This window comes from Taudactylus pleione, unplaced genomic scaffold, assembly GCF_031769625.1.
Source record: "Taudactylus pleione unplaced genomic scaffold, aTauple2 ptg000077l, whole genome shotgun sequence".
NCBI lineage: Eukaryota > Metazoa > Chordata > Amphibia > Anura > Myobatrachidae > Taudactylus > Taudactylus pleione.
Genome location: NW_028284479.1, coordinates 1,620,204 through 1,764,382, shown reverse-complemented (window position 1 = coordinate 1,764,382; position 144,179 = coordinate 1,620,204). Strand labels below are relative to the sequence as shown.

Sequence of the window (144,179 nt, the reverse complement as noted above, 5' to 3'; positions counted from 1 at the left end):
CGCTAGTGCCTCTTTCAGAGGTACATTCCCTGGGCCCTCCATTTCCTACCTGTATTGGATACCTGACCAAAGGGATGCAACCTGCTTGTTGGGTGCAGCTTAAACCCATATCCCACTTGGAGGGGTCACTGGTGAACACCTCCAAGCAGGTTAGACTCTGCGCCTTTGGTCAGGTCTCACCAACATCCGATACTTGTGGATGGGAAGGACATACATCAGGCCCCTCGCCTCAGATTCCTTCCACAACCCAGGACCTCAGCTTTCAGCTCCTCAGAGATTCCTCTGAGCCAGCCATGACAATGTCACTATAACTCCTGGCTGGGGAAGCAAATTGAGGATTTGGAGACGCTCTTCAGTACTGCCAGCATCTGGGAGAGATGGGAGAATGTTGGCTTACTTATGCCCACCAGTAACAAAAAGATGAACAGCATACAGCAGATTGTGCAGGCCTAACACAGGTCCAGATCTTACTGAGTCTGGTTCAAGCTGTTACTTGGCAAGGTCATATAGGTGCATTCAGTTGGTACAATTTAGGCAGAACATCAATATGACCTTGCCATCAGACATGGCATAGAGGTTTAATTGCCTCCTAAAAACCAAGGCCTGTGTAGGTTATGGGTAACTCATTCAGCTGCCGGTGCTCCTCAGCTTCTGCCTCCTGGCTTCTCCTAGTGAGGTTGTGGAGGGCTGCATAAATGAGGTAACTGGTGAGCATAGATTAGCCTTGAAATTACATATTGCCTACAGCCACAATATTTCTCATGGTTGTGTCCACTTTTATAGCCACCATGATGAAGCATTGTCCAGCTGAATGTGTTTGCACACACCAATTCACCTCTCAATTAATTGGGAGTGTATGTTATCTTCAGTGACGTGCGGTGAGGCAAATGGCTGGGGAGGTACACATGGAGACGGGTCTGAATGCTGGAAGCCTGTCTTACCACCTACTCACTGTAACTCTCCCCTCACTACACTAAGCTTCAGGGTCCATTGATTCTCCTACCTGCTTCACTGTGTCTTCTCTTGTTCCTGCTGACTGAGCTCCAATCTCTTAACACTGCAATGCACTTACTGGTCACATGACACATCCAAGGTGTCCATCAGTACTCAAGACATGCCCCCCCTACTCACAGGCATGTGTCTATTAGCTGTCTTTCTATGCAGCTTACTGCCCATGGTGTGGCCCCACCTCTAGCTCTGTAAGCAGTGTCTGACTATACAGAGGCGAGGCTGAGCTATTGCTGCCTTATCTCTCATCTCCCTGCAGTCCCAGGGAGCTCCACAAAGCTGGTGAGTGATACTATAAAAAGTTTCTAAGTTATAAATATCTTCTTTGTATTATTCTAATCATTTTATATCAAATCTCAGGAGTATGATAGGGGAGGCTCTGATTCCCCTACCTACCGTGACTGCACGGCCCTGGTTATCTTTTCTTTTCTTTTATAGATACTTTGTTTCTGTGCTTACAATATTGAAGCAGAAATGATGAACCAATGTTAAATTGTATTCTAAAGTCTGGCCTCTCTGTGGTTTCCCATCAGCGGGATGCTATCCCGCTGGAAAACCGTGGAAAAGGCAAAACCGCCACTTTAGTAAATATAACCCCTGGTTTGAAAATGAGTTAGTGAGAAAATGCACATTGTGCCTCATATAATTACAAAGAATATTTTAAAACTAATGTATATTTAGTATACCCTCTCTAAAGTAATCAAGTACGAATACTCTCAGATCTGTAAAATTTGTGTTAAACTTTTTAATGATATTGCAATAAAACTTTATATTTTGTCAGAAACATGCACACAATGTAGAGCTTACATTCTGCCATATTGTTTTTTGAGGTGAAATATAAACAAGCTACTTGATTTAGATGGGCTCAATGGTCAACATGTACACATATTCACAAAATATAGAAATGATGATGATTTCCTTTTTTCTTCAATATTTTAGACTGAATGGCAGACAAACAAATGTTCTCTATGCTTCCCACATCAGACTTTTTATTTTCCTGTGAGGGTTTTGGTGTATACTGTCTTCTATAATGATGAGACTGTAAAGTTCCTGATATGCAAATTCTTCCTTAGAAATAATAATAATAATAATAATAATAATAATAATAATAATAATAATAATTAGTAGCAGTAATAGTAGTAGCAGTAGTAATAGTAGTAGTAGCAGCAGTAGTAATAGTAATAGTAATAGTAGTAGGAGTAATAGTAGTAGTAGTAATAGTAGTATTAAGATGAAGATTAGGCATATTATAAATAAGAATACTTTTAAACAATTGGTTAAGATCTAATTTTTACTGCACCACTAGCAATGTAACATACGTGTATGGAGCCTTCATTAGAAAAACTTTGTGCAAGAACAACTTGTGGGTGTACAGTATGTACAAGGTTAGTATAAAACAGCTGCTCCACATTATTTGGATATCATGTATTGAGATAAGAGTTACAACTTGCCTTTGATATTTCTGGCTACCATTCCTATATACTGTTTTTATACTCAAAGTTATGTAAACATTTATTGTTATATTTGCATCAGAATCAGAAAATGTTTAGTAAACTATGTAATAAGTTAGGAAGGAAGAGGAGTTTCAGTGGTGATTGCATAGATGTGCCATTTCCTGACAATGGCAGCCTAGCTCAATTGCCAAGACTCTGTATAGGTTCATGGTAAATCAAAGTGTCTGATTCAGCAAGGAACGCAGTTGCGTATGAGAACACAATCGGTCAATTATTTTGCACGTGCGCATGCATCGCAGTGCACGTGCGCGAGCCAGATGCTACGATCAGAATTGCGTACACAGAGGCTACGCAGACAAATGACAGAGTGATTGACAGGAAGTGCCATTTGTGGGTGGTGATGGGGGGTGGCCATGCGATTGCAGGCGTGCCAGTGCGTTTCAATGCCGTTGCAGGGGCGTGCATAAATTATCCACCGTGATACCGGACGCCTCCTGAGTACCGATATCGTGTGCAGAAGTTAGCAATTCCTGAGTGAGGTCCGGGCTTCCTTAACTCTGCATCTGGGTTCGATGTTCCTCGATGTTACCAATGGTTTAGCTATGTTGCCCTAGCATACGGATGTAAGTAAAGGGAAGTGGACGTCATTATGTCAGTCTGCATTCGCAATGTGAATGCAAACATTTAAATAGCACCGCTGATATTAGCAATGCAGTTATGTGAGTATAAGCAGAATAGCAATCCTTGCTGAATCAGGCCCAAAGTATCTGAATGCTTTGATATGAGCCAGAAGGCTATCAGTACCAGGGCAAAGGGTTGGCTATTCTGACAAGCGCTTGTTGAAGATACATGGATTCCAGGTGTAATGGAAATTACTTGCAGGCAGTTCATTACTAATTGTTTGTAATCACCAAGTGTTTTTTGTCTGCTGAGAAAATGAGTAAGGAACTACAGGGAGATGAACAGACTATGTTATACATATTGTAAATAAAGACTATAGAAAACTGGATAGGAGACTGTAACAATTTGTGCTGTGACACGGCAGTGTGTATAGGAAGGGTACAGACAAACTCCTTGATTGGCTCAGATTCAGAAGTGGACACTACAGATAATCTGCTATACAACCTCCTACAGTTTATCCTAATGTAACCACACACACAGAAAGGATAATGGGCTGCTTAAGCATCTGTGGATTGATAAGAACCTTCAGAGCCAGGATAGTCCATGTAGTAAAGGGTTACATTGCAGGTGAGTTACAGTAAGTGACATTGCTACAAATCACAGACAACAACCAGGAGAAAGGCCACCCTCCAACGTGACCCCTTCCACCAGGTACAAAATGCTCTGCTCCTGGACTTCCCACCTAATTAATGATTGTAGTTACCTGTGTTGAGCTAGTTAATAGATGAGGCAGGTGTTTCACCACAGGTGGCTGCGATAATCAATTAAGAGAGAAATCCAGGAGCAGAGCTATATGTACCGAGTGGAATGGGTCATGTTGGAGGTTCTGGAGAGGTTGTTAACATGGAGTCTCAGAATTTGACATTTTGGAGAGGATGGAATATTATTATCCTCACAAGAACCCATAGGTCTGGAGAGGGTGACTATAGATCCACAAATATGTTTACAAATGAGATGTGTTAGTGAAATTTGTCACAATCCTACGGAGTTTATGGATATTAGTCGTTAGCATATAATAAGCGAAGGAATAAAGTGTGAGAGAATATGGGAGGGTGCATGCATTACAGTGGTATATTTTACTTGGAATATGCCTTTTTTATTAAGTTGGTTGGAGTCATATACATCACGGTTTAATACAACTTATAGCTCAAAATGGTTGAAACATGATCCTCTATATTGTTGCAAATGGTGTACTAAAAGAAACATTGATGAGATTTTCACAGCCCAGCGGTTATGATGGGCATACACTCTACAATTATCTGTCAGATATCTGTCCAATCTGGCTGGTTGGAATGAAAATCTGGTAATGTATTGGAGCCAATGACAATTGACCATATGTTCCTAAAATGATTTTAGGAAATGATTGGTCAAATTGGTTAAATTCATTTGATTTAACCAATTTGTCTGGATGACAAATTTTCTCTGTTTTTCAGTGTTTGTGAGCAAATGATTGACCGTCATTTGCTCCCATACATTGAGAGATTTTCATTCCAACCAGCCAGATTGGACAGATATCTGACAGGTAATTGCATAGTGTATGCCCAGCGAGATAAACATGTTTGATTGAAAGGAAAGTACATTATACTAGTACATTATACTAGACCCAAGAAGATAGCATTTAGTAACATTGAGGAAGTTGAGCCTTCTGCACTGCCCATGTTGCTTCATAAGCCATGCAAAGAAAGTGCAAGACATTTTCACACAGTCTTGGCAGATGCTGCAAATGTGAGCATAGGAACAGAGCAGGTTACCATTGGAAGTGCATCCCTTTAGGACTGGGACACATATTAATATATGTTTGTTTTATATGGAAAAGCCCAACCTCAACATGCCACTGTATTGTTCTGAAGTCAGCATTTTCCACAGCAATACGAAAAAGATAAATAGTGAGATTTGGTGGACATTGTACATGGGTATATAGAGTAAGAGTGCAAATGGCTCTAGGTAAAGATCCTATATTTGATGCAGACATTGTAGTTTGTCAATCATCAGATAGTATTCTTGGTATGGATATTATTATGAAAAAGACTATTAAAAAACTGAGCAGGGTATATTTGCCTCTGGTGTTAAAACATGTTTTTTGTTTCTGCAGTGAAGCCTATAGTGTGAGGGAAGAACAAGTGGGATCCAGTGTACATACTTTGGCCCACCACACCTGTGACCCTAAAAAGTACTGCATTCCTGGGGGCAAAAAAGATCAGAGACTGTTGATGAACTTGTCCAAGTGAGACTGTTCCAACAGCTATCATTTGATACTTCAGTCTTTCCCATAAAGAGTTCAGGTGGTTATAATGAATGATTGTGAACTTCCAAGGTCTTAATAAGGTAATGTCGAGTGGCAGACATTAGAGAAATTAGCAACTGTACAAAAATACTGTATAGCGCTGCTATGGTGCCACAAAGATGTATATGCTCTCCAAACCATAAGTCCTGAACTAGTGACTGGAGACTTGGCTTAAATTTAACATTAAGACAATTTCACTATATCGATAACATTATGATGGCTGACAATAAAGTATAAATTGAGATTGATTTACCTTTGTTCACTGAGAACATAAAAGAGTGTGACTGGATCATACATATTTCCAAGGTGCAGAGTCCTGTTCATACTGGTAAATCTGTGGTTAAAACAATTCTACATACTATTTTGGATTTTCTGCCAATGCAGAACCACTTGCAAATGATAATGAAACTTTAAAGGAGTAGGAACTATTAAGATTCAGGTGAGTTTTTTAGGACTGACAATGAGCACTATCTAAGATGTAACAAGGAAGAAAATGTGTTCTTGTAGCTTGGAGCAAGGCTGTTATGGTGCGTACACATGGGACTATCGACAACGATAACGATATCATTGTTCGTTCTCCCGGGTGTGCAGGACAATTGACATCAATCATCCAGCACACCATGTACCTACCAACGACTGGAACGACCCGCGATCAATGATCGTGAGTCCCTATAGTAACTTGCTCGATATCAAGCAAGTTGACCTTCATGCATGGGAGATGGACGATATCGACCATACGTGCCCGGGCATCCGTGAGTTGTTGCTGAGTTTGTAGGGTCCTAAAAATGAATGATTTAAATGATAACGATATCGATATCATTCAAATCGCTCATTAAAATCGCTCCATGTGTACGCACCAATAGTGTTGTGTAAGCACCAGCTGTTTCTAAATCTATACTTTCGGAGCTTTTTTTCGATAACCTCCACTCAAGCCTTTGATATGCTAGTTATCCTTGAAGAGGACTTGGGAAGTGACTTATTCACCTACTTTTAACTATATAACTATTACCTTGTGGAACCTTTACCTTCCGGCTTCCTTCTTCTATTGACACTTTTGCAGCACAAGATACAGTAACAACACACTTTACTTTCAGACTCTATGTTTCTATTGTCACATAGATAGAAATAGCAACATGTAACAATTTCCAATCAGCAACAATTACACATTTAGCATTACCATTTACTAAACAACCTCTTGTGGTTACTTTTGTTGCAATTTCCTGCATGCAGGTTCACACTTAAAGCTCTTTCTTCTTTCAGGATAAACTAGCAGTTTAAATTAAGGTGATAAACATTCAATAGAGATATACAATATAAATGTCATATAATTATGAGGAAAGCTATTGTATGCTTCGGTGTTCCTATGAGAGCTTCTAAATTTGAGATTCATTTCTGAATAACCCCAAATAATAATCCTTTTTTATCTTATGAGCTAAGGTATATAATTGCTGCAGTTGAGGATTTTTACGATTTACCCACAGCATGGTCACTTACATTCACTCCCTTCTAAGTTAACTCTAGGCCTTCCTACAAATTATTATCTAATAAATAATTTACAAGGTAAATAGTCTTGACTACCCACTACCCATGGCCATTGTTTCGGCGGTGCACATTCCTTTTGTAGTACAGGGCCCAAGTTCATGGAGCTGACTCCTTTGAAAAAAAATTACAGTACTTAGGATTTTTATGAGTTATCCTACATGGGGGTCCTTCAGAGCAGGTTTAGGCATAGGTAAGATAATTACTTTTGGCGGACTGGCTTTGCAAGTATCATGGTGTCCAGTCTCCAGTTAGTGCCCCAGCATTTCTTGTTTGAAAATAAAAATCTCTGGAGCTGTAAGTCATCTGAACTAACTTCAGTGTTGGCTATTTATAACCTGAGGTAGTTAACCCTCTGTAGTACTGACATTTCCATCTCTAAGTGGCTGCAGGTATCAAATATTTGGTGTACTGTTTGACTAATCCAGTTCTAAATACCCAGTCATAAATAGCTGCCATTAACCAAGATTTTACTGAAAGGCTGAGCTGTAATAGCTATACTCTTTAGCTATGCATTAGAACTGCTCTACTCTGTAGTCACAGTAGTATCCTGTGGCTTGCAGAGGAGGATAACCCTTAAGGTGCCCATACACGGTATGTTTTTTTGCATGATGTGTATGATTTCAATAGATACAAAAACAGACAAATCTCAGGTGCACAACTCCAAATTTTATATACTGTAGTGCAACTTTGGTTCATTTTTGGGGCGTGGGTCCCCCTGGATTGCCTTTGTTGATCTGTTTCAGGGCATCGCATTATAACACATTTTTCTTTTATAACACATTTTAACCCTTCACTGTTTGTTTATTATATATGTACCTCACTTTTTATTTTCATTCTTTATATGCAGCAGTAGCTGCTCCTAACTATTTCTTTCACACTGCACTTTTCTTACTATGGTGGTGCCCTGGGGCGGCTTAGCTGGGCTAGTTTGGGGGTGTCCTGTGCTCTGGATTTGAATCGTAGTATGTTAGGGACCTACCCTACAGAGGTTACCTGGATATGGTGGGTAGGCCCATAACCTTGGCCAAGATTATGCTAAAAACCTCTACTGATGGCAAAATGTTATTGCATTTATATATTATTAATAATTTGGAGTTGTGCACCTGAGATTTGTCTGTTTTTGTGCCTGCAATTTGTCTCATCAGGTAGCACCTCCCATTATATATATTCAGGGTGTGCAGTCCAGAAATCCTTCCCATATACTCCATTTAATGTGCTTTATTGCACACCTGAGGGAAAGGAGACACCCTCAGTCTGGATTAGCACCCCTACCTTATTGGTTTAAAAGCATGGAGTCTTGTAATGAATATGCACACTAGTAATAGGCACAATTCTAGGTAAGTCCTACAAGTTTTATATACTGTAGTGCAACTTTGGTTCATTTTTGGGGCGTGGGTCCCCCTGGATTGCCTTTGTTGATCTGTTTCAGGACATCGCATTATAACACATTTTTCTTTTATAACACATTTTAACCCTTCACTGTTTGTTTATTATATATGTACCTCACTTTTTATTTTCATTCTTTATATGCAGCAGTAGCTGCTCCTAACTATTTCTTTCACACTGCACTTTTCTTACTATGGCGGTGCCCTGGGGCAGCTTAGCTGGGCTAGTTTGGGGGTGTCCTGCACTCTGGATTTGAATCGTAGTATGTTAGGGACCTACCCTACAGAGGTTACCTGGATATGGTGGGTAGGCCCATAACCTTGGCCAAGATTATGCTAAAAACCTCTATTGATTGCAAAATTTTATTGCATTTATATATTATTAATAATTTGGAGTTGTGCACCTGAGATTTGTCTGTTTTTGTGCCTGCAATTTGTCTCATCAGGTAGCATCTCCCATTATATATATTCAGGGTGTGCAGTCCAGAAATCCTTCCCATATACTCCATTTAATGTGCTTTATTGCACACCTGAGGGAAAGGAGACGCCCTCAGTCTGGATTAGCACCCCTACCTTATTGGTTTAAAAGCATGGAGTCTTGTAATGAATATGCACACTAGTAATAGGCACAATTCTAGGTAAGTCCCACAAGTTTTATATACTGTAGTGCAACTTTGGTTCACTTTTGGGGCGTGGGTCCCCCTGGATTGCCTTTGTTGAACTGTTTCAGGGCATCGCATTATAGCACATTTTTCTTTTATAACACATTTTAACCCTTCACTGTTTGTTTATTATATATGTACCTCACTTTTTATTTTCATTCTTTATATGCAGCAGTAGCTGCTCCTAACTATTTCTTTCACACTGCACTTTTCTTACTATGGCGGTGCCCTGGGGCGGCTTAGCTGGGCTAGTTTGGGGGTGTCATGCGCTCTGGATTTGAATCGTAGTATGTTAGGGACCTACCCTACAGAGGTTACCTGGATATGGTGGGTAGGCACATAACCTTGGCCAAGATTATGCTAAAAACCTCTATTGATTGCAAAATGTTATTGCATTTATATATTATTAATAATTTGGAGTTGTGCACCTGAGATTTGTCTGTTTTTGTGCCTGCAATTTGTCTCATCAGGTAGCACCTCCCATTATATATATTCAGGGTGTGCAGTCCAGAAATCCTTCCCATATACTGATTTCAATAGATAGTAACGATCAATCGTGCACATCGTGTGCTGTTTTGGTATGTTTGCGATGCCGATGCACGTCCCCGCCGTGGTATAGTTGGATCATACAGCTTACGGAAAAACCATAAGAATGCAATCTATTGTGGTATGATGTATTATGTTGTATGTATGATCGTAATGATCAATCGTACACCATTTGACGACATTGTATGGAGACTTTCAAAGGAAGAATCGCAAGGGTAATCGTACAACACATTGTGAGGTTTCTTATCGCACTGTGTATGGCCGGCTTTAGACTATAGTAGAAGTGAGAGTGTGGTACAGTGCAGTATTATGAATATTATGAACAGACTTGGTCTTCTCTTCACAACCGCTGTTTGGAGGGATCAATCTTCCCCAACAGTCAGGGGGCCATCTGACATCTACTTTCAGTCAGCCAAGGACTTATGCTTGAAGCTGCCCCCTGGACCTTAGTGCTGCCTCAGGGGGCCGTCTGCTGTCTTTGTCACCTCCATTAAGAAGGCTGCTGGCTGTAACTTAATGCTGCAGTCACAGACAAGTGATTCACGGTTAGTCACCACCAGAGCCACCTCAGGGGGCCGTCTATTGCCTCTGCTGCCTTCCTCCACTGTGGTGCCAACACCTGCACTAAGCCACACCTCCTATCTGAGATCTACTCTGGGACATTTTGAAAATAAGTCCCACAGACAGTACAGAATAGGAGTGCCTTAGAGTAGTGCACAATAAAATACAGATGTGCAGCTGTAAATTGCATACATAGATGTTCATCCAGGTACACCAAAATGCATCAACCAAAACAGACAATTATATGTAATGTTAGAGAGCTTTCTGCATAACAAATCCCTTTAAACACCAGGTGCTACAGTTTATGTGAATGACAGAATAAAAAGGGAAATACCTTATAATATTGCTGATACATTCTGAAGTCCTTTGCTTAATGAAGGAGGGTGTGTACCACATTTCCACATTTATTGGTTTGGAGTTATCTATATAAATCTGCCTTTTAATTGCATTGATTGTTGCTGGACACCATTGGACTGCTGCAGGGTCCAATGGTTATTATTATTTATTTTATCCACAGGGCGGCAACATGTGATATGCCACTCTATATGTTGTAAATGTTGTTAATTTTTGTACTTTATGATCCAGGGGGTATATATCTATACACGTGTATAATAATTGTCCATTTTTGGTTTAACCCCCATATGTGTCCTAAATGGCACCTCACCACCTGATGAACTACATCATGTACAATATGAAAGTTTTCTATTCATATTGGTGTATTACACCTTTTGTTATTTGATATAAATAAAATATACAATAGTGGCTGTGCAATTGAGATGCGATTAAATGCTAAAATTATAATACTACATGAGTTGGTACGTGAACTACTTCTGAGCAGTATACTTGCATACACATTCTCTCTGTTAGTATGATGACCTGGTGACTGTACTATCAAGAGCAGTGGAGTTATCTGTTTATGCAGGTATACTACGCTCCAATCACGTTTATCACTCGGTTAGGGTTCATAAAGTTATATTAACAAGTCAAGCTGTCCTATTAGTAGCATCATCAGAGCAACCTTCAGTTTCCATTTGTTTATGGATGGGATTAGTTGTTACTTACCTGAGACTAATTTATATTCCATTCAGTCGGTTTGCTGTTTGTTTGTTGTTGGTTTAGATATACAAATGTGGCTGTGCAACTGAGATGCGATTATATGCTAAAATTATAATACTACATGAGTTGGTACGTGAACTACTTCTAAGCAGTATACTTGCATACACATTCTCTATGTTAGTATGATGACTGTACTATCAAGAGCAGTGGATTTTCCTGTTTATGCAGGTATATCACGCTCCAATCACGTTTATCACCCGATTAGGGTTCATAAAGTTGTATTAACAAATTAAGCTGTCCTATTGGTAGTATCACCAGAGCAACTATCCATTTCCAATTGTTATGAATGGGATTAGTTGTTACTTACCTGAGACTAATTTTATTTTATATTTAATTTTTTTTGTTATTATACTCAACAATCAAGCAACCACAAATATTACACGGGGAATCCCCATGATTTATTGCTTAATAAGGATAAACTAACTATTTGGCATACCTATATGTACATTTCCTATCTTTATTTTAAAATGTGGTGGCTGTACTACCAGAAGTGATGGATTTCCCTGTCTGTGCAGTTATGCCACACCTGTTTGCTGTCAATTAACTGAATAGGCCCAATCAGGGGCTGACAGACTTGTGCTAAGATCATGTGACATGGATCTACCAATGGGGCGGCATTATGAGACAAACTGTCCTATTGGTTATATGATCTGAGCCATGTCTACATCTCACAATGCGGTTGGTGAATGTATCTATCAATTAGATGAATGGGACCAATCGCTGTTTACCTGAGGGTATTTACATCCGGACATATGAACACACGTGAGTTTCCTTGAAAAAGCCCCTGGCGAAATGTACGTCGGCACCGCTTGAGGGGTGCGCACAGAGGATCCCTGCATCATTGACCACTATCTCACAGGGAATCTTTCTGCTAATCACTGACAGGTACTTTACTTATTTTCTCTGTTCTCTCACCAGCTGCGACTTTGATTTGCATTATGCAATGCTTTGCAACAGGGGACATTCCTAGTCCAGTGCTGGCAGCAGAAAACGGGCCTATTGTTCTTTCACTGTGCCATCACATGGTACTCTCATTCCCAGTCTGATGCTTGGCAGGACTGGGAAAAGCAGATCCCATTGTATGTAAATGCACAGTCTATTTTTTTCTTCTATTAGTTACTATACTTGAATCATTATACATTGTACTTGGTGTTAAGCATACTCCACGTTCCCATTTATTAGTTTTGCCCACAGCGACAGGATCGGACTGGCCTGCCGGGCACAGTGCAGCTGCTTGCCTTCTCTGTGTGTGTGGCTGTGTTCAGCAGCAGCACCACCTCACCACTGAGTCATGGGGGTAGCCAGGAGGAGACAAGCTGCTGCAGGGTGCTCGGACCACCTTGCAGCAACAGGCAGGCATACAGAGCCAAGCCCCCCTCTCTCAGGCTTCTAGAGCTGTGAGGGATCAAAAAATGTTTTGAGACAATGGAGACACCTTCGTCTCCTGACACATGTGTGACATCTCCTCGGACATTAAGCATTGTTTAGCAGAGCTCTCTGACGTCGTTCTGAAGCAGGGGCCACATGTGTCTTTTCTGCTTCAGCCAGCTTCCAATCACAGCCGGCTCAGCGTGCCTCTGTGTGTAGCCGGCAGGTTTGAAGATTTATAGAGAGACTGTGACTGCACTTCGCTGCCCCACTTACTCAACAACTAGCATCGTGGGAGTTAGTACACTTCAGGAGGTGAGTAATGTTGGAAGTTGGAACCATGCTGTACTGTCTGTCTGGGAGATGGATGCCCCTCCAGTTCTATGATTGCAGCATTTAGAACTGCACACTGTATTCTTCATAATTCTTCTCCTGACTATTATAGTACTATGTGGTGCAGAATTTCCTGGAAAACTTCCTAGAGAGATAATTGTGTGTCTGGCACACACATAGAAGCATAGCAGGCACAGCCAGGGTGGTGATGTCCAAAAGAGTGTGAGGGATCTCCTGTCTTATGTACCCTGGGCCCCCCAAAGGCTTAATCCGGCCCTGCAGGCTCCAAACCCCCTCCCCTCCAACGCTGCTTGCATGCAGGGGCATCTGTGTGTGTTTGCATGTGTGTGAGTTTCATTAATTCTTTTCTGTGGGTGATGTGTTTTAATACTGTCTGTGGTGGTGGGGGGTTGGTATATTAACGTTGTGTGGGGGGGTGTATTAATATTGTGTGTGTGTGGTGGACAGTATTCATATTATCTGTGTTAAATGTGGGTCACTGCAGTGCTGATGATCTCTGTGTTATATGGCGGTCACTGCAACACATGTAGAGAACATTACATAGTGGGCACTACGACACTGCATTACATGCCAGGCACTGCAAGACTCTCTGCATTACATGCCAGGCACTGCGACACTCAGCATTATATGGGGGTCATTGCGACACTGCCTGCATTACATGGATGGCACTGCAACACTGCATTATATGGCAGACACTGCAACACTGCATTATGTGGGGGTCACTGCAACACTCTCCGCATTACATGGAAGGCACTGCAATACTCTGCATTATATGGCACAACACTCTGCATTATATGGCGGACACTGCAACGCTTTCTAAATTACATGGTTGGCACTGCAACACTCTCTGCATATTGTGGGCACTGATGGTCTCTGTATTTTTTGGCAGTCATTGCTACGTCCTCTGCATTATATGGAGGTTACTGATGCTCTCTGCATTATATGGCAGTCATTGCTACGTCCTCTGCATTATATGGTGATTGCTGTGATGTTCTCTGCATTATATGGTGGTCGCTAAAATGCTCTCCATATTGTCTGGCAGTCACTAAGATTGCAGGAGAAATTAGCAATTTTTACATTACCGCACATGCGTGATTTTCTGAGATCCCACTCTGCGCATGCATCAGATTAGCAGTCCAAAATCACATGGATCTGCATCAATCTGTGAACGTGAGCAGTAACATATTACCGGCAAATGGGCTGTAACTGCATGGGGAGTACTGAGTCACATTATACAACTTAGGGAAGTCAAGGGCGTGTCATTTGTTTTACAAAGTTGAAGAGTCGTCATGCGGGGGGCACCAACATCTATCTTGCCTCCGTGCGACTGGGGTGAAGTTACGCCACTGTATGTATGTGTTTTACTTTTATACATGTAATTTATATATGTTTTGATTTATTTTTGCCGTCACCTAATGGTGACTAACTACGCCAATTCACTGTACACTTTATGCACTAATACTCCAATATTTCCCCCTGTTTTTCTTTGATTAATGTTACTTCATTACTGTATGTACTTGTGTATTGTCTGTTGAGCATAGATTACTATGTGAAATTTTGAGATCTTGTGTTTGATCTCACTTGTGTTCTATATTTACTAATTAAGTGATTCCTATATTTTAATTGATTTTCCTATTAATAGTTATATTTTATTGAGGTGTGCCCCTATACATGGGAGTTCTTTTTTTCCTATTTTGTATAGCTCTATATTGCTCCTTGGGAGCACCCTCATAACAGCAATATCTTTAACAGGAATCTACTATCTTTCTATTAGCATTTATTTGTGTGAGAGTTGCCTAGAACTCCTCTGTGTGGTGTATCGCCTTCCCCTCTCTCCTCCTTTCCTACTCGACAAAATAGATAAATAGTAGCTAGAAGCTGAATGTTTGCTTCGGGCGCCTTCTTTTATTTCTCTTGAGGGTTGTTGCATCTCCCATTAAATCACTGAGGGCAAATTGTTGTCCTCTTTTCGTTTTCACATCCCATTACCATCTCTTTTAATCCATCACATCTGCGTCACTCTCTAACATCCTTTATTGTTCATCCAACATAACTACATTACTTAGCCTCTCAATTATTCTCTTACAAAGCCCTCTACAATGCTATGCTTTGCCACATCTCTTTTACATCTATCTATAATATACCTACCCAATTCTGCTCTCTTATCTTACACCATCACTTCTCCTGTGCTGCACCCATTGCATCTAAATCTTTGAAAATGTGGACATCATGGATTTCTACTTTGACTATGATAAGTACTGATGTCTACTCTCATGTCTGATTTAATGGATGTCTTGTTTCCCCTATTATATCATGGTCATTAAATAAGTATTTTTTGCATATAAAGAAGTGTGCTGGTCTATTTCCACTTGGAGTTGGATATTCTGCATATTATATATATATATCCTTTTATTTATATGGCGCCACAAAGGTTCTGCAGCGCCTTACACAGTACATAAATGAGCACAGAAAAAAGTCAGTTAGTAGTAATATAAAACAATACAGGACAAGGACATGGATTATGCACATAGCTGCATATCACAAGCAACAGGGCCTCAGCAACCAAATGTTAGGTGCCAATTGGGGAGTTGGGAGTAAAAGATACTATAAGTAGGGGGAGGAGAAGCACGTGAGGAATGAGGGCCCTGCTCATGAGAGCTTACATTATATATATATATATATATATATATATAATATATATATATATATATATATTAAAAGACAAAGGCGCCTCCTAGTGCAATAGACTGCAAATGTCACCAATGTGAATTGAATACAACTTATAAGTGAACCCGTACCATATGAATAGAATAATTAGACTTATCTCAAAGTTTCACATAGGTCCACACGAAGTCATCCACAGTATGTTTTTTTTCATGGGTTTAATAGGACTCCAAAAATCACATACAAGATAAAAACAAACATACATACTGTAGTGCAAGATGGTTTTTAAAAATGAAAAATAATTATGTACCCTCAGGGGTAGTACTTCTTCAGGGGTAGTGAGGAAGTCCTTGAGATGAGATATAGCTCCATCCGGACGAAACGCGTTGGAGTACCTGCTGATCTAATCTTCTTCAGATAAGCTGTTATTTTCTCTAATTATTGAGGAGGTGGTGTGGATCCTGACAAGGAGCTTGGCCATCCTACACTTGGATTTTCCTATGCACTTATACATTTGTTTGGATTTTGTTGGACACTTTTTGGACATTTTGGACCTTTTCTATATTTTTTCAATTCACTGCTTTTTTTGTTGTATACATTTTTTCAGTGCTAATTGTTTATATATATATATATATATATATATTTGTCATGAATGAGGTTAGGAGTTGGTCAGAACAGGCATGGGAGGCTGGAGAAGAGACTTGAGAGATAAGGATAAAACCAGTGACATGCAGTGAGGTCACTTGCTGGGAAGGCATGTATGTATAAATACTCCGTTTTTATTTCAAAACTCTAGAGCATGACAGGAGGAATGATAGCGGAGGAAGTATGACTGCCTACCCTGACTGCACATCCCTGAAACTTGGTGGCTTGAACCAGGACTTTCTCATGTGTGATATGAGGAGTAATATGAACTGTAGAGGATGATGGACCCGAAGGCGAGAACAGTAAAGTAAATGTCTTTATTGTGCAGCAGGTTGGAATGGGAACTGGATATATAATAATGAAGAGATTGGCAAAATCAGATTGGAAATGATGATGCTGGATTAAGAGCTGTATCGGTTTGGGACCAATGATGATGATTTGCAGTACTGGATGAGTTTGGAACCGATGATGATGAATTGCAGTACCGGGTCATTTAGGAATCGATGATGGAAGTATCGGATGGGACCGATGGTAGAAGGTATCGGCTGAAACCAATAGAGGTTAATGTTAACAAGTCTCTGTGGTTAAACCAGACTGGAATGCAAGACGGAATAGGAGACTTGATAATCAGACTTGGAACTGGAACCATTCATATACAAAGTACCTGGGAACATAGGGCCTGATTCAGACCCAGACGCTATTTGCGCTCGCTCGTTCAGAAAAAAGGGGTGGCTATTCAAATGAACCGTTCGCTCTTTGCGGTCTGTTCACGCCTCTAGGTCTGAATGAGTGAACAAAACTTGCGGTCGTTTTTTGGAAAACGACGCCCCCTGGCCGCTCGCATCCTACGTCATGTCCGCTATTTATTAGATTAATCGAGTACATCGACCAGCGTATGAACTGCTCGCTATTCTTGTGGTTGGTTTTTCCTACCACAATCTTGCGAGCAGTTCTGACTATAAAATAACCCAGTGACGTGGTCAATGATGCTGCTGTATTAATTATGCACACCCATAAAACGCCCGTTTTGACCTTTAAGCATGCCTGCGTTCTGATCTCCACTCCCCGTTTTCAAGCACCTTCCCCTGTTACCACCCACATACGCCTCCTCATGTCACTCAAAATAGCAGGCATTCGCTATTTAGCGAACAAACGATTTTCGGCCGCACTGACTGGTTCGCGCATGCGTAGTACGATCCGTACGCATGCGCAGTTGTGCAAACATCGCTCGGAATGAATGAGTGGCCGCTTACGAGTGGCTCTGTATCAGGCCCATAGCACAGAGCTGTAACTGCAGCAGATGCAATGTTGTACTGACAACAGAGGCCAGGCAGGAAATGGAATTTATAGGGGAAGGTCCCCAGGGATTGGATGCTTGCTGCAATCAGCTGGTCTGGGAACAGCGCTCTGAGTGAAGGAAGAGTGTCAGGTGACCAACATGGCTGCGCCCATACTGTGGTTTAGGATGGAACTCTGGCATGCAGCTTGTGTGCCATCATGCTAGGAAAACCAGCTGTGAGAAAGGGGCTGCAGGGAGCTATGTGCAATGTGAGTGGACCTCTTTGCTATCTGGTAGTGAGGCACAGCGCGAGCGGACCTCAGCGCTAGCCTGGACAGACACAGGAGAGGCATGAAAGGGGGTTTTAAAGGCACCGGAGCATGACAATATTAGAGATGAGCGAGTCCGGTTCTCCGAGAATTCTGAGTCGGATCCAAGTCTGGCTTGGGTTTTCCCACCTGACTCAGGGGGTCATTCAGACCCATTCGCGAGTAAAAGGACGCTCTCTCCGTCGCTCTGGGTCTCGCACCAAAGGGGGTGTGCTGTCGATGTTGATTGACAGCACGCCCCCTTTAGTGGGCGTGCCGGGGGCGTGACTGCCAGACAGAGGCCTTCCCATGGGAACGCCTACAGTCTGAGTCCGGCCCCACTGACATCAGTAATGATGTCAGTGGGAGTGATTTGGGCTCTGATAGAGAAAAAAATCACTCCTGGGCTTGCGGAAGCGAGACCCTACCGCAGGGTCTCATCGCAAGCCTGATGGTTGCGATGGTCTTTGACCATCGCGACCATCTTTTTACCGCTCGCATAAGCTGTGGGTGGTCACCCACAGCTATGTGAGCCGCCAGGAGGCCGCTCCAAATTTAGCTGGGACGGCCCTGATTCAGAGCGAGCGCTCTGGTCAGAGCGTTCAGCTCTGAATCAGGCCCTCAGATCTGAAAACGAGGCAAAACGTCAACCTCCCACTGTCGAATTCTCATGGGTTTTGGATTCTATAAAGGTCCCGGTGATCGGTGCCATTTTCACTCCAGCTGTGGAGAGTGTACAGAACAGACATGCTCTGTTCTTCTCTGTTGTTCAAGGGTGCAGTGTTGCAGATGTTCAAGGGTGCAGTCTTGTCAAGTTGGGGCTGCAGTACATAAATTGGAGGGTGCTGCTGTGTTACTGTTGTACTGTCAATCCAGAGGCTAGGGCTGCAGTTCATAAAGGGGTGCTGTGTCATCCAGTGGTGCTCTTTCAATCCAGAGGTGCTATTCCCCAGTGTAAAATTAGTAATTATCATTCCACAAAAAATAAAAAATAAAAGATCTTTTTTTTCTTTTTTTTGTGTGTGCTAGCTACGCTATTATTGTTTGGTGACACTGCCAGCCACGTATTTGTGGGGTGCTTTGTTGTCCATAACGGAGTACTGTGTTGTTCATCAAAGGGCTGCTGCCTCGTCCAGGGGTGTTAGTGCAGTGTGTTATTCTTTTCTTATTCATAAAAAATATTGTGACACTGTAGCAATGTTTTACTTACAAAAAATCTTGTGACACTGTAAGTGATAGTGCAATGTATTATGTTTTTCTTATTCATAAAAAATATTGTGACGCTGTGGGTCATTGATACTGCAGTGTAATATTGAAAATTGGTACAAATTGATGTGTGTGCTGTACCCCACTTCATTTGTGTTTGTTGATATGGAGAACGATCAGTTGAGAGGAGAGCAGGAACCACATACTAGTGCTGGAGCTGCTGCCAGTGCCACTAGTCATGATGATACTAGTCCATCTACATCATCTACTAAAGCCGATTCCCAAGGGAATATAGGGCTTAAGTCAGGGCATCTAAAATCAAAGAACCAATCTTTTACAGTGGTAAAGAAAAAAAACTTCAAAAGGAAATTTAGCTGCTGAAAGACATAACATTGGCAATATGCCTTAGTTTCACCACATGAAGTGGCAAGGAAAGGCTGAGGCCTTGGCCTTTATTTATGACTGGTGTTTCTGCCTCTTATGATGATGTAAGCCCTTTTCCCTGTAGACATTTCAAAAAAATGAAAATCGGTACGGCACAAGAACCAACTGTGCACTCAGAAATATCACAAATCCCTGAGGGCTAAGGGCTCTATTTATTAACATTATTTTTACTAAAATAAAGTGAAAAAGGGTATTACTAAAGGCCAATTGGAATAGAATTCGGAAAATTCTACTCCAAGCCCTAATTATCACATATTTTTTGTAAGCAGATCACATTTCCCATAATTGTAATGGGAAATGCAATCTGCCTGAGATCTTCTAAAAATAAAATGTGAAAAAATACCGGGATAAGCCCTGTGATAATAATGCCAACTGAAGGTGGCATTATCCAGGCTTTCCCCCAGTTACCGGACTCCTACTCTGCTCTAACAGGCAGAACAGAGCCTGGAAAAAGGCCCCAGTGATTGGCTGTGTGGTCTAAACAGACCACAAACTGATCACTGCAAAAAAAAAGTAAAAAAATAAAAACTTACCTGAGTCCTCCCTCCGTTCAGCTGGTCTCCTGGCTCCTGCACTGTGACCTTGGTCAGCTGCTGAATTAAACAGCTGACCGGGTCACAGTGCAGGATGGGAGACCTGCTGACCGAAGCCCAGGAGGGAGGACATCACCGGAGCAGATAATCTGAAAGGGGGTAAGTAAAAGTAAAGGAAGGGTGGCACGGCTGCAAGGGGAGGTCACGGGGGGTAGTGGAGGCTGGTCGGCACATGCATGGAACCTTGGCCCTCATTCAGAGCCGCTCGTTAGCGGCAGTACGCTCGTTCCGAGCGATGTTTGCACATCTGCGCATGCGTACGGTTTTTAGTACGCATGCGCGAACCAGTCAGTGCGGCCGAAAATCGTTGGTACGCAATATAGCGAGTGCCTGCTATTTTGAGTGACAGAATGAGGCGTATGTGGGTGGTAACAGGGGAAGGTGCTTGAAAATGGGGAGTGGAGATCCGAACGCAGGCGTGCTTAAAGGTCAAAACGGGCGTTTTATGGGTGTGCATATTTAAAACAGCAGCGTCAGTGACCACGTCACTGGGTTATTTTATAGCCAGAACTGCTCGCAAATTTGTGGTAGCAAACACCAACCACAAGAATAGCGAGCAGTTCATACGCTGGTCGATGTACTCGATTAATCTAATAAATAGCGGACATGACGTAGGATGCGAGCGGCCAGGGGGCGTTTTTAACAAATAAACGAGCGTATGTTTTGCTCGCTCGTTCAGACTTAGAGGTGTGAACAGACTGCAATGTGCGTACGGATCATTTGAATAGCCACCCCTTGTTTTTAAACGAGCGACCACAAATAGCGAACGGCTCTGAATGAGGGCCCTTGTCACTGTATTTTTTTTCTGAAAAATACAGTGATGAGACTGCGGAAGGGATTCGCAGGGACAGAGCTTTATCACAAGCTCTGTCCCTGCAGGGGATTTTTAATAAATCCCTGTGATATTGCCTAAATTCTTAATCTGCATTTTAATGCGAATTGTAGTAAATAGAGCCCTAATTGTGTTGGTAGGTGCCATGTGTGTGGATGCTGATAACGAGGATGTTGTTGATGAGGATGTAGTTTGTGTAAATCAAGCCCCAGTGGAAACAGTTGTTGCCCATATTAAGGAAAAGCCCATTTTTCATGTCTGGACATAAAACAAAAAAATTCCACTTCTTATGTATGGAATCTGGTCTACCCAAGTATGGACAACAATTGTCAAGCCATCAGTACCTGTTGTCATGCCAGAGTAAGTAGAGGTAGGAACCCAAACCATCTAGGAACCTCCTCCCTATTACGTCATTTACAGCGCATCCATCAAACGTGTTTGCAAAATTCAGAAACTTTGGCTAATAAAGTAACAACAAGCAGTCCAGCGTCAGCTAGTTCCCTTCTCTCTGCTAGATCCAAGCACCTGGCATCTTCACCACCAACACCTTCATCAACAATATCTTCAGTCATGATCGGAAGTAATCCTGCATCCAATTTGATAAGGCTAACTCAGTCCTCCCCTTTCCTGGATTCCTTAGAAGAATCCTTGAGCACTATGCCTGCTGCTGCTGGGAGTGGATATTCATCCTAGAAGGGGACCAGGAAGTCTACTAGTAGTAGTTATAAAAAAAACTATTGACTGTTAAACAATCCTTTGCAAGAGGCAGTAAGTATGACAGCAGTCACTCAGTTGCACAGTGGATCACTGACACCATAACATCTATGGCCCGTATTCAATTAGAGGCAAAAAGTTGGAAAAGTTTCACCTGTCCAAATTTCCACCTCATTCGCCTGTTTCAGAGGCGAAATGTTTCCGTGCGCATCCCCGCTTTTCACCTAATTCAATTCCAAAACAGGTGAAAATGGAAAGCGGTGAATGCGGAACAAGCGGAAAGTACTGAATAGATTGGGGGAATCAGTCTGTACCCCAAATTAAGATGCACTGACACTGGAAATCTGTACAGATGTGTACTATTAGCCCTAATAAATTAACTTTGTGCCATTAATTTGTGTTAAAAGCTTTACATCTGTTTATTTGTAAAAGTGCTAAAAAATGGTAGAAAACAGTACTTTTTGCTGAAAATAAATAGTCCTGTTAAATTTAGGGTACTTGAAAATGGGTGCTAGTATATTTTTGTGTCTCTAAAGTGAACTTTTAAACTTGAAAACCCTCCCTCATACATGCACCTGCAATCCCCAAAACACTTGGCTCTCCTTACAGCACTATTTCGCTAGTTTTTATGTTTGTCCCCCCACTTTTTACTTTTTCACCCCAAAAATAACATATCTTTTTTGGGGTGTTCTGCGGTAATTTTTTGGATGTTTTGTCCTTTGTGGTGCTGTCCCAAGGGATCAGAGTTGTTTCCCCACGTTTGTGCCCCAAAATAAAGAATTTGCACTTTTTTCATCTGCTATTCATTGTAGATACTTTCTAGCCTATTACAATGCATTGAGTTTCCGCTTAGGCAAAATCGTCCTGGAATTGTATATGGAGATACTTTAAAAACAGGTTGAAAGTCCAAATTGGCGAAAACTTTTCTCCAAATGGCACTTTTTGCCTCTAATTGAATCCGGCCCTATGATGGTCTTAGATGTGCGTCCGATATCCGCCATTAGTACAGTGGATTTTAGATAGTTAATTGAGGTCCTGTGTCCCCGCTACCAAATCCCATCTAGGAACCGTACTCAATTAGAGGCGAAAAGTCGGAAAGGTTTCGCCTGTCCGACTTTCCGCCTCCTTCGCATGTTTAGAGGTGAAAACTTTTCATGCGCGTCTCTGCATTTCGCCCTCTTTAATTCCAAACCACACAAAAATGGAAAGCAGCGAATGTGGAACAGGTGGAAAGTACTGTCAGAAGTGGGGAATCAGTATGTACCCCAAAAAAAGATGCACTAACATAGGAAATCAATGTACATGTCCGCTATTAACCCTAATAAAAGTGTTTGGGGTACTTAAGTAGTTTAAATTGCTTCTTATTAGCGTCTTTGCAAAAGTGGTGAAGAATGGCATAAAGCAGTATTTTTTTGTGAAAACAAGTAGTCCAATCAAATTTGGGGTACTTGAAAATGGGTGCAAGCATATTTTAATGTTTCTAAAGTGAACTTTTTACCTGCTATTCATAGGCAAATCTTTTTCACCTATTACATTGCATTGAGTTTCCGCTTAGGCGAATTCTGGCTGGAATTGAATTTGTAGATAAGTTCCTACCAGGCGAAAAGCATCAATGGTGAAACTTTTTTGCCGATTGTGGCTTTCGCCTCAAATTGAATACGGGCCTAGGTTCCACTTCACTAGAAAAGCAATTACCAGCCTGTACAGGGACGTTAAAAAAAAAACTTAGGGCCTGATTCAGACCCACTCGCGAGCGGCTGTCCGCTCGCAAGTGGGTCGATGTTATGCACTGAGCATGCGCACGACGGAGGGAGCTCCGTCGTGCGCATGCGCCAGACGCGACGAGCGAAGGAAAGTCCTTCGCTCGTTGTGTCCGATCAAAGGGGGCGTGCTGTCAATGTTGATTGACAGCACGCCCCCTTTGGTGGGCGTGCCGGGGGCGTGCCTCCCTGACGGGGGCGTTCCCACGGGAACGCCTCCCGTCAGAAGCCGGCCCACTGACATCACTAGTGATGTCAGTGGGAGTGATTTTGGCTCTGATAGAGCCAAAATCACTCCGGAGCTTGCGGTTGAAAACCTCAACCGCAGGCTCCGGCTCACAATTTCAATGGTCGCGATGGTCTCGACCATCGCGGCCATCACAAAGCACGCTCGTATAGCCTGTGGGTGGTGACCCACAGCTATACGAGCATCCAGGAGGACGCTCCATGAAAATGGAGCCCAGCCCTCATTCAGAGCGTGCGCTCTGCTCAGAGCGTACGGCTCTGAATGAGGGCCTTAGTGTCCTAAATAAATGCCGTTGTATCCACTTAACCACAGATATGTGGACAAGTGGAACAGGGCAAATGCAAGATTACATGACTGTAACAGCCCACTGGGTGGGTGTATATCCTTCAGTGGCACCAACAGCAGCAGCATCTAAGAAACAGTAGCTCATTCAGAGGCAGGCTACTCTGTGTATAACCGGTTTCACTAAGAGGCATACCACTGACAACCTCTTAGAAAAATTCAGGGAAGTCATTGCAAAATGGCTTACACCACTTGGACTCTCCTCAGGATTTGTGATTTCTGACAATGCCACCAATATTGTGAGAGCATTACAGCAGGTTGAATTCCAACATGTCCCATGTTTTGCTCACACAATCAACTTGGTGATGCAAATTTTTTTTTAAAATGACAGAGCCATACAGGAGATGCTTTCTGTCTTCCGCAAAATTTCTGGACATTTTCGCCATTTAGCAGGTGCATGTAGAAGATTGTAGCACCTGCAAGAAATGTTGAATTTGCCTTGTCACCAGCTGAAGCAAGAGCTAGTTACAAGGTGGAACTCCACCCATTATATGCTTCAGCGGATGGAGCAACAGCAAAAAGCCATCCAAAGCTACACAAATAACTATGACATAGGAAGAGGAGGGGGAATGTACCTTACTCAAGCTCAGTGGAGAATACTTTCTGTGTTGTGATAAGTGGTGAAACCCTTTGAAGTAGTCACCTGTGCAGTGAGCTCAGAAACTGCCAGCTTGAGTCAGGTAACCCCTAATTAGACTGTTGGAAAAGCAGCTTGAGAAACTGAAGGAGGAGCTGAACTGAAGAGATTCTGCTAAGCATGTTAGACTTGTAGATCAAGGCCTTTATTCACTTTTCCAGGATCTAAAGGTTGTCAGGATCTTACAATCGGATCAATACATTTTGGCGACCGTGCTGTATCCTAGTTTTAAGTCATATATTGTGACTTTCTTTCCAGTGAACACAGATCTAAGATGCAAAGAGCTGTTGGTAAGTAAACTGTCAGCTCAAGCGGCATGTGATGCAGCGATGACTCCTCCTTCAGTTTCTCCAGCAAGTACGGTTGCCAGGAAAAAACTAAACTTTCACAAAAAAGACCCAGTGGTGATGCAGATGAGTCAACACAACCAAGTTTTGACATTTGGTCGGGTCTAAAAGAGTTGTGTACAATTAATGAGACCTCTACCGTGACTCCATCTGATATGGTCACCATTCAAAGAATGGTTGAGAACTATTTTAATGATAGCATCCAAACAGCCTTCTGAGACAGTCCATTTCACTACTGGTAGGAAAAAAATGCAATTTGGAGGCCCTTGCCCAAACTGGCTTTGCTTTACTTGAGCTAACCATCCTCCAGTGTGTACTCAGTCAGAAAGACTATTCAGCACAGCTGGGAACCTTGTCAGCGATCGGTGTAGGAGGCTGCTTCCTCAAAATGTGGAAAAGATAATGTTCATCAAAATGAACTACAAATTTCATGAGGAAAACCTTTACCACCAATTACAGAAGTACTGAGTCTGGTAATTAATTCCAGCGGGGACAAATTAATATTGTGTGAAGATGATGTATACACTGATGATGGTGAGGAATCAATGATGATGGCGACAACATCTTACCTCTGTAAAGCCAGTTTGTGCATGGAGAGATCATTGCCAGCAATATCAGCTGCCCATTGGTTGCTTGTTTTGTGGGGGCCCAAACAAACCAATTGTTACAGCCAAAATTTGCAGTCCCTGTCGCTGAAGTGATTGGTTTATTAAACTATGCATGTCCTGTTTACTATATACAACATAAGGGTGGGTGAAAGGGTCCAAGGAAAATTCTATCTTGCGCCTCTTTTATTTGCATTATGTGCTATTTGGGGCATTGCTGGCTGACATTTGTAATTTTATAGTTTATTAAACTGCCATGCTGTCTGCCACTGCAGTGCCACTCTGTGCCATGTTGGAAGCTGAACTGCTACATGTTAGTGCCGCTCACTGCTGTCACTTAGCTTATTCAGCCAGCTAGCTCCATGCAACCTATTGGCCGAAACTGGATGAAATCAATATTCTGAGCTTTGAGGTGGTCAAAATTGACTGGAAATGACTGGAAATAAATGTTATTGAGGTTAATAATACTGTAGGAACGAAAACAGGCCCAAATTATGTGATTTCAGTTGTTTTTAGAAAAAATACAGATCCAAAACTATAACCAATACATGCAAGGGTAATTTTGTAAAACCAAATCCAGATCCAAAACCTAAATGGAGATACAGATCCAAACTGAAACACAGTTGTCAGCGCAACACCATATATATATATATATATATATATATACATATATAGTACACAGATAGCCCGGCACTCTGCAGACCACAAAATGGGTCTATACCTTGCTCCGGGTTTGCTCCGGGTGCCCTCAAAAAATGGAGATCACTCCTCTCAATATAAGCAGCAACACATAAGCGGCACTCCGGAGTCTCCCATAGAGGTGAATAAAGACACCTGTTTTCACCTTTATTGGAGACTTCGGAGTGCCACTTATGTGTTGCTGCTTATATATATATATATATATATATATATATATGCATAATGCATAGCGGTGCGGCACTCAGGGCTTGAAAGAATTCACATAGACAGAGGGTATAGTCCAACGGTTCAATGAGTGAACATTGTCATCAGGGATACGTATCTCTGATGACCATGTACTCACATTGAAACGTTGGAATATACGCCCTGTCTGTGTGAATTCTTTGAAGCCCTGAGTGCTGCACCACTGTGCATTCTATATTTATCTGGCACTAGGATTGTGAAGGCACCGGGCAAGTATTTGTGGTTCACTAGGACTGCTGATCTCAAATGAAATTTTATATATATATATATATATATATATATATATATACAGATTTTCAATTTACAAGAAAATTAATAAATATAAGAGATTTTTATCAATAGTGCATTCAATGGGGAGAAATATTGGGCACAGGAGATGGGAACCCCAATATATAGTACATGGTGTGGTAAAGGAAACCCCTCCTTATAAAGTATACGGAGTGAGTATATTTGCACTGCAGTAAGTGGGAGCACTGCATATATAGTGCATTCCATGAGATTTGGGGTGTAGAAGAAGAGCAGGCATATATACAAAAAACACTGTTTGCTGTAGAGCATAAAAACACTCAAGTACAAATTTTTAACATTACCTTGTACAGAAAATATAGATACAGGACAAACAGGGCACCTAACCGAGTCCGGTGAACACATTAATTGCCAGTTACAAGTGTGGTTATTAATCTGACATTTTTGTCACAGAAAACACAGTGACAGACCTTTGTATTGTATCGTGGTCACTAGGATGCTCTCAGTATTGTATGGTGGTCACTCAGATGCTCTAAGTATTGTATGGCATAACTAGAATGTTATCTGTGTAGTATTTCCATGGGATGTGTATAATAAACCAACCTACTTCTGTGAGCAAATTGTATAGTGACCTGGGTGATGAACACAATACTTAAAACAATATAGCCATAAAATATATTAACATTTATTTGCTTTAAAATAATGGTTTAAAATAATGTGTGCAACATATCATATAATAAGAATACAATAGCATATTCTAATGCTTAAAAATGAACATAAAACAATTAGCTTCTAATGAAGCAGAAAGGCGTACCGTCTGTTGTGGTGAGTGTCACCTTAGGTAAAACAGCAGGGGTTCTGGAACATTGCTGGACACTCACAAACTTTAACAGGATCCTGGATTTGTAGTAGGCTGCACACAGATTGCCTACTTCTGTGTTAGCTCAGTCTACAAAGGATTTGGTCCCGCTTACATGAGGCCACTTTCATAATTTTTTCCAGGGCACTTTAACTTTCCACTCAAACCCTGCATCAAGGTGCATCCCTATTCTCCATTCTTGGGATATGATTCTAGAAACTAAAAGTGTATTTAGGTCTCCAGGAAGGTGAGAAAATCTCAAGAGGTGCACTGAAAAAAATTAAAACATCACATCAAAGTTAATTTTAGGAGCATCAGCTGTATCTAATAATACTTTTCAGTTTTCCTCCTTAATTACTACTTGGTTTAATTTGTTTCAAGAATAATAAACATTTGTAGAGGCTGACATTTTGGATGCCTTTAGTCTTTCTTATGTGACTGAATAATAATCAGGCAGTCCTTTCTCCCTAGTTTTATAAACAGTTTTATAAAGAGTGAAGTAGAAGTGTTGCGTGTTAAAGCGTGGTTTATTTCAATAATTAAAAACCATGTCCAATATATTTTATGTTGATTCTGATAAGAGATTCTCGGAAGTCTTTCTATATTATTCTTATGTTATTTACAGTATGTAGTGACATCAAAGCACTAGATCTGAGTCAAACTCAAACACAATTGTTCTAGATTGATTTTTTTCTTCTACCAGTTCCTAAGGAGATTACCATAGTTTGGAGCAAATGTAGCTTCCATTGCTGTAATTGCAGATGCATGTAGCGTTTGTTATCAAAGTAGAAATAGTTGTGTTTATACTATTTAAAATTAAGATGATTTGGTCTGACTTGAGGTTTCTGTATTTCCCTAATAAAGGATGATGAAGGTTGATGATGAATAATGATGGATGTTGATGGCAATTACATAATAATTCTAATAATAATAATAATAATAATAATAATAATGCAAAAACAGTTTGTTTGATCTTACTATCTCCACAATCTAGCCACATTGTACATTGTACACTCTGCTTTATAGTCTCTAAATACTAATTATGTCCCTTACAAGAAAAAAAAGTGGCAACAAAAATAATTCTGCCCATGTAATGTAAGAAAGAGATAAACTACAAAATAACAGTTTGTATTGCAAAAGTTGAATTGATTTTAATTTATGACAAAAGGACAAATAATCATGAAATTAATCTACAAATATCCTATTTGAAAACTAGCTTGAAATACATAAATCCTAAGCATTATTATTTCACTGCAAGTTCTTGGTTTAACAGAATATTTAAACTTTCATAAAATGTAATCTTCTGCTGCTACCTCTAAGTTCCTACAGCTTATAGGCATTTATTTGCATTATTATCATATTATTAAACCCTTCCCCCATGGCCCCTGACCCACCCATTCCTCCTGATGCAGATGGTGCATGCTCAAAGGACCCCATTTTGCTCTTTTGGGCTCGGGAGATTAGCGAGCATACCCAGGCCTGTACCCACATTTTACTATGTGACCTGACATTGCACTGTCCTACCACTGGGTTTATATATTATTTAGTACTAGTTAATTTTGTCTAGTGCTGAACACAGACTCTGCAGCTCATCTTTTATCTGGCCGAGAGCAGTCCTGACTTTCTGAAAAGAGTCTAGCACTTCAATGCTGCAAGTAAATGGATCATAACGAAGATAAAATGGCTTCTTCATCTTCACAGCATATTGCCTGCACACAAACAAATAAAAAACAATTCTCGTTAACATTTTTCAGTGATATTTGCAAAGGTGTTTTGTTATTTATGTGTATTATATACTAGTTTATGACAACTGGTAAAATAAGACATGAGTGGGTCCCCACTGGCTTTCACTTCTTTGGAATTCATCCACATAGATATGGCCTGACATAGATATTATGTAGTTATAAAGAAGACTACTGACCAGATAAGAGAATATAGAAAATGTGCTACAAATTAGAACTTTCCAGTCTTCAGGCCCCAGTGCATTCACACTGATGAAAGTAGATGGCAAATTTCATACTAGGGGAAATAATTTTACAGAGATCACTGTCCCCATGTGTCATAAGGGCACAGTTGGTAACAGGACACACCTATACCATTTATTACAGAAGGAAATACACACCAAACATCTAATAAAGAACACTTATTTGGTATTTATGTAAATGTTAGATGTTGCAAAATTAAGTAAGTATATTTAGTAGAATAAAATAAGTATCACATTTAGTTGGTCAAATTAATAAATCATCCAAGGAACAAGATAAGTAAAAACTGAATTTTACCCCTTTTTTCCCTACAGTATATAGTGCTCAGAGATTAAAAATACTGTGACCCAAAGGTCATCTAATCTGTCCAGTACAGTAATTCATATTTTAATAGTGAATGTTCGAAAATATTGTACTTACAGGACTGGATATATTAGCTGAAATTAGATTTTGTTTTTAATGAATTAATGTTTTTTTTTTTACTGTATAGTACAAATGTAATTTTGCATTTAAAGTGCTCCCTGCTGTTACATGCTATAGCAATCTGATTATCAAAGTTACACATACTTTCCTGCAAATCATCATGCGTTGTTTGTTTATTTTTTATTTTATTTGAAGGTTAATTTATTTGTTATTATGTTATTTTAAAAAAATTCAGCAAATTATTAGAAATGTACAAAAGAACAAGATCGTTGTTTAGCTATTTATATTCTATAACTTCTGTTTAAGTACTACTCACCGGAGTTTGTCTTTGGAGTCTTCAAAGCTTTCTGACACAAAATATACAGGCTGAAAGGAATTGTCCTCATATGGTTGGACTGCAGTGACTTCTGGGTCAAAGGGCCTAAGCTCAGGCTTATTTGATAATGCATACTGAAAATATACAACATTATGTCAAATGTATATTTGAGATGTAACCTAAACATGTTTGAAAATCTAAAATTAATTAAATAATATTAATAAGACCACACATAAAATATACTTTAAGTACAATTTGGCAGCCTGACACACCTGCTATGATGGCATTATTTCACAAATTCAGGCAAGAGTCTAGGTCTAGATCTGACGCAACATAAGAGTGGTTACCTACATCTCTGTAAAGTTCATAGGAGAACCAATTGATCTATAATAATATGTTCTCATGTGACCTTAAGCGAATGCATATGCCTTCCCAAGCAGTTCACCCCTGTAGATTAGGGGATCTGTCATCCACATATTGGTGTAATGATCACCAGTGGATACGTTATCAGTAACCATAGCATAACAGAATACCTGGTAAGGAAGTAAAATAAACAGACAAAATATGTAGGTTGAGAGATTATCTGATAGTCTGATAACTGATAGAGACTAGTCTGATATACCAGAGCAGGTTGTCATCCAGTATGGGGTCAAATGCACAATGGGTGGTCAGTAGAGATTAGTTAATGTTTTTAAATTGTCCCATGAAGTGTTCCCCTTCTCATGAAATTTCACACTTTTTGATGGCAGACTGTAGCTTTAAATATTCTCAGCCCTCTCCCCATCCCACCACACTGTAGAATTAACCATATTTGTCCCACCTCTCTTTGCAGACAATGAATTCTGCAATATGCAAATTTACAAATGTATTTTGTGGAATGACATTGCAAAATCAGAACTCAAATATTGTATTGTCACAACTTTGCATCTGATAAATGGCCTGTTCTATCCTGTTTCCATTTGTTAGAAAAATGCTGTGGTTTCACTCATTGCATCCAGTCAAGCAAGAACATGATATCAAACAGACTGCATCAGGAATAACATAAGCATTGGGATGGGAAAGGACCTGACAACCTGACAAAAAAAATCAGTAATGGAGAACTAAATTTGCAGGGGGGAATCCAATAAGCCCTGGGCTAATTACACATGGCCGACAATTCAATTAGTGGGGTTAACCCCGTATGTCATCTCCCCTAGGTGGTCTTTTCCTCGCAGCTTTAAGAGCTGGAAAAGTCCGCTAGAAAAAGGCACCATCAGTGGTTTCATGCGCATGGAAACCTATTAATTTGGCAGTTTACGTGGAATCATTGGGTTTCCACGCATTAACCCCTGATTTACCCCACAGGGAAAATGCTATTTAATTGAATAATATTGTGGTGTGTGGTGCGGATAATTAGCCCATGGCTAATTGGATTCCCCTTTTTCCCTGAGGCTCTGCATACTCTTTGGTCTACTGAAGCTGTCTTTTACTGTACTTCAGGTAATCAGATGTCCAAAATATTTGGATAGCACAAGGAAATATAGCAGGTTAGATTGTGGGTGACAGTACCAGGACAGGCAGATGGGCACGGGAAGGTAGCAACATTAACTTAAGGCAGACACATGGTAAACAATGGAACAAGATAGACAAGATAGTAGAACTAAGAGGGAGATGGACTGGATACGCAAAGTCAAAGTCTGATATAAAAACAGGAGGCAACAGACTATGATTAAAATGAGAATGCAGCAAGCATAGGTCAAAATATACAAAGTAGGGCTGGACAAAGGGATAACCCACAAAATGTTATAATAACCTCTAGTATAGCAAGAGGCATTACACACTGCTTGAGGTTTCTTGTATTCACTACAGCTTATCTTGCTAAAGCACAAAAGGATAAATTTGCTAATCGTCATCACTTTTCAAAGCTACTGAATTTTAAGGAGCAATAATAATAAATAAAAAAACAGACACGTAAATCTATCAGCCGAAACAACTGAAGAAGTGGTGGCTTAGGAAAAAAGTGAAGAGGTGCAAGATAGGCTAATATGAAGGACAGAAATTTCACCATATTGTGGATCCCTATTCACATCAAGAGGAGTCTGATCTGTCATGATGGTGCCCATGGTTTTCAGCATCTGATTAAAAATTATGTTACTCTCTATATTATAGTGGGCTTTGGGGCATTTACTAATTTAATTTTTCAATTACTATTGTCCCCTTGCCATCATGTATTAGCGTTTGGTACCTAAACTAAGAAATGCTCTACCTAGCATTGCTTTGCTATCACTGCCCTGTATCAACCTGTGCCCATCCAACATGACTATTTACGAACACTGAACTGTTTCCTCTCTCCTACTATCTACCTGAATCCAATTTCTATAATCTGAGCTGCTTCTGCTGTAAGATAGGTTGCTTTGAAATTCAATATCTCACTGGATCTATGTGCTATGCCATCTTGCTCATATACTGTATATTGCAGAAAAAAAATACTGACATGATGGTCCACATTTATCTGTTTGCAATTTACCCTATTTATGCAGTGATGTAAAAGGAGACACATGCAGTAGCAGCAAGAGAGGTGGAGGACAGGGACATAATACAGGGGCTCACAGCCTAGGGTGCCTTGATCTTTGTCTGGGCAGCATACTTCCTGTAGCATTGGATAGACAGTGCACAGCCATTGACATACTTTGTGTTCTCACCACCTCTGCACATAATCTCCTAGGAAGTTCTGCCACTGTCTTTATTCAAATTGATTCTGAGCCATCTTCTCTAATCCCTCTATACCTTCTCCCTTGAAAACAAGCTCCCCGAAAGATGACAAAAGCATCTATATGATGATGACACTCAAATCTTCTTCTATCCCCTTGATCTCTCACCCTCTATCCTTTTTTGCCCTCCAACTGCCCATCTGCCATCTCATCCTGCATGTCCCAGAGCTTCCTGCAAGTTAATATGGCCAAAACCAAACATTGTTTTTTTTTCCACTTTCAGAGTCCTCTTTCTCTCCCTCTCTTGATAACACTTTTTTCTGTCCTAAAGTCTGCTGCCTCTGTGTCATCCTTGACTCTACTCTTTCCTTCACTTCCCACATTAAGATTATCCATCTTCCCAAATTAAGGCCACCTCTGGAACATCACCAGAATCTGGTACTTCCTTACTTCAGATGCCACCAAACCTCTCATTCATGCTCTCGTAATTTCCCGCTTAGACTACTGTAACATTATCCTCACTGACTTCTCTATTTCTTAACTCTCTCCACTTGAATCTATTCTTAACACTACTACTGGTCATCTAATTTACCTCTACTGCCCCACAGCTTCTTCCTCCACTGTCTGCAACATGCTTCATCCAGTTCAAACTCCTCACTCACGCCTACAATGCATTAAACTCCTCCCTACATCTTGTTAGACATGTGTCATTTTGATATTGCAACCATTGTACTCAACTGTATTTATTGCACATGCAGATGTCAACAGTGTTCACCTGCTGATAAAGTTTTATATTGAAAAAAGATAGCTAGGAGGTGTGCTTTTTTATCCAGACTGTTATAGAAGATGTTCCTTTTTTCCTCCACAATATTAAAAGCAGCATGGGTTGGTACAGAAATAAAGAGTTCGTGTTTGAATATAATTTCTGATGCTCTTATATAGTTTATCTGCTAACAGGTTATGGGCCCAGGATTGCAGAAAGAAACATTATAAAAGTCAGAAGCTCAGGGAAAGAAAAGTCAGAGCCCAGAGGAAATGACTGCAGCTAACAATGCTTCAACCAAATTCAGAGTGATGAGTCTGACTAACGAGATTTATCAGACCAGAAATACCAGAGTACAATATCTCTCAGTGTAGGTGATGATCAGATTGTGTGTATATATAACCATGACACTGCACGAGAAATGAGGGATGTGATGTAGAAAGTACATGAGAGAGCTACTCATTGATCCCCCAGACACCTATGAGACACTTGTAACAGCATTTGATGCCAGACAAGATGATGAACTGACAAAGTATATTAAAGGGAAACTTGTGGATGTCCAGGCTCCATACAAGTCCCTTCCTTTCAGGCAGTGCAGTAGACTGACTTTATGCTAGAGTGCACTGTGCATGTGTAAATCTCTGGGAAAATGGTTGCCACGCCATTTCCCTGGTGATTTCTGTCTGCAGTACTGGCTGACGCAGCGGAACTCTGGAGAGGTAAGTATAATTAGGTGCAGGGTGAGTCACGTGGGCCCCCTTGGACCCAAAAGGCCCATGTGCATCACACACCCTGCAAACATTATAGATATGCCAATGGATATATTTAATTGCAAAACAGAGTATGCAAATAATTATGATACTGTATTGAGAATTCAGGACTATATTATTAAAAATGCTAGTCAGAGACCAGAAACATGTGTTTTGTGTGCAAGAAATCTGGCAGATTCATTCTGGCTTTCCAGACTCTGCAATCAGCTAAAGAAACAAGATACAATGCAACAAGCAAAGAGTGCTATGAAAGAACTGCAAAATACTTCTAATGCTGAATGCGCTTTCAATACAAACTCAGGCACAATTATAAATGCTTGGTGTATTGAGTGAGGAGCTACAAGTCATATGACAAATGATAAGAATATTTCTACTCAGCACTGCGGAATATGTGTGCGCTATATAAATAACTGTTAATAAATAGATAAATAAAATAAATATATATGTAATATATAGACAAGCATTTATATAATATAGATATTTTGGCATGTGTTTAAAGAAAAACTTACCACAAGCTCCCCATAAGATGACAGCAGGCCGGCTCCATAGGCTTTGATAGAACCATTCTGCTTGCAGAGTCCAAATTCAATGGTGAACCAATACAGCTGAAATTTAGGACATTAATTGTTTCATAAAATTGCCAGTATACTTCAGTTTGCAAGAGTATTGTTAACATTGCTATTAGGCTTCTGCATCCCACCATCCATGACTTAAACACTATCTTCCTAGATTTTCCCATGGCCCAAGAAACAAATATATCCATTATTATTTCATATTCCGCACATGGTGGAGGAAATAGGTGACATTGGATTGAAATTTGTGTGTGTTGGGGGGCATCATCCATGACCCTTTACTTGGAACATCATGTTGGGAATATTAATATTAGGGTGGATAATATAGTATAGAGCTTCATATTTTGGGCAATGAAATGTATATGGCGGGCTATTATTATATGAACTGGAGTTACCTTTTTTGCCATACTGTGCATCTTATCTAATGCTGTGCACAATACTGTACAAAACACATAAAGGGGCTGTTGAGGAGAAGAAGGCAAGTTGGCCATAATTGCTCCTGAATCACATACAAGGAGAAAGATATAGATATATTCTCCAGTATGCAGAGCTGTACGCATCTCTATGACTGCACTTCCACTATCTACTGTATATGCTTGGTTTCATAGTTGTCATCTTTATCAGTGCACAGTAACACAAGCCATTTTCTTTGTGCAAGAGATCTATCTGAAACAGGTTTATCTTCTTATATGCACAGCCCTGCATAGACCACAGTTATGTCAGCACACCCTGAGCACACCCACACTGATCTCTGCCTATGTCTGAACACCCAGTTACGCATCTTTAGCTGCAAGAAGAGAAGTGAATGAGTTGCATACTACTCTGACTTTCTGGTGGATGATAATATCCGTAATATTGTCCCTGATATAGTTGATATGAATTTTTCAATGTAAAAAATGTTTTTTATCTTTGTATTAAATTATCCATAAACATTCAGATTCGGAAAAACAGTAATCCTTTACAACACACAAATATGCGGTGCATATGCTGTTTTTCTGATATCAAGCATCAACTTTTGCGCAAATGCGCCACTTATTATGGGTGACAGTATGGACTAAGATGGCTGTGTCTGTAGGTTACATAGATAAGAGGTAACTCCGCACTGAGGGCCTGATTCAGAGCCGGATGCTCTGACAGAGCGCTCGCTCTGAATCAGGGCCGTCCTTCTGAATTTTTAGAGCGGCCTGCTGGCTGCTCGTATAGCTGTAGGTGACCACCCACAGCTATAGCCAGTGGCCAGGAAGATGCTCGCGATGGTCAAGACCATCGCGACCATCGGGCTTGCGACGAGACCCTTGTGGTAGGGTCTCGTTGCCACAAGCCCTGGAGTGCTTTTGGCTCTATCAGAGCTGAAAGCACTCCCACTGACATCACTTGTGATGTCAATGGGGCCCGCCCCAACCGGTAGGCATTCCCATGGCAACGCCTCTGTCTGGCCAGCCACGCCCCGGCACGCCCACCAAAGGGGGCGTGCTGTCACTCACCATGGACAGCACGCCCCCTTTGCAGCGAGACCAATAGCGACGGCTTGCCCGTCGCTATCTGCGTCTCGTGCATGCGCACGATGGAGCCACCTCCGTCATGCGCATGCGCACTGAGCCAACATCGACCCGCCCACAAGCGCTCGGCGCTCGCGAGCGGGTCTGAATTAGGCTCTGAGTTTTTTATTATGTAAGACAAAGTAATGTTATCAAACCAACAATATACATGTTATAACCCTTGGGAAAATCAACAATGTTGGTGTTGTTCCCTAGAGTCAGCACGGGATGTCTGATAAAATACAGTGGGGTAAATCTAATTAGGTTCGAGTTTGCAAAATTAAGTTTGTTTCATGAAACTTGCAAACGCAGAAATGCGTGCACTCGAGATATGCGAAATCCAATTATAAATGCCTATTTGCAGTAATCATTACAAGTGTGTGCACTCCCACTTTTACATGCACTTCTCCCAGGTCACATTTTGTAGAAAATGCAACCCCCAAAAAATAATAACTTTAAGTATGTTAGTGGATGCCTGATGAAAGTACTGGAGATTTTTAAACCATGTCAAATACCTGATTTGTGCATTTTTTTTTCAAAGAATATAAAAAAAATGATACATAGCAATTATATTTAATCAAAAAATACTTTAATTACATTTTAGGTGCCTAAACTAATGAAAAGTTGATTTTGGGGTCATTTGAGGATTTATTTTTAACACGCAATAAATGACATGTAATTATTGGTACAATTAAGCTGATTGAAAACTTCAAAATGCTTAATTAGTCCAAGGGGTTCTGCACTGTGTACCAACATTTTTATCTTAATATAAAGATTTTCCCTTCTTTTTTACACCCTCAAAGGGGTGTGCAGAAAAAATTGTGAGTTTGGAATTAGATTCACAGTGCGAGTTTGCAGTGAAAACAGCTCGCACAAGCCAACTCGTACCTAATTAGATTTACCTCAGTAAGTTGGTGATTTGGGGGGTGTCCCCTGTTGAATGGGGATTAGGCGCAGTTATGTCTGCACCCATATACTAATTAGTTTTGCAGGATAAGATTATTAATATGAGCTAAACGGGTAGCGAAGGTACATTTGGGAGATAGTTTATACATCTCACACCTCATTTTTCCAGACCGCAAAAGGAATTGGGCACTCCAGCCCCTCTAAATAGCTGGAGATTTACCTTGTAGTATAATTTCTATACCTTCTGGTTTAGAAATTGGGTTCTGATTTTTCTGAAAAGTTGAATTCAAGGTGCACTTTCATCAGTGTGATCAAGTCTTTTCAACACAGAAAGATGACAAGTTTAAAAAACACATTCTTAACATTCCCTCTGCTGTCATAGATAATTGAAAACACAGAAACTGACCATTATATCCAGAGCTATTAAGAGATGGCCAGGCACGGGAGAAAGGGACATAGCCTAATCGCGGGAGGCATGACCGCGCCCCCTTGGGAAAGAAAAAAGAAAAAACCTAGTTGCAGCAGGCAGTCTCCCTTTGCAGCCCAGCACACAGCAGTGTGTACTGGGCTGCTCAAGCTGACAGGTAAGGGGGAAGGGGGGGTGGCATTGGATCCGGGCCCCCGCCTAGCCACTCCAGCATGCCCAGGTAATTAGTACCTGCTCCCCTTCCCTCTTGGCACCCCTGGTTATATCAGGAACATAATGTAAAAGATTAAATGAATGAACAGAGGAGCTCGAATGTGGACATTTCCATTATGGATATTTTCTGGTGAACCTGGAGCAGATTAAATGTCTAATTTAGAGGTGGATGCAGGAGCGGCCTCACCTACATCTCTTAGCAGTTTTCCATCTGCACATTCCCCTCTGTCTGTCTGTGAACGTCACACACATTCCCCTCTGTGAATGAGGCCCCCTCCCCCCCACACACACACACATTCCCCTCTGTCAGGGAGCCCCCCTCCCCCCCCACCACACACACACACAATGGCCTGTGAGTAAGCCCCCCTCCCTACACACACATTCTCTCTGTCATTCTGTGCCCCCTCCACCCCATTTATCTTTGTCTCTCAGTGTGCTGTGGGGCCCTCACTGCAGTCTGTTGCAAGGGTAAATAGTCAGAGCAGTGGAGCCACTGGGAAGAATGGAGCTCAGGCATGTACTGCTCTTTGTTGCTCTAAGCACATGGTAAGGTGGCTGGTCCATGTGAGGGGCCTGCCACCAAGAAGTATAGTTACAGTGACAGCTGCTGCCCAGCACCTGGGCTCCTCACTGAGTATGCACTGGGATCCTAGCCGCCAGGCTATAACTCTGCGGGCCTCCCTCTCTGTCTCTCTGTCCGAGCCCAGGACTCCAGGCTCGGCAGTCCCCCCCCTGATGGCGGCCCTGGCAGCAGCGCATTTGTGCGCACACTCTGAGTAACGCATACACTATAGGAGTTTTTAGGGATTTTCACCATTTCACTATAGCAAAAAAATCGCTCAACTATGTGAACATCGGCATTGAGTGCAGCTCTGAATCAGGCCCTAAGTTTTAAGAAGGTGGGTGCTTTCTTATTTATTCATGCTACTTGGAAGGGTGCACCAAGGTGCTACCTGGAACATTAGGTTATCTCTATTCATAGCAGTACCTGCACCACCAAAAGTGTCCCGGATGTAATCAGGACAAAAAGGAGCTGGCCACAGCCCAATGAATAGCTTTTGGATGTCCTGATTTTTGGAGCTCTGCGTGGCTTAAACTGAGACAGTTGGGAGGAATGCATCTGCTGTCTCTTAAGGCTCAAAATATACTGATAGAATTAAAAAACTGATTTCAACATAATTCATGACTTGGTGTAACAGAAGTATAAATGTATAACACATGAGAACTCTACATAGATGTGATGTGCAGTAAGTGACTGGCATCCACATATTATTTTTATTATTATAATCACAATTTATTTATGTGGTCAGATACCAGCATTCTCTGTAGTGCTTTAGAATTGGAATCAAATACCATAATAAACTTGACTGGATATTACCAAACAGACAAGGAGGTAAGAGACCCCTGCCCACTTATGTAGGAAAAGGAGTGCACATCAATAATTAGTTAATTACATACTTACAGTAGACAATTTTTCAATATCTTTATCAGATGCTCCAAGCGATGCAAGACCAATATCCTGCAAAAATAAGTAGCAACTCACTTTATAATAGTCTGACATTTTGTATTCATGTATTATTGAAGTAAAAAATCACCTTAAGTACAATAAATTACTCCTTCTTCCTAGTCATTGATCAATTTTAGTTCAGTTTTTAGTGCCTTTTTAACATGTGTTTTTCTGTGTGGCTACAAACATAGTATTGAAATATTGGGTTTTGGATAATGGAAAAAAGGTCAGCTCTAATATTTATTCACTATTCCCATGAATTGCAAACAATAATACTCCTTTCTGATCATTTACATACCATGGTCAGGTAGTGGATTACATTTTATAATACATTATTGCAACATGCACCTCTCTGTTAAATAATTGAGCCAAGCACCTTATAATGTAACCTGTGGCCAATCATAGTAATACTTCTTAAGAATTTCGTGATTGTAGGAAAGTTGGACGTGCCCAGCAAATTCCGCTTTGCATTATATATCAAAACCAGCACACTCCGCATATTACTCTGCTAATAATTTCTTGATAACTGAGAAGATAGTGCTTACATCCATTGATCATGATGTCATCTTGCAATTGTATGTTATTTAGCATATTTAGGGCCCCATTTATCAACAATGCATAACCCCTAAAGCGCTCGCTAAAGGGGTTAAGTCATCTTCTCTGTATTAAACAAACAGCGGTAATCTAAGATTACTGCTGTTTGTCACTGTCCGCTTTAGATGGCGAGAGCGATGCGGTCCCCAGCACTGTCTTTCCGGGTTTAGTGAAGCCTTTCAGGCACTACTGGGTCCCCGTTGGTTAAAGTGTAATGCACATGCGCAGACGGACCGTGGGCATTACACAGAAGCCCGTCGCTGGCAGAGTTAGGCTGCCAGCAGCTGAGCAGAGGACGTCACCAATGAGGAGGACATCGCTGGAGGAGTAAGTAATGATGAATACCAGTGGCATTTTCATTTGTATCACTGCGATACTAAACTAAATATGCCGCTGGTATTAAGCTTCATTAATAAATAGGGACCAGGGGCTTTTTAAGAGAGGAGGGTGAACGTGTGCAGGCTCAAAGCGGGCCCCCTCCTCTCTCGTCTGGTACCGCGACGTGTGGTGCAGCAGTAGATTCTGGCTTAGTGCCAGAATCTACTGTGCATGCACGAGTCTCCAGGAAAATGGTCGCCGCCATTTTCTCAGTGATTTTTGCTGCTCTGCAGTGCCGACCCCTGATAGGGACCTACATTTATTAGCTTAGACTGACATTAGATAACTGTTCCCTGATAGTATAGTCTCTCCATGTGGTTTCTCTTGATTCATACATTTTTGCCAAATAATAGAATACTGTTATGATAAGGTTTCAGTGGAGAAGAAAGGTGCATCCTTGATACTTTAGGATGTCATTGTGTTTGCCAGCATTCTATTGTGTTCAAAAATAACTCATATAGACTGATCTGTGTCTGATATATATGGTTATGAGCTTAATAACCTTATATATTTGGTTAAATTGAGTCACTTTAAATTTTGATTTGAAGTTCCAGATATCCATTTCAGCTGCAGTCTGGAAACAGACATTGTTTGGAATCGGTATGTAATGCCTCTCCCTCCCTAACCTTCCTTTAGGGATGCCTAACCCTAACCTCTCCCCTTATTGCCTACCCTTAATGTCCCCCCAAGGGTGCCTAAACCTAACCCCCCCTCCCCGCACCCTAAACTTATCCCTCCCGGGGGGTGCCTAACCCTAACCTTCCCCTAGTGCCTAACCCTAACCCCCTCTTCCCCTAACCTTCCCCGGGGGGGGGGGTGTCTAACCCTAAGTCTCCTTGTGAGTCCCTAAACCTAACTACTCCAGGACGATCGGGATGGCGGGGGTCGTTCTTCCGGCGTCGGGATTAGGATAGGCGTCGGTAATTTGACACCTATCTTAAATCCCTTGATGGGCAGGACGAGTCAAGATTTAGACCGGAGGCATCGCGTCCGCCGGTCTATTAACTACATCCCCATTGTTTGTCTTAATTCTCTCCTTGGATAAAAGTTGGATTTGTTTCTTATGTTTGTTTTTGTGTTGATATTGGTTGTTGGCTATAGGCTGAGGAGTGGTAGTGCTTTCATATTCTTCTGAGATTTAATAATTTTATTCATTTTATACGCAGAGTTTGCACAATTTCTTTGTCACTAATGAAATTATTGAATAGGTTGAGTTTTCCTTTATTGAGAATTATTAAACTCAGATTTGAAATGTGTTTGCTTAAATCACAGGTTCTAAAATTTGGTCATCAGGACTCCAAACAGTGCATGTTTTCCTCACAGAATCACAAGTGAAATAATTAACTCCACCTGTGGATCTTTTAAAAAGTGTCAGTGAGTAATGACTACTCCTGTGCACCTGCTGGGTGACCTGTGTGGGCTTCTGAGGACCAAGGACCTGATTCAGACCCGCTCGCTAGATGCGTACGCTTGCACCCAGCGTATGCAAATTTGACTAAGTGATGGCAAGGAAGGCAATCGCACGGCAACGTAAAAACATGCCCAGTATGTCTTGGCGTGCGATCGCTCAGTGTATGCAGACACCCACCAGCCTGTCTTAAGACGCCCACTTGCGGACATCATCTCCAGGAAGTGTATGCAACCATCGGTACATTGGGTACCATCGGAAGCGAACACAGCGCTTTAGGTTGACTATACCCTGCTGCAAGCACTGCGATCACTTGGGTGTAAAAACCAGCCAGGTGACGTGTACAATGACGCTGCCTATTAATTATACACTCCTGTGTTCGCATCTCCACTCCCCCATTTATAGTGGCCAGCCCCTGTCACCACCCGCAAATGGCCTCTCCTGTTTCTCACTCTGCTGGGCAGTCTATGTGCAACGAGCGATCGCTTCCCAATCTCTAGCACTGGTTCGTGCATGCGCACTGCGATGCGTACGCATGCGCAGAAAGTGACAATCGGCCAGCTACGAGCGAACGGGTCCGAATCAGTTCCCAAGTTTAAGGATCACTGGTTTAAGATGGAGAAATGCATTTCAGAGTTCTGTTTCTTTTCACCTCCATTTTTGTTGTGTTCTTGAGTAATATGGATTATCTTGAAGTGCCCAGCAGAGGACATATTATACCCATTCTTTCTATAGCAAATTCATAATCAGCCTAGTTACTAATACAGCTACAGGAACTATTGTGTCCTCTTTGTCAACTGTATACTGGCACCACCCAAAACCATCTCCTACAAATACTACAACCATATGGTGTTCATTCCACCTGGCTGCATTTATTCAACCTGTGTAACCACTGGTATGACCTTCTTGCTGTATCACCATTGGTTATATGTGTCACGCTGACGCCTACTTCCAGCATGTAGAAATCTATATGCTGATTATCTTATCTCCCTTTATTTAACAATATCGCCATCTTTGGACTGACTGACTACTGAAATATATTTATTTCCTTACCAATTATTTTTATGATCTTTATAAATAATTAATTGCATTTTAAATTAAATTTATATTTTGAGAGTCAATATTGGTTTCAGTATTTTATTCCCAGGTTGTCGTAGGTGATTTTTTTTGGTGCTAATTTCAGATATATTTGTCTGTTCATTGAAATTATAATTAAACATGTGCAATTTTCTTTTCTTTTTTTTTTTCAAAAAAGTTTGACATGTGTTTATCTGATATTAATGTGCCAAATATTATGCACACATTCATTTTAAAATTATATTTTACCTGTGAGAACTGGGCAAATTCTTTATCAGCAAGCATTGGGATGTGGCCCAGGAGTTCATGGCAGCAGTCACTTATGAAATAATAGATGGTATATCATAATTAAACAAAATATTTAATTGAGAGACAAGCAGTGTTACTATGCCGTATACAATGTTTGTAATGCAAGACATTTAGATTTATGAAATGCTGGACATGATGGGCCTTTTTTTCAATGTTGTTAATTATGTAACAATGCAAGAACACAGCACTAGGCAATAACGTTTGCAGGGAATTGTACTCACGGTTCTGGTGAATGCATGGCAGCTGAAGGATGTCTCAGGTATTGGGTACTTGGGAATACCCGGAAAGCTAGACATGCCAGGAAATCTCGCGCAGAGAGCAAACCGACGGCAGGTCTCAGTTTGAACCCAGTTCTTTCTATATAGTACAGACAAAAAGCTGTTATACTGTGAGATTCTAAAAAGCCTAATATTTAGTGATTTCTTTTTCATGTGAATACTCTGTGCTACTAAGGAAAGGTAGGTTACAATTCACTATGAGATTGGGTTGAGTTGACTTGTTAGTGAGTGAACCATACACAAAAGCAAGGATTACAAATTTCATTTTCATTTTTTAAAATGCAAATGTTTGGATGCAAAAAGTCAAAATAAATGGTATTTACCTTGGTAGATATAATAATGCTTAATATTTTAAAATTGTTTTCTAAGGTGCTTATAACAACATACAAAATGTTTTATATTTCCTTGCATAAGAGATGAGAAACGTTCCATTTCAGTTGCAAACTCAGGAAGCCATAATCTCCATCTAAGCTTATGTACTATTATGCATCCATACTGAGTACCATATCGCATTTAGGGGGTCATTCAGACCCAGTCGTTAGCGCCGATGCGCTCGGGTCGATGGCCCCCCACAGAGCATGTGCACGATGGTGCCAGCGCCGCCGTGCGCATTCGTGAGACCCGCTACGACCGGCAGCGCCGGTCGTATCAGGTCTCGATCCAAAGGGGACGAGCTGTCGATGTTGATTGACAGCTCGCCCCGTTTGGAAGGCGGGTCGGGGGGGTGGCAGCCCAAACGCCTACCGTTTGGGGGCGGCCCCACTGACATCACTAGTGATGTCAGTGGAGAGCTTCCGGCTCAGACAGAGCCGAAAGCTCTCCGGGGCTTACAACAAGGGAGACCGTACCCTAGGGTCTCGTCGTAAGCCCCAATGGTCGCGATGGTCTTGACCATCGCGACCATCACCTTAGGCGGTCGTAAGGCTGTGGGTGTTAACCCACAGCCTTACCACCGCAAAGGAGGACGTCTTGAAAATTCAAGAGGTCCTCCCCTCATTCAGACCGACCGCACTCTCTGAGCGACCGGCTCTGAATGAGGTCCTTAATCCCATGCCCAATTCTCCACCGCCACTGGCCCTTAAAGTTTCAAGCATCATCATTCTGTGCACGCAGCACTGGCAATGAAAGTTGGGGTGAAGATTGAACCCTGAAGTACACTTGCAGCCTTTTATTGTTTACATTGTCCTCGCTTATAACCCCATTCCATTGATCCTGTAAAGAACCCCACTGTTTACTAACCTGCATGCAAAAAGTGGCGTAACTACCGTGGCTTCAAAGAGTGCAGCTGCTATATTACCTGAGCTGCCTCTATGGCCCTACACCCAGTCACTCACACAAAGTGGGACGGTCCAGTCAGGACCGCCGACGGGGCCCGGGTGTCAGCTGTGTTGATTTGGTGCCGGCCCGTCAGCTGATTACAGCTGGCACACCGGCAGACAGACATGGAGAGACAGGGCCACCAGTCACGACGCAATCAGAGCTGGCGGACCACCAGCCCATCAATAGTGTCAGCTTCTGATTGGCTGCCAATCCGTGAGCTCTGATTGGCACACGACCAATGCCAGATTCAAATTGTGTCGATGCTGTCTGTCCATGTCTGCTGCTGCCTGCGGGTGCACCAGCTGTAATTAGTTGGTGGCCCAGCCCCAAATCCACACTTGCTGGCTGCTGATAGCACACAGAAGGAGGCGAGAGGCTGCGGGAGGGACACGCAGAGGTGAGTTGCTGGGAGAGGCATAATGTGTAAGGGGCACTACTATTGTGTGGAATAATGTGTTATATGGGGCATTACTACTATGTGGCATAATCTGTAAAGGGCATTGCTGTGTGGTATAATGTATAAGGGACATTACTGTATGGCATAATGTATAAGGGGCACTACTACTGCACAGAATAATGTGTATAAGGGGTACTACTGTGAGGCATAACTTGAATGGGCTCTAATGTGAATAGACTCTGTGTCGGGGCAAATGTATTTTTTTTTTTTTGTATTCGTTTATTGAACAAAAATTGAATAAACAATAAGTTGACAAAATTACTATCTTGGGAGGTACCAAAACAGTACAAATAGAAAACAGATGACAAAACATTGTACATTACATAAAAATAATTAAATAAATAAATAAAAATTCACATATAGTAATGATACTATAATAGCCTTTGTGGAGAATTTTGTAAAAACGGTTAAACTAATACACAAACTGTGTACAGAAGAGATCAAAACAGTAGTTTGGGTTGGATAAAGAGTGGGATAAGAGGGAAGCGGTGGAGGAAAAAGAAAAAGGGGGGGTGCGAGTCGGGGTATAGAAGAAAAAAAAAAAAAATTGAAATAAATAAGATAGTAGTCCAATATGGATAAACAGAGAAGGGATCATCCTAGACCTGGAAGCGGAGTTTTGTGATAGGAGTACCAGTGATTCCAAATAGAGTGGAATTTATTAACCGTGTTGTTTTGTAAACTAGTAATATATTCCATTTTTGCTATATACCAAATTCTATTCAGAAGTTCCTGCTGGGTAGGGATATTTGGAGACTTCCAGTTGCGAGCAATTTGGTATTTGGCTGCGCAAGAGATATGAAGGACCATTTTGTTAGAAGGGTTAGGGACATTGTCAATTGGAGCGCACATTAACAAGTTAATGGGAGAAAGAGAGGTCGGGAGGTTAACATTTCGGGAAATTAGAGAGCGTACCATGTCCCAAAAAGGAATAATTAAAGGGCAGGACCACCATATATGTATAAATGATCCTTGCTGGCCACATCCCCTCCAACAAAGATTAGAAACAGAGGGATAAATTCGATTGAGCCGTTCCGGAACCATATACCATCTGGCGTATATTTTATAAGAATTCTCTGTTATGGCTACACTAATGGAACACTTAGAGACTGCTAAGCGTATATTAACCCAGGTATCTTCATCTAGGGTCAAACCTAAATCACATTCCCAGGCCTGTTCGTGTGCCTCAAGTGGGGGAGACTGCCGTGTTAAAATTGAGTGATAAAGTTGTGAAATAATCCCTCTTTCATTTGGTCTGTAGATACAGAATCTTTCCAAATATGTAAGGGTAGGTGAAGTGAGGGCGCTAAAGGATTATGTGGCAAAACAACGAATTTGTAAATATTGATAATGGAGGGAGTTAGGAATTCCATGTTTTTCATGAATTTCTACAAATGATGTAGGAGAAGATGACCCTACTATATGATGGAGTCTAGTAATGCCAGCAGTTTGCCAAGGGCGGGCCATAGCTTGGGAAAGGCCTGGGGGGAATGTGGGGTTGTTCCATATAGGAGTCAGAGGTGAAGGTTGAGAAGAGAGAGTGAATTTTTTGTTGAGAAAATCCCAATTGTTGAGGGTTAGCAAGACAATTGGGGCCAGAAGCATTGAGCCGGGTCTGTGTTTGCGAAGGAGCTATGGTAAATCAGAAACTGGATACGAGCCTATCAGCTCATTTTCTAAATCCACCCACCATTTTGTGTGACCAGAGGAGTGCCAAGCAATCATCTGGCTAAGTCGAGTGGCATTATAGTATTGGCGTAGGATGGGCACCCCCAAACCTCCCATCGATGAGTGTTTAGCGAGTATTTCTCAGCGAATTCTGGGTTTTTTGTTGTTCCAAATAAAATTACAAAGTGTGGACTGGAGAAAGTTAAGAGTAGAGATAGGGATAGATACTGGAAGGGTCTGAAATAAATATAATAATTTGGGAAGAATATTCATTTTTATCGCGTTTATACGGCCTATCCAGGAGAGGAAATATGTATTCCATTGTTGTAGGTCTCTGTGAATAAATCTAATAAGGGGAAGATAATTGGACTTGTAGAGGGATTCGTATCGTTTCGTTATGAGAACCCCAAGATATTTAAGGGAATCTCTCCGCCATGTAAAATTAAAATTTGCTTGTAACAGTGATCTCATGCCTTCTGTTAAATGAAGAGGAAGAGCTTCAGATTTAGCATGGTTAATCTTATAACCCGATAGATTGCCATAGAGAGTAAGTTCATGAAATAAGTTAGGCAGGGATGTAAGTGGGCGGGTCAGTGTAAGGAGTACATCATCAGCGAATAAAGAAAGAGTATAGTGAGATTGCTGGATCATAACTCCAGCTATATCGGGGTTAGCCCGTATGCGACTAGCCAAGGGCTCGATAATAAGTGCAAATATAAGGGGCGACAGTGGGCACCCTTGTCTAGTCCCATTAGTAATGGAAAAGGGATCGGAGAGTAAGCCGCCAGCTGAGACAGAAGCGGAAGGGTTGTGATATAAAGCTTGAATAGCTGAAGAAATTTCCCATGAAATCCGAAATGGTGTAGTGTTTGAAACATGAACGGCCATGAGATCCTGTCAAAGGCCTTCTCCGCGTCCAAAGCAAGCACCAGAGAGGGAGTTTTATGAATATTAATGTGATGGATTAAATCAATAGTACGTCTGGTGTTGTCTAATACCTGCCTGGACGGGACAAAGCCCACCTGATCGGGGTGTATCAGAGTGGGTAGAAGTGGGTTTAATCTATTAGCAAGTACCTTAGCAAAAAATTTCAAGTCAGTGTTGAGCAGTGAGATAGGACAATAGTTAGAAACTAAAAGGGGGTCCTTGTTAGGCTTTGGTATTACTGTAATGGTGGCTTTAGTTGTGTCTGAGTGGAATGGGGCTCCCTCACAAATTTGGTTAAAGACCTTAGTTAAATGGGGAATCAGAGAGGATTGGAAGGTCTTGTAATAGGACATTGGGAGTCCATCTGGGCCTGGAGCCTTAGAAGACTTTTGTGTTTTAAGGGCTAAAATGATCTCTTCTTCAGAGAAAGATTTATTTAAGTCAGCAGAAGTCTTAGAATCTATATGTGGGAGGTTACAAGAAGCTAAATAATTTGAGGTTGTAGAGTCATTTGTAGCGAGCGAGGGGGATGGTATAGGAAGATTATAAAGACGCTCGTAATAGGTTTTAAACAGCGAGTTGATGGTGGTGGGATTGTATTGAGAGATACCATGGTCATCTCTCAGCACAGGTACGGCTGTCCTAGCCTTTCTAGCTTTCAGTCTGTTGGCCAATAATGTGTCCGCTTTGTTACTTTTATCATAAAATTTTTGATTGAGCCACCGAAGAGATTGTTCAGTTTTGTCAGCTAGAAGTGCATTGAGAGATGCTCTGGCTGAAATCAGTTGAGCATAAAGGGAGCGAGAGGGACTATGCTTATGAGCGGTTTCCAGGCGATGAACCTCTACAGTGAGTGAGGTCAACTGGATTCTACGTTCCTTATTTCTAAAAGAGGCATAGATAATTATTTGTCCACGAATGACAGCTTTATGAGCCTCCCATTCTAAAAGGGAACATGTAGAGTTTGTAGTATTTAGGAGGAAATAATCCGTTAAGGCATGCTTGATCTTCTCTTGAAATTTTGGGATTTTCAACAGGGTTTCATTTAAGCGCCATGGAGGGCGGGATGGTGGTAAATCAAAAAAATTAAATGAAGAGGTGACAATAGAGTGGTCTGACCAAGAGTTGGGGGATATAGATGAATCGGACAAATGTTTGGATGCTGATGTACAACAAAGAATAAGGTCGATCCTTGAATAGGATTGGTGGGGCATCGAAAAAAAGGTATAGTCACGGTTTGTAGGGTTTAGAGCGCGCCAAGTGTCATAGAGGCCCGATTGTATAAGATGTTTATTTAGAGAGCGAGTCAGTGAAAATATTCGTGAGGTGGTAGAAACAGAGGATTTGTCAAGTTCATAATTAAGTATAGCGTTAAAATCTCCTCCTACAATGAGGCAACCCTTTCTATATTTGTTCAGTTTTGAAAAGAAAGAGTTAAAGAATGAGATTTGTCCAGAGTTAGGGGCATATACATTTGCTATTGTGCACTCCAAATGACTTAGCCTACCTAATATATCGTCCATCTGAGTCTGTATGGACAGAGTTCAGAATAAAAGGGATTTTGTTGCTAATTAGTATCGAAACTCCATTATGTTTAGTTTGACTAGAGGAATAAAAGGCAGTTGGAAATTGTTTAGAATGCAGCGTTGGGTGAGATGAAGCTTTGAAATGTGTTTCCTGTAATAGAACGATCCCTGCTTTAAGTGTTCGAAGAGAACAGAAAAGCAGGGACCGTTTCTGAGGGGCGTTGAGACCTTTAGTATTCATAGAAATAATGTTTAGAGACATAATTAGAAGAAGTAAAAAAAGAAAGAGGAAAGAAAAAAAAAAAAAATTAAATGAAATAAAATAAAGAAAATGTAATGACCCCGGCTCGCAAAGGGTAGAAAGGAGGGTTGTAGAAGGGAAGGGAAGAGGGTGGGAGTTCCTCTTGACCAGCAGAGAAAAAACTCACATGGAAATCGGGACTGCTAAGTCCGAAAAAGGAAGCAGAAAAAATTAGATCTGCTTCCTATAGGATGATATGTAGAACAGATGGAAAGGTGGTGATGGAAGGAGTCAAGGAGATATGACCCTCCGGTAGTGTGTTAACACTTGGGGGAAAAAAGGGAGAAGAAAGAAAGAAAAAGAGGGAAAAAAATAAAAAATAAAATGTATTTTGGGAGAAAGGATGAACATATAAACATCTAGAACATGTGCAACATAACAAATAGCATGAAAGTAATCCTATAAAGTTCGTCGGAGGCCCCAAAAAGGATAGGTGGATTGCACCAGAAATGATTCTCAAACATTTATGGAGATAGTTAAGAGTTCCCGTAGAAACATAGTGCACGGAAATAAATCATTTTAGGGGCCTCCGATGAAATTTGATTCATCAGAAATATAACATTACAAATTTGACATAGTACACAAATACAATATAAATAGTAGAAGATGTATCAAGTGGCTAAGTTAGAATGAGAGATCAGCTAAACTGCAGATTTAGAAATTTGAGCGAATATTATCATTTGTATATGAACTTGGTAAACAATATCCATGACAGGAACATGCATTTTAAAACCTGGGAGATAACAAGTATATCTAACTGTAGAATGGCTAGACAACAGAATTATCACGACTTATTAAGGATCTGCCAACGTGGAGGGAGGGCCAGCATCCTCTAGATGGGAGAGGAAATCTTTACCTTCTCTAGGGTCCCGAATGATCACTGTTTTACCATTAAAATTAATTAGCAATTTAAAGGGGAAACCCCATCTGTAACGGATCCCACGGTTGCGAAGAGCAGTTGTCAGGTCTTGAAGTTCTCTGCGTTTCAGAATTGTAATAGGTGCTAAGTTGAAAATTGAAGTTTAGTATCGTCATATAAAACATACGGCTTGTCACGTGTTGGGGCCAAAATTTTTTCTTTATCTTTAAAGCTCAAAAATTGAATGATTACATCTCTAGGACGATCACCATCATGAGGTTTAGGCCTAAGAGCACGATGCGCTCTTTCCACTGGTATTTGTGTAAGACCTGAATCTGGAAGGATATGAGAGAATAGTTTATGGAGGTAAGGCTCTAGGTCAGTTTGGAATATCATTTCCGGAATGTTGCGGATACGTAGATTATTCCTCCGTTCTCGATTCTCTAGATCCTCATTTTTAGTACAGAGATCAGTGAGGTCTTGAATGATATGATCTAGGTCTCTGTGGGTCTCATTTTGGAGTTTTTGAAGGGCATCTTGGCGGGACTCCAATTTAGAGGTTCTGGTGGACAAGGAGGTCAAATCAGATTTAATAGACAAGACCGCCTTGTCCAATTTAGTTTCCAAAGAATCCTTGAGATGTGATGAGAGATCTAAGCGCCATGATGTCCTCTTTGGTAGAAGGAGCTGGAGAGGGTGTGTCGTCACCTTCCGCTTGAGAGAGACGAGGAGAAGGAGGGTCAGTAATCGCTGAGGTCTTGTCCCCTTTAGAAAAATGTTGAGTAATATCTCCACCAGTACACTTTCTGGAATTTGTGTTTGATCTATTCATGGTGATATCAAACAGATAGTATCAGATATCAAATGGATTAGAGATGTAACAATATTAGGGGACTTGGGTTTAGAGGTATGCAGAACAATAAAAAAAATGGAGGGGGTCTACACCACCGGAGGGCACAGTGATGAGTTAATAACCCAACATTTGGCTCATCATTGCTTGCTGGGCTGATAGGGTCAGCTCCACAGGGTCAGCAGAAGGTTACTGTATAAGCTGTATAAGCTGCTGGAATGTGGGACACTGGGAGAGGCTTAGCTAGTGGTCTGAGTGACTCTAGAGTGAGGGGAACTGCGCAGGACACCAACCGGGGCAATCGGCATCCAACTAGCAGCAGTGGAGCGGCTGTAATGGCAGAGTCGCGGGAGGTCAGTCAGACTTGAGGTCAGTCAGGTTGGATGAAGATGCCTCAGGGGGTGCGGCAGCCGCCAGAGGAACAGCCTGAGCCCGCGGCAGCACAGCAGGGAGAGGAGCGTGCAGCAGCGACCTCTCCGGCAGCCGAGCAGGACAGCTGGCAAATGTATTTTTTTTTACCTCTGGGGGGGGGCTTTTAAGATCTTGCTATGTGGCCCAGAAAGTTCTAGTTACACCCTTGCATGCAAACACAGTTAATATATATGGTCACCTTAAAAAGGACTAACTCTGGATTTAAAGTTTGACAATTGCTCAGACTGTTAGGACTGCTATGGGGCCTAGAGGCTTAGGTGGCCCACCTCCCCTGCACTCAGCTCACATTGCCATCAGTGCCAAACGCTGCTGGGAGATACACTCCTAGTGTTCCACACATCCGCTGGTGGCTCCTTCATGTGTCTCTCCACTGATGTTGTCATGGTTATAACAGTGTCAGTGAATACATGGACAGAGGAGGTGCAAGCTGAATTGCCACCATTCCATAAGGTAAGTTAAAAATGGTAAATACATAGTTGTAGATATAACATGGGGGCTTAAAATTAAGTAGGGCACTAAGATGTAAGATGATGTTGAAATAAGGGGTTGTAAAGACGAAGAAGAAACTTAAGGATATTAATGCATAAAAGTGATAGGTGTCAGTAGGCACACACCCAGACAGTACTAGGCATGCCCACTCAGGTGGAGCTCTCTGGAGAGAGGTGTTTCTCTAGAAGCATGGGTGGTAGGAGGGCACAAAATGTTGCTATGGGGCCCACAAAGTTCTAGTTATGCTCCTGTTGAAATGGTTAATGTTGGAAAAAGTATTTTCCTCTCCTTGAATGAGACACTAAAAGTGCAGTTTAACTGTTTTTCCCCCCAATAAGAGGTATCAAAATACTGTAGCAAATTGATATTTCTTCACATCCTGCACCCACATAAAATGGGACATTGGCCATCTGATTCATACCTGAAGTGCTCCGTTAAGGTGAAAATCTACCTACCTTTTAAAAAATTGGACACATCCTGAAGCTGAGGTATAGAAGTTTCCGTAAATCCACAGTATTTTTCCAGCTGTTCAAACGCTTCTAAGTATTGCTTGCAAGCATAATTTGGATAGAGGCTGCTGAGTGATTTGTAGACTTGACTCCTAAAAGTGTAATAATCATGTTTAAGATTTTACCACTAGAACAAGCTACTTTTTAAACAAAATACGTTAGTCTTAAACACACAAGGGAAATTTAGATTACATGATACACATAGTAACTCTCAGCCATACTGGGGATTTGTGCTGTGTTCACTGTACATGGTGAATGCAGCTTTGACAGCTGTAAATAAAGTGGTCAGTTATCCCTGTGGTAAACGCATACATAGATATATATCACGCTTTTTATAAAAATGGGCCAAAAAAGAATAAGCACTCTTTCTTTCCACAGAACAGTGAGCATTATAAATATGTTTACTATAACTATGGTCTCTATTTTCATAGCCATTCAAAATGCATTACATTCTGTTTCATCAGCACTTTCTGCAGGTTAACGTCAATGTATAACACATTGGGACATGTTTAGTGAAATCATTTGGCGTAAATCCCCACAAACATTAAGCTTCCCCAGTTATCTCCAGCAGTTATCTGCAATTTCCCTCAGTTTTGATTGCAAAAGCTAAATTGTAAGAGTTTACCAAGCGGCGCTTGGCCCTGGTAGATAATGCCAACTTCTGCTGTAGAAAGTGGTTAGATGGTACAAGCATTTATATGTTTTTTTTCAATTATATATTCCTGGCTTACCAAGTGGCGGTTTCTTCAGCTGTGTATTCAACTCTTGGCAAAACATCTCCACTAAAATAAATAGATTAACATGATATGAATCCTCCAAACATTTCATAGCTCACCCCCTACCCTAGGTTTATACATCTAATATACCAGGCAGCACAGTGGCATAGTGGTTACCATTACTGCCTCATAGCACCAAGGTCATGAGTTCAATTCCCATCTACATGGCTGTGTGGCCCAATGCTTGGATGTTCTCCTCGTGTTTGTGTGGGTTTCCTCTAAGTGCTATTTAGACTGTAAACTCCAATGAGGAAGGGACTAAAATAAATGTCAAATATTCTCTCTATCCACCGCTATATAAATAAATATATGATAAAGTAGTAATAGTCTCTGTATAATGCTTGAGTATTTCACAATTAAAAATTGCACTCTACAGAGCAAAGTATATTTGCTGTTTGTGTTGCTCACTCTGACATTACACAGGCAGGCTAGTAAGGACGGACAGCTGGTAGTGGTTACTGTTTGACTGCTCTGTACTGCTTTGAAAATCCAGAAAAGTTAACTTGCCCTTAAGAACAGGGCCAACTATAACCTCACACTAGCACAGTAATAAATCAAGGTTCATACTGCGAAAACTACTTCATAGCTATTAAAATAGTTATTTTAATTTTTCTATTATATTATTTGTTCTTCTGGTATGAGTTCATTTTTGCTCTCATGTAAAGATATAAATATTATTGTAACTAGGTGCAAAGTGCAGTAGCATCATTTAAGCCTAGCCATCATCCATGTAACAGATGTCCCAGTGGTACGTGACACTGACAATACTCTCGGAATGCATAGTATTTGACACGATTCTAACAGACTGGCAATACTGATACATTGACCAGACATGCTATAAAGATTCAGAAGCCACCTGTGTAAGATTAAGCACACTAACTTCAGCAATGAACCAGGCTTTTCACTCTCTGAATGGAATAAACATCTGACTTTAACTCACATAAGGAAGTTGAATTGAGTTATAAAGAATACTGAGCATATAAATGTAATATTGCTCTAAAGGTAGAGCTGACCAGTAATGAAAAACTTTAATATTACACCTTTAGACCTAAGGATTGTAAGCTCTCTATGGGAGCCCTCTTCCCATCAAGCTAAGTTTTTACCCCGGGTGACAAAAAACTTGTATCCTGCTCTGCAATTATTATTATTATTATTATTATTATTATTATTATTATTATTATCCTTTATTTATATGGCGCCACAAGGGTTCCGCATTGCCTTACAAAGTACATAATAACTATTTCTTGTGTGCTCATTTGTTTAACAGTACAAACAATACAGGACAAATACATGATTTATAAACATTGCAGCATAACACTTAAATAAGCAGCATGATGTCAGCAACCAATTGTTAGGTGCTGTTGTAAATTAAAGTATAACAAAGGGAAGGAGAAGCACATGAGGGAAGAGGGCCCTGCTCGTGAGAGCTTACATTCTAAAGGGGAGGGGCAAGCAAACAGAGGCGACACAGATGGGCTGGATTGTAAGGAAGGAACATGGGAGTTAGTGGGTTAGGATGAGCGCTGTAAAGCTTTGAGGAAGAAAGGGGTCTTGAGAGTCCATTTGAAGTTTAGGAGCCAAGAAGCAAAGTTATCAGGGAATATTGAGTCAAGTCCAGGGGGATGAAGAAAGGCAACTACTCGAGGAAGTTGGAAGAGGCGACTGATATGAGCTTTGAGTGGAAATAATGAAATGGAGAGTTTAGAAGGTAAGAGTAGGTGGGAGTGACCAAACGATAGAAGCATCCCAACACTGTAGCAACCTCTAGGCCAGGGAGTGTGAAAGAATGTGAGGCCCCCAAAGGAGATAGCTGCAGGAGAGGTGGTGTCAGATGGGTAAATCCAGGATTTTGTGATGGCTAGGAGATTCAAGGAGTTGGAGATGAAGCGGTCATGGATGGGGAACAGTTGACTATAGACAGAACTGGCTTTCCAGCAATATTATAGGACTGCTGGCAACTCTCGCCCATTGTTCCAAATTGAAGTGCCCCTATATGTGGAGTGAACTTGCATCAAATGTTCATCTACAACAATACATAATTCAAAAGAGAAACATGATGGAACCAAACAAAATCTGATACCGTAGCCGATTTAAGACATTGTATAAAGTAATTCTATGATGGATGCAAGGGGTTATTGTATAGACATTGTGTGCTATTTATACTTCATTAGATGCTCTTTCATGTTACCAAAAGCTATATTCCATTGATATGGCGGGCTGAATTCTTTCATCACAGAAACAAGGGAGGGGTGTCTCCCAGATTTTTAGCTTCTTGACATTTAAAATATGTGAATTAAGGCGTTCGTTGTGTTTATTCACTCGTTCCATGGTTTAAAGAGTAAAGTTCCCAGATTGTCTAATTCCATTGTCTGTAATTAAATTATTACCTTGCCCATGTGCTACATGAGAAAAATGTATCACAGCCCTTTTCTTAATGCCTCACAATGACACATCACTATGTCTCACAATGACACATCACTATGCCTCACAATGACACATCACTATGACACATCACTATGCCTCACAATCAGGGATGTCAGAGATTGCAGAGAGGAGGGGGCCTGTGTGCATTCCCCATGCAGGGCCCCATTCTCTCTCCCTGTCGGCCAGCACCCAACTTCTGCTGTGGCCAGCCACCACAGAAGCAGGAGACTCTGGGCACTAGAGTGTGCCCAGAATCTACTGCGCGTGCGCAGAATACCGGAAAAATTTGGCCATTTTCCGGTGTTCTGTGCAGCACTGACACCCGATGCGGGACCACGGACAGGTGAGTTTTAAATAATATGGGTGCAGGGAGTGCGGTGCGGGACCCTCCTGGACCCGGGGGCCCGTGTGCCCCGCACACCCTGCACCCATTATAGATACGCCCCTGCTCACAATAACACATCACTATGACACGTCACTATGCCTCGCAATGACACATCACTATAGGGTCTATTTACTAAGCAGTGTTAGGAGAAGTGCAAAGTGAAGAGTGAAAAGTGATAAGGTGGAGCCAATCAGCTCCGAACTGCCATCTCACAGGCTGTGTTTGAAAAATTACAGTCAGGAGCTGATTGGCTGGCACCTTATCACTTTTCACTCTTCACTTTTCACTTCTCCTAACACTGCTTAGTAAATAGACCCCTATGCCTCACAATGACACATCACAATAAATAGTGTCTCAGTTTCCAGGTTTCCCAGCTCAGCCTACATTCTGTGTTTATAACTATGGGGCCTATTCATCATTAATAAAAAAAAAAATCGATGGAGGTAACTCGGTTTAGAACTCGCATGGAGTTCTACCTAATTACCTGAGGAATTCATCATTCCTCCTCTCCATCAGTATCTATTCCGAAAAGCTGTCATTTTTGAGTGCCCCAATATAGGAATACTTTTTATTTTTTATTCTTGTTTGAGTTTTGCAATGACAGCTTTTCAGAAAATAGATACTTTTCCTTATCTGCCCTAACTTACAGCAGCAATGTTTTGTACTGTAAGTTTTCTCTTTCTGGCAACTTGCATTTTTTTTTGTACCAAAGCCTTTTCATACACTGCTAACATTCCCACTTGGAAAACCAGGATAAAATAGGTAGCATTTTAGTCTAAACCAACCATGTCCATATGTTTACTAGACTAGTTTCCTAGGTACAGTCCCTGTTTAGGGTATCTGTGAGATTAGTCAAAAGGAAACCTTTGTCTCTAGAGAAGCCCCTTGGGGAGGGGTGTAGTAGGTATTACCGCCGGCCGCCAGTTCAAATTCCGACAGCGGAAGCCCGGCAGGGGTGAAGATCCGGATCGCTAATTAAGGTAAGTGCTGCTAACCCTACTCCCTACCCTAACCCTGACTCTCTCTTAGGGGTGCCTAACCCCAACCTCCCCTCCTAGTGCCTAACCCTAACCCTAACCCCTCTATGTGCCTAAACCTAATCATGTACAAAGCCGTTAAAGGCACATGCCCCTATGTAGTCAGGAAGCCGATGGTCGAAATGCTGACCGCCGGCTTTCTGACTGTAGATCTAATGACAGGTGTCGGGTTTTCAACGCCTGTCAGTAGTACCTTGTCAGGACTTGACAGTCAGGAAGCCGGCGGTCAGCATTTAGACCATCGGCTTCCTGACTACATGGGGGCATGTGCCTTTAACGGCTTTGTACATGAATTGGGTTTGGTATGATATTTATGATTAACTGTATGTTTCTATATTATATGAGAGGAAACATTTTGACACTTTTCAGCCCCTTAAGTAGTCAAATTTCGAAAAATCTCTGCTTAGTGTGTGGTTAGGTCACGGAAGGAATATACTCCCTGAAATTCATATGACTAGGTCCTTGGGTTTGCGATGAGAATTGATGACTCTGTCAGTCAGGACATTGCACAGGGGCAGGAAACATTTTATCCCTTTTCACCCCCTTAGGAGTCAAATTTTGAAAAATCCCTTCTTAGTGGGCACCTATGTCATGGAAAGCATCTTCTGCCCAATTTCCCTGTTTCTAGATCCAGGGCTTTGGGTTGGGCGTTGATGAGTCATTGAGTCAGGATATTTGATTTTATATATATAACCTCTTTGTTTTTATGTATCCCTTTATGTCATGAATCATTTAGCGAGAGTGGTCAAGTCATGTTTTTGTCCCAACAAACTCCTGTGTAGTGTATGTGGTCCTGGCAATATATTTAATTGTAAATGGTAATCGTGAAAAACACAAATTATGAGTCATATACTTCTGCGATCACTTTAGGGCTTTTTACTGTAGTCACATCTACGACTTTATGCTAATGTTGTTGGTATCAGCCATTTCCCTGGTTTACAAGTGTGTGTATAAATGTGCAAAGACCTGAGATGCCCACTTTGAGCAGGTTTTGCTGTTTAGGAGTGTACATATGTTTTAAACCTGGAGACAGCTTGTCAGGATGAGGCCTGGGATCGGCCGCTACTCACCACTGTGCCGGCGTCCTTGAACTTAGGTGTTCAGTCACCGGGGGCAGAGGTGAGTGGTTGGCTGAGTATGTGTGTGTCCTGGTTCCCACGGTTGCGGTCATGGGTGCAGCCATGTTAGTCTGTATCACATGTATCACATGACTAGTCTCTCCTAGGTGTCCGGAGTCCACCCTAAAGGGGGGGTATTGTCAGGATGCGGCCTGGGATCGGCCGCTACTCACCACTGTGCCGGTCATCCTTGAGTTTAGGTGTTCAGCCGCTGAGGACGGAGGTGAGTGGTGGGCTGAGTATTCTCCCCAGGATCTGCTAGGGCTTCCATTGTGTGTCCTGGTTCCCACGGTGGTGGTAATGGGAGCAGCCATGCTAGTCTGTATCACCTGACTAGTCTCTCCCAATGGTAGTCCTGTGGTTACTCAGCTGATCTTCTGATCCAATGACCAACTACCTAAGGGTACTTAATCTGACTCCAGGAACAGGAAGCTGCTGTTCAACTCTGCTACTTCCAGTGATTACTAGCTGTTGCAGCTTTCCAGGTTCCACGTTCTTTCCTACTAGTGTTATATCCTAGTGTCCTGGATTTCCTCTTGGCTTTATGCAGTTTGTTTCCATTGACTCCTTACAGTGCTAATCAGCATCAGACTTCGCCAGTGATTACTTCAGCACCTGTCTAGTTATAAGCTTCAGTGGTAATCTGCGTGTGGATCACCAGCATGTGTACTTAGGGGCTGATTCAGCAGGGATCGTAATTGCAAAGCTGCAGCTTTGCAATTGCGACCCTTGCAGATATGGTAATGCACAGAAGGCATCACTTCCCCTGTACATTACTTAGCCAAGCTGCATTGTTCAATGCAGTATCATTGTTCAACGCAGCATCGGTTAATCTGCATACCATCAGCCAGCTGCGGTGGCCCATAGGGTCCCGCAACTGGCTGCCGCAGTTTACAGGAAGAGGCCAGGAAATCTCCGTTACCTGACGGAGATCCTGGCCTCTTCCCTCCCTCCCAACGATGCAGACATGCCTCCGTTTTGGGTAACAGAGGCTGTCGCTGCCCCAAAACAGCAGCAGACAGTCAATCACTGTCAGGCTGCTGCCAGTTTGCAAGCATACTCGCAGACCTGTTCTGCACATGCGCAGAATGGGTCTGGTGCCTGTGCAGATTCTCAAACATCAAGAATCTGCATTCAGCAGTACACTAGCGTGCACTCCTGAATCAGACCCTCAGTACAGCATCCGTGTACCGACTCCTAGGGCTATATTTACTAAAGTGGCATTTTTTAGAAGTGGAGATGTTGCCTATAGCAACCAATCAGATTCTAGCTATTATCTTCTAGAAGGTGCTAGATAAATGTTAATTAGAATATGATTGGTTGCTATGGGCAACATCTCAACTTCTAAAAATCCGCACTTTAATAAATATACCACCTAGTGTAATTCTACTGCACCAGTCCTGCATCTGGATCACCAGCGTGCATACAAAGTACAGCATCCGTGTACTGACTCCTAGTGCCATTCTCCTGCACAGTCCTGCATCTGGATCACCAGCATGTGTGCTCAGTACAGCATTTGAGTACTGACTCCTAGTGCCACTTGTCTGTACCAGTCCTGTGTCTGAATCACCAGAGATACTCTCTAGTGCAAGCCCTTGCTGGGATCTCCAGTGCTTTCATGTTTCAAGGTACCTTTATTTGTAGTAAAGTGTATGAACTCACAGTATTGTCTGGATTCATTATCCTGCGTACTCATCTTTGCTCCATATCATTACACGGCGTACGCAGGCCCTTAGTCATCTTATTTCAAGTGTCATCACCCTGTCTCCTTGTCACTCCCAGGTACCTGACCAGAGGGCTGCGACCTGCTCACTTGGTGACGCAAAACCCAAATCCCAATAGGAGGATTCACTGGTGAAGACCATCTGGTCAGGTCGAGCCAACACCTGTGTTTGACCAATAAAGAGAACATTATTACTGACACACTATCAGTTGCTTTCTAGCCACCCTAGCCTTCCAGCTCCCAATCCTCTAACTGAGGAATCCCTTGTAGCAGACCGTGACAGTTTGAACAGCCCAAAAACATGCAAGCCGTCGGGTTCCAGGATGAAGCGGTTTTCAAGACATACTTCTTCAATGGGTGCAGCCCAGCAACTCATAGGACAACAGTTGAAAGAAGCTTTCACTTAACTAAAAATCATTCATTCAGTTCTTGCTACTTTGACTCCAGTTCCGTCTCAAGTTCAGCTAGTAAAATCTCTTGTGTCTATTTCTCTAAAGCTTCATTCTCGAGTATCATTGACTTCTACCAAATAATTTCTTCCTGAGTGTATCAACTAACCTCTCAGTAGTCCTCTGACCTTCCAGCTACTTAACATCTGAACCTCTAACTGTTTTCTATCAACTTCTAGAACAACTTCAAAGTCTTCTCCTTAAATGTTTTCTAATTTCTTCCAAGTTTTCTGGTGCTGCCCCTGATTTGACCAAAATTTCTTTCATGCAAGATAAAGTGAGACATCGTAGTTACCCACGCCCTAAGCTTACTGAGGATGAATGTCTGCGGTGCCGTGAGTTACAACTCTGTTTATACTGCGGAAGTGCTGATCACTTTATTGAGGACTGTCTCCTTTGCCAACCAAAAGTTGATAACAAGTGTAAGACTTCCAATGTCCATTACTACAGTTCCTGTACCCAGTCATCTGCGGCTTCAGTTCCCTCAGCTCCGAGCAAAGGGTTAACATCTACCATACAAAACAAGGTTCAAGGTTTTGATTGGGGTCCTGTTACAAGATGCTTCTACCCTTGACTAGGGAGTTTAGGGAGAATATTCCAACCTCCTAAAGTTAGAGAAACATCACATTCCGTTTGTTTCGGTCTCAATCCGAATTATGTGGGTTCTACTCTCAGCCTGGGTTCTCCTCGTCCTAGTGGGACACTTCAGTCTGCAGCCGGGAGAGGGCATTTGATTTAGCAACCTCAGAGGAGGCATCTTGGCCATTACCTTCAGAAGAAGACTCTGTCTTAACTTCAGGAGACGTGTCTGAGTCCTCAGCGCCAGGTGGTGTACTCTGTTCCTAAATTTGTACACTGTTGAGGCAGTTGTGAATTTCTGTAAGCCACTTCTCAAGTGTGCCACCATGCTAGTTACCGGCAAGGATCAATTTCAGAAAGGATCATCTGTGCCGTCAAATTTAATTTGAGTTTCATGCCCCAGAAAGGGGTTTCAAGTTTTGAACCCTGTGAGGGGGTTTCAAGTTTCATACCCCAGGAGGGGGTTTCATGTTTCGTACCCCAGGAGGGGGTTTCAAGTTTTGCACCCCAGGAGGGGGTTTCAAGTTTCATACCCCAGGAGGGTTTTTTTTGGTGTCATACCCCAGGAGGGGTTTTCTAGTGTCATACCCCAGGAAGGTCTTCAGCTGTTATACCCCAGAAGGGGTCTTCTGGCATCATACCCCAGGAGGAGGTGTTATATCCCATGAGAGAGTTCCAAGTGCCATTCCCCAGGAGGGGATTTCAAATTTCATGCACCAGGAGGGGTCTTCAGGTGTTATACCCCAGGAGGGGGTTCCAAGTGCCATTCCCCAGGAGGGGAGTTCAAGTGTTATATCCCAGGAGGGGGTTCCAAGTGCCATTCCCCAGGAAGGGATTTCAAGTGCCACTCCCCAGGTGGAATTTCAAGTTTTATGTCCCAGGAAGGGTCTTCTGGTGTTATACACCAGGAGGGGGTTCCAAGTGCCATTTTACAGGAGGGGATTTCAAGTGTCATACCCCAGGAGGGCGTTTCAAGTTTCATGGCCCAGGAGAGAGTTTCCAGTGTTAAACCTCAGGAGGAAGCATCAAGTGGCTTATCCATCCCAGTTGGGAATTCTTCTTTTTTTTACTCTTGAATGTGCTTCACAAGCTCCAATTTTTCTTAAGTCTAGTCCTAAAGCTCTTGACGTCAGGCAAACTTCCCAGGGAGTTGATATATACATGGAAGGTCTGACATTTGTGATCATTGGGGTCTTGGGACTCTTTGGGAAAAAATAACAAATTGTTAATAGAGTGTGTTGGGGGAAAAGTTACTGAAAATATTAGCAAGGAAACCAACCACCTCATCATGAGCCATGACATGATGAATCCAAAAGGTAGAAGGCAGAGTGTCTTGGGATCAAGATTATTGATGTGGAAGGTTTGTTTAAATTAATGTACTCCTTGCCCAGCAAGGAATCATTTCCCAAGCATATCTTCTTTGAGAACGACGGGTTGCATAACACTAATTCAACCCTGTCATTGGTTTCTACCCATTCTGATGGGTCGCTGTTAAAGTCTCTAGCTTCAATTTACCACCCTCAGACATTAAACTCAGGTACACAGCTTTACTTCCTTCTTATAACTATATGGAGCAAGATTAATCAGTACAGAGGGGAAAAAAGACTCAAAGAACTATTAGAGACCAACAACGGGATACCATCAGAATTAGTTATGCTTCCCTCTGCTCATCTACCAAATTCTCTGGGTTTCCAAGTCATATTAACTCTTCCATTCTTCCTTTGGATACGGACACTGAGTCCGAATTTGATCCTGTACATAACAATACTCCCAAGTATTACCCATGAGAACTACGATTATCCGGAAGAAAAATTAATCTTGTCATACTAGATATCAAATAAAGATTGGTAAATCTACAGTTCCACGTACCAAGTCTTTATGTACTTTATTTCTAGAATAAGGTTCTCATACTGGTGTTACTATGGATTTCCTAGGTGAGGAAAGTTCCCTTTGCAGTGATACGATAGTTAGGAAGATATCTGAAAAGGGTCGATCAAGATTTAAGAAGTTTTTTCAGTTTTTTGATGTCTTAAATTTTGAGTTCCTAAATTTTGTCTGGAAGGAATTTTGTATGCACTTCCTAGGTGTCCGGAGTACACCCTAAAGGGAGGGTACTGTCAGGATGCCGCCTGGGATCGGCCGCTACTCACCACTGTGCCGGCGTCCTTGAGTTTAGGTGTTCAGTCACCAGGGGTGTAGGTGAGTGGTGGGCTGAGTATTCTCCCCAGGATCTGCTAGGGCTTCCATGCATGTGTCCTGGTTCCCACGGTGGAAGTAATGGGTGCAGCCATGTTAGTCTGTATCACCTGACTAGTCTCTCCCAATGGTAGTCCTGTGGTCACTCAGCTGATCTTCTGATCCAATGACCAACTACCTAAGGGTACTTAATCTGACTCCAGGAACAGGAAGCTGCTGTTCAGCTTTGCTACTTCCAGTGATTACTAGCTGCTGCAGCTTTCCAGGTTCCACTTTCTTTCCTACCAGTGTGTATCCTAGTTTCTGGATTTGCTCCTGGCTTATGCTATTTATTTCCATTGACTCCTTCCAGTGCTAATCAGTGTCTGATTTCTACAGTGATTTCTTTAGTACTTGTCTGTGTGCTATACTCCAGTTAAATAACTTCAGCACTAATCAGCATCAGACTTCTCCAGTGATTACTTCAGAACCTGTCTGTGTACTGAAACTCTAGTTATAAACTTCAGTTCTAATCTGTGTCTGGATCACCAGCATGTGTACTCAGTACAGCATCTGTGTAGTGACTCCTAGTGCTATTCTCCTGCACCAGTCCTGCGTCTGGGTCATCAACATGTGTACTCAGTACAGCATACGAGTACTGACTCCAGGGGATAAATTTACTAGGTCGAGTTGGCATTTTGAGTGATTTGAGGTGCGATTTTCATTTGTTTGTATACGATTTTGCTTTTTGGTCAAATCGAATGTAAAGGCCAAATCGAATGTAAAAATCGGACTTCAAATCGAATTTTGAGTCAAAACGGCCTCAAATCGACCATCAGAAAAACATTGGTACTTTTACATACCCAAACACACAAAACCCTTATTTACTATCATTCGATATGACATCGACCTCAAAATCGGACATCAAATCGAACCTCAAATCCCCAATAGAATAGAGAAAAATGTAGGGAAAGGGAAAAGGGGATACCCTAAGCACTGGTACCAGTAAATCAGTAAATATAAGAGTTACGTACAAAGGTAGAAATACTCCACAGATAACTAATCAGTATTAGAGGTGAAAAACCTCAAAATAAACAGGGAGATGGAGGTGCATCCAGAAGAGTAAAAAATATATGGAGAAAAAAGGGAAAGCAAGTACTCTCTTTGTTTGGGGCACAAGTTCTACCAATTAGATTAAAAAATAACCTTTAATAGAAAAAGTTAAAATTTATCCTACAAAAGGAGGAAAAATGGACAACATGTAGGTACAAGTACAGACATATACATATAAATACAAAATTAGGCCCAAAATTGGCCAAGATAACAAATGATGTCAGTGATCCACGTATGTATATAAATATATGAAACTTTAGTTACCCTGTGGCTCCCACCATTGAGTACAATGGAGGAGCCGTTCATTGGCTGAGAGGCGGTACCTGACCTCTCTCAGCCAATGAATGCACAGACACTGAGCTTCAAAGGAGGAAGCCGCATCTGTGCGCTTCATTCGGGAAGGAATAATCATTCTGGTTAGAATGATTATTCCTTAGTGCGATGGTCCGGTTTTTTGTTTTCTTATTTTAACCCATGGATGCCTACTGACAAGGGGGCCGCTGGAGGTAATACAGGTGAGTATGTGTGAGTGTGTATGTATGTATGTATTAAACTTATACTGTGTGTGTTTCTTTCAACATTTCTTTACAGGTGAACTACAGGTCCCAGTGGGCCCTTAATGCCCCACATGCTGGTACTTGTGGCTCTCCAAGTACCAGCATGCGGGGTGGTGGGGATAGCCCCGGGCTACCAGCCTAGGCCAGGGGTGCCCTGGAGAGGGGACCCCTTTTTTTGATGGTGTCTCCAACTCCCCAGGGATCCCTGGTCTGGGCTGACTAGCGGTCAGGGCTGATGCTGCAGCTGGGGGGCCCAGTGATAGAGCTCCCCTGGCTGTGGCATCAGTCCCCATTAGAAAGGGTCCAGGGCTGGTTCTTTAATTTACAGGGAGACCCTACGCAAATTTTTCCCTGTAAATCCAGAACCAACCCTGCTTCCCATAGCCCAGTGCTGGTTGTACTGAGTACAGGGACACCCTACATAATTTTTTCCCTGTACTTCATCAACCAGACCTGGGTTTCAGCAGTCCGGATCTGGTTCTGTTTTGGGGGGGGGGGAACCTCACGTTTTTTTTATTTAAATTTTAACTATTTAGTCACTTTTTCTAGGAAGATACATGCAGGCATCTCACTGACGTCTGCATGTGTCTGTGTGAAAACGAACTGCTCATGCTGAAAGTGAAAGCATGAAGTAGTTCTAACGTGTCGGGGATTTGCAGTTCGTTTTGAAGTGTGATTTGCCGTTCGATTTGTACATGAACATGCCAAATCGAACAGCAAATCACTGTTCAAAACCGACTCAAATCGAATATATTTAGCAAATCACAAAACAAATTGAATAGTAAATGTAGTGAAAAAACTATTTTCACTGCATTCGATTTGAGAAGAGCTAAATCACTCCTCAAATCGACCTGCAAATCGACTTTTAGTAAATTTCTCCCTCGAGTGCCACTCGTCTATGCCAGTTCTGTGTCTGGATCACCAGAGATACTCTCTAGTGCACGCCCTTGCAGGGATCTCCAGTGTTCTCACGTTTCCAGTTCTCTTTATTGTAGTCCAGTGTACAAACTCACAGTATTCTCTGCATTCATTATCCTGCGTACTCATTTCCGCTCCATATCATTACACTGTGTACGCAGGCTCTCAGTCATCTTATTTCAAGTGTCATCTCTCTGTCTCCTTGTCACTCCCAGGTATCTGACCAGAGGGCTGCCAACTGTTCACTCGGTGCGGCAAAACCCAAATCCCAATAGGAGGGGTCACTGGTGAAGACCACCAAGTGGCTTTGAGTCCGTGCCTCTGGTCAGGTCGAGTCAACACCTGGGTTTGACCAATAAAGAGAACATTATTACTGTCACACTAACAGTTGCTTCCTAGCCACCCTAACCTCCCCGGCTCCCAATCCTGCAACTGAGGAATCCCTTGTAGCGGAACTGTGACAGTGCTACTGTGCAGTCTCCATTTTGGTTCAGTCTGGGAGATCTCATTCCCTAACCAAGATGCCCACTGTTTTGTCTTCTGTGTATGCGCGGCGCCATCTTGCCACTGTGTTACAGCACCACAGTGGAACACAGAAGTATTCCACTTGGCTCTGTAAGACCCTGCCATTATTACATTACATACCGGTTGTCACCACTTGTATCCTGCTCTGCTACCACAGTACAGTCACTGTCTTGTGCCTATATATTCTGCTACATAACAAACTGTGAGTGTGACTGTACATCCAGATTACTGCTGATTAAACCACCCCACTGGTTAAGCATTGGACTGCCTTGTAATTAGAAAATCTGATGGTGTGTATTGTTACTCTGCCATACCACCGCCAACAGTACACACACTATTTTCAACCATCGTTCGCACCATTAAAAAATTGCTTCAGCCCCTTGCTAGGTACAGATTCTTTGTCAGAGTATGGGCTCCAAGGTAAGTGATTAAGCGTATGAATTCGCAATCAGTTCAGCAACACACCTGCGACACTCGCATACATGCCCATTAGATGGTGCATCTGCATGCATGAATAGCCACCACCTAGTAATCACCCATTACATTTCCAATACATTTCACACGCCATGCTACTGTACCTCTGTGCATACACAAAGTGTAGCGCATGCTTCTCACAAGTGTTTAGGGAATTTGTGCATGTGTCAATCATTTACTCCATATACATCGGCATTGTGTGTGACCTAGAATCAGGAACAAAGGTATGCAATAAAGCTAAAGCAACATATTTAGTAAACTTTCATTATATTTGATGTTGTTATTATTATTTTTACTGCATAAGGTGCCACAGGGTTCAATAATACTATCTGAATGAGGAAAGCCAAGATTAATGATGATTTTGCTATGTAGTGTCAAATATGTTCATCTACAATGTTTAAGTTCAAAAGTTAAAAAATTATTATTATTAAGCTAAACAGAAATGTAACACTAGTGATCTGTACTATGGCTACTCACATATCAGAGAGATTTAAGCAATCCCTCTGTGGAATCATTGGCACTACAATGTCATTTGAATTACAGGTGTTACATGTCATGACTCTTTAGGAAACCCAATTTTTAATAACTTACTCTCTATACATATAAGCCAGCTCTGCAAAATACGCTCTTCGCTTCTTGTACTCCTGGTCACCGTATCCCTGTTGTAGAAAAATATAGAAGAGATTACATACCTCACACATAACCAGTATTTTAATACTAATTTGTGCTTTTCTCCAAAAAGACTCAGGCCCTGATTCAGACCCGGTCGCTCTGACAGAGCGCTCGCTCTGAATCAGGGCCGGTCTTATTTTTTGACCACCCACAGTTATAGCGAGCGGCCAGGAAGATGGTCGCAATGGTCAAGACCATCGCTGCCATCGGGCTTGCAACGAGACCCTTGTGGTAGAAAGCTCTCCCACTGACATCACTTGTGATGTCAGTGGGGCTGCCCCCAGATGGTAGGCGTTCTCATGGGAACGCCTCCATCTGGGCAGCCACCCCCCCCGTCCTGCCCACCAAAGGGGGCGTGCTGTCACTCAACATCGACAGCACTCCCCCTTTGGAGCGAGACCCGGAGCGACGGTTTGCCCTTCGCTATCCGGGTCTCGAACATGCACACGACGGAGCCGGCTCCGTCGTGCACATGCGCTCTGGGCCACCATCGACCCGGTTCTGAGTGCTCAGCGCTTGTGACCGGGTCTGAATCAGGCCCTCAATGCGCTTTATACAATTCATGAACAAAATACAGAGGTTTAGCTTTACAGAAAATACAGAAACTATGAACATAAAACAGAGGATTAGATTTGCAGAAAACCATGAACATAATAGAGAGATGAGTCAGTCATTTTAGGTCATACGTTCCAAGGGTAATTTATCCTGCGCACAAAGATACCAGGCAAGACAGCCATCCTGGGATGCACTACATAGGTTACAATGGGCATAATAGACAATGCCTGGACTAGATCACACGGAATACTAAAATAAGATCATTTTTCTTACAAAATTAGCAGATCCATGCATTGTTCATTGTATCTACAAGAGTACTAGGTGAGGCAGCCATCTTGGGCGCACTACATGGCTACATAGGTTACAGTGTGCAAGATAAACAATATATGGCACTCTGAATGAGATACTAAAGCCTTAGCATAACTAGGAGTAGCCTTTCTTTCTAACTATTGGCAGACTGTGTTGTCTAAAGTCGCCTATTGTTTTTTTATCTGCATGAATGTTAAACTTTGCCTGCCTGTTAAATCAAAGTCTCACACTATGGACTTCCAGATTTTTGTAAAGAAATTAAGTATAAAGGGGTAGGAAATCCACACACAAGGGAGATTATTTTGCTAAGCACTTTGCACTGAAGTATTAGAAGATGAGAGTAATTTCACTATACAGAAACCTATAAATATATTATAATATATGTGATATTTTTACCTTAGAAATGCAAAACATTTAATTAATTCCAATACATTTTTACAACATTACTTAATCCAAGATTATATTATCAGGTTTTAATGTGAAGTAATTATAATATGGTAGGACAAATTGTCTATATAATTCTATTGAATGGGCCATAAAAATAACATATTTGTAAATGTTATTTACAAAGAGGAACTATCATTTATTGTAATTAGCTGAGGAAAAAGTCTATTCAAGGCATGAAATCTAATCATCATTGGTGATGTTATAGTGGTGAAAGCATGTTTAATCATTGCTGTAACTCCCCCAGCCTGAATAGAGCAGTCCGTGCATACATGGGAACAGGCTATGTTTCCTGCCATATGGTGTTAGTTACTTAGCACATCCCCACCCAGGGAAATAATCTCTCAGTGCTTCACTAGATGACATTTTCTTGGTACCAGATCTGACAGCAGTGGATGTAAAACATCCTAATTTCTATGTAAATGATCTGTCTGAGAAAATTATATAATACTTGATTTGCACAGTAATATGTGAGCCAAAGGGCTTAGCATCGCGGCTTCCCTACATATTTGGTTGTGATGAGCAGAGTGTCTTATTAGTTTTAAGTGTATGTATAACTGGGGCCATCAAATGTTCTGCAGCCTGACTGAAATACATTTTGGCATGAGTGGTGATTTACATGAAAAAACTGAAAAAACCCTCTTTGCCGGTTTATTACATATGAAAACTGTTGAAGTGCCTGTAAGTGTCTAGTGAACAAAATATTAACTGTTCTGGATATGGCTAAAGTGCTCACACAGAAAGTGTATGTAATGAATCTGTAGGACCATATGTATTGGATCTAAAGGAAGTCATTTACACTGGGCACAGACAAACTAACTATCCCAATCTCCACTCAGAGCCACACTCGCTTCTCCTGTTCCAGCCGTGGTTCTTTCCAATTAGATTGTAAGATGTCTTTTGAGCAAGGTCCTCCCTACCCTTTGCTCTCATGTTTTACATTTATTTTGCTTATCTTTCAGTCCCTATTTTATATATGTTCTGTTTTCTGGACTGTCTGGCTCTGCGGAACACTATGGGCTTAGAAATCAGCATTAATAATATTAGATATGATACTGAAATGCAAAGGAGTTTATTCAATTTCCATTTGAAGTGGCATATAGAGAAAAGATCTGAAAGCCTAGGACAGCGCCTCAGGATAGGGCAACAGTGTGAAATGCAACAGAGAGATCATGGAGAGTCATTTTGTAGTATGAGTCATTTAATTTGAATTGGGTTCTGGGTGGCAAGTGTATATACAGATTATACCCAAATCTATCTATCCTATCAGGATATTTTGCCATCTGTATCCATATTACAGAATACCTTTTTGCCATATTATCTAGCATGTCACCTCAAAATCAAACTCAAAACAAAGCTACTAACATTCCTTTCAGGAATGAAGCTCCGTACCCAGTATTCCTATGTTAGCTGGCAATATGATAATAAACCCTACCCCTCAAGCTAGCTACCTAGCAGTCCTCCTGGACTTAGAAATGTCTTTTGTTCCCCACATCCAATCTTTTTCCAATCCTGTAATATACAGCTAAGAAACATTTCCAAAATACACATGTACTGTTCCCACTGTGTGCAGTGCCATCCCACTAAAGGTGCATATCCACTACACTATGAAAGAACGATAACGACATATGTCGTTCAGTGCAGGCCCCCTTCCTAATCCCCGAACATGCACAACCTGATGTTACCGTCAGCTTGGCATGCATGTTCAGGCGATGACCGATGCCGACAATGACCAGCAGGAGCACACATCGCTGGTCGTTGCCGGCATAATCACTGCACGATTAATGAACGATTGAATGATAACGATGTCGTTATCGTTCAATCGTTCATTTTTATCATGTAGTGGATATGCGCCATAACAGCAAATGTTTACCCTTGCCTCTCAGGCTTTAAAAAGTCAATAAAAGTCAATAAAAAGTCAAAAACTATTTTTTTTCAGACAAGCTTATCAAATTAGCCTACTTGATTACAACCCCTCACAATTCACACAAAACTTACATATATTCTCACATCCTATACTCAAAGAAACATTGCTCTTTGACTGGAAAACATAAGCCTCAGGGAGAGATAAAGTACCAAACAATCAGCTCCTACTGTAACTGTCCAACCAGCTCCTAACTGTCACAGGTTGTGTTTGAAAAATGACAGTTAGGAGCTGATTGGTTGGTACTTTATCTCTCTCTAAGGCTTAGTACATCTACCCCAAAGTCTCAAAAGTACTTTTCCATTGCAGTGTGTCTGGACCTGTATGCAATACGTGACCATTAACCTCCTGTGCTATGTTAGTTTGTAAGAGTGCCAGCAGGGAGCTCCTATCACTTTGTGTACCTGATAATACTCAGTCTAGTTTTAATGACTGTATTTTATTAACTGTATTTGTTCCCAATTATAAAGCTCTGCATAATATGATGGTTCTATGTGAATAAATGATAAAATAAACAGCTATATATTAACAGAACATTGAAAGGCCAATAACATTGATGGACATATATTTGATCCTAATTTGGTACAGCCCTTGTTTGAATTATAAGTAGACCTCTATATTAAATACATTTTACAACAATTACTGTTTTAGTGTTGTGTCCATGTCACAAGATATTATTTCCATACTTACAGGATGATCTTGATCAAAATTTGGTTCAAATTTAACAATTAGGTTCCGGCACATGTCCAGGTCTTGGACTTTTCTTGGAAATGAAGACACTGTTTGGGCACATAATAAAACCTATTTATGGAATAGATCATATCTGTTAAAAAATCTGCCCCCAGTTATTCAACAATCTAATTTTCCCTCTTAAATCAATGTGTAGTTATGTAATGGGTTTTCTGAAACTGGAGTTATATGCAATAAGCATCAACATGGAGAACCCAGCCTCTGCCCTGATTTCATATACTAAGTACCTTCATTGCTTTTAACATATAATTTAAGGAGGTTATATAAACCAATGAGTGAGATAAGTGAATCAATGTGCATCTTTTATCCACTTATTCACCAAAGACAAACTGCAGAAACATAATGCTTTCTTATGTGCACAAGCCATTCTTCCACCAACCAAGTTGCCATCTCAGATTGTCAGAAGCAAGATACAGATATTGTTCCCAGAAATATCCAGATGATATAACTGAAACAGTAAGGCATAGTCTCACAGAGATTTACAGTATCTTCAGTTTTATCCTGTCACAGCTAAGTATTTATGCTGCCTTGACCTGGAGCACTGTCGAATGTACCTGGCATGGTGGTATTCACTACAAACTTCATTCCAAAGATAATCCAGTGAGTACATTCCCAATGGGAGCAGTCACATTGCCTTACTTGAATTGCACCTATCTATATTCATTCACTGGGTGGAGTTGTCTTTTCTGTTATATCCTTTATCTTTTACCTCATGCAGCAGAAGGTATTATCCTGTGCTTTACCTCCTTTATTTCATACATGTTAGGAGCCACCATCTGGGCTTTGTGTGATTAGAAATCATCAGACCAGCAGATTACATATAAAATATATAATAGATTACATACTACAAACCCTTTGAAGAATTTCTCCCATATATTATCAACAGGGGGCATCTTTGTATTTCATGTGTCAATTCTTATTGCTAAAATGACTTTTTATATGGGCTTCTAATATCTATATGGAATGGTACAAATTTACAGCATATGTTTTGGTATCGTCCTCAATATTACCCAACCCTATGTTATATGACTTGAGTATTTAGTGCATGAGCTATACACCATACACACCAGTATATAGTTATAAAGTTAATCACACAGTACAATCCACCTTCCCTCACACTGCAGTGGTAAGGGTGAAATCTCTAGGACATTAATCATCTCCAAGTTGTCTATATAAGCTTCATAATGTTTCATATGTTTCTGTAGACAATGTTTGAATGTAGATTCCCCATATCTTATATAATTTTAAACTCTGTTAATGTCTGGTATGTTCAAAGTACAAGGCTTCTAATATTTTGACTTTGTGGAGAAATGGAGATATGGGAGTAACCCACTTACAAAGTATCACTCTCTTAGATACCATTAGTATAACAATCAGTATTGGTCTCATATCAAACTCATTTTTAGGTAAAAAAAAATAGAACCCATTTATTAACATTGCAGCAAAGCATTGCAAATGGCCTTTGGAATGTATAGACCAAAGGAGATCTGTATAAACAAGTTTATTCCCAAAATAATTGTGTTGGAAGCATTTTCCCGTCCACATTTCAAACATTTACAGGATTAATTCTGAGCAAACTGCCCCATCTGTGCTTGTGATATAGATACTCTGTTTGTCACCCTGACATGGCAGTTGTAATATTTAGTGTAGCGAGGAATCTAATGAAGGAGTAAATGTCTTCCAATTTAAATTAGAAGGTGTTTGTTGTCCTGGGCCTGTATATTATGGTCAAGTAAATATTTATACTAATAGTTTTATATTTGTTATTCCACAAGAAATGTAGTGAAGTGTCCAAACTGTCAGAAGACTGGTTAAGTCGGGCTTTTGTTTGTAAACATCATTACTTAATGACGTGCTTGGAGGTACACAAAAAACTGGTAATATGGTAAGTAGAGTCTTAGAGAAGACTCTGAAAGAAGAGCATAGTGTCCCCTGCATTAAATATGCCTTTGATAGATACAATGCCCTTATCTCAATGTTCCAAGAATTTTGAATCACTTAAACCATGAATAATAGCATTTCCCACTCACTTCTTGACTCTTGTTGAACTGGTCTCTGTCCCTGCAACTCTACGGAAACTGCCCTTACAAATGTCACCAATGACGTTCTCATTGTCAACTGTCAATACTCCTATTTTCATCCTTTTCAATTTATCTGTTGACTGTGACACTGCCAGACACTCACTTCTCCTTGAAACGCTTCTTTCCATTGGTCTCCATAGATCAGTCCTCTCATTGGTTACCTCTTACAGCACTAACCATTCCTATTCTATCTCTATCTATCTCTAGCTCCACTTCTTCCCCCTTCTTCTACATGTTGGCATTCTCCAAGGCTCTGTACTCGAGCTCCTACTCTTCTCTTTTTTCAACTTCTCCCTAGGAAAAATTATCAGATCTTTGGTTTCCAATACCACCTGTATTGTGATGGCACTCAAATTTATCTATCCTTCCCTGACCTCTCTCCCTCAGTCTTTGCTTGGGTCTCTAGCTGCCTTTCTAACTTCCCATCCAGGATGTCCCAGTGTTTTCTCAAACTAACAAAAAGATTTACAGATGCACAACTCCAACATTACTCATTATATATAATACATTTTGCAATAGCATTTTGCAAATAATAAAAGAGGTTTTGGCATAATCATGGCCATGGTTATGGGCCTACCCACCGTGCCCAGGTAATCTCTGAGGGTAGGTCCCTAACATACTGGGGTTGAAATCCAGAGCGCAGGACACCCACAAACCAGCCCAACTGAGCCACCCCAGGGCATCACTCCAATAAGGAAAGGTGGAGTGTAAAAAGGTGTAGAATAGATAAGAGCAGCTGCTGCTGCATGTAGGGAGGTGAGAAATAAAGATGTGAAAATAATACATATATATTAAACAAACAATGGAAGTCCTAAAAGTGAAAGAAAAGAAAATAATGCGATGCCCTGAAGCAGCCCAACAAAAGCAATCCAGGGGACCCATGCCCCAAAAATCAACCCATAGCTGCACTACAGAATAAACATTTTTAGGACTTACCTATATTGTGCCTCTTGTTAAAGTGCAGTCAAAATGTCAGAGCCCTGTTTGAGTTCAACCCCAGTATGTTAGGGAGCTACCCTCAGAGGTTACCTGGGTGCGGTGGGTAGGCCCATAACCATGGCCATGATTATGCCAAAACCTCTTTTATTATTTGCAAAATGCTATTGCAAAATGTATTATATATAATGAGTAATGTTGGAGTTGTGCATCTGTAAATCTTTTTTGTATGTTTGCAACAATAGCCTCCATAGGTAGCACCTCCCATTACATATATTTTTTAGGGTGTGCAGTCTAGGGCCCCCCTTTTCCACATATTATATTTAGTGTGTTCTTATGCACACTTGAAGGTATGAGACGCCTTCAATCTAGGCTAGCACCCCTTCCCACCTGTCCCTAATTGGTTTTAAGCAGGGATCTGGCATTTTGACTGCACTTTAACAAGAGGCACAATCTAGATAAGTCCTAAAAATGTTTATACTGTAGTGCAGCTATGGGTTGATTTTTGGGGCATGGGTCCCCTGGATTGCTTTGGTTGGGCTGCTTCAGGGCATCGCATTATTTTCTTTTCTTTCACTTTTAGCACTTCCATTGTTTGTTTAATATATATGTATTATTTTCACATCTTTATTTCTCACCTCCCTACATGCAGCAGCAGCTGCTCTTATCTATTCTACACCTTTTTACACTCCACCTTTCCTTATTGGAGCGATGCCCTGGGGTGGCTCAGCTGGGCTGGTTTGGGGGTGTCCTGCGCTCTGGATTTCAACCCCAGTATGTTAGGGACCTACCCTCAGAGGTTACCTGGGCACGGTGGGTAGGCCCATAACCATGGCCATGATTATGCCAAAACCTCTTTTATTATTTGCAAAATGCTATTGCAAAATGTATTATATATAATGAGTAATGTTGGAGTTGTGCATCTGTAAATCTTTTTTGTATGTTTGCAACAATAGTCTCCATAGGTAGCACCTCCCATTACATATATTTTCAGGGTGTGCAGTCTAGGGCCCCCCTTTTCTCAAACTAAACATGCACAAAACAGAACACATGTCTTCCCTTATTCAAGAGCACTATCCTTTTCCTCCCTCTATCGCTTTCTGTCAACAACATCTCCTTCTTGGCCATTCCCATTGTCAACTGTCTCCCGAACCTTGACTCTATACATTCAATTTAAATTTCATTCCTGCTGTTTGTATCTCCACACCAATTCTAAGCCCAGGCTCTTTGTCACCCATGATGTCACCAAAACCTTTATCCATGCACTCACCTGGACTATAGTAACCTCCTCCCCTCTGGGCCCTAACTCGCCTTTCCCCACTTTAACCTATCATGAATACTGATATAAGTCTCATTTACATTTCTAACCGCTCTATGGCCCTGATTCAGACCCACTCGCGAGCGGCTGTCCGCTCGCAAGTGGGTCGATGTTCTGCACTGAGCATGCGCACAACGGAGGGAGCTCCGTCGTGCGCATGCGCCAGACGCGACGAGCGAAGGAAAGTCCTTAGCTCGTTGTGTCTGATCAAAGGGGGCGTGCTGTCGATGTTGATTGACAGCATGCCCCCTTTGGTGGGCGTGCCGGGGGCATGCCTCCCTGACGGGGGCGTTCCCACGGGAACGCCTCCCGTCAGAAGCCGGCCCACTGACATCACTAGTGATGTCAGTGGGAGTGATTTTGGCTCTGATAGAGCCAAAATCACTCCGGAGCTTGCGGTTGAAAACCTCAACCGCAGGCTCCGGCTCGCAGTTTCAATGGTCGCGATGGTCAAGACCATCGCGCCCATCAAACTGCACGCTCGTATAGCCTGTGGGTGGTGACCCACAGCTATACGAGCGTCCAGGAGGACGCTCCATTTTTATGGAGGGCGGCCCTCATTCAGAGCGTGCGCTCTGCTCAGAGCGTACGGCTCTGAATGAGGGCCTATGTTGGACTTTTCCCTCTTGATATAATTTGGACGTTGCGAGATATTGTCAACAGCATTATTCTCAGGCTTGTTATCTGGTAATTAGCAGTTTTTAGCTGATGAGTATTAATATCTCATTACAGGAATATAGTATATTTATTGTACAATACATTTTTTTTACTGAATTCTATATGGCGCACCCACTCCTAATTGTATCTATTTTATTGTTTAATGTGGGATGAAGAGCCCACTGTGATAGCTGCCGTTTTGTATTCAGGGTACAATTGGTGGGACACTAGTGCACCTCCTTCTTCCTGTTTTCCTTTTCCTTTTGCAACCAGCTTCACTGGCCACCCATTCTACTCAAAACTCCTGGACCCCTCTTAGAAAGCACTTACTCTTCCCCTAATAAATCTCCAACCTCATTTCTGTCCACATTTCCTCCTCCTCAATTCGCTCATTCCTCTAATTGCTGCCTCCACTTTACCCTGGTTACCTACTCACATGCCCACCTCCAGGATGTCTCCCATTCTGCGACACTCCTCTGAAACTCACTCTCTTGCCAATTCATACAGTTTTGCCAGCTTCAATCAAGCACTCAAATATTACCTATGGATTAAAGCCTAGCATTCCTCCTCCTAAATCTCCATTCTTCTCTCCTCTGCTGTCCTTCGCTTTTCTCCAGCTCGCCCTCCAACTGATCACCACTTCTCTTACCATGGGCAAGGCCCTCCTTCATCATGTTTGTCCCTAGCACTATACTTGCTTCCAGTGCTCATTGTTTTTGTCTCCTACTCAGCGGCTCTGCTTGCTATTCATTGGGCACAGGCTCATTGAGTGCTGAACTGTTTTCCTCTCCCAGTAACTCATGTGCACTTGATGTCAAGATAGAGTGAGTTTCCCAACCCTCACCTCTAGTCCGCGCCCTTACTAGTTGTATTGCTCTGTGTTGTTCCTGGGCAGTAAGGGATAAATAGTTGACTTTATATTACTAGATTAACATGGGAACAGGACATCCTTTTTAGTAGAAGCACCTTGAAGTGGTGAGCGACTTATAATATTTTTGCAAATGTATGTAACTAAGACTTCGGCACTCTCTTTACAAATAGAAGGCAGCTCTAATTTGTCTTTTTAACTGGCTGACAGCAAGCAGTGAGCATGTGGATATTTGTCTGTGTTTCTTTTTTTATTTGCAGGTGGGTTCCAATAGCTGTAGTTTATTAGATCATTGGAATCCTTACAGTCTCACAAAGTATTCATATGAGTATACTAACCATGTGGAGATGGTGACCTGTTCACAAATAGGATTATGTTAATGAGAGGAAGGCTACATGTCAGGTGAATGAAGGTCCACTTACTACAAAAATCCAACAACAGATAATGCCGGACTGACTGTCACTATGTCGACAGTGACAAGGTTGATTCCAGAATGCATGTGCCGGCATGTCGAGAAGGTTATCTGCTACTTACAACATGTTAAAAGAATCACTATTACAACTGTAAAGATGCTGGCAAAGCAGCATTTTTAGAGGGTAATTCAGTTAGACACGAAATGCCGCAATTTCGCAATATGTTTTCACGTGTGCGATTTTTTTCGCACCTAAATGTGTATCGTGCAATCCTATTCCCGGAGTTATAGCATGTGCTAAAACTCTATAGACAAAAAACAGCTAAAACTTTTCACCATCTCAGAACAGGTGAAAATATATGCAAAATCCCTATTTTTGGTTAAAAATGTGGGGACTTGGGCCCTGATTCAGAGGCACACGCTGTTTGCGTGCGCTCGCTCTGACTCATGGTGTTTTTATTTTTTAAAGTTTCGGCCTCCGGTCGCTCGCACAGCTGTGGGTGATCATCCACAGCTTGTGTGAGCGGCCTGGTGATGGTGACTATCGGCATTGCGACCATCGGCATTGCGAGTAGACCCTAAGGTAGAGTCTCAGCACTCGCAATGCCGAGTGGACTTCCTGCTCTAATAGAGCAGGAAGTCCACTACTGACATCAAGAGTGATGTCAGTAGGGCCGCCCACAAACGGCAGGCATTCCTTCGGGAATGCCTCCGTTTGTGCAGCCATCCCCCCCACCCGCCTACAAAACGGGGCGAGCTGTCGATCAACATCAACAGCCGCCCCGTTTAGTTGCAAGCTCCGGAGTGAGTGAAGTTCTCACTCGCTACGGCGCTTGCGCACGCGCGTGGCGCACACCCTGCATGCACACTGGGCCATCATCGACCCGCTTACAAGTGCTATACGCTCGCGAGCGGGTCTGAATCAGGCCCTTGGTTCATAACTCCCCCTAATGACTAATTAGGCAAAAATTATTTTTTAAATAGCTTGATTCCCTCTAATAATGACATGTAATTTTTGGGGTGAAAATTGAAAGTGTTGGAAAATGGGTTTAAAGTCCTGGGTCAGGTATTCTGGGGTGCTGTATGGATGGGGCAGGTGTATTTAGGATTGCAGGTGGCTGCAGCAGGTGTATTTTTAACATTTTTTAAAGCTGCACTTTATAGACACAAAATTATACTAGCACCCATTTTAATATTCCCCTAATTTAACTACAGCAATTATTATTTACAATAAATAGTGCTTTTTATCATATTTCAACACTTACACAAATATGCATATAACAGCCGATTGACACAAGTTAAGAACTCAAAATACATTTATTAGGGTTATTGATACACATCTATATTGATTTCCTATGTCAGTTAGGCTTGTTATGGGGTACAGGCTGATTTTCCCAAAATGTGCTGTACTTTTCGCCATGCACAGTTTTCGCACATATGTAATAGGATAGGGCAAAAAATGGGAGCACGCATTGCCAAAAGACGCAAAATTATAGTGCCAAAACTGGCCAATAGTGCAAAACCTTCTCCGATGTTAAGTTTTAATTTTATCGCTGCTAATTTAATCCGGCCCTTAATGTTGTAGTGCAGCTTCGGTAAACATGTTTTAAGTAGCATGTCAGTGTTGTACTGGGGCATGAAGGAGGAATGCAGTGGTAGTGGTCCAATCTTAAGGGTCAGCCACTGGAGGGTATGTGGCCAGTCACCTTAGAGGCTTGGCTTGCTATTAGAGAGTTCATGCAGTATAGTGCACCAGATTGATAACAGCAAAGACTATAGTGAATACTCTGTAGTCTTGGGAATGCAGTATAATCTTGTCTATATGCACCACATTTATATACTGTACATGTGATGGGGACCCAGGTACTGACCGACCAGTGTCTAAAACTCAATGAGAACAGCGTTAAGGCTAGTAAAGGCAAATATAGGCCATTGTAAAAAAAAAAATCAGATACTGTATCTAAGCTCTTACCACTGGGATGACTTAATTGTAGGTTAGTGAATAAATACAGAGTTACAATGGCATTCCAATCAACGGCAAGAATGGTGTCCATAATGCTAAAGCCCACAGCCAACAAGAGGAGAGGACAGGGGTATGTCATAACCATCTACTTTGATTAGCAGGAGGGCGAATCTTGGTGTAGTTTCTATAGAAGTGAACAAAGCACCTATGTTAATCTGCTGTCCTGCTCCAGCAGATAACTGACCCTCTAATAGAGTGACAATGTATATTTCAAGTGCACAGTCTGGAACCTGACCAAGGCTGTAGGCTCTGGGCAAAGCAATGCACTGGGGACCCTACCCACTCATTCACAGGAATAAAAATGTAAATGGTCAATAAGATTAATCCTTTAGATTTATTGATACGTTCAACAAAATCAATGTTTAAACATATAAAAATGATGTAAAGTGATGATTATGGACTCCACCTCAATTTTCGCTTCTCCAGCTCGCATTCAGTTTTTTGCATTCTAGGTTTAATATCACTATCAACATAGTGACAGTGGATCCCATAACTACATCCTAAAAATGTGCTATTGTAAACTTTACTTACATGTTTTATTTCTGGCTACTTTCACATCACCAGCCACCCGCTTCAATGAGGTTATTAGAGTGTTGATGGAAGGGTTGATAATGGCACATTTCACAAAACATTCCAGATCTTCTCCTTTCTTCGTAGACCTCCCAGCAGGTCTAGTCTCTATGTGATAGATAAGAGTCCCATGTTTCTGAAAAAAGTGAATTTTTATATTTTATAATGTTATTGTATATTATATTTATTATCTGTGTGGACAATAGTCTCACATAGCAATAAACACTTTAACTATATATTATTGCTACTGCGTCCTGATCACACTTTCTGCCTTACTTGGGGGACATACTTTTGGATGAGCAGTATTATTTTTATTAGTGTTGTTCCACACTGTGTGTTGTTGTATTTTCTTGTGTTTCAAAGCATAAAAAGCAGCCTGGTATACACTGTAATAATCACTTTGCAGTAACTGAGAAACAGGGAACCAAAATGTGTCATTTATTAATACTGATAATAATCATTTGTCCAATGGGGCTCAAGGCACTTAGTAGATAGTATGAAGATGTTATAGAGGTTTAGATTTTCAGAAAATACATAAACCATGAACATATAGTAATACAGAAGTTAAGATTTGCATTAAAAACAGAAACCATGAAGATAATACACAGGTGTGGCAGCTGTTTTAGGTCATCAGTTACAAGGTTTATGTATCCTACCCACGAAGGATCTAGAAGAGGCAGCCATTTAAGGTGCACTACATAGGGTTACCCTGTTCAGAATAGGCAATGCATGGAATTGATGACTCATAATGGGAGATATAAAAATACTAGACAAGATCCTTGCAAAATTATCAGAACCATCTTTTTAGCAATTAAAATCCAGCAATTAGCTTCTAATGACACATATGATTGTGGAGAAATGCGTAATGGTATTTGGTAGATTACTTTCAATCACCCAGATTATGGTTTAATCTGTTTCTACAAGAAATTGTATTTATTGTAAAATCTAACATGCTGGAAAAGATCTTTACCGGTAAAAGCCCTTGATCCCTATAGAATCTCCAGAAACTGCTTTCCGGTCCATTTGTTCTTTTTACTGGTTTTGTACAGACAATTAAGTTGCTCTACACATCTATAAAGTGCTCCTTTTCCATATGACTGTTTAATTAAAAGATACTTTACAGCTGAAATAACATTAATGTAGATTGAAGTTTCATTTTCCTGTAGTGAATAATATTGTGTTCATTATAGGAGACTGCAAAAAAAATTATGATCTAATATAACACACTTATTTATTTACAGCTATATATACAAATTGTGTAGTGATATTTGTAATTGTGTCTATCTATTCTAGATACAGCAGGTGCATTATTTTAAAGATGATGTTTAATTAACAAAATTATGTATTTTTTATTAAAAATATTTTTTCTATTGAACATTTTATTTTATTCTCTTTTTTTTAAAACAACAAGAGGTACACAAGTGCAGAAAATGCAAACATCACTAGGAGACATGTAAAAAGAATAACAAAAAACTTCAAAGCACACGTGTAACAATTGGAAATGTTGGGTTTTAATTTCTCAAGGTTACTTAAAAAAAAAATAGTCAGGGAATGGGGGGTCATTGGGAGAGACACTGCTTGGGGATACAAAACTAACCAACAAAACAAAAGTATAAAACAAGACAAAAGTAAGGATACAAAAAAGAATCACCAAAATAACTTTCAGCCTCAAAAAGCACAAGTGTGACTAACCCTGGAAAAGTAGTAAATAAAGAGGAACCTGCAGGAGAACTGTTGTGGTACTGATATCTGGGATCCCAAATTGTATATTTTTTTCTGTAATCCAGTTTTGCTCACTGTATCTGAATTACCACAAAAATATTATTAGAATTCTATGGTAGTGCTGCTTTTCTGTATTTGTCTGTATTTTTGTTACGTTACAATATAAACATGTTATTTAAACACAGGTGGAGTTTGGCGCTACCAAAATCTAGAAGCAAGTGCCTCATGTTCCTTCACAAATACATGGAACAAATGTGTAATACAGAGCTGGGAATAAACATTCTGCAGACGTACTGTATTCCCTAATGAAAGTGCACTATCGATAAAGGCACTAATGTTGGAATACTGCATATCCAGAAGTTTTATTACAAGTTGTGAGTGCCGCACCGTTGAGATAGATAGATAGATAGATAGATAGATAGATAGATAGATAGATAGATAGATAGATAGATAGATAGGCAATATATCTAGCAGTATTTAGCACTAATATGCAAACACCTTATCTTAAGGTCTTGGTCATTGACAAAGTGATATAAAATACAAGTCATCAAACAACAATCTACATAAGAAACATTATATATTGCATTATCAAAATATATATTGGAGGTAATTTGCAGTAACAGAAATGTATTACTTTAAAGGTCTACATAAATATGAAATGTGTGCATCTAGTTTATGGTTACTTTACCTCTAACACCTTGAGGATGGTGGGAAGTGGAGAGCTGCTGGTGTTCCTGATTGTAAAAATGAAATTGAGGATGTTGCTGCTGCCTTCATCAGGATCTCCATTAGTTATAGCCAGGCACTCTGGTGCTATCAGACCAGACACTTCATTATCCTTTCGAGCATCCTCAATAAGACTCTGATGTCTGCACTGAGAGGCTCCCACTTCAGACTTCATGGCAGGGCTGAGCTCAGTATACAATGATATGATGTAATAGACTGGATCAGGAAAGTACTGTATAATATGTCTCCCTGGAAAATATTTATTTTACAACAGATGACCACACTGTTATGCTAACACATATTTGTTAATAGAACAAAGAAATATCCTGTTAAATAATACATATTGTAAGTGTATTTACCTGCTATGTTTGGTATTAAATTAATGGAGAAACACCAAACCCTTGTGCAATGGATTAGAACAAGCTCTACTGTCAGTTATTACAGCAATTTATATGGTCCTCAGTTGTGGATTCTATGAATATTCATATGTATATTGTCATTTACATCATGTTCTTCATGGAACATCATTAGAAATTTACATGATGAGAACTGAGGAACCATTTGTGTAGAAAACTATGTGTAATATAATTAATGTAACTCGGCAATAGGCTGTAATAATTTTTACAGCTAAATACAGGGATTTAGCAACATATATACTAACTGATTTAATATATGATTCTAATTATTCTACGTGATATGGCTTATATTAAAGTGCCATGATAGAATTTAATAATATATTTTCATTTTGTTCTACCCAGGTTCAAGAATCTACTTAAAAGATCAGTTTAGGGCTACGATCAATGAGCTGAATCCAGTCATCTAAGAGAGACGTCTTTTTCTAGGGAAGTGTATATTGTAGATATTCCAGTGCTAGATAGAATGTGTTTGCTGTATACCATTGTGTATGCAGATACATAGGGCCTGATACTGTGTTGGACAGAAAGTGGCTGCAATTGCGGGAAGCCACGGAAGACAGATTTATTAATGTGAGTATCTATAGTGCTTCCAGCGGGAAACTGCACAGCCCACTGTTTTCCCATCCACAGCTGCTACGTCATCATTAATATCGGCACTGTCACCTGCCCCATGCTGGGTGCAAGAGATTCATCAGAGACAGGCTTCCCATTGGTGTACATGCGATTCAGAACAGTACAAAGTATAGCTACACATCCACAACACTCCCATGAGACGATCTCTTGTGTGCGACCGCAGCGTTGCCACCGGTTGCCCAGAAATACTAAGTTCATGCAAGAAATCCGGCCAACATCTGTTCAAAGCGTAAGTTCACTTCTGCAAATGCGCAGTGTGCTAGAACTCTCTATTTGCGGCCTTATACTGTACAGAGCTGAGTCCAACCCAGAATCCAGCCCATACTGTGGAAAGACACACAAACACACTTATTAAATTCATTATTCATGGTCTTCATGGATGAGTGACTATTTTATTGCCGTTTCATACAATACAATGCCCTGAAATCCAATATTGTGCCTGTTGTGATTGGAAGCACATCTTCTACACACAGCATTACTCTGACAGTCCACTGCAACATTATTATGCTTATATATGTAATGTAATATACTATGTACAGTGCATCAACTAAATCACTAATACTAATGTATTACCCAGAGAAGTGTTTATGAACATTTTTCATATACAGTACAGTAAATGTGTGATCAATTTTCTTGCCTATTACGAAGTTATCCAAGCAGGAAATATGTCTGGTATCTTCCTCCTTCCTGCTTTGTGCTAAATCTGAATAAAAGTTAATTCTGCCTTAAACAGCCATTTCCGCATATTTTAGAACAGAAGGAAGACAGCAGGCATATTATACACATGCCTGGCGGAATTTAAACTACTAGGCTGTGTCAGAATACATTTACAGTAGGAGCAAGGGCCAACATAAATAATTAACGGATGTCCTCTTTTTCTTATTTATGTAGTCCTAATACAGTTAAGGGATGGAGTTTTGGAGTTGAGTTGCTTGTATATAATAGTGATTTCCTGGTTGGGAGGTCTCTTGCATCTTTGTAAGATCCCACCCACCACCCATTTATTTTGATCCTCTGCTTTATTGCTTTGCTGGAAAGAATGATAACCGTGGTTATCTTGCTGTCTTGAGATGCTCTCACTGCCAATTCTCGAGTTTAGGCTGATTCTACCCGGTGGGTCTTTTGTGTGTCCTTGGCAGGGGAGTTTGGATACCTTGAGTTGTTGGTGATGGCTTGGCAGTTAGCTACGATCTAAGCTAGGTATTAAGATGTTGGAGATGAGCTGGCATTTGGCTTCCATCTAGGCACTGAGTTATTGGTGATGGGCTGGCAGTTGGCTCTATCTAAGCCTTGAGTTGTGGGTAATGGCCCCATCCACACCTTTTAATGGATTATTCAGGCAATATGGCAATAATCATTTTAATAAATAATCAAATAAAGCTGACCCTTTTCCCTGCCAATATGTCTTTACTGTAGATATGTTTTTTTCTTTCTTCACCTGGTATAGCAATGGAGTCTGACATCAACTGATAGGTAGTTTTTTGTTTGATAAAGAAAGTATTATAGTCTCATAGTCTTTTGGAATTGTATGGTACATGTCTGTAGCACTATGATAGAAAGAAAAGCCTGACAAATAGTTTATTAAATTTATTTTTTTATTACTATTATAATTTATAATAATGAAAAATGAACACAGAAAAAACAGATTTGCCCACCAGCACACTGCAGCAAAAACACTTCTTAAATCCTACATGATAATAGAGATTCAGAGGTATTAGTTACATACATTTGCAAATATATGAATAAGCTCCAGGCCAATTGTCAAGGCTCCTCTATAATGGCATCCCTAACATTAAGGGGTTCACGTCCGATAAGCAAGGCACCCCAAAAAAATTCCAGCCAAGGGCCATCCCCAGGGCATCACATGAAAAAAGGAAAAAGGTGATAGTGAAGTGTAAAGAAAAGATGTGTAAGGATAAATCAATAAGTGTTAATGAAATGAGAAATAATTAAAATGACATAAATAATATACAAACAAATAGAGAAGTGATAAAAGTATTCTATGTGAATTAAGTGGTGATGCCATGAGAAAGGTCCAGTCAGAAACCCCCGGGGGGCCCCACTCCAGAACACTCACCCCAAAATAATTATTGCTACATAATGGTAGCAATAATGATCCTTATAGTGCCATGTGGAGGTTTTTTGGGGTACCTCCAAGGTAAGTTAGCTCTCAGCTTATATATGTACTGTTATCATGCAGTACACCAATTGTAATTATAAGACCCAGAGTGGGTGCTACCATTATGTAGCAATAATTATTTTAGGGTGAGCGTTTGGGAGTGAGGCCCCCGGGGGGGGGGGTTCTGATTGGATCCCTCCTCTTATCAGGCTGTGCAGCGTACTGTTTGCTAAAGACTACAGTGTACGGCCCCTTCCTCCTCCCCGGTGACTCCTTTGTGACACAAGTGTGTCGGGACACACTTCATCACTAAGAGACAGGAAATTGCTGACAGATGTAAGTGGCTGCTAATTACGTGTCAGCATCAATGCATTGCCTTAACTCCGTGCCCCAACTCCAGTCACAGTAATAATTTTATACCAGTCATAGTGGCCTATTTTTGCTGTTAGGGGTGCTTCTGTAAATTGTAATAATTCTGCCTACAGTTAAGGTAACACAGGTTAGGATATAGCTGGTTAAAATTGTAGCAACAAGTTAGTGGGCAAACATAGTATAGCACATGCATGATAATTATGGCAAGACATGCAGTGACAGCAATCCATGAGGTGTCCACCTTCTGGATTGTTACATTCATCTCTGCTAAGCCTTTAAAGGAAATGTGTTATATGACTCCTTGTGATGTCTGCACATATGTTTGGAGAGCAGGGATGTAGTGATGCTGCCACACTAGTAACACATAACATATGTCTTATGTCACATGCAAAATATCATGGTGCTCTCTCAGAATGACTGTTGTGTACTCTGTGAGTGTGCACTTCTAATGAAACATACACACCTAGGGCCTGATTGTGAGGTGGGAGTAAAGCAGAAAAGAGCAGGTAACTGTGCAGAAAGAGCAGGTAAATGTGCACCATGGCAAAACCAACTTGCACTGCAGTTATCTGGTCCAAATATTGACATTTAAAATGTCCACAGGTTCTAAATGTTGACAGTCAGTATGTCGACAAGGAAAATGACGACATTCACAAATGTCGATATAGTTAAAATATCAGCATGTTTATAATGGTGACATTTAACATTTGAACAAATTGAATGTCGACACTACATTTTTGCTGTATTAATTTGCATTATCGTCATGGTTATGGTTAGGTTTAGGGTTAGGCCATGCCTTTTTTATGTGGGATAGCACGTCAGTTCATACATGCTCTGTATTATAATGCTAGCATTAGAGAAAGGCATCCAATGAGGGAAGGGATAAGTTCATCAGAACAATAAGTAACTTGATCCAAGTAGAGTCACTCAGAAGCTCCGGCCCAGGAATGGGGTTGGCTTCATGGAGGTTTACAGGCAACTGGAAGCCCCCCAAGTGTGCTCCTGTTTATATTGTATTAATTAGTTCTAGTTAACTAGCACTCAGGGGGGAATGTAATAGACTGCAAGAAGCACGCATTGGCATGCCTTTTACACTTGGTTCTGCCTTTAAATTATTGCTGATTTAAAATATTGGCAGACTTGCCAGAATTACGCCAATGCCTGCACCTCGCTGTCTATTACATTTCCCACTCAGTCTTTTCATTTTAGAGCAAGTACCATGATATAGCTTTGCAAAGGCCAAATGGGAAAAAGTAAAACTCTTTAAAATAAATACTGTTGTTAAAACATACCATATGGAAACAGCATTTCTAGACATTACATAAAATCAATGCATTTAGAGTGTTAAAACTGGAAAGGACTCTTCTTGGGATCAGCAAACATCTATAACATTAGGAAATCTCAGATACCATATGGAATATTTATTTTACATTCCTCCTCCCTACACCACAGGGAGCTGCAATAGATTTATAATTGGCACACAATTTACTTCCGCCCATACCTGACTGGGTACAGCAAGTGACCACTGCAATCTGGTAAATGAGGTCCAGAGATCCTGCATACCCTAAGCACACCTACCCCATGAGCTCTGAGGCCTACTAAGTGCTTGCTTTTCTGCTCCTATAGAGTGGGTGAATAGCCTTTAGTGTGGGCACCAGTCATTATTTAATGTATCAGTAACTACAGCACAATTTATGCAAAACATTTTCAATACAATTCCACTAATCCAATATAAGGTATAACTACAGCTGCAGACTAGCTCTGCCCGTCCCACAAAGGTGAGTTGTTCTACTTCTTTTAACTATAGACCTTGATGTTTTAAGCATAAAAAAGATACGGACGTAATCTGCACGTGGAATGTGTGAATCCCTCTACTTTCATTAACAAGTTCCCTTCCTGGCTCTATTCATCCACTTCCATTCATGAGGAGAAATAAAAGGACCTGAAGAAGTTTAAAGTGGCCTGATTTACATTTCTGCAAATACTTTACTCAGTAATCCTCCAGGCAATATTCATATTGGTTTTCTAACTTGGCTCTATTGAAAAGTTTTACAAGGTTTTTCTGTTCCTTGCAACACCACCAGGGGGCCATATACAGTATATACCTTAGATGGCAATACCAGACATAGGGCCTGATTCTTTATATGTATAAAGGCTAATTCTGCTCAAGTCAGTGTGCAGGAGGTTTTACAGAATCTAGGAAAATGAATAGAATGCCAAAGTAACTGATGCCAATAAACTATATAGGCAACAGTCATATGTATGAATAAAAGATTATAGAAAATTCAAATTTATGGTATATAAGAACAAAAAATATTACTATTGATATACACTAAAGATGCCAACAAGAAGAACAACACTGAATCTCTGATATTATCCCATTTCTTTTGTAGAAAAGAATCAAAAGACTTGAGATCAATGGCTTCTACATGAAAAATAAAATAGAATCTGAATATAAATATTAATAACCAGCGACTGAAGGTCACAGTGCTTGTCTGTTATCAGATGTGAAATCTCTCAAACTTTTCATTCACAATTGCAAAAAGCTATGGCAGATATAAAATCAGTGGCTGCAGAAACTGGTTCCCATACCAAGATGGCAGAAACAATTTAGAAGAGGTCATACATTACCAAGCAGAGAGATGTAGTTAGGATCCCGACTGTCAGAATGCAGATGGTCACAATCTGAACAGATTCCAGTGGAAAGTATTAGGGTTATGTTTAGGGTTAAGCACTAGAGGGAGGGTTAGACTGCAGGAAGGGAAGGTTAAGGTTAAGCTGTGGGAGGGGAAGGTTAGGCTGGCTGCGGGAGGAGAAGGTTAGGGTTAGGCTGGCTGCGGGAGGAGAAGGTTAGGGTTAGGATGCGGGAGGGGATAGTTATGGTTAGGATGCAGGAGGGAATAGTTATGGTTATGATGCGGGAGGGGAAGGTTAGGGTTAGGCTCTGGGAGGGGAAGGTTAGGATTAGGCTGTGGGAGGGGAAGGTTATGGTTAGGCTGGGGGAGGAGAAGGTTATGATTAGGTTGCAGGAGGAGAAGGTTAGGGTTAGACTGTGGGAGGGGATGGTTAGGGTTAGGCTGCGGGAGGGGAAGGTTAGGGTTCAGCTGCAGAAGGGGAAGGTTAGGGTTAGGCTATGGGAGGGGAAGGTTAGGGTTAGGCTGTGGGAGGGGAAGGTTAGGGTTAGACTGTGGGAGGGGAAGGTTAGGGTTAGGCTGCAGAAGGGGAAGGTTAGGGTTAAACTGTGGGAGGCGATGGTTATGTTTAGACTGCAGGAGGAGAAGGTTAGGGTTAGGCTGCAGAAGGGGAAGGTTAGGGTTAAACTGCGGGAGGGGAGGAGTAGGATTGGGGTTAGAAAACTTCCTCCAGGTTTTTTAGAGAACTATTTATATCCTTGGAAAAATTTACAGCAAAATCCGAAATTAGAATATAACTTTGTAGGTGGTGCAACAGGGAGATCTCTGCACTGGCTCTGTGAGAGGCACAACCCTCCCTAACTGAAGCTATTTGAATGCTTTGAGGTGTGTTCTTTTTATTTAAAAACAATTCAAATAGATCAGTTATTCAGATGCCCTTTCCCTCTTTTCAATCTATCTGTTACCATCTTCTTATGAGAAATGGTATTGTTTTCAATCTCTATAGCAGTCTACGTTCCCACCATAGAAAGATTCTAGACTGTCCATTAGTCAAGGAATAGTAAAATCCTTAATCTTCACAATTATTAAAGAAAATGATTATATATATATATATATATATATATATATATATTAGGAAAGGGTATGAAATGTCGGCAGTCGGGATGCCTGCTGTCAATATATGTACAGGGCCCTCACTGCACCCTTATATTATACTCACCTCTTCAGAGTCCCGTGTCAGCACTGCAGAAATCAGTGGGTAAAGAGAGCAGTGGCCAATTTCCTGTAGATTTGCGAATGACAAATACCCTAGTCACCAGAGGACCCACCACTGGGGCAATTAGGAACACAAGGGACTGACTTCTACCATTGGATGGGTATGATATGTTAGAGGTGTCTTTTCTTGCCTGGACCTTCATTACAATGACAATAGAACATTTATAGGGGGATCCAGTTAGGATGCTGGCGAACGGGATGCCGGATATCAGTATACCAACGCCCGTCAGAGTTCCGACGCCAGCATCCCGAAGGGATCATGATACCGATGTCAGCATCCAGACCACCGGCATCCCAAAGGTAAGTATGGAGATTAGAATTAGGCCAGGGATGGGGGGTTTAGGTTTTGGGACCTGCCAGGGCGGGTTAGGATTAGGCACCGACTGAGGAAAGTTAGGGTTAGGCTGCAGGGAGGGAGGGTTAGGCACCACCGAGGTGAGGTTAGGGTTAGGCACTGCCCGGGGAGGGTTAGGTGTATGGTGCAGGAAGGGGGAGTTAGGTTTAGGCGCCACCGGGGAGAGGTTAGGGTTAGGCACCACTGGGCGAGGGTTAGGGTTAGGGGGGTAGAGGAGGAGGGTTAGGCTACTTATCAGCCCCTGTCGGGATCTTCAACATCGGGATGATGCTGTCGGTCTTGTGACCAATTTTATGAGGCTCAGTCTGACATCTTATACTATTGTTAAATTTTTTAACATGTTATTTTTATAATAAATGTTTATATGAGTTGGAAATTTTAGTCTGTTTTAACCAGTGGGGTTAAATAGCACTGTTTTAGTTGCTCTGGATTTAATATTCCCTTTTAATTTTATAGAGAAGAGTTTAAGGCGTCACTAAGCTATTCTGTCTACAGTAGATTTTTCTAATGGGGGGAATTGGTTTAACCCCTAGTTGGCAGCACTCCTATTTTCTGTTTTAGAACTGAGTGCGTGCGCTAATTCTTCTTGTTTCTGGGACTGATTCAGTACGGATCGCGACTGCGAATACAATAGCGATTATGTACGCAGTCTACTTGCAAAAGTATGCTAATCCATTGCTATCGCTATGCCGTCACAGCACTATACAGGGACGCCGACCTTACCTTACACACATCCGTAATGTTTAGCAAGACTGCGAAAACTTCGGTAACATCGAGTACCATGGCAGCTTCACGCACACTTGCACCAGCTCTGACCTTACTCAGAAATTGCTAAACTAATTGCACGCTATGAGTACTCTTGCTGCATAAGGCATCGCAGTGGATAATTTATGCACGCCCCTGCAACGGTGTTCGAATTAATTGGCACGCCTGCATTTCGCCAACCCCCCCCATCACCACCCACAATCGACACTTCCTGTCAATCACTCTTCGATAGATCTGCGTAGTCTGTGCGATCGCAGTCCCGATCGCAGTGGCTGGTTCGTGCATGCGCAGAAGGCAACAATCAGCTGATTGCGTGAGTAATCACAGTTGCGATCCTTGCTGAAACAGGCCCTCTGATCTTTGGAAGATTTGCGCAGGAGCAGCAGAGAGGTCACTGGGACCATGGTGCAGGAGAGGAAACTGCACACGGACCCTCTCCTGTCTTAACACCGCCCTTACACCTGGTTTATGCCAGGCACACATCACAGGCACTTCTCGCCCACTTGTGCCCATGGTATAAACTAGGGGTGAGCGGGTTCGGATTTCTGAAATCCGAACCCCCCCCGAGCTCCCCGATCCGAGGCCGATCCGAGTCAGGCTCGACTTTTCCTGCCTGACTCGGATCTGAAATCGAGGCAAAACGGCATCATCCCGCCTTCCGGGTCTTGCGGGTTTTGGATCCTATATAAGGTACCCGCGTCGGCGCTATTTTCTCACTCGGCTGTGGACAGTGAAGAGGGAGGGTGGGAGTTAGGGCTGGCTGGGCTGTGTAGTGTAGTGTTGTAGTGTAGTGTAGTGCAGTGTAGTGTTGTGCTGTGCTGTGCTGCGCTGTGCTGCTATTGTCCATAGGGGCTGGCTGGACTGTGTTGTGCAGTCAGTTTGTCCATAGGGGCTGTGTCCACTCCAAAGTCCTGTGCAGTGTCCCAGTCCTTAAGGGGTGCTGTAGTGTTGTCCAGGGTGTGCTCTGTCCATCAAGGGTGCTCCCCCCAAGTGCTAAAAAAAAAAATATTTTTTCTGTGTTTGTCAATTGTGTGCACTGTGGCTGCACGTGCATCAACAAAGGAGAAGCGCCAAGCGTGCGCCTGTGTCCCATAAGTAAAAGGCCGGCTGGCTTGTCCATTAAAGGGTGCTTTAACCCCCAAAGGGCACTCCAAACAAAATATAAAAATATATATATTTTTTTGTTTTTGTGAATTGTGTGCGCAGTAGCCGCACGTGCATCAACAAAGTAGTGCCAAGCGTGCGCCTGTGTCCCATAAATAAAGGGCTGGCTGTATTGACCGCTAAAGGGTGCTGTAACCCCCAAAGGGCACTCCAAACAAAATAAAAAAAAATATTTTTTTGTGTTTGTGAATTGTGTGCGCAGTAGCCGCACGTGCATCAACAAAGTAGTGCCAAGCGTGCGCCTGTGTCCCATAAGTATAAGGCCGGCTGGCTTGTCCATTAAAGGGTGCTGTAACCCCCAAAGGGCACTCCAAACAAAATAAAAAAATATATTTTTTTGTGTTTGTGAATTGTGTGCGCAGTAGCCGCATGTGCATCAACAAAGTAGTGCCAAGCGTGCACCTGTGTCATAAGTAAATGGCCGGCTGGCTTGTCCGTTAAAGGGTGCTGTAACCCCCAAAGTACACTCCAAACAAAATAAAAAAATATTTTCTGTGTTTGTGAATTGTGTGCGCAGTAGCCGCATGCGCATCAACAAAGTAGTGACAAGCGTGCACCTGTGTCCCATAATAAAAGGGCTGGCTGGATTGACCGCTAAAGGGTGCTGTAACCCCCAAAGGGCACACCAAACAAAATAAAAAAATATATTTTTTTGTGTTTGTGAATTGTGTGCGCAGTAGCCGCATGTGCATCAACAAAGTAGTGCCAAGCGTGCGCCTGTGTCCCATAAGTAAAAGGCCGGCTGGCTTGTCCGTTAAAGGGTGCTGTAACCCCCAAAGGGCACTCCAAACAAAATAAAAATATATATTTTTTTGTGTTTGTGAATTGTGAGCGCAGTAGCCGCACGTGCATCAACAAAGTAGTGCCAAGCGTGCGCCTGTGTCCCGTAAATAAAGGGCTGGCTGGATTGAACGCTAAAGGGTGCTGTAACCCCCAAAGGGCACTCCAAAAAAATAAAAAAAAATATTTTTTTGTGTTTGTGAATTGTGTGCGCAGTAGCCGCACGTGCATCAACAAAGTAGTGCCAAGCGTGCGCCTGTGTCCCATAAGTATAAGGCCGGCTGGATTGTCCATTAAAGGGTGCTGTAACCCCCAAAGGGCACTCCAAACAAAATAAAAAAATATATTTTTTTGTGTTTGTGAATTGTGTGCGCAGTAGCCGCACATGCATCAACAAAGAAGTGCCAAGCAAGCGCCTGTGTCCCATAAATAAAGGGCCAGCTGGATTGACCGCTAAAGGGTGCTGTAACCCCCAAAGGGCACTCCAAACAAAATAAAAATATATATTTTTTTGTGTTTGTGAATTGTGTGCGCAGTAGCCGCATGTGCATCAACAAAGTAGTGCCAAGCGTGCACCTGTGTCATAAGTAAATGGCCGGCTGGCTTGTCCGTTAAAGGGTGCTGTAACCCCCAAAGTACACTCCAAACAAAATAAAAAAATATTTTCTGTGTTTGTGAATTGTGTGCGCAGTAGCCGCATGCGCATCAACAAAGTAGTGACAAGCGTGCACCTGTGTCCCATAAATAAAGGGCCAGCTGGATTGACCGCTAAAGGGTGCTGTAACCCCCAAAGGGCACACCAAACAAAATAAAAAAATATATTTTTTTGTGTTTGTGAATTGTGTGTGCAGTAGCCGCACGTGCATCAACAAAGTAGTGCCAAGCGTGCGCCTGTGTCCCATAAGTAAAAGGACGGCTGGCTTGTCCGTTAAAGGGTGCTGTAACCCCCAAAGGGCACTCCAAACAAAATAAAAATATATATTTTTTTGTGTTTGTGAATTGTGAGCGCAGTAGCCGCACATGCATCAACAAAGTAGTGCCAAGCGTGCGCCTGTGTCCCATAAATAAAGTGCTGGCTGGATTGACCGCTAAAGGGTGCTGTAACCCCCAGAGTACACTCCAAACAAAATAAAAAAATATTTTCTGTGTTTGTGAATTGTGAGCGCAGTAGCCGTACGTGCATCAACAAAGTAGTGCCAAGCGTGCGCCTGTGTCATAAGTAAAGGGCCGGCTGGCTTGTCCGTTAAAGGGTGCTGTAACCCCCAAAGTACACTCCAAACAATATAAAAAAATATTTTCTGTGTTTGTGAATTATGTGCGCAGTAGCTGCACGTGCATCAACAAAGTAGTGGCAAGCGTGCGCCTGTGTCCCTTAAATATAGGGCCGGCTGGATTGACCACTAAAGGGTGCTGTAACCCCCAAAGGGCACTCCAAACAAAATAAAAAAAAATATTTTTTTGTGTTTGTGAATTGTGTGCGCAGTAGCCGAACGTGCATCAACAAAGTAGTGCCAAGCGTGCGCCTGTATCCCATAAGTATAAGGCCAGCTGGCTTGTCCATTAAAGGGTGCTATAACCCCCAAAGGGCACTCCAAACAAAATAAAAAAATATATTTTTTTGTGTTTGTGAATTGTGTGCGCAGTAGCCGCACGTGCATCAACAAAGTAGTGCCAAGCATGCGCCTGTGTCCCATAAATAAAGGCCGGCTGGATTGACCGCTAAAGGGTGCTGTAACCCCCCAAAGGGCACTCCAAACAAAATAAAAATATTTTTTTTGTGTGTTTGTGAATTGTGTGCGCAGTAGCCGCATGTGCATCAACAAAGTAGTGCCAAGCGTGCGCCTGTGTCCCATAAATAAAGGGCCGGCTGGATTGACCGCTAAAGGGTGCTGTAACCCCCAAAGGGCACTCCAAACAAAATAAAAAAAATATTTTCTGTGTTTGTGAATTATGTGCACTGTGGCTGCACGTGCATCAACGAAGGAGCAGCGCCAAGCGTGCGCCTGTGTCCCTTAAGTAAAAGGCTGGCTGGCTTGTCCATTAAAGGGTGCTGTAACCCCCAAAGTGCACTCCAAACAAAATTAAAAAAATATATTGTTTTGTGTTTGTGAATTGTGTGCGCAGTAGCCGCACGTGCATCAACAAAGTAGTGGGAAGCGTGCGCCTGTGTCCCATAAATAAAGGGCCGGCTGGATTGACCACTAAAGGGTGCTGTAACCCCCAAAGGGCACTCCAAACAAAATAAAAAAATATATTGTTTTGTGTTTGTGAATTGTGTGCGCAGTAGCCGCACGTGCATCAACAAAGTAGTGCCAAGCGTGCGCCTGTGTCCCATAAATAAAGGGCTGGCTGGATTGACCGCTAAAGGGTGCTGTAACCCCCAAAGGGCACTCCAAAGAAAATTAAAAAATATATTTTTTTGTGTTTGTGAATTGTGTGCGCAGTAGCCGCACGTGCATCAACAAAGTAGTGGGAAGCGTGCGCCCGTGTCCCATAAATAAAGGCCCGGCTGGATTGACCACTAAAGGGTGCTGTAACCCCAAAGGGCACTCCAAACAAAATAAAAAATAAAAAAATTTTGTGTTTGTGAATTGTGTGCGCAGTAGCCGCACGTGCATCAACAAAGTAGTGACAAGCGTGCGCCTGTGTCCCATAAATAAAGGGCCGGCTGGTTTGACTGCTAAAGGGTGCTGTAACCCCCAAAGGGCACTCCAAACAAAATAAAAATAAATATTGTTTTGTGTTTGTGAATTGTGTGCGCAGTAGCCGCACGTGCATCAACAAAGTAGTGGGAAGCGTGCGCCCGTGTCCCATAAATAAAGGCCCGGCTGGATTGACCACTAAAGGGTGCTGTAACCCCAAAGGGCACTCCAAACAAAATAAAAAATAAAAAAATTTTGTGTTTGTGAATTGTGTGCGCAGTAGCCGCACGTGCATCAACAAAGTAGTGACAAGCGTGTGTCTGTGTCCCATAAATAAAGGGCCGGCTGGATTGACCGCTAAAGGGTGCTGTAACCCCCAAAGGGCACTCCAAACAAAATAAAAAAAATATTTTCTGTGTTTGTGAATTATGTGCACTGTGGCTGCACGTGCATCAACGAAGGAGCAGCGCCAAGCGTGCGCCTGTGTCCGTTAAAGGGTGCTGTAACCCCCAAAGGGCACTCCAAACAAAATAAAAATATATATATTTTTGTGGTTGTGAATTGTGTGCGCAGTAGCCGCACGTGCATCAACAAAGTAGTGCCAAGCGTGCGCCTGTGTCCCATAAATAAAGGGCTGGCTGGATTGACCGCTAAAGGGTGCTGTAACCCCCAAAGCGCACTCCAAAGAAAATTAAAAAATATATTTTTTTGTGTTTGTGAATTGTGTGCGCAGTAGCCGCACGTGTATCAACAAAGTAGTGACAAGCGTGCGCCTGTGTCCCATAAATAAAGGGCCAGATGGATTGACCGCTAAAGGGTGCTGTAACCCCCAAAGGGAACTCCAAACAAAATAAAAAAAAAATTTTTTTTGTGTTTGTGAATTGTGTGCGCAGTAGCCGCACGTGCATCAACAAAGTAGTGCCAAGCGTGCGCCTGTGTCCCATAAATAAAGGGCCGGCTGGTTTGACTGCTAAAGGGTGCTGTAACCCCCAAAGGGCACTCCAAACAAAATAAAAATAAATATTTTTTTGTGTTTGTGAATTGTGTGCGCAGTAGCCGCACATGCATCAACAAAGTAGTGCCAATCATGCGCCTGTGTCCCATAAATAAAGGGACGGCTGGATTGACCGCTAAAGGGTGCTGTAACCCCCAAAGGGCACTCCAAACAAAATAAAAAAATATTTTCTGTGTTTGTGAATTGTGTGCACTGTAGCCGCACGTGCATCATCAAAGGAGCAGCGCCAAGCGTGCGCCTGTGTCCCATAAGTAAAGATCCGGCTGGCTCATTTCTTAAAGGGTGGTGTAACCCACAAAGTGTACTACTCTCCAGCAAAAATAAAAAAATATTTTCTGTGTTTGTGTGCGCCTTAGCCACACGTATATATCAATATAACATAAATGGAGGACCAAACTTTCTCCGATAAAAATAAAATAGGGAAAGATCAAGAACCACTTCCACCTAGTGCTGTTGCTGTTGCTGGGAGTTGTTCATCATCCCAGAGAGGAAGTAGGAACACCACTACTTTTACTAAACAATTGACCTTCCAACAGTCCTTAGCGAGGAGGATGAAGTATGACAGCAGTCATCCTGAAGCAAAACGTATAACTGAGGACTTGATTGCTATGTTGGTGTTAGACGAGCGTCCGGTATCCGCCATTAGTGCAGTGGGATTTAGACAATTGATGGAGGTAGTGTGTCCCCGGTTCCAAATCCCGTCTAGATTCCACTTGCATCCTCAAAGCAGCAGCGACAAGCATGCATCTGTCTGTTAAAGGGTGGTGTAACCCTCAAAGTGTGCTCCACAAACAATAAAAAAATTCTTCTTTTTTTTCCTGTCTTTGTGAAATGTGTGGGCTGTAGCCGCACCTGCATCCTTAAAGCAGCAGCGACAAGCGTGCATCTGTCTGTTAAAGGGTGGTGTAACCCTCAAAGTGCACTCCACAAACAATAAAAAAATTCTTTTTTTTTCTGTCTTTGTGAATTGTGTGGGCTGTAGCCGCACTTGCATCCTCAAAGCAGCAGCGACAAGCGTGCGTCTGTCTGTTAAAGGGTGGTGTAACCCTCATAGTGCTCCAAAAAATAAAAAAACTATTATTTTTATGTGTTTGTGACTTGTGTGTGATGTAGCCGCACGTGCATCAACACAGTAGCAGCGCCAAGCGTGCGCCTGTGTCATAAGTCAAGGGCCGGTTTGGACATCTGGTCCGGACCGAAGGACATGCCAACAATTTCTGACAAGTCTACTGTCACTGCATATGATACTGTCCTCAAAGCAGCAGCGTCAAGCGTGCGTCTGTCTGTTAAAGGGTGGTGTAACCCTCAAAGTGCGCTCCACAAACAATAAAAAAATTCTTTTTTTTTTTCTGTCTTTGTGAAATGTGTGGGCTGTAGCCGCACCTGCATCCTTAAAGCAGCAGCGACAAGCATGCGTCTGTCTGTTAAAGGGTGGTGTAACCCTCAAAGTGCGCTCCACAAACAATAAAAAAATTCTTCATTTTTTTCTGTCTTTGTGAAATGTGTGGGCTGTAGCCGCACCTGCATCCTTAAAACAGCAGCGACAAGCGTGCGTCTGTCTGTTAAAGGGTGGTGTAAACCTCAAAGTGTGCTCCACAAACAATAAAAAAATTCTTCTTTTTTTTCTGTCTTTGTGAAATGTGTGGGCTGTAGCCGCACCTGCATCCTTAAAGCAGCAGCGACAAGCGTGCGTCTGTCTGTTAAAGGGTGGTGTAACCCTCAAAGTACGCTCCACAAACAATAAAAAAATTCTTATTTTTTTTCCTGTCTTTGTGAATTGTGTGGGCTGTAGCCGCACCTGCATCCTCAAAGCAGCAGCGACAAGCGTGCGTCTGTCTGTTAAAGGATTACATCGGTGACAGCATCCAAGTAGGCATGTCAGACAGTCCATACATGTACTGGCAGGAAAAAGAGGCAATTTGGAGGCCCCTGTACAAACTGGCTCTATTTTACCTGAGTTGCCCCCCCTCCAGTGTGCACTTCGAAAGAGTGTTTAGTGCAGCCGGGAGAAATGTGGAGAAGATGATGTTCATAAAAATGAATTATCAACTTTTCCAGGGAGACCAGCCTCCAGACCGTACAGAGGGACCTGTGGTGGTGGATTCCAGCGGGGATGAATTAATATTCTGTGAGGATGAGGATGTACACAACACTGAAGAGGGTGAGGAATCGGTGAATGAGGAGGATGAGGACGACATGTTGCCTCCGTAGAGCCAGTTTGTGCAGGGCCAGATTAATTGCCAGCTTGTTTTGTGGGGGCCCAAACGAACCAATCATTTCAGCCACAGTCGTGTGGCAGACCCTGGCGCTGAAATGATTGGTTTGTTAAAGTGTGCATGTCCTGTTTATACAACATAAGGGTGGGTGGGAGGGCCCAAGGACAATTCCATCTTGCACCTCTTTTTTTTCTTTGCATTATGTACTGTTTGGGGCCTAGTTTTTCAAACTGCCATCCTGTCTGCCACTGCAGTGTCACTCCTAGATGGGCCATGTGTTTGTGCCGCCCACTCATGTCGCTTAGCATAGTCATCCATCTACCTCGGTGCAACCTTTTGGACATAAAAACACTAGTGTGAGGTGTGAGGTGTTCAGAATAGACTGGAAATGAGTGGAAATTAAGGTTATTGAGGTTAATAATAGCATAGGAGCAGAAAAACCCACAAATTCTGTGATTTTAGCTGTTTTTATGCTTTTTTTAAAAAAATACAGATCCAAAACACAAAACCCAGAACCCAAAACCCCGAAGGGTGGTTTTGGCAAAACCAATTCAGATCCAAAACACGAAGAAAGATCCAGATCCAAAACCAAAACACAAAACACGAAAAGTGGCTGGTGCACACCCCTGGTATAAACCATTTATTTTATGTGCAGCAAATGCATTTGTGTATATTAGGCATTACAGCCTCTCTAAAACAGCATAACCAACTTCTCATCTTGCATATACAAAAATAAATAAATAAAAGATTTATTTAACGCACAGAGTCACAATAACAATCTACTGTATGCTAAGAAAAGATCAATACGTGTCAATAAAAGCTACACGAACAGCCAATCACACACCTGCGACTGTCACCATTATCTGCAATTTACACCTGCCTCTGACAATTCTCTAACAACACAACTTTTGCAGACATACTGTATATCCATTTTTTTCCCAGTCAGTGCACAATGGCAGAAACACGTCCTTACTGTACTTGGCCTATGTTAGAAAGCCCATCTAGCTCCATTCACCTGTTCAGGCACAAGCTATTATTATTATTATTATTATCGGTTATTTATATGGCGCCACAAGTGTTCCGCAGCGCCTTACAAAGTATATAAACAAATAGATTGATTTACAGTGACTTACAGTACAGTAAAATACATTACAGGACATGGATAATATACATTGCTACATTCACGACCATAACATCCAGATAAGCAACAATGCAAAGCAATCAAGTGTTAGGTGCCCTGGTAGAGAGTAAGAAGTAGATTAAGGTATAGTAAGGAGATGCACAAGAGGGTAGAGGGCCCTGCTCATAGGAGCTTACATTCTAAGGGGGAGGGACAGACAGACAGGGGTGAAACAGATGGGGTAGGCAGGGAGAGAGGAGTATGTAGCAGCAAGTTAAGGTGAGAGCTGGAAGGCTTTGATGAAATAGTGGGTCTTGAGAGCCCGTTTGAAGGATTGTAGAGAGGTGGAGAGTCTGATGGGAAGCAGGAGAGAGTTCCAAAGGTGGGGAGCAGCGCGGGCAAAATCTTGGAGGCGGGAGTGGGAGGAAGTAATCAATTGGCATGAGAGGCGGTGTGCATTTGTTGAACGAAGAGGACGGACAGGAGAGTGAAGGGAGATGAGATCAGAGATGTAAATAGGAGAGGAATGGCTGAGGGCTTTGTAAGTGAGTGTGAGAACCTTAAATTGGGTTCTAAAGGGGAAGGGGAGCCAGTGGAGGGCTTGTAGGAGAGGGGAGGCAGATGCAGAGCGTTTTGAGAGGAAGATGAGCCGAGCAGCAGCATTGAGGACAGACTGGAGAGGGGAGAGAAGGGATTTGGGGAGGTTACAGTAGTCCAATCTGGAGATGACCAATGAGTGTATGAGGGTTTTAGTGGCATCCTGGGTGAGAAAGGGTCTAATCTTGGAAATATTTTTAAGATGAAAGCGACAGGACTGTGAGAGATTCTGGATATGTGGTTTGAAGGAGAGGGAGGAGTCCAGGATAACTCCAAGACAGCGCACTTTGGGGCTAGAGGAGATAGTTGTGCCATCAATTGATAAAGAAATGGTGGGAAGTGTGGTTATGTAGGGGGGAGGGAAGAAGTCTTAGACATATTAAGTTTAAGAAATCGCTGGGACATCCAGGAAGAAATGGCAGAGAAACAGTTGGAGACACGAGTGAGGAGTGAGGGAGAGAGGTCAGGGGAGGAAAGGTAGATCTGAGTATCATCAGCATAGAGATGATATTGGAGGTCAAAAGAGCTGATTAGTTCACCTAGTGAGGATGTATAGAGTGAGAAAAGGAGAGGTCCAAGAACAGAACCTTGGGGAACACCCACTGCAAGAAGCTGTGGGGGAGAAGAGGAGTCATGAGAGGAGACAGAGAAGGATCGGTCAGAGAGGTAGGAGGATAGCCAGGAGAGGGCAGTGTCACGCAGACCAAGGGAGTGAAGGATTTGCAGAAGGAGAGGGTGGTCCACAGTGTCAAAAGCAGCAGAAAGGTCAAGGAGAATGAGCAGAGAGTAGTGGCCCTTGGATTTAGCAGCAATGAGGTCATTGCTGACTTTTGTGAGGGCAGTTTCAGTGGAGTGGAGAGAGCAGAAGCCAGACTGAAAAGGGTCAAGGAGGGAATGAGAGGAAAGAAAGGTGGTAAGGCGCTTGAAAACAACACGCTCAAGGAGCTTGGAAGCAAAAGGGAGGAGAGAGATGGGACGGTAGTTGGAGAGAGTGTTAGAATCAAGGGTTGTTTTTTTTAGTATGGGGGAGACAAGGGCATGTTTGAATGCAGACGGGACAGTGCCTGATAATAGGGAGAGATTAAAGAGGTGGGCAAGATGGGAGCAGGCAGAAGGAGAGAGGTAGCGGAGGAGACATGAAGGGATAGGGTCAAGGGGGGAGGTGGAAGGGGGGGAGGACTGGATGAGGGACATGACTTCCTCTCCAGATACAGGGGAGAAGAAAGTTAGAGTCGGTGAAATTGAAGGAGAGGGGTGACTTGGGAAGAGAGGAGGTGGATGGCAGGGGGACTGGTGGGATATGAAGTCATGACATATGGAGTCAATTTTAGATGTAAAGTAGGTAGCAAAATCAAGGGCCAAGAGCGAGGAGGGGAGGCGAGGAGGGGGTGGGCGGAGGAGGCAGTTGAAGGTGGTGAAGAGACGTTGGGGATTTGAGGACTGAGAGGAGATGAGGTTCTTGAAATATGACTGTTTAGAGAGGGAAAGGGCAGCACTGTATGATGAGAGCATAAATTTGAAATGGAGAAAATCAGCCTTAGAGCGTGATCTTCTCCACTGTCGTTCGGCAGTTCGCGAACACTTTTGCAGGTATCTGGTGCATTTGGAATGCCAGGGTTGAGGTGTAAATCTGCGAGGGTGAATAGTGATCGCCGAAGCAACAGACTCCAGAGCAGAAGTAAGGGAGGCATTGTATAGAGAAATGGCTTGATCAGGGCAGGAGAGAGAGAGGATAGGGGCGAGAAGTGAGTCAATCTGGGAAGAAAAAGAAATGGTGTCAATAGTGTCAATGTTATGCTTAGTGATAGTAGCCTTAGGAGGTAGAGTAAGGGAAGGAGAGAGGGATAGGTTAAAAGAGAGAAGGTGATGGTCTGAGAGGGGGAATGGGGAATTGGAGTAATCAGAAATATCACAACGGTGAGTGAAGACCAGGTCAAGCGAATGCCCTCTCACATGGGAGGGTGAGGAGGTCCATTGGGAGAGACCAAATGAAGACATGAAGGTGAGGAGTTTGGAGGCAGAGGCTTCTGTGGGGATATCAATAGGAATATTGAAGTCACCTAGGATAATAGAGGGAAGGTCAGAGGAGAGAAAGTGAGGAAGCCAGGAAGCGAAGTTGTCAATGAATTTGGAAGGAGGGCCAGGGGGACGGTAAATGACAGCTACTCTAAGGTGAACTGGTTGGAAGAGGCGTATAGCATGAACCTCAAATGTAGAGAAAGTAAGAGATGGTTCAAAGCGTAGGAGTTGGTAGAAGTAACCGGGGGATAGAAGGACCCCTACCCCACCACCATGGCGACCCCCAGGCCGAGGGGTATGAGAGAAGATGAGGCCCCCAGAGGAGAGAGCAGCAGGGGAAGTGGTGTCAGAGGGTGAAATCCAGGTTTCAGTAACGGCTAGTAGATGCAAGTTTTTAGAGATGAAAAGGTCATGGGTGGGTACGAGTTTGTTACATACTGATCTGGCATTCCAGAGGGCACAGGATAGAGGGACAGTGTTTGTGGGAGAGATGTGAATTAGATTATTTGGATTGCTGTAGCGAGAAGGTGAGTTTAATATGGGTGGCCGAGATGAATGTAGTGGAGAGATTATGGGGGGACCAGTGCTGGGAAGGGAACCTGTAGGTGGTTGGCAGGGAGGGAGTTTAATATGATGGGGTGGTATGGGGTGACATGGAGAGGAGGTTTGGAGGAAGGATTATCAGTGGGGTAGTAGGACAAAGGAGGGGTAGATGAGAATGAAAGTGTATTAGTGGGAGAGGAGAGGGAGGACAGCAGACAGAGGAGGGGAGATAAAGGAAGGAGGAGGTGGAGGAGACAAGGGGGAAATGATATAGGTGGAAAAAGGGGGTAGAGTAGAGTATTAGGTAAACAGATTCAAAGTATGATGATGAAGTTCCTCAAAAGGGGTTATCACCATTCTACTCTAATAAAAGCACGAGATCGTGCATTGTCTGTGAGCCGCAAAATGGCTTTAGAGTCAACTTCTATTAAGGAGCATGACAATCGCATTGTTTGGACACAAACATACACAGAGGGTAGTAATACCCTGATGCAAATTGCCAAACAGTTTTGGCCCTTAGTATCCACAGACAACCAAATCCCAGCATTACGGGGTACTTCCATTTTACCTTCTTTTAAAAGGGGTAGGAACATCAGGGACATCGTGGTGCACAATGACATTAGTCAATTGTCAGCAAATAAGACAAGTCATTTTCTTACACGGAAACCCGGTAACTATAAATGTATCGGATGTACCACATGTAGCTTCCTTGAAATAGGGGAAACTTTTACCCACCCAAGATCACGTAAACAATACAAGATTAAACATGCATTAACTTGCTCTAGCAAGTATGTAGTCTACTACATCAGATGCCCCTGTAGCATGCTATATATTGGTAAGACCACACGCCAACTAAAGGAACGTATGGCTATGCATCGTTCCAGTATTAGGATGGCCCTAGAGGGCAAGAGTAGCGACCAACCAGTCGCATGACATTTTCTTCAACATCAACATAATTTGTCCAGTATCCGGTACAAAATGATAGATTGGGTACCCCTTAGCAGTAGAGGGGGGGACAGAGGGCGCATTCTTCTGCAAAAAGAGGCCAAATGTATCCATACACTTCAAACGGTGCATCCTATGGGCCTCAATGAAAATCTATCCCTTACCTGTTTTTTATAATTGATCCTAGATGTTTCCACATTATATTAGAGCCTGCTATTGTTTTGGTATTAGGTATTATATGCAGCAGCAGATGAGATTACCTTCGTTATTGATTCTATATTTCCATGTTATGCTGGTACAGCGTTTCACTGGTTACTTGTCATATACTAGTTATTTTTATTACAATGCATGCAGAGCAGCATAAGTACATTTGTTTGTAATGTTCCCCTGTCTAACAGTTCGCTCCTTCCTGCAGATGTCCTGTGTTATTGTTTTTTGGTTGTTATGGTGATGGCACGGGTGTTTAGGCCACGCCCCCTCAGCCTACAAGCGCGCTGGTGTGTCTCTTTGTATGACATCATCAGCAGGAGCTGCGGCTGTGGTGATCGTGGAGGTGATTGACACATTGGGTGAGTGATAACCTATATATATATATATATATATATATATATGTCACATTTGTTTTAAATCTGTGTATGTCTTGATAAAAGCATTTGTTTGCTGAAACGTTGGCAAGAGATACCGGCTCCGTCTGGTTAATTTTTTCTATGTTGTGCAAGTCCCGTTGAGTGCCCCCCGATTATCTTTCTTGAGTGCCGAGTTTGTATGATATTTTTTATGTAGATGGTGTGGTCACATACCAAGGGCACCCCAGATGGTCGAGTGCCGTGGATTGAGCCTGTCGTTTATTTAAATTTTGTGGTCACACTTGCTAGGGCACCGTTTTTCAAATGTAAGACAAACTTTTTTTCTTTTTCCAGGTGCTTATTAACTGATGGCCCTGGGTGTGGTCCTGTCTCTTTAAGGCAGGACCCAGTTTTCTGTTTAAAATGTATGCAAGCTTGAGGCCAAGATGGCAGATCAAGTTCATTTATCTGAGAATCAGTGTAGGGACTGGCTAGATGGGAATGACCGTGAAGCGGTGGCCAGCTTAACAAATTATTGCAATATTTTGGAACCAACATTCCCTATGTTCAAAGGAGTTGCAGTTTGAAAAGCATGTGAGTGCAGAGTTTGTATGATATTTTTTATGTAGATGGTGTGGTCAAATACCAAGGGCACCCCAGATGGTCGAGTGCCGTGGATTGAGCCTGTCGTTTATATATATATATATATATATATATATATATACACGTAATAAAAGGCCGGCACCCCACCTTGCAGTTCCACCAGCCCCATTCCCCCAGACCTAGTGAGTGTCTCAGTCCCATTCCCTTAGACCCAGTGTGTCTCTCGGCACCATTCCCCCACTGTGTCAGCCTCATTCTCCCCCAGCCCCAGGGTGTGTCAGCATCATTCTCCCCTCCAGCATGTTTCCCAGCCCCAGTATGTCAGCCTCTTTCTCCCCCCAAGCCCCAGAGTGTATCTCAGCCTTGCCTTCCCCCTCCAGCCCCACTGTGTCTCAGCCTCCCCCACAGCCCCAGTGCGTGTCTCAACCTTCCCCCCCAGCCCCAGTGCGTGTCTCAACCTCCCCCCCAGCCCCAGTGCGTGTCTCAGCTCCCCCCCAGCCCCAGTGCATGTCTCTCAACCTTCCCCCCCTAGCCCCAGTGCATGTCTCAGCTCCCCCCCAGCCCCAGTGCATGTCTCAACCTTCCCCCCCCAGCCCCAGTGCGTGTCTCAACCTTCCCCCCAGCCCCAGTGCATGTCTCAACCTTCCCCCCCAGCCCCAGTGTGTGTCTCAACCCCCCCCCAGCCCCAGTGCGTGTCTCAACCATCCCCCCCAGCCCCAGTGCGTATCTCAGCCTCCCCGCCCCAGTGCATGTCTCAACCTTCCCCCCCCCAGCCCCAGTGCGTGTCTCAGCCTCCCCGCCCCAGAGCTGCCACTTACCTTGGCTGCTTCTTCTCCGCGGCTCCTCTCGATCCTCTCCTTCCAGTCCCTTGTTATGATACGGCACGCATGACGTCACGCGCGCCGTGTCATAACAAGGAGCCGGGCTGCGTCGGGGGGTGGCTGTTATGTTGGTGGAGCCGGAGCGGGCGAAGCGGGTCCGCTCCGACTCCAACCATTTAAATAATGGGGACCGGGTCGGAATGAGCTTCTGTGCAGAAGCTCATTCTGACTAGGGGTGTGCACCGGCCACTTTTCGTGTTTTGTGTTTGGATCTGGATCTTTCTTCGTGTTTTGGATCTGGATTGGTTTTGCCAAAACCACCCTTCCGTGTTTTGGGTTCTGGGTTTTGTGTTTTGGATCTGTATTTTTTTGAAAAAAAGCATAAAAACAGCTAAAATCACAGAATTTGTAGGTTTTTCTGCTCCTATGCTATTAATAACCTCAATAACCTTAATTTCCACTCATTTCCAGTCTATTCTGAACACCTCACACCTCACAATAGTGTTTTTATGTCCAAAAGGTTGCACTGAGGTAGCTGGATGACTATGCTAAGCGACACGAGTGGGCGGCACAAACACGTGACCCATCTAGGCGTGAAACTGCAGTGGCAGACAGGATGGCAGTTTGAAAAACTAGGCCCCAAACTGTACATAATGCAAAGAAAAAAAAGAGGTGCAAGATGGAATTGTCCTTGGGCCCTCCCACCCATCCTTATGTTGTATAAACAGGACATGCACACTTTAACAAACCAATCATTTCAGCGCCAGGGTCTGCCATACAACTGTGGCTGAAATGATTGGTTCGTTTGGGCCCCCACAAAACAAGCTGGCAATTAATCTGTCCCTGCACAAACTGACTCTAGGGAGGCAAGATGTCATCCTCATCCTCCTCATCCACCGATTCCTCACCCTCTTCAGTGTGTACATCCTCATCCTCACAGAGTATTAATTCATCCCCGCTGGAACCACAGGTCCCTCTGTACGCTCTGGAGGCTGGTCTCCCAGGAAGAGTTGATAATTCATTTTATGAACATCATCTTCTCCACATTTTGTGGAAGCAACCTCCTACGCCTTTCGCTGACAAGGTTCCCGGCTGCACTAAACACTCTTTCGGAGTACACACTGGAGGGGGGGCAACTCAGGTAAAATAGAGCCAGTTTGTACAGGGACCTCCAAATTGCTTCTTTTTCCTGCCCGTACAGGTACGGACTGTCTGACATGCCTACTTGGATGCTGTCACCGATGTAATCCTTTAACAGACAGACGCACGCTTGTCGCTGCTGCTTTGAGGATGCAAGTGCGGCTACAGCCCACACAATTCACAAAGACAGAAAAAAAAAGAAGAATATTTTTATTGTTTGTGGAGCGCACTTTGAGGGTTACACCACCATTTAACAGACAGATGCATGCTTGTCGCTGCTGCTTTGAGGATGCAAGTGCGGCTACAGCCAACACAATTCACAAAGACAGAAAAAAGAAGAAGAATATTTTTATTGTTTGTGTAGCACACTTTGAGGGTGTCACCACCCTTTAACAGACAGACGCACGCTTGTCGCTGCTGCTTTAAGGATGCAGGTGCGGCTACAGCCCACACATTTCACAAAGACCGAAAAAAAAAGAACAATATTTTAATTGTTTGTGTAGCACACTTTAAGGGTGTCACCACCCTTTAACAGACGGACGCACGCTTGTCGCTGCTGCTTTAAGGATGCAGGTGCGGCTACAGCCCACACAATTCACAAAGACAGAAAAAAGAAGAAGAATATTTTTATTGTTTGTGTAGCACACTTTGAGGGTGTCACCACCCTTTAACAGACAGACGCACACTTGTCGCTGCTGCTTTGAGGATGCAAGTGCGGTTACATCGCACACAAATCACAAACACATTAAAAAAATAGTTTTTTATTTTTTGGAGCACTTTGAGAGTTACACCACCCTTTAACAGACAGACGCACGCTTGTCGCTGCTGCTTTGAGGATGCAAGTGCGGCTACAGCCCACACAATTCACAAAGACAGAAAAAAAAAGAACAATATTTTTATTGTTTGTGTAGCACACTTTGAGGGTGTCACCACCCTTTAACAGACAGACGCACGCTTGTCGCTGCTGCTTTAAGGATGCAGGTGCGGCTACAGCCCACACATTTCACAAAGACCGAAAAAAAAAGAACAATGGCCCTCATTCAGACCCACTCGCAAGCGGGCGCACGTACGTTAGGCGTACGTACAAAAATATTTAAATTCAATGGCTCGCTCGTATTTTCGTTCGCATCTAAAATTCCTCCCTGAACTCTGACGACCCCTCCTCTAACTAACGAGCGTACGAAATAGCGAGCGTACATCCCCGAAATGGCTTGAAAGGAACGCACGCACAAGTATAAACAGGAAGTGGCCTTGTCAGATGTCGATTACCTGCTCCTTTATTCTGCCTACCTCCATCAATCGTATCATGCCAATCAATGTATCAATTAGCTTAATTGTTTGTTTTTTTTCAACACAATGCAAGAAACTTTACTCTTGTCCGTGTTTGTGTTTACCCGCAGAATACGTACGGATGAAACATTCGCTTTTATTGTTCAAAAAACATGTGAACCACAATTAATCAATTGTTCTATTGCTGTGTATCCCCGCATATTTCCCTTGGTTCATTTCTTTATTTAAATTTGCTTACGCATGTCACTGCATCAAGCCTATCATAACTCTCAAGAGATTTGTGGCCCTGTCGAACACATGACTCATACACTAACCAATAAAATTGCTCCTGTTAATTTCCAAAATACATTAGCCAATCAGAAAATTTTTACACACTTTATCAAAAATGATTTTTAAGAAAAACACCATTGCCATCATGAGAGCCTCCGCATTCACCAGGCGCGAGCTGCTGGTGCTTACGGAGGTCATGGATCGCCGGATCACCAGCCAACCTCAACCCATGACCAACCGGCAGAAGCGCTCCGCGTATGCGGAGGCACGGTCCCGCCTGCGGTCCTTCGGCTCACGCCGCAACATCGGGCAGCTGGAGCGCAGGTGGTCCGACCTGCAACGGCGAACGCCCCGCTTGCTGGCATGCTTTCGCATGCAGATCCTGGAAAGTAAGTGTTATGTATTGTGGTTTTAATGTTTGTGTTTGTGGGGCAAACTGCGTGTGCATGTTTTCCTGTCTGTCCTATTTCTTATTTGTACTCATATCTGCGTGTGCATGTTTTCCTGTCTGTCCTATTTCTTATTTGTACTCATATCTGCGTGTGCATGTTTTCCTGTCTGTCCTATTTCTTATTTGTACTCATATCTGCGTGTGCATGTTTTCCTGTCTGTCCTATTTCTTATTTGTACTCATATCTGCGTGTGCATGTTTTCCTGTCTGTCCTATTTCTTATTTGTACTCATATCTGCGTGTGCATGTTTTCCTGTCTGTCCTATTTTTTATTTGTACTCATATCTGCGTGTGCATGTTTTCCTGTCTGTCCTATTTATTATTTGTACTCATATCTGCGTGTGCATGTTTTCCCTCTTTTTCTGATTTATTCATTCAACTCCTATTTGGCTTCTTTTTTGGTTTTTTTTTTTTTTTTTAGTTTTGGTCCCCGTATTTGTCCATAAACTAACCGCAATTTCTTTGACATATTTTAGGGGGACAGCCAAGACTCCGCCATCACCGTCCGTCCAGACGGCGTTCCCGCCCACTATCCCCAACCCCCAGCCAACACTCCACCCCAAATCTTTCCCCTATTCCCCACTCCTCCCCATCCTTCCCAGACCCTCTCCCGGAAATATCGGGCCTCCTTCCCCTCCGTCCCACTTCCCCCTCTCCTCCACCCACCCCTCTTCCAATTACCCCCTCCCCGGAGTCCATCATAACTCCTCCCCATTCTTTGGGGAATGACGGATCCTCCGAGGAGGATCATGGAGGCATTTCCGGAGCTCCCGTTTTGGCTCCCGGTATGTTTTTTTTTTTTTTTAAAGCACAAACTGTTTGTATGTAATCATGTGTCGTGCCTTTCTTCGTGTTTTTGTGGCTTGACTTTTGGTGATTTTGCAGTTTGCCTTTACCTCTTCCTGGTGATTTCAACATACACATATCACACCTGTGGGAATTTGTACATAGGCCTTGTATTTTTGGCAGCACCCCCTTTTTTTTTTTTTTTTTAGGTTTAGGAGTGATTTCGTTGTGTTTTTGTTTTTTTAATGTGGATTCCCTATTGTTGTATTAACCCACACACTTTTCTCACCCACAGAGGAACAGAGGCGTCGGCAAGAGGTGGCGGATTGTGTGGGCCAGATGCGCCAACATGTAATTGGCATTCTGGTGGCCCTCGACCGGCTGTCTGGCCTCCTTCGCCAGTAGTTTTTTTTTTTTTGTTAACGTTTCAAAATAAATTTATTCAGACAAATATACGTTCTGGCTCATTTTTTACATCCAAAACCAAGATAGTTTAGCATGACATAAGTAGACTGTTCCTGCAAGGATTTCCCTTTTTTAAAAGTTAGATTGTGTTTTGTCTTTGTATGTCAAACAGACACAAGAAACACAGAACAGTAACAATGTCATTTCCCTTTTTGGGTGTAGTGTCAATTACATATTTCTACATTTTACAGGTTCCTAGTTGGTGCGCAAGCTGCTTAGGCCAATCTTACAAATCCCAAGGTTGGCCCAGGCTTCCTTTTGGTGTGGGTTGGGAAGCTGAAAACATATTTCAGTTTAGCTCAACTGGCGTCAGTACTGGATTACCCCTTAGTCAAATGTAACTTGTGTTAACCTGGTTACACTTGCTGTTAACGTCCCAAAAAAGGAAGACCATTTCACTCTCCAAACATTTATTCACAACATAACAGAGAAAACAAAGTGGTCACTCCCAAAAAAAGAACACAGTGATAAATTCAAATACAACACATACCAAGAAATAATTAAATAAAAACAAAAAATCAAGAACTGGTTGACGAAGGACCATGCCAACATGATTCCACAAACATGGCGTTGCAATATGGGTTCGACAATATATGCCCAAAAGGACCAGATCCAGGTTTGGTAAGGGTAGCAGGAAGTAGTGAGCGTTGGAGTGCCAAAGATTATGTGAACAAACAGAAGATGGTGAGAAAAAAAACACAAAATTAGATGTTCGCAAACAAACACAAACACATTAGGTATAAACACTGTAGTTTTGTTACAACTTACCTAAAAAATCTGGCCACCACATCATCGCGTATGGCCCCCCCACATACTGACCTCCGACCAACCTCGGGGGGGGCCATCCTCAGGTAAGGCATCCTCTGGCTGCATTGGGACACCACTCCTTATGGCAATGTTGTGAAATATCCCACACAGGACCACAATTTTAGACACCATATCCGGCACATACATGAGCTCGCCACCAGAGCGGTGGAGGCATCTGAATCGGCCTTTTAAAAGGCTGATACAGCGCTCCACCACTTGCCTGGTGGCTGTAAGTGCGGAATTATACGCACTTTGTGGCCCTGGTGTGGGAGCCAAATAAGGAGTGAGCAGCCAGGACATGCAAGGGTATCCACTGTCTCCTGTGAAAAAAAATAGACAACATCAGGAACACTGTGTATCAAGCTTAACATTGTTATGTACTAAAGGTCTCCACTTACCCAGAAGCCACGCATCACCAGCTTGTAGGTTGGTTAATTTCTGCCATATCCCTGATTGCCGGATGACGAAGGAGTCATGAGCACTTCCTGGTAATTTAGCATTCAGGGACAGGATCTGGAGGGAGGCATCACATACCACCATTACATTCAGGGAGTGATAGTGTTTACGGTTTCTAAATATTGCCTCCAGCCGTGCTGGAGGCTGAAGTGGTATGTGAGTACCATCCACAACCCCTATGATGTGTGGGAAGCCAGCTATTTGGTAAAAATTGGCCTTGGCCACACTAAGGGCACCCATATCCAAAGGCATTTTAATAAAATGATGGAGGTGCTTGAAAAGTGCCTCCATCACTGCCCTCAGGATCCGGGAAAAGGAGGATTGGGAGATGCCCGCCACTATTCCCACCGTTGTTTGAAACGATCCTGAGGCACCGAAATGTAACACCGCCATAAATTGCGTCAGTGGTGGTATTGCTGTTGGACTGTCAATTTGCCGCTCAAGATCACTTTCTATTAATGAGAGAGTGTCTATGATGATTTTGGGAGGTAGACGGTAGCGTCTTAAAACCTCATCATCGGGCATTCCAAAAAGGGTGACACGTGTTCGAAATATCTGGGGCCTTGCATGCCTACGATGCCTACGCCTGGGATGAGTTTGAGGTTGGTCGTCTTCCGGGAGCAGGGCCAGAACAATTCGCCCCAGATCTACCTGAAATTCAAAGTTTACAATGTAAGGCTTTTGAGCCACCCCAAAAGTAACATAAAACAACTTAGCTTTATGATACCATCCATAGCTGCTTACATGCCGGGGTATTGTCATGATACGTATTAACTGTAAAAAAGCCAAAAATGAGACATCAAAAATTTAGAGGGTGATTTTATGTTTGTCAAATTGGTGCAAGCCAACACATAAAATAGGCGAAACACACATTTGGCCATCGATGAAAACGACATTGCACACCGTACGTCAAATAGGGGTCAAATGGACCCCAAAAATGTAAAAGGGAAAAGAAAAACTGGTTTACATGATGAATAAGCCTCGAAAAATGCGTCAATTAGTTCGCAAATGCAAGTCACTACACCAACAGTCAAAAATGCGTTAATTAGTTCGCAAATGCAAGTCACTACACCAACAGTCAAAAATGCGTTAATTAGTTCGCAAATGCAAGTCACTACACCAACAGTCAAAAATGCGTTAATTAGATCGCAAATGCAAGTCACTACACCAACAGTCAAAAATGCGTTAATTAGTTCGCAAATGCAAGTCACTACACCAACAGTCAAAAATGCGTTAATTTGATCGCAAATGCAAGAAAAATAATGGACTTACCAAAATCGAATATATAAGATTTCCAACAAAAAGGTCTTTGGGTCCGAAAGCCAAAACAAACTAAAATAGATGAAATTAGTGTAAAAAAAAAAATATAAAACAAAAAACAAGAAGTAGACACCAATTGGCCACAAATTAGACTGCACAAAACTTACCAAATCAGGAAACGAGGGCAAAAAAACCCCCCAAAAAATGCGAACGGAAAACCAAAACAACTGTAGCTAAACCAAAAAAATACAAACACCGCCAAATCCTCCAACCGCAAACAACCAAATCCAAACAACTTAACCGCCAACAATCCAACAACGCAACCTCGACTCCACACACACCAAGCCATAAATAGTGTTTATTTTCCCGCACAAATTAAGGAAGAATCATAGGGACGCACAATCAATGATGCGGCCGCAAACTAAGGACGCATGTATAAATACGTCTCGAAATCACATTTAATTTCTGGTTCATTTTCATTCGGGAAGCAGAGACATGGCTTCAGACCAGGGAAACAATGGCCAAAAATCCGGCGGTAAGGCCTTCATGCATTTTGTCTCAATGATTCTTTGAAAACAGAATATTGTGCAAGTTGTGAAGTGGCTAAATCTGCATATTTACCCAAATAGGTGAGGAGGAAGACATGGAAGAGACTGCTGGCCCCAGTCAACCCGCCAAAGCTGCCAAAAAAAAAAGGCAGCCACATTTCACAAGCAAGGAGATGGAGGTTTTGATCCAGAAGTGCGTTGACATCCTGCCCCAGGCAGCCAGGAATATGAGCCAAAGCCAGAAGTGGAGAATGTGGGAGGAGGTCGCCGTTGCTGTCAATAGGGTGGGTGATTATGTCCGTCTAGCCCGGGATGTCAAACGGCGGTAAGTAAACACTTTCCCATCCTATAAACAAACCCCATTGTAAAAAAAAGGATAATGGTTCCAATTTCATTCCACAGATGGGCAGACTTAAAATATCGTCTCAAGCAAAAACTTGCCGACAGGGCTAGGCATGCAAGGGGGACAGGTGGGGGTCCCACCCCTGTGTCATTGGAGTTGACAGACTTAGAAGAGCTGGCACAGGGGTGTGTGCAGGCTGTGGAGGTGTTTGGCGTGTCCAACATGGATACGGACATGCCAGACTTTGCGGCTCCTCATGTTGGCCAAGGTAAGTCTTGTGATGTCACCAACTCTGAAATGCGATTGTGCCAATATGTAGATTCTAATGTGAGTCTTTTTGCATTTTTCCTAACAGAGACAGAGGCGGATGAGTCTGCTCCAGAGGGGAGCCTTGGCCGCCGAATTTCTGCTGGCTCTGCAGGGGAGGAACCAGTACATCCGGCTGAGGACCCTGCAGAAGCCAGTCCAGGGCGTGCCCCCTCGCAGGCAGTGGGCCTCCTCACAGAACTCAATTTTAAATCGGATTTCCATACGGAGATTCTGCAGAGGATGGACGCCAGTCTGATACGGGTGGCTGAGGCCCTGGAGCAAAATGCTGCGGCCAACGTGACCATTGCTCAGGCCCTGGCGGAAAATACCAGGGCCAACATCCGCATCGCCGATGCCCTGGAGCAGCTCGTTCGCCAGCACATGGTGGAGCCGGCCTCCCTTCCTGCCGGAACATCCGGATCCTCCACCTCTGGCACAACATCAGGCAATCCTCCAAATGTGCCTAGCCCTGTGCCTAGTCCAGAGGCCACAACATCTGCCTCTGGACAGGCCAGCCCGATGGCATCCCGGACCCGGTCTGGCGCCCACCCTCACCCAGCCAAACGGGCGAGAAAACGGTGACAGCAATGGCGACTTTTCCCACACTCCTTCTGTGCTTGGGTCATATTCCTTTCTGGTCAAAACTTCCCTCTCCTTTCTTGTTAAATTTTTAAAAATTTGGTATTTACGTTTATGTTACCAGTTATGGGTTTTTTTTTTTTAGTAGCAAATATCTTTGCCACAAAAAAAAGGCAACAAAATATTAGGCCAATTTGTTTGTGTTTAAACAATAAATTTAAAACACAAAACTGACATTGTATTGTGACATTATTGTACAAATGGGTTACATTTAATCCTAGCCCTAAAGGCAAAAACTGACCCTCTTAAAAAAAAAAAAAGGCCTCTTTAAGGAACGTTTTAAAAATCACATAGCTATGCAAATTCAACAGTAAACCTAAAAAAAGGGGAGCTAATTAAAACATGATGACATTATTGTTACAATAGGCCATAACCAACAAATTGTGGCCAAAATAAAACACCAAAAATGTACGCTAATTGATTGTGTAATCATGACATTAGCAGCTCTGATTTCCACCTGCGTACGCTTTTGTGCTATCCCAATAAACTGCTTTCCAAACACATACCAAGCCGGTTTTCAATCCAACACTAATTACTTTTCTGATCAGCCGCGATTAATCGCAGCACCATCGTTGAGTCCCGGGACGGAGGAGAAGGCCATCGCCAATGTGGTCGAGTAATCCTGACCCTAAGCTGTGCGAGCATTTTGAAGGGAAAGCGGATGTTCCAGTGACGTATGAGACGGTCCGAACACATTTGATGTTCGCATCTGCTAATGTATGTACGCCCCACAAACGCCTCGCCACGCCTGCGTTTTTTCATCTCCACCCCCGTCAACACCCAAAAACGCCCTGTTCTGTCAATCACATTTGACATGTCACTTCCTGTACGCTATTTTAGGAACGAGAGAAAAAAAACTCGCAATCTGCCGTACGCACATGCGCAGTGTAACACCGACGCATGCGCGGTTAGTCAACATCGGAACGCAACGAGCGTACTGTTGTTAACGTGCGGCTCTGAATGAGGGCCAATATTTTTATTGTTTGTGTAGCACACTTTGAGGGTGTCACCACCCTTTAACAGACAGACGCACGCATGTCGCTGCTGCTTTGAGGATGCAGGTGGAATCTAGACGGGATTTGGAACCGGGGACACACTACCTCCATCAATTGTCTAAATCCCACTGCACTAATAGCGGATACCGGACGCACATCTAACACCAACATAGCAGTCAAGGCCTCAGTTATACGTTTTGCTTCAGGATGACTGCTGTCGTACTTCATCCTCATCGCCAGGGACTGTTGGAGGGTCAATTGTTTAGTAAAAGTAGTGATGTTCCTACTTCCTCTCTGGGATGATGAACAACTCCCAGCAGCAATAGCACTAGGAGGAAGTGGTTCTTGATCTTTCCCTATTTTATTTTTATCGGAGAAAGTTTGGTCCTCCATTTATGTTATATTGATATATACGTGCGGCTAAAGCGCACACAAACACAGAAAATATTTTTTTATTTTTGCTGGAGAGTAGTGCACTTTGTGGGTTACACCAACCTTTAAGAAATGAGCCAGCCGGCTCTTTACTTATGGGACACAGGCGCACGCTTGGCGCTGCTCCTTTGTTGATGCACGTGCAGCCACAGTGCACACAAGTCACAAACACAGAAAATATATATTTTTTTGGTTTGGAGTGTACTATGGGGGTTACAGCACCCTTTAACGGTCAAGCCAGCCGGCCCTTTACTTATGACACAGGCGCACGCTTGGCACTACTTTGTTGATGCACGTGCGGCTACTGCGCACACAATTCACAAACACAGAAAATAATTTTTTTTTGATTTGGACTGGAGTGTACTTTGGGGGTTACAGCACCCTTTAACGGTCAAGCCAGCCGGCCCTTTACTTATGACACAGGCGCACGCTTGGCACTACTTTGTTGATGCACATGCGGCTACTGCACACACAATTCACAAACACAGAAAATAATTTTTTTTTTGGTTTGGACTGGAGTGTACTTTGGGGGTTACAGCACCCTTAACGGTCAAGCCAGCCGGCCCTTTACTTATGACACAGGCGCACGCTTGGCACTACTTTGTTGATGCACGTGTGGCTACTGCGCACACAATTCACAAACACAGAAAATAATTTTTTTTTTGGTTTGGACTGGAGTGTACTTTGGGGGTTACAGCACCCTTTAACGGTCAAGCCAGCCGGCCCTTTACTTATGATACAGGCGCACGCTTGGCACTACTTTGTTGATGCACGTGCGGCTACTGTGCACACAATTCACAAACACAGAAAATAATTTTTTTTTTGGTTTGGACTGGAGTGTACTTTGGGGGTTACAGCACCCTTTAACGGTCAAGCCAGCCGGCCCTTTACTTATGACACAGGCGCACGCTTGGCACTACTTTGTTGATGCACGTGCGGCTACTGCGCACACAATTCACAAACACAAAAAAAATATTATTTTTTTAGCACTTGGGGGGAGCACCCCTGATGGACAGAGCACCCCCTGGACAACACTACAGCACCCCTTTAGGACTGGGACACTGCACAGGACTTTGGAGTGGACACAGCCCCTATGGACAACTGACTGCACAACACAGTCCAGCCAGCCCCTATGGACTTTGATGTAGTGGACACAGCCCCTATTAACAACAGCAGCACAGCACAACACAGCCAGCCCCTATGGACTTTGAAGTAGTGGACAACAGCAGCACAGCGCAGCACAGCACAGCACAACACTATTCTGCACTACACTACACTACACAGCCCAGCCAGCCCTAACTCCCACCCTCCCTCCCTCCCTCTTCACTGTCCACAGCCGAGTGAGAAATGGCGCCAACGCGGGTACCTTATATAGAATCCAAAACCCGCGAGACTCGGAAGGCGGGAAGATGACGTTTTGCCTCGATTTCAGAATCCGAGTCAGGCGGGAAAAGTCGAGCCTGACTCGGATCGGACTCGGATCGGGGGGGCTCGGGGGGGTTCGGATTTCAGAAATCCGAACCCGCTCACCCCTAATTCTGACCGATCAAAGTCACCTGAACGGCTGACTGGTGCGCTGCCAGGTCGGAGCGGAGCTCCGATCGTGGCAGCGGCAGAGCCTTGAATGCCCCTAGGCATTCAAGTCGCCCCAAGGCATAAGCTTATTATGCCTATGCCTAGGGCCGGCTCTGTATTGTATCATAATTACAATATCTGAATTTGCCAATGTATATAGTATACATGTATTTTGCTTACATTTTTTCCCTTTCATTCTCAAAACATTTAAAAATGAATGAAATGCTATTGTGTTAAATAAAATAATATACTAGTATATATTCACAAATACATAACCCTTTGATTTTCTGCTTTGGCTAACTGAGTGCTTTAATGATTGACAGAGGAGCCAGGAATGTTGATGCTTATATCACATTAGAGTATTGCAGGAAATACAAGAATCATAGACCCTGAACCATACTTGACTACTCTTACGGAATATCCAGGAGACTCCTAAATCTCAGTCGGCTCTAAAGAATGCCCAGAAAAGTAGGCAAATCATCTGGAACCCCTCATGGCTTCCCAGTGCTGCCCACTTCCCGAGTGAAATGGGCGGTCTGGGCAGCTTGATGATGTGATTTGCTCTGCACTGCATCATCATGGCCCTGCCTAATGTTTTATAATGCTGGTAATCGTGGCATTGTAGAGCGGGGGTAGTGGCCACAATAAAGCAATTGTGCCATCACACCCCTGCACCTCCCACTTGGCTGTGCCACGTGCCCCACACTTCCCTCCTGGCTATCACCTCCGCGAGGGGGCAGAAAGAAAGTAGGTAGATATACTCTCAACACAATCAGGGTTCAGCAGGATATCCATAATCACAGTCTCTGAAATGTACACTGAACAGCAGGTGAAACACCGGAGGAGCTTAGCACTTATAATGCAGAAGATTAGCATACACATGTGGATGAGCAAAACTCCATGTTGGAGGATGCAGGCAAACTGTGAGCTTGATTAATGGATACAATTCATATAGGTAAGGTGCAAATGCCAAAATTCACAACAGCAGCATAATGCTAATTGTTATTAATGCATAAATCTACTATATAAAAGCGAACATTTGTCCTTTTGTCTTTCTATACAAATCCACAGTTTACAAGCCAAGATCGTGACATTTTAGCGTATCAAAACACGGCGGAGACAATTAAAAAAAATTGAAATCGAAATTAATTACTGTTAATTTTTAATTAATGAAATTACACAATTTTTGCATAGCATTCGCCCTCTACAGGTCAGGTACGGTATTACAAAAGGATTTAGCTTATCTACTATTTTTTTTTTTCTATCTTTTCTACCAAATCGAAATTAATTACTGTTAATTTTTAATTAATTAAAAAACACAAATTTTGCTGGACGCTCATTGTGGGGCCTCACGGCATATGGGTAGGGCCTAGGAGCAAGCATTTTCTGTTCGTCATGTTTTGTCATGATCTTAATGTTTATTATCGAAGAGAGCTTTAGCAGACTTTACCAGAATTCTCAGCTCTCTGACTATACCAGACGTTCACTTCTTTCTTCCAACTGTGTCAAAATTATGACTTTGCAAGGACCCTACTGTACTGTGAGCTGCTAAAATATTACACATGGAATGCTTCTCCAAAAGTTTTTCTGTGTAGAAAACAGGGAGTCACCTGTAGATGTTCATCTTGGTATCAGAGCAACAGAAGCTCTTGGCCGTGTTTATACTGTACATCCTACAAATTTTGAATGCTTCTATCTCCGAAGTTTGCTTTACACCGTTACAGATCCTACTTCCTTTGAAGACCTTAGGAGTGTTGATGGGGAAGTTTGTCACACTTTTCGTGAGGCCTGCCAAAGGAGAGGTTGGTTGGAGGATGATGTATAAAAAACAAACATTCTTAAAAATCCCGGGCAACGCCGGGTGCTCCAGCTAGTAGTGATATATAATACATCCCTCCCAACCGTCCCAATTTCAGCGGGACAGTCCTGCTCTTTGGGCATCGTTCCTCTGTTCCATCGGTGGACCATAGTAACCCAAGGTGGTCGGGAGGTTGGGGAACACTGTGCACCTCTGTTCTGCAGAGCAGCAATGAATTGATGTCACTCGCATGTGAGCATCATCCTTTAAGAGCCAGTACGAGGTTAGGGGTAGCCCGGCATGCCCCCAAAGCACACATCTGGATCATGGTTTAGTCCCCACTAGTGGAGGTCTTTTTAAACATAAGCCAGGATCCCGAAATGGCACTGAACAATGAATTTATCAGCTCTGAATATTTAAAGGTCACCCATGGCCATATAATAGTCCAATCTAGAAAAACATTCTATAAGGGTAGGGTGTGCAGTCTAGGACCCTTTCCTATACACTCCATTTAGTGTGCTTCTTTGCACACCTAAAGGCATGAGACACCTTCAGCCTGGACTAGCACCCCTCCCCCATTGGTTTAAAGCATGGAGTCTGGCATTGTGAATGCACACTAGTAATAGGCACAATTTAGGTAAGTCCTACAAATTATATATTCTATTGCAACTTTGGGTTGATTTTTGGGGTGTGGGTCCCCTTGATTGCTTTGGTTGGTCTGCTTCAGGGCATCGCATTATAACACATTTGTTCTTTTTTGTACATTTTAACACTTTTGCTGTTTGTTTATTATATTTGTATTTTCACTTCTCCATCCTATATAACGCAGCTGTAGCTGGTCTTACCTATCTTACTTTACACTTCACCTTTCTCATGCCCTGGGGTGGCTTGGCTGAGCTGGATTACCCTACAGAGGTTACCTGGATATGGTTGGTAGACCCATAACCTTGGCCATGATTATGCTAAAAACCTCTATTTATTTATTTATTGCTAAATTTTATTACATAATGTATTTATATACAATTAGTAATTTGGAGTTGTGCACCTAAGATTATTTTGATATATTAGATTTATCCTAAAAACAGGATCTATTGAGGACTATGCCATTACTTTCCTAATATTATTTGCATATTCTTTACCTATGAGTTATATTAAGTTATGAACAGCTGAAACAAATCTCCTATGCTTCGCAGCTACCTTACTTTTTAATAATGGTTGGTGGTTAGCCTCATTATTGCTTTTTATAGATATATGGAATAGTGCCCCGCCATGCCCCCAGAAATGCCCACCTCTGGAAATGAAGGAGACACTTATGCTGCGGAGTTTGCCACGATTTGTGAATCTCTGGACAGTCAGGAAATAATGTTTCCATTCATTTGAAAGCTTGAAACTGAACATATTCAGGCTCATCCAATCTGAAAGCACCATTTTGAAAGTTAGTTAGAGAAGAACAGCTGTGTGGAAAGTCTATGTGTATGTGTTTATTGTCGGCTAAAGTAGAGTGGAATTACAATCAAGGTGACAAGTAGTTTATCTGTGTGTCAGTTGTGCATTGTCCCGTGTAGGTTGGGTGAGTGCTGTCTGGTGGGTGCTACATCAGAAACTCTCTGAGCGTGCAAAGGCTCCACAGAAGACAACACTAGAATGAGAATATACTGTAGGCAGTGGCACTAATGGAGAGTATTTTACTCAACTAATTAACCAGATAAAGTATCATCGTTCTAGGGCTGCTGTTCCCAAAAGGAGACGACGACCTTCAAAAAATATACGGTGCACTGCCCAACCACAGATGTAGCTTAATCCAAATTTTATTAAAAGTAATGAAATTATAAGTTTTTATCTTTTCATTACTTTTAATAAAAGTTGGATTAAACTATCTCTGTGATTGGGCAGCGTTCCCTACATGTCTTTGCTTTCCACAGAATATTAAAACAGTGTCGAGGCCCTTGCGCCAGTGATTACATGACACCCATATTGACTAAAAGGTTGGGCAGCCGATGTACCCTATTCTGAGAGGGGGAGGTTCCAGGTTTCCCCATCATGCAACCAGTTGGAAGTGACTGGCTCTTATGAGTCTCTTTCCTTCCCGAAACGGGATGTAGATATCCCGGCGCCGGAATGCCACCACCCGGCTAGAAGACCAGCGCCGGAATACTGACAGGAGGTGACATCCTTACGCCGGAATCCCGACAGCCAGGATGCCAAACGTGAGCATAGCAGGGCTGATTAGGACTTAGCCGTGGTAGGGGTGGGTTAGGTTTAGGCATCATGGGGGGGTTAGGGTTAGTCTAGGGGAGGGGGAGGTTAGGGTTAGGCACCACTGTGGGGGGGTTAGGTTTAGGCAGTAAGGCAGGAGGGTTAGGTTTAGGCACCAAGGGGGGAGGGTTAGGTTTAGGCACTAATGGGGAGGATTAGGATAGGGTGGTGGAAGGGTTAACATTAGGATTTACAAACAAAGGGTTAGGGTTAGGGGGAGAAGGCGGAAGGGTAAGCAATCCAGGGGATCCACACCCCAAAAGTCAACCCTTGTCAGGATCCTGAGCATCGGGACGCCGCTGTCGGTATATTGACAGCAGGCATTCCAACTGATGGGATTTCATACACATTCCGAATCATTTGACCTGCATCGCAGCATTGACTGACAAAGGTCTAGTCTCTGAAGGTAAGAGCTGGTGGATCTGGTACTTGCATATTTTTTCCTCACTTAAATTTATTATATTGCTGGATGTAGACCTGATTGCTTGACCAACCCCTTCATAGCCTTGTGAGTTGTGAATATTAGATATCATTCTTCCAGTGGTCCAAATAACATCAAAAGTAATTAAGGTAGCAAAATAGGTGGCCTTTGTTTTCAAAGAATGAGTCATCTAATATTTGGTAACATTGCACAATGTTGCAAATTTTTGCTAACCCATATCAACCAATAATTGTTTTATCGATTTTATTGTCTAGCTCTTATATCCCCTACCAAATTCTCATGCTCTCAGAACAAGTGTGCTCGAAAATTCACTGCAGACTTCCAAGTCACTCACACTGCTAGATAACTAACGACCTCCTATTAACAATTCATTACCATTAATTTATACCTCTCCGACCATACATTTGTATTTGTAAAGCTAGGTACACACTAAGATTATATGTCCAATCTGGCTAGTACAAAAACCTGGTAATGTATGGGATCACATGTCAATGGACTATTTGCTCCCAAACGCCAGAAAACGGTCAAAAATGGTAATTCAGACAAATTGGTTAAATCAAACGAATTTAACCAATTTGCCTCAACAACCATTTTTGTCAGTTTTCCAGATTTTCGTTGCAACCAGCGAGATTGGACATATAATCTTATACAGTAGTGTGTACCTAGCTATAGACAGGGTGAGGAATAATGGTCTGCCCACTGAAGAACAGGGGATATAATAAATGCAATGCCCCTACTACTGCTATGATCAACACTTCCTCTTCCTACTGTTGGTCGTGCACCATTGACAGCCTGTTACCATCTTGTAAATAGACCTGGCAAGAAATGGTCAAAGTATTCCCTAAACACTGGCAGTGAAAAAACAAGCATGTACATTAGGAGAAGGTTGCTTGCAATGAGGCTGCTTGCATGACTGCATAGAAGCACTTTATGGAGCTCAATCTGAGTTGCATGCAGAGTGGTTGTACTGTAGTTGCAGGCCGCTATGGAAGCCTAATTAACTACCTCGGGCTAATGCAAGAATCCATAGGACTGATGTGGTAGCTCGAGCGTCCGCAATCGACGCACTAGTTGCCGCAATAATCTTCTAAAGACGCACAAAGTGAGCGTTTCAGTCCTTGCACATCCAGACACACGGCTGTGCACCAGGAAAGGCTTTGCAGCGGCAATAGCAGAAAGTCGCAGACACCACTGCTGCAAAACAAACGGCTGCATCCAGCTCAACATCAGCCCCTTTCTGTTATTATTACCCACTCTCGTTTTATTTTATTTACTGTTTTGTTCCCAATTTTCAAACTCAACAGAATATACCGGTGCCATGTAAGAACATTGTAGCAAATAAATAGTTCATCTTTCAAATTGTCTTCTGAGTAACTAACACCCCCCTCAGTGAGCTATGCTACTCCCTGGGGACACAACAGTGCTATATCCTGGAGTCTGTTGCTGGATGCTTTGTTTGGGTTTCCCATGGGGGATTTCTGACAGGTGTGAGCTCCATACTAGGACTAGAGAAACCTTTTGCAAATTATATCTTGGTGAGTGCTTCAAACAAATCCGTACAGCATGCAGGTCTTCCACCCCCACTTTTGTTGCTTATCCTTCCTTACATGTGGGGGAAATTTATTGCTTTGTTCATGTGAAACGACTTGGCACCCAAACAATTTTAAAGATAAAGGTCATAAGTCAAGGTTTGAAATAGACCATACGAGCAATTACTGGTGTCACTTTGCTGGGAAAGATAATGTGACTTAGCTTCTTTCATCTCAATCAATATAATGAGTTAATACAGTGACTCCATAGACTGTTATTATGACTGATAAACCAGTGCTTTGATAAAACCTTATCCTTACCCTATTGAAAACATAAAGACAGACTTTGGATCTAAAGGTGCGTATACATTGTGATATGATCGGGGTAGGGGTCCCTCTCCTGGGGTAGATGGACACCTCCTTACACACAGCAGCCAGGAACAGCACACCAGTCCAGGGTTTCGTGCAAGCTGGTCAGAACCAGTTTGTATTGTGCAAGTAAAATAAACAAAACATAAAAATAAATCCTAGCCTGTCTGGGGACTAACTACACAAATTACTCCTTCTCTCAAAGTGGTAGGGCCTACTGCCTCATCACAAAACTTAGACACAAACACAGCACTTTCCAGTATAACACAGTGTCTCTGAACAAACCTCACTGTCTGTTCACCCCAGGTGTATATGAGACAATGAACCAAACCTTGATCCAGCTTATATGAGCCACTTCCAGGTGCAACTACTAATCAGCCTGCTCTCAGACTGAAAGGCCCAACACCTGGAATGGCCTGTGGATGGAGCCCTTCCTTTTCCTCACATCCACACCCCCAGGACCCATTATCCGGCTTTTACCAAAAGCCGACACTCTAATCTGTTTGGCAGTACAGACTTTTCCTGGGGGTTTAAAACACATATGTCAGAAATCTGGGACACACATATATGCCATCCACAAATTCTCCAGTACTTCTATGACAACACAGAATGATATATTGTTACAATATGAACGATAACGATATCGTTCAACGATATATTGTTCATATCATTCTGTGTGTATGCAATGAACAACCAACGATGCACGCTCCTGCTGGATGATCGGGCATGCATGCAGGCCAATCTGGATGATATCGTTCATTTTCCATAGGGGTTTGCGATCGGTGGTCGTTCATCGTTGGCAATATCTTTGGTGTGTGGATGAACCAGTGGCAGTTCTAGGGGCAGGATAACAGGGCCGTCAATTAGTTAGACAATGTCTAGATCTACATCAGTTGTTAGACAGTCGACAGGTACAAAAGGTAGACAGGTACAAAAGGTCGACATGTAAGAAGGTCGACATGTACAAATGGTCGACAGGGTCAAAAGGTCGACATGGAAAAGGTCGATACAAAAATAGTCGACATTTTTTTTTTGCGGAAATACCATTTTAACTATTTAACATTGTGTAAATATATGAATTAACATATGATTTACCATACATATATTGTTCCTATATAAATACATGAAATTTATATACTGTATATAGCAGGAGGATTATTCAGTCTTGAAATAACATTTTCCAGTCACCTATTTCAGCTATACTGGGGTCCCACATGCCCATATGATAAGATAATACTGGGGTAGAGCAAACATCATTGGGGGGTGGGAGCATAGGTAAAGTGGGGGGAAGCAGAGTTCAATGAGGAGGTAGGAGCAGAGGTTAAAAGAACCACAGCAAGTGACTGGGGACATAAAGTTACAACCCCATTGTAACAGAGAGAGGCTGCATGCGGCCAGTTATATATTATAGATGTGATGTTCCCACAGGAACCCCAGTCATCTCTTCTCTATTATGTCAGGGATTGGGAAAGTGTCCCCAGCAATCCATTACAAATGTAGACCAAAAAAGTTCTAATGCGCTCTGTACAGTGCCCACAGCCGGTGCCCAGAGCATGAACTCTGTTTTCTCTGCCCATGCTACATCACATGCAGAGAGCAAAATAACTTACTACATTTTTTTTTTTCATGTAAACTGCATTTAACATTTTGGGTCTGGTATTTTGGAGGGCCATAAGGATGCTCCAAGTAATTTAAACATCGCACGTGGCTGGTGCAGGTGGTTTTTTTAAAACCGCTAAAAAACGCCTGCGCCAGCCATGTGCAATGTTTAAAACACTTGCCGCATTTTATGGCCCTCCGAAATAACAGCCCCAATACATTAAACGCATTTTAAAAAAATAAATGAATAAATTTGACCGAAATCTCAGCGATCGTTTTTCACCAAAGTACGCAATTTACAAATTTTTTTTGCTAAAGTATCTTTAGGGGGGCTGTCCAAAGGGTTCTGTAAGAAATACCCACATTTTTACCCAAAATTAGGGATTTTGCATATGTTCCCCTTTTTTAAATTGGAGAAAAGTTTTCACTGATGCGATAATATCGCTGAAAAATCGGCGATATTATCGCAGGTGCAATAATATTGTCGCTAACTGAATACAGCCCATAATATTAATTGTTAGCCATAATTTCTGATTGGCATATACTCCCAGTAGCCAATTTGGGGTGTAAAAATGTGGCTTATTGCTTAACAACTTTACTGGTTAAACAATTTTTTTTCATAGTTGAGAACATATTTTTTTTTTAAATAGATGTCAATATTTAATTTAAAAAATATGACTTGTGAGGTGTTTTGTTAAACTTTTTTGTGTCTTTATCCACAGGTAGACCACTTTTTGCCTGTTTAATGCTTTAATTTTTAGGCCTATAGTAATTTAGCAGTGATTTACTATACATTCCCTTTAACATAGTAAACCCTATGCAAATTTAGTTTAACATGTATGAGATCATAAATGGCAGTCATTGTGATGTCATGCATTCCATGTTATGCTGTTTATGTTGTGCAGTTCATGCTGTGCATTTGATGTTGTACATGTGATGTGTATACAGCCATGTACAGATTATGCTCTAAATTCTCTTTTCGCAAAAGAGGTAAGTTTCTTCAAATTTGTTTGTAGTGTACCCCTCTTATACTGCTTGCTTGTGCTAGCACTTGGGTTTCACCAGTGCTGGCAATCCCAAATTTCTCCTTTTTATTTTTTTTTTATATTTGAGTGATAAAATCTATTTTTGCACTGTAGGATTTAACCAAGGAAATAATGAAGAGGAAGAAAGGGAAGAAAAGTCTTCAAGTGTAATGTCCAAGAGCAAGGTAAGCCGTTTCCTACCCACTTCTGCTAGGTGACCTTACTAGTCACTTAGGGTAGCTTAGACAGTTATCTGGTACAAGGACAATCTATATAAGGAAAATATAAAAAAAACAAAATCCATTTTCTATTAAACAAGATTCAAAGGTGTATTGTAGAACCAGGTAGATTGTCAGATAGTGTATTGTAGAACCAGGTAGATTGTCAGATAGTGTATTGTAGAACCAGGCAGATTGTGAGATAGTGTATTGTAGAACCAGGTAGATTGTCAGATAGTGTATTGTAGAACCAGGTAGATTGTCAGATAGTGTATTGTAGAACCAGGTAGTTTGTCAGATAGTGTATTGTAGAACCAGGTAGATTGTCAGATAATGTATTGTAGAACCAAGTAGATTGTCAGATAATGTATTGTAGAACCAAGTAGATTGTCAGATAGTGTATTGTAGAACCAAGAAGATTGTCAGATAGTGTATTGTAGAACCAGGTAGATTGTCAGATACTGTATTGTAGAACCAGGTAGATTGTCAGATAGTGTATTGTAGAACCAGCTAGATTGTCAGATAGTGTATTGTAGAACCAGCTAGTTTGTCAGATAGTTTACTGTAGAACCAGGTAGATTGTCAGATAGTGTATTGTAGAACCAGGTAGATTGTCAGATAGTGTATTGTAGAACCAGGTAGTTTGTCAGATAGTGTATTGTAGAACCAGGTAGATTGTCAGATAATGTATTGTAGAACCAAGTAGATTGTCAGATAATGTAGTGTAGAACCAAGTAGATTGTCAGATAGTGTATTGTAGAACCAAGAAGATTGTCAGATAGTGTATTGTAGAACCAGGTAGATTGTCAGATACTGTATTGTAGAACCAGGTAGATTGTCAGATAGTGTATTGTAGAACCAGGTAGATTGTCAGATAGTGTATTGTAGAACCAGCTAGTTTGTCAGATAGTTTACTGTAGAACCAGGTAGATTGTCAGATAGTGTATTGTAGAACCAGGTAGATTGTCAGATAGTGTATTGTAGAACCAGGTAGATTGTCAGATAGTGTATTGTAGAACCAGGTAGATTGTCAGATAGTGTATTGTAGAACCAGGTAGATTATCAGATAGTGTATTGTAGAACCAGGTAGATTGTCAGATAGTGTATTGTAGAACCAGCTAGATTGTCAGATAGTGTATTGTAGAACCAAGTAGATTGTCAGATAGTGTATTGTAGAACCAGGTAGATTGTCAGATAGTGTATTGTAGAACCAGCTAGATTGTCAGATAGTGTATTATAGAACCAGCTAGATTGTCAGATAGTGTATTGTAGAACCAGGTAGATTTTCAGATAGTGTATTGTAGAACCAGGTAGATTGTCAGATAGTGTATTGTAGAACCAGGTAGATTGTCAGATAGTGTATTGTAGAACCAGGTAGATTGTCAGATAGTGTATTGTAGAACCAGCTAGATTGTCAGATAGTGTATTGTAGAACCAGGTAGATTGTCAGATAGTGTATTGTAGATCCAGGTAGATTGTCAGATAGTGTATTGTAGAACCAGGTAGATTGTCAGATAGTGTATTGTAGAACCAGCTAGATTGGCAAACGGTGTCATGTGCGGGGCAGAGAGCCCTAGACAAGTGATAATAAAGTGTATGCAGACAAATTCTGTATTTTAGTCTAGGTAAATGTAGTTATACAATTTTAATGCTGCTGGTTATAGTTTAAAATGAAGTACATGCTTTAAAATATATATATGAAATATTTTATTTTGTTTCAAATACAAATTATAATAAACCTTTAATCTCTTTTCTCCAATGTTTGTTTTCTTATTCCCCCTATCTATATTATTATTTGTAGTTGGAGTGTGAATTATGCCCCAGCTCTACGCAGGATATTACTGCTGCCACCACCAGCAACCTGCCAAAAAAGGCGTCTCTTAAGGTAAACTCTTAGTTACCTCAAAATGCAGTGGTCTGTAACCTGCCTGATTTGTCAGTGCAATCTGTGTATCTTGCTGGCAGTAAATAATAGGGGTCATTTATCAAATCTTGGGAAGAGATAAAGTACTGTAACAGCCAACCAGCTTTTGTCATGTTTCTAGCACAGCCCCTGTACAATGACAGCTAGAAGAGGATCAGTTGGTGCTTTCTCTCTCTCCACTTACTCTCTCTCTGGGGTCTATTTACTGAGCCTTGGATGGAGATAAAGTGAATGGAGATAAAGTGCCAGTCAATCAGCATCTAACTGCCATGTCACAGGCTGTGTTTGAAAAATGACAGTTAGGAGATGGTCGGCTGATACTTTGGGGCGGATTCAATTAACCGCAAAAATCCGAGATCAGCAAAAAGTTTTCGCCAATCTGCAGTTTTCGCCTGTTTTCAAAGTATCGCCGTATTCAATTCTAGGTCATTTTCACCTAGAAAACTCCATAGGCAAAAAGAAGGCGAAAAAGCTTCTCCAGCAAAAGGCAGGAGAAAGAAGTGCAAAATCCATATTTTGGGGTACAAATGTGGGGACTTGGTTCAGAACCCTTTGGACACCTCCTCCCTAATGACTAATTAGGAAAAAAAATTATCTTAATTCACCCCAAAAAACACGGAATTTTTGGAAAATGGGTAAAAAGTAGTGGGCCTGGTATTTTGGGGGGCTATATGAATGTGACAGGTGTTTTAGGATTGTAAGAAGCTGCAGCAGGTGTATTTTTTAGATTTTTTAAAATCTTCACTTTAGATACACCAAAATATACTAGTACCCATTTACATGTACACCAAATGTAACTACATTACTTATTTTTCTATAAAAAAAACATTGCATTATACCCTTTTTCCCACACTTATAACACTTACTTACATATAACAGCCCTTTGACTCAATATAAGATCACAATACTTTTATTAGGGTTATTTATACTCTTCTATATTGATTCCCATGGTCAGTTGGGCTTTTTATGGGGTACAAACTGTAGTGGGCCTGGTATTTTGGGGGGCTATATGAATGTGACAGGTGTTTTAGGATTGTAAGAAGCTGCAGCAGGTGTATTTTTTAGATTTTTTTAAATCTTCACTTTAGATACACCAAAATATACTAGTACCCATTTACATGTACACCAAATGTAACTACATTACTTATTTTTCTATAAAAAAAACATTGCATTATACCCTTTTTCCCACACTTATAACACTTACTTACATATAACAGCCCTTTGACTCAATATAAGATCACAATACTTTTATTAGGGTTATTTATACTCTTCTATATTGATTCCCATGGTCAGTTGGGCTTTTTATGGGGTACAAACTGATTTCCCCAAAATATGCTGTACTTTTCGCTAGTTTTGCTATTAACTACATTCGCCTATCTGCACTTTAGACTTGAATAGGGCGAAAAGTGGGTATGCGCATGAAGAAAACATCACGTTAAAACAGGCGAATGAGGTGAAAACATTACGATTTTCGCTGACCTTGACTCTACACGGCTAATTGAATCCAACCTTTTATCTCCATTCACTTTATCTCTATCCAAGGCTTAGTAAATAGACCCCTCTAAGATTTAATAAATCTCCCCCATAGTGAGGACCTCAATACAATATATTGGTAGTACAGTTGTAAGCACTGAACCATTCTGATAATAATTTAATCACCTTTCTATTTAAGCCATGAACTAGTAATAACAATTTTTCTTATACTTATGTGCTTTTTATTAATACTATTTAATATTTGTTTTCTATATTGATTTTTTTAATAACTTCATTTAACAATTTTATAACTTGCCCACGAGTGTATGTATTTCTGCATGTATTTGACAGCATAGTTACTAGCATGTGAAACTCACAGTATGCTTCCACAATACATTTATGTGGTCACATGGTAGACTTGCTCTATGTCAACAGTGCCCTAGATACATAACTTAAACCTACTAATATAATGTTTCTAGGAAAATTTTCATGGTTGTGAATTATTTGTGAAGGCTACTATTCTGTTCCTGTTCTCTATTACTTTATCATATACAAGATATGACATAGATCAATATTTTATAATCCATTAATAATTGATTTATAAGAGAACTTCCTTAATATCTGTGACAGAGTTAGAGACTTATTTTTAATCTCCTTTAAAATAACTTCTAAATTTAAATTTTAATTATGAAAGTAAATTTCTTGCTCTGACTTCCCACTGTAGCCTTTCGTAATCATAATGTATAGGCTAAAATCAGACGTAGGGGTAAATTTACTAAGCAATGGCTTTCTTATCATGTTCAAACAGGAAATTTACAAAGTTATTACTATTCAAAGAAACTCAGTGCATTTTGCCTTGAATAGTCTTGCTGTTTTTAATTTCCCTGCTTAAATACGAGGAGAAGCGGTGACTCTTGTAAGCCATCACTTAGTAAATTTATCCCTAAGTGGTTGATGAGATGTTTGCTGCTGAGTAAAATTCTCCAATCTGAAGTGAGGATAGAAACCTGAAAACCACCCTCTCAGATGTAACTACTACTTCTGTAAACCAACTCTTCTTGTCAGTATGGGTGTGACTAATGACTGAGCACCATTCTGTAGTAAGTCTTCAATATCCAAAATAAGATGAATTTAATAATATAAAAAACAGACATTATTGGCCAATGAAACACACATGAATATAGATACACATATACAATGTGTCTAGAAAACATATAACATCAAAAAGTGTTTACAAAATAGCCAATATCTTTTTGTCTTTTCTTTTGGCTTGCAACCACAACAGCTGCGTAGAAACACTTGCATCAATTAATTCAATTAGTACTTATACAACATTCCATTTTGCAGCGCCAGTGGCTATAGATTCATATTAGTCTTCAATGTCTACTTGTCTGGAATGTCCCAGCTTTTAAGTGAATGTGGATAGAACAATCTGTAGCTATTCATATCATCAGATGCACAGATTATTTGTGTGCTGATTTTTTGGGAGATCATAACCTGTCATGGAGGTGTGTGAGGTCAGGGTTGCATGTGACAGGCTGTACCAGGCTGTACAGGATGGCAATAGAGATAAGAAATTGCAAAATGAGAGTTTAACGATGGAAGCAGCAGAGTCCAAGCAGCTTGCAGCCCCCATAAAAACCAATGGGGGCTACGGGCGTAGTAGGAAAAGCAAGGACTGCGGCAGATATGGAGAGATGTGCTACAGCCCCTGCTTCATAATTCCAGGTGATAATTAGTATTTGCAGGTGTCCCTTGAAAACAGATGTTTTTAAGGTATATGCCGCAAATATTGAATGATATATAGTGGTCTATTTATTAATCAGTGATAATCTCTTCATCTGCTTTTTAGCAAGTGAAATAGGTTATCACAGCTTTATCTTAAGAGAAAAACTGTGATGGTGTTATGGACATGGATTAGTTGCCAGTGAGGAGAAACAACATAGAAGAGTCAGCTCTCCCAGCTGCTGCTGATCAAGCTCCTCCCCATTGCCCCAGTGATTACAGCTGCCATTTGCTGGCCTCTGAACCATGCTAGTGAGAATTACTATATGATTGCCGTGGAGCCTTTTGATGGAGCATTATGCTACTGACTTTGCATAGACCCCCCCTCCCTTGTGCCTATTTTGAATATTTTCTTGGTACAATATTATATACCACTACATTCAGAGGGTCAGTGATCTATAGGCCCACTAAATACATGCTGCCATACTTCAGGTAAGAGCCATACATGCCTACCCTCCCACATCTTGCGGGAGACTCCCGGATCACTGTGGAGTCTCCTGCTACCCTGCATTGTAAATAGAAAGTCCCGGATTCCCCTGTCAAGTCCAAATTTGACGGGGCGGGGCCTGAACGAGAGGACGAGTCAGCCCCAACCCTGGGCCTGCTGCTCCCTCCACCCACCCCTGTCGCGCACCACCTGACCAGGAAGCAGCTTAGACAGGAGCCGGCAAGGAGGACCCCCCCATTCTCGATCAGAGCTGCAACAATGATTGCTGCTAATCACCTGTAGCTCGAGGCACTGCACTCCTGGTAGCCTTGCTGGGTGCCCCAGATGGTGCCTTCCCCCTGCTGTATGCACACGGACTTCTCCCACCCCCAGACTGTTCTCCTGGGCTGCTTCAGCCTTGTCACATGACCGGGTCCTGGCTGCGGAGCTCTGCGCTGCTGATGTCTGCTGCTGAGTGATCCTGTGTAATGCTCTGCTGACCACTGCCAAGGCAACTAGAGTCAAACTCAGGTCAGTATGCAGAGCCTCTGCAATCTGCATGTGTCTTCAATATGGTAAGCTAAACCAAGGGTGAGGGGGCTGGGGGGTTCTGATTGCATATTAAGGAGGGGGTTGTACCTAAGTAGTCTCTTATTTAATAGACAAACACAGTTCACAACATCCGGATCCTACAGCTTACCAGTAGTTTTATTGGGTTGCCACTGCATGCATGCTCAGGAGCCATTCCACTGAATACAATCTGATCTGCTGATTTTCCAATATCAAATAATGGGAATTTGTGGTTTTTATGGGTCCATTTGTATAATTCTATATTTATTGTATGAAAAATTAAACAATTTGAGACACATGCCCTTTAATTCTTAGCAATTTAATAATTTGTGTGTGTATGTATTTTGTATATGTCTGTCTGGGAATCTGAAAATAAAAGGGTGGTAACCCTAACCATGATCCATAACTGGTAAATCAGCTGGATGATGTCATGGAGGTGACGCAGCTGCACAGTGCACACTGAGCAGTGTTCCAAGGCTGAGGGCGAAGGAGGGGACTCAGAGGAGGTACATTCAGTACAGGTAGAGTGTAGCCAGTACTGTACTTTAGTTTTCACTGGACACAGGATACACCCCTGAGCGGCAATAGATACGCCCATAACAGGAGATAGACACACCCTTTGGGTGGAGCAAGACATGCTCACGCTGGCGCATTCTACTACAAGCTATAATCTCCCTGAAATTACTTTTCAAAAGTAGGCAAGTATGGGTATGAGCAAGGGTACAGATTAGATAGTATACTGGAGAGATTACAGCTATACACAGGCTATTATACATTGTGCATTTTCTGGCACCAGCTATGTATTGTAGTTTAATACAAAGGGCTCTATTTATCAACATTATTTTTACTAAAATAATGTGAAAAACTGTGTTTTCACACCCTTTTCACAATATTTTAGTATCACCTATAGTTATTACAGGGCAATTGGAGTAGAATTCGTAAAATTCTACTCCAACCCCTAAGTATCACTTATTTTTAGTAAAGCAGATCACATTTCCCATAACTGTAATGGGAAATGTGATCCGACCAGAGTTACTAAAAATAAAATGTGAAAAAATACTGGGGGAAGCCCTGTGATAATAACGCCGTTATCCAGGGTCTCCCCCGGTTACCGACCTCCTGCCCTGACTCCAGGGACTGGTGATCGGGCCTCCGGTGATGACTCCCCTCCGGTCAGCTGGTCTCCCATAGTGCACTGCAGCCCGGTCATCAGGTGGTCGGGCCCCATTGCAGTATGGGAGATCACCTGACCGGAGGAATGGAGAACATCACTGGAGGCCCGGAGTATGCAGGTAAGTGCTATTAAGGGAGGGGGGGTCGCGGGGGGTCCGTGATCGTGGGGGTGGGGCTTAGCGCCGGGGGCGGTGCTTAGCACCGGGGGTAGCAGCGGCGATCGGTCAGCGCATGCGCGGGCACTTAATCATGGTATTTTTTGCGAAAATACCGTGATAAGGCTCCGAAGGGGATTTGCAGGGACAGAGCTTTATCGCAAGCTCTTTCCCTGTAAGGGTTTTGTAGTAAATCCCTGTGATATTGCCTGATTTCGCAATGCGAATTCACTCGGTAATATCACACTACAATCTGCATTCAATATGCGGATTGTAGTAAATAGAGTCCAAGGTGTCTCCATACTTGTGTTACTATCAATTCCCTCACTATGATATGGATTACATTTCAGAAAGGATTGAGGCCCTAGTGATTTGAGAGAAATAATCATTTTGTTTTTATTTTACTTATTTATTGATATATGGACACTTAGGGCAGGGGCGTACTCCGAAAGTCCTGTGCTGGGCTGTCTCGCTGGAGAAAACACCTGTAAAATGGCAGCATCGGACATTTTTCCGGTGTTCTGCGCATGCACACTAGGGAAATAACCCTGGTGCGACCTGCGCATGGGCTGTAGACTCCGGGCACACTCTAGTGCCCAGAGATTACAAGTGCTGGTGCGCTGAGCACATCCGCCGGACAGAGAGTGCACACGGGCTCCCTCTTCTGTAGAAACGCTCCTGACTTAGTGGGTGATTCAGTAATAGATGGAATTACAAAGCGACACACAAGCAGCTTTGCAAATCCTTCCTTGCAAATGCAGCAAGAGATGTCTGACAGCCCCTGCTACATTAACGATCTCAGCACTGTGGCCATGGTCGCATACTGGGATAACCATTGCTACTCAGCTCAGGCTGAGTAAACCTTAGCTTACGCAGGCTGACTGGCTTGTGAGGCCAGGAAACTGCATCTGTGAATGCAAATCCTGGCCTTGCCATTCCCAGAAAACGAGAGACAACACGCCCCCATTTCCCGGAACGCTGGCTGTCCCTGCTACCTCACCACCCCGTAAATAACTCAATCAGGCAGAGGCATACGGGGACCTGCGTGCAATGACACAGGACCTGTTCTGCACATGTACAGAATGGGTCCCGTGCATTTGCAGATTCCTGATGATCAGGAATCTGCGTTCAGCATTGCATATACGTATAATGCTGAAGGGCCTTTAGTTCTGTAGCATATTTTATGAGATTTCCTCTAATATTATATAAGATGTTCCCTTCAGTAGTTGACAATTCTTACTGGTTTCCCAAACATTGACATTGATAAGGGCAATTACCCAAGGTCACATTACCTAAATGTTTTTTTGTTTTTACATGAAAACCCTTGTTCTCTGCACCTGCTTAATGTGCTTCTTTGTGCTATAATTTCAGGTCCAAAACAAAACTGGCAAAGAGAAGAAAGTGGTGACTACAAAATGCATCAATTCAATGTGACCCATCATTCAATGTGAAGTCTGATTGGCTGAAGGTGAAGCAAACCATAACTAATAACTAGAATGATGATCCTGTAACCACTTACCTGGAATGGTCACATAGGGTGTAACCACAGGCAGGTGGTCTTTCCCAGACACTGTGCCATCCCATACAACTGCAGGTTCTGTGATAGCCAATGTTACATGTCCTTTGTGCGCCTTAGAATGCCTTCAGGTCTCCATTCTGAAACTTCAAAAATGCTTGGAGGGGCCACAAATAAGGAGATCTAGGATCATTGAGTGGGCGTGGGTTTGAAATGTCAAATAGAGATCTATGGTCACTGAGGTGGTGTGTGTGTGGGGGGGACACAGGTAATGCTACAGGGGGTGTACAAAGTTTACAGAAGTGATGGGAATAGAAAACGGGTGGTGGGTTAATGCTACAGGGGGCACCACCATCAGGGGGAATGCTACTGGGGGTTCTACAAGGATGATTGAAAAATGCTACAGGGATGGGGAGGATAATGTTACTGATGTCTTAGGATAATTATTCAGGGGTCTGCTAGACACACCCCCAGGATGGTGCTAGTTTTTATTACAAAAATTGTTTTATTACTGATTTTCTTAACCTAATTTGTTAATAAAAAAACCATGGCAATTCTGGTGGCAAGGAACAATGGTTTATATTGTATTTATCAGAAGCACAATGCTATCTTGTATAAAATATATGCTAGGTCCAAAATAATGGGAGCTTCAATTGCTTAATGTGACTGTACAGTTCTTGTGTCTTGATGACCACACACTGTTTGGGGAAATCTGGGTAGCACTGAGTGATCCATCTCAGACTGGGGTACATGTATAGATAGAGCATGGGTTGATCTAAACTGCACTTTTCTAGCAAGCAGCATTGTGAAACCCTCCCGGTATCATCTACTCACTATCCCAGAGAGAATAGGTGTTTGGTGCCATCAGCTTGTGCACAGATACCCAAAATGATATGAGGAAACCGCATTAAACAAACCTGTTCTAGTGACATAAATTGCATAGACCATCCATCTGCATCCACATACTGTAGAAACATGCGCAGGGCTTCATCTATTATCAGAAGCCAATTAACCTACCAGTACTGTACGTACAACATTCCCCATACTACACTAAACCTACATCCTTCTGCACCATACCTGCACAGGTATGGTGCAGAAGGATGTAGGTTTAGTGTAGTATGGGGAATGTTGTACGTACAGTACTGGTAGGTTAATTGGCTTCTGATAATAGATGAAGCCCTGTGCATGTTTCTACAGTATGTGGTAGGGAATATAGATTGTAAGCTCGGCTGGGGCACAGACTGATGTGAATGACTGAAATTGTCTCTGTAAAGTAACTGCAAAATATGTGTGTTAATACTAATAAATAATATGACTGCAGTACAGTTACTTTTGTCTAGAATTATACTATCCTACAGAAACATTGGCTGCTTTGAGCTTAGTCTAGATGAAGTTTTATTTTTCCACACAGAGTAAAGACAATCCAATTACACCCATTTTTGGCTTGGTGACTTGGATTTGGATTTTCTTATCTTCACATTAGTTAAAGATTGTGTGTTTTCATCTAGATTCGAGGAACATTCAAAGGCTGGATGAAGCTATGGTGCATCCTAAAACCAGGAGTGATGCTTCTATATAAGTCCCCCAATTTACAGCAGTGGGTTGGCACCATCCACCTGACACTGTGTGACATTAGTGAGTACCCATCACAGAAAAATGGATTCAGTTTCAAACTCCGTCATCCTAATAAGCGATCTATATGGGGTGTTACGGTAAGCAGAGCTTTGTACACTATTACATTTGTAAGACATTACAACTACTGATAGAAATATCATGTTAAGGATCATGTATTTTAGTGCATGCTGGCTTAGCAAATATACATTTTACAAGATCTATTGTATAAATCATAGGATTCACAGTAATATGAATATTGTATGTGTGGTTGACTTAATAAATTGACTATCACATACAAATAATTATATCTGATTTTTAGGAGCCTAATGGTGAAACTATTCCATCCTTCACACTACCTCTCCCAGTCCACTACATGATCATTCGGGCACCAACAGAATGGAATGGTAAGTTATGTTCCTATGGGGATGGGGGATAGTTTTGCTCTAAGGAAAGTGCCTTCCTCTTTGTATTGCTCTGTGACAGTTTTGTTACATTTATTGCTGCCAATTACAATCTGAGCCAACAGCTCCCACCTATAATTTATGGATTAAACATGCAGCTCTCCATATCCGCACAATGGAGCCATGTACCATAGGCCTGATACAGACTTGTACCCTATCATACAGCCACTGTGCTAATGCTGCAGGAGGCGTCCTGTGTAATATGTACATCCTGCTGGCTTCTGTGATCTGCTGCTGCCTCCGCGCTCACTTGTGTGAACATCGGCCATTTATGTGACCCTCAGGTTACTCAGGATGGCCGTGTATTTCATGCTGCCAGGGCCAGTGAAGCTGTGTCAGAAGATGCAGGCACTGGCCTTGGAATGCCAAGAAAACATGGCTGACTATGCCATTTTTTGGGACATAGGCTGTCACTACCCCTTCCCTGTCCCCAAACGATGGCAGCATATCAATCGTGCTGTGGCTTAGGGGGCACTGTGAGGGATCTCACAGTATAAGATCTGCATATGCATCACAACCATCGGAGTTGTGTGGGAACCATCGGGTGTGCGCACAACTCTGTATCAGGCTCACACTACAGATAGGATGGTGCCCAATTCTAGCAGCTTCTCTTCTTTTTTTTTTTAAAGGCTTTAGAGCATCTGATGTAATAAAAACCGGCTTACAGGAGCAGTAAGATCACATTACTCTGTAATATGGGCATAATGTTGATGTTGGACGTAGAGGAGTGATTTATTTTCTTCTGCGCATGTGTCCAGAGTCCGTGTGCAAAGAATCGTGACTGAGATGCGCGGCCTAGAAAATGTCTTGGAAATGTATTGGGAATTTCTGTGTGGTGACTGGGAGGTGGCTGTGTGGACACAGAGATGGTCCAGAAGTAAAGTCACAGAAGTAAAACTGGGAAAGATGCACTCATGGGGATGGTGTCCTACTCAGAATCAGGCCCTTTGTGGCTGCTATGTATAGTGCAGATGTAATAAACTGGGGAGTAGCAACCATATGTTCCTAAGTTTCATGGAAAGAGAGGACATGGACTTGAATATCAAGTGACTACATATCTGAAACTACACAAGACATACTTTACGAGGGCTGATTGAAAAGTAATGAGACTGATTTTTTTTTATTCAGAATCATATGACTCCACAAGATCTGAAAAGTTTATTTTTCAAAGTAGCGTCCGTCACATTCAGCAGTAGACTGTTTGGTGACATCACTTTTAGTGTTGCAGCTGTGGCTTTTTTCACTTCATCCTCTGTTGAGAACTTCTTTCTGCACAATTGTGTTTTCAGGGTTGGGAATGCCCAGAAATCATAGGGCGCTAATTCCGGGCTATATGGAGGGTTTTCCAGTGCTGTCCCATTAATTTCAGTCAGTGCTGCCAAAGCAACAGCAGCAACATGTGGTCAGGCATTGTCTTGGAGCAAAACCACTGTTTCTTCAGCAAATGTGGTCTTTTCTTCTTCATAGCTCCTCGCAAATGGGTTTTCAGGACATTTCATAGTAATCACCATTAATTGTCCATGGTGAACCCAGTGCTGTAGGATCATACCGTGCGCATCAAAGAACAGCAGAAGCATGACTGTACACATCGAAATTTTTTGGGCATTGGCAAATTTGCGTGTTGTGGACTGTTTATTGGATTCCGGATCATAGCGATGAATCAATGATTCGTCACACGTCACAATCAATGTCAGGAAATCGGTAACTTCTCCGACATTCAAATGGTGTTCTTGCACAATTCAACTCGTTGTTACATCTACTCTTCTGTGAGATTTCTGGGTACCCACCTAGCACACACGTGATGCATTTTCAGTTCCTTTGTCACAATATGCTGAACCCGTTCGAATGTGATGTAATGTGAAGCCGAAATTTTGCATAAAGTTAACCTTCTGTCATTTTGCAACATCTGTAACCGCGGTGGTTGGTCTCCATAAACAGACTTCGTCAGTCACTGACATATTACCCTCTGTGAAGTGCTTCCACTACCGAAATACTGCAGCACGTCTAATTGTTTCTCCACCGTATGCTTGCCGTAACATTTCATGAGTTTCATTTTCGCTTTTTCCAAGTTTATCACAAAATTCAATCACACATCTCTGATGTAATCTCACAGCCATGTCTTCCTCATCCGCCATGACGAAATGTACAAAGATCTTCCACTTGCTGTGACCAAACAAAGAAGACTACGGCAGTCCAACCGCAGGTTCAGACACATGGATGTATGAGCTTCACAATAACCAGCATAGCGTTGCCACGTATACCTATGGGACAGAAAAATAGGCAGTCTTATTGCTTTTCAATTAGCCCTCGTATAATAATTGTGACTTAATAGAAGGTTTTTACTGATAAATAACATGGGGGGTGCGATGCATGACATATCGCATTTTGAATGAGATGCATCCTGACACTCATCGCAAGCATAATGGCATTTACTAACACAGTATGCTTTGAAAAAATTCACAAAGGAAAGCTCTCAAGGTAAAAGCTGTCCTTTGTGATAGAAGGACTTCTGTGTTTAGGACCCAGGAGTCCTTCTGCACACACTTCAAGTGACGCATGCGTTACCCGGGGTTCTGGGGGGGATCTGTTTTGGATCCTTTGCAGGGGGAAGTGTGAATAGAAGCCCATAGGATTCTATATGGTAATGCCCTCTAAAGATGGAGTTACGCACCGCATCAAAGTGGCTTGGTGCATATGCAGTAAGTGGCCAAAGCTCCAAAAACATCATTTTTCAACACAGTCTGTGATATGGCAGTTAGGAGCTGATTGGTTGGTACTTTATTTCCTTTCCCTTTATCTCCATCCAAGGCTTAGTAAATAGACCTCAAAGTACCAATTAATCTGCTCCTAACTGTCATTTTTCAAACACAGCCTATAAACGGACAGTTAGAAGCTGATTGGTACTTTGGGCCTGATTCACTACGGATTGCTATTGCGATCGTAGCTGTGATTATGCACGCATTACTGAAGCGAAAATATGATATTTGCAACCGAAAAGCCAGTATAGAAACGCCCACTACCGCTTTCGCATATCTGTAAGGCCTTGCAGACCTGCATATATACATCGGTGCCATCGAGTAACATCGGCACCTCACGCACAATTACAACAGGTCTGACCTTAAATTGTAACTGTTGTCGCACGCAGTGAGTACTCAAGTTGCGTATGCCGTCGCAGTGGCTAACTTATGCACGCCCAGGAAATGGCTTTCAAACGGACAGGCACACCTGCGTTCTCCAACCACTTACCCATCACCACCCCCAAATGCTGACGTCCCATCACTCTGCAATGGCTTTATATCTACGTAAGTGATCGCAGTGTGATCATAATGCTAACTCACACACGCGCACTGTGATGCATGCGCAGTACGCACCATCAACCGATCTATATACGCTGTTGCACAGTTGAGATCCATAATGAATCAGGTCCTTTATCTCTATCCAATTTATCTCTCTCCAAGGCTTGATACATAGATTGTTTATGTGCTTTGTAAGGTGCTGCGGAACATTTATGGCGCCATATAAATAAATGGTGAAATGAAATAGACCCCACAGTGAAATTCTTTTGACAAATATAGAAATATTATTCCTGTAACATGAATATAATGTTGGTGTATACTGGAGGCGTACTTTGACTAGATTGTTATAGTAATATACAAATAGAGGTAAGTACAACAATCATCAGCCTTGTGTGTGCTCAGGGGGTGAGTGTACGTTTGTGGTTCCTGGGCACTTCCAGCACTTGATCACTTGTATGCCTACTTACAGTATAATGTCCTCATTCTCTTTATACTAGGAAGCTGCTGGTTCGATGCAGTAGAGTTTGCTATTAAATGCCCCAGTATTTTAAAAACATCTATGACACAACAACATGACAAACATGAAGAACTGGGAGAGGTGAGTTAAAATTCCATAGCATGCTATTGATCCATGCTACACGGACATATGTTGTGCTCAATGAGTGATCCAAGACTGGGGCCTGCCTTTATTCTCTAATATACATTGCTTCAAGTGACATAAGTCACCCATTGTTTGAATTAGGGGTGAGCGGGTTCGGATTTCTGAAATCCGAACCCCCCCGAGCCCCCCCGATCCGAGTCCGATCCGAATCAGGCTCGACTTTTCCCGCCTGACTCGGATCTGAAATCGAGGCAAAACGTCATCATCCCGCCTTCCGAGTCTCGCGGGTTTTGGATCCTATATAAGGTACCCACGTCGGCGCCATTTTCTCACTCGGCTGTGGACAGTGAAGAGGGAGGGTGGGAGTTAGGGCTGTGTAGTGTAGTGCTGCTGTTGTCCACTACTTCAAAGTCCATAGGGGCTGGCTGTGTTGTGCTGTGCTGCTGTTGTTAATAGGGGCTGTGTCCACTACTTCAAAGTCCATAGGGGCTGGCTGGACTGTGTTGTGCAGTCAGTTCTCCATAGGGGCTGTGTCCACTCCAAAGTCCTGTGCAGTGTCCCAGTCCTAAAGGAGTGCTGCAGTGTTGTCCAGGGGGTGCTCTGTCCATCAGGGGTGCTCCCCCCAAGTGCTAAAAAAATAATATATTTTCTGTGTTTGTGAATTGTGTGCGCAGTAGCCGCACGTGCATCAACAAAGTAGTGCCAAGCGTGCGCCTATGTCATAAGTAAAGGGCCGGCTGGCTTGACCGTTAAGGGTGCTGTAACCCCCGAAAGTACACTCCAGTCCAAACCAAAAAAAAAATTATTTTCTGTGTTTGTGAATTGTGTGCGCAGTAGCCGCACGTGCATCAACAAAGTAGTGCCAAGCGTGCGCCTGTGTCATAAGTAAAGGGCCGGCTGGCTTGACCGTTAAGGGTGCTGTAACCCCCGAAAGTACACTCCAGTCCAAACCAAAAAAAAAATTATTTTCTGTGTTTGTGAATTGTGTGCGCAGCAGCCGCACGTGCATCAACAAAGTAGTGCCAAGCGTGCGCCTGTGTCATAAGTAAAGGGCCGGCTGGCTTGACCATTAAGGGTGCTGTAACCCCCGAAAGTACACTCCAGTCCAAACCAAAAAAAAAATTATTTTCTGTGTTTGTGAATTGTGTGCGCAGTAGCCGCACGTGCATCAACAAAGTAGTGCCAAGCGTGCGCCTGTGTCATAAGTAAAGGGCCGGCTGGCTTGACCGTTAAGGGTGCTGTA

At 42.3% G+C, this 144,179-nt stretch overlaps 1 protein-coding gene across 1 annotated transcript; it reads right to left on the bottom strand.

Annotated features, from left to right (window-relative positions):
- Nucleotides 1–29,072: 29,072 nt before the first annotated feature.
- LOC148532415 (tyrosine 3-monooxygenase-like) lies at nucleotides 29,073–83,742 on the bottom strand. Its single transcript, XM_088467867.1, has 13 exons — nucleotides 83,700–83,742; nucleotides 83,303–83,589; nucleotides 80,854–81,028; nucleotides 71,968–72,056; nucleotides 67,965–68,032; nucleotides 53,852–53,902; nucleotides 53,067–53,212; nucleotides 43,726–43,861; nucleotides 43,445–43,514; nucleotides 39,694–39,750; nucleotides 35,085–35,180; nucleotides 30,353–30,486; nucleotides 29,073–29,340 (listed from the first exon to the last, which is right to left on the bottom strand). Exons 2-13 carry the CDS (start codon nucleotides 83,513–83,515, stop codon nucleotides 29,181–29,183), a joined length of 1,395 nt encoding a protein of 464 aa, XP_088323993.1. The 5' UTR covers nucleotides 83,516–83,589; nucleotides 83,700–83,742; the 3' UTR covers nucleotides 29,073–29,180.
- Nucleotides 83,743–144,179: the final 60,437 nt, after the last annotated feature.

Bases quoted from the DNA above. Each gene is read 5' to 3' on its own strand.
- LOC148532415 (XM_088467867.1), bottom strand. From the start codon at position 83,515: ATGAAGTCTGAAGTGGGAGCCTCTCAGTGCAGACATCAGAGTCTTATT. The intron at 81,029-83,302 runs GTAAAGTAACCA...CACTTTTTTCAG, and splicing joins CCATCCTCAAGGTGTTAGAG to AAACATGGGACTCTTATCTA. The intron at 72,057-80,853 runs GTAAGTAAAGTT...GTGCCCAAACAG, and splicing joins AGTAGCCAGAAATAAAACAT to TGTCTTCATTTCCAAGAAAA.